We start from the raw sequence: 121896 nt of genomic DNA on the forward strand, positions 1-121896 counted from the left end.
TCCAAGTTTTCATGGGAAATGGATTGATTTTTTTTGAGCTATATGGGACCTACCAAGACAAACGTGCATGCCAGATTTGGTTGCAACTTCTATTTTTGACTTTCTGGTTTATATTACTTCTATTATAAAAATTAAACTGTGAGACTCTATAAGCAAGATCTTGGCAGATTTCTGCCAAATTAATACAGACATTAGAGAAATATTTTTAATCCAGGAGAGTGAGAAATTAAAGCTCCCTCCAAATAGTGAAAATTTTGACACCTTTCTTCAGAGAATAAGAATAGAACAAAAATTTGCACTAAAAGAATTTGCACATGGGGGAAAATATCTTTTAGAAAAGGATACAACAGAGGCATCACAAAGATGACGGAGTAGGAAGGGCCTGAGCTCACCTCCTCCCACAGACACACCAAAATTACAACTATTTACAGAGCAACTCTCTATGAGAACTACCTGAAGACTAGCAGAAAAGATTTTCCATAACTAAAAATATAAAGAAGGAAATGTGAGACAGGTAGGAGGAACAGAGACTCAGCATAGTCAAGATCCAAACCCACAGGTAGGCGACCCACAAATAGGATCATCACAATTGCAGAGGTTCTTTCCAAGAAGTGAGGGGTCCAAGCCTCATATTGGGCTCCCCAGCCCAGGGGTCCTGCAGCAGGAAAATAAGCCCCCAGAACATCTGACTTTGAAGGTCAGTGGGAGTGTGTGGGAGAGCAGGAGGGCTGTAGGAAACAGACTGCTCTTGAAGGATACTCACAAAATCTCACACACTTTGAGTCCTAGCACAGAGGCAGTAATTTGAAAGGAGCCTGGGTCAGACCCACTTGCTGATCTTAGAGAGCCTCCTGGAGACGCAGGAGGTAACTGGGACTCACCCCAGGGACACAGATGCTGGCAGCAGCCATTTGGGGGAGCTTGATCTACCATGAGAGCACTGTGCTAGCAAATACCATTTTGCAGTCTTCCCTCTAGCCTATTATCTCCAGGGGCTTACACACCTTCCAGTGGGCCTACATGAGCCGCCAGAATCCAGCCCTGCTACCAGTGGGCCAACAGCAGCCGTGGGATCCAGCCCCACCCACCAGTGGGCTAGCACCATCCCTGGACCCCAGCTCCCACAGCCAGCCACCCTGACACCTAGCCCTGCCCACTAGTGGGCTGGCACTAGCCCAGGACTCCTTTGGCCTCCCCACATCCAGGTGCCCCAAGACCCAGCCCTGCCCATGTGTGGACTGGCACCAGCCCTGGGACCTCACAGGTTTCTCAGCCAGCCACCCTGAAACCTGGTCCCATCCACCAGTGGGCCAGCATCAGCCCCAAGACACTGGATTATACAGTCAGCTGCACTGGAACCTGGTCTTGCCCACTAGCGGGCCAGCAGCCACCACACAAGGCAGGGCCTGGCAGCCAACTGGGCCTGTGGCCAGTCCTGTCTACCAGCACACTCACAGTAGGTAGAGCCACCATAACAGAAGGGCCTATGCAGCCCCCATAGGGGTCACCCCTAGAGCATATAGCTCTGGTGACTAGAGGGAAGAGTGCCCTTGGGCCCTATAGGATGTCTCCTACTAAGACCACTTCTCCAAGATCAGGAAATGTAACTGACCTACCTAATTCATAGAAGTAAACATAGAGAACCAGGCAAAATGAGGCAACAGAGGAATATTTTAGAAATGAAGGAAAAAGACAAAACCCTGGAAGAAGAACTAAGTGAAGTGGAGATAAAAAATCTACCCAGCAAAGAGTTCAAGGTAGTGATCATAAAAATATTCAACGAACTAAGAGACAAATGGACATAGTGAGAAGTTAAGCAAAGATTTAGAAAATATAAAGAAGAACTAAACAGCAATAAAGAATACAGTAACTGAGGTAAAAATGCACTAGAAGTATCAACAGTAGACTAGGTGATACAGAGGAACAGATGAGCAAACTGGAAGACAGAGTAGTGGAAACCACCCAAGCTGAACAGAAAAGAAAAAAAAAAGAATTTTAAAAAATGAAGGTAATTTAAGAGACCTCTGAGACAACATAAAGCATACTAGCATTCACATGGGGGTCCCAGAAGGAGAAAAAAGAAAGAAAGGGGCAGAGAACTTATTTGAAGAAATAATAGCTGAAAACTTCCTACCAGGGAAAGTAAACAGACATCTATGTCCAGGAAGAACAGAGAGTCCCAAACGAGATGAACCCAAAGAGGTCCACACCAAGACACATTAAAATTAAAATGGCAAAAATTAAAGATAAAGAATCTTTAAAACAGGAGAGAAAAGCAACTAACTATGTACAAGGGAACTCCCAAACACTATCCGTTGACTTTTCTGTAGAAACTTTGCAGGCTAGAAGGGAGTGGTATGATATACTCAAAGTGATGAAAGGAGAAAGCCTAAAACAGAATACTCTACCCAGCAAGGCTATCATTCAGATTTGAAGGGAAGATAAATAGTTTTACAGACAAGAAAAAGCTAAAAGTGTTCAGCACCACTAAATTGGCTTTACAAGAAATGTTAAAGGGACTTCTCTAAGAAGAAAAGAAAAGACCCAACTAGAAGTATGAAAATTAAGAAAGGAAAAATCTCGTTGGTAAAGACAAACATACAGTGAAGGTAGTAGATCTATCACTTATAAAGGTAGTAAAAATATTAAACAATAAAATAAGTACAATTATCTATACCCAAAATAAGTTATTAGGGATACACAAAACAATTAGATGTAACATGTGATCTCAAAAACATTAAAAGTTTGAGTCAGGAGAAGTACAAATGCAGGGTTGTTAGGATGCATTCAGACTTAAGAGATCAACTTAAAATAATCATATATATTATAAAATTATAATTATATATGTATATTGCTATTTATAAATATCATAGTAACCAAAAACCAAAAATCTATAATAATCACACACAAAAAGGGAAAGGAATCCAAACATAACACTAAAGATAGTCATCAAATCAGAGGAAGAGAGCAAAAGAAGACAAAAAGAACAAAAAAGAACTACAAAAACAATCCCCAAACAATTAACAAAATGGCAATAAAAACATACATATCAATAATTACTTTAAATGTAAATGGACTAAATGCTGCAATAAAAAGACAGAGTGGCTGAATGGATTAAAAAAAACAAGACCCATATATATGCAGCCTACAAGAGACTCACTTTAAAGACACATACAGACTGAAGGTGAAGGGGATGGAAAAAGGTATTACATGCAAATGAAAATGAAAAGAAAGCTGGGGGGGAGTGTGGGTGTCAATACTTACATCAGGCAAATAAACAAGAGACAAAGAAGGACATTTCATAGTGATATAGGGTTCAATTAAAGAAGATGATATAACAATTGTAAATATATATGCACCCAACATAGGAGCACCTAAAATACATAAAGCAAATATTAACAAACATAAAGGGAGATATTGACAACAACACAATAATACTAGGAGACTTTAACACCTCACTTAGACCAACAGACAGAAAATCATAAGGGAACACTGGCCTTAAATGACACATTAGATCGGATGGACTTTATACACATACAGAACATTCCATCCAAAAGCAGCAGAATACATATTCTTTTCAAATGCACATGGAACATTCTCCAGTATAGATCACTTGCTATCTCACGAAACAAGACTTGGTAAATTTAAGAAAATTGAAATCGTATCAAGTACATTTTCTGACTACAAAGCTATGAGACTAGAAATCAACTACAGGAAAAAAAAACTGCAAAAAACAGAAACAGGGGCTTCCCTGGTGGCGCAGTGGATAAGAATCCACCTGCCAATGCAGGGGACACAGTTTCGATCCCTGGTCCAGAAAGATCCCACATGCCACAGAGCAACTAAGCCCGTGCGCCACAACTACTGAAGCCCGGGTGCCTAGAGCCCATGCTCCACGACAAGAGAAACCACCGCAATGAGAAGCCTGCGCACCACAACAAAGAGTAGCCCCCACTCACTGCAACTAGAGAAAGACCGTGCGCAGCAATGAAGACCCAATGCAGCCAAAAATAAATAAATAAATAAAAATTAAAAAAAAAAAAACAGAAACAGGTTGTAACAGAAGTTAGCCAATATGCTACTAAACGACCAATGGATCACTGAAGAAATAAAAGAGGAAATAAAAAGTATCTGGAGACAAATGAAAATGAAAATACAACAACCCAAAATCTATAGGATGCAGAAAAAGCATTTCTAAGAGGGAAGTTTATAGTGACACAGGTTTATTTCAGGAAACAAGAAAAATCTCAAATAAGCAGCCTAAATAGCCTAAATAAAAATAAAAAATAAAAATAAAAACTATCAAGGAAAACTAAGAGCTAGTTCCTGAAAAGATAAACCAAATTGATAAACCTTTAGCAACACTCATCAAGAAAATTCAATAAAGTCAGAAATGAAAAATGAGAAGTTACAACTGACACAGAAATACAAAGTATCATAAGAAACTACTATGAACAATTATATTCCAATAAAATGGAAAACCTGGAAAAAAATGGATAAGTTCCTAGAAACATACATTCTCCCAAAACTGAATCAGAAGAAATTGAAAATATGAACAAACCAATTACCAATAATGAAGTCGAATCAGTAGTAAGAAAACTCCCAACAAACAAAATTCTAGGACCAGATAGCTTCACTGGTGAATTCTACCAAGTATTTAAAGAGTTAATATCTATACTCTCAAACTCTGCTGAAAAATAGAAGAGGAAGGAGCACTTCAAAACTCATTTTATGAGACCATCATCACCTTAATACCAAAACCGTACACCTCAAAAAAAAAAAAAAGAAAATTACAGGCCAATATCTCTGAACATAGATGCAAAAATCCTCAACAAAATATTAGCAAATGAATTCAACAATACATTAAAAGGATCATACACCATGATCAAGTGGGATTTATCCCAGGGGTGCAAGGATGGTTCTACAAATCAATCAATGTGACACACCACATTAACAAATTAAAGAATAAAAATCATATGATCATCTCAACAGATACAGAAAATATTTTGACAAAATTCTACATCCATTTATGATGAAAACTTTCAACAGAGCCAGTGTAGAGGGAACATACCTCAAAATAATAAATGCCATATATACAACAAAACCACAGCTGACATCATATTCGATGATGAAAAGCTGAAAACATTTTCTCTAAGATCAGGAAGAACACAAGGATGCCCTCTCATCCCTTTTATTCAACATAGTATTGGAAATCCTAGACACAGTAGTCAGACAAGAAAGAGAAATAAAAAGCATCTAATTTGGAAATGAAGAAGTAAAACTGTTACTGTTTGCAAATGACATGATAATATATAGAGAAAATCATAAAGACACCATCAAAAAAGCTATTAGAACTAAAGGAATTCAATAAAGTTGCAGGATACAAAATCAGTATAAAGAAATCTGTTGTGTTTCTGTACACTAACAATGAACTATCAGAAAGAGAAATTAAGAAAATAATCCCATTTATAATCACATCAAAAAGAATAAAATACCTAGGAATAAATCTAGCCAAGTAGGTAAAAGACCTATACTTGGAAAGCTATACATGATAAAAGAATTGAAGATGACACAAACAAATGGAAAGATATACTGTGTTCATGGATTGGATTAATTAATATTGTTGAAATGACCATACTCCTCAAGGCAATCTACAGATTAAATGCAAGCCCTATGAAAATACCAATGGATTTTTTTTCACAGAACTAGAACATATAATTGTAAAATTTGTATAGAAACACAAAAGACCCTGAATAGCCAAAACACTGGGGTGCATATATCTTTTCAAATTAGTGGGGTTTTTCTGGATATATACACAAGATTGGAATTGCTGGGTCATATAGTAGTTCTATTTTTAGTTTTTTGAGGAACCTGCATACTATTTTCCATAATGGCTGCACCAACTTACATTCCCACCAACAGTGAACCAGGGTTCCCTCTTCTCCACATCCTCACCAACATTTGTTATTTGTAGACTTTTTGATGATAGCCATTCTGACAGGTGTGAAGTGATACCTCATGGTGGTTTCAATTTGCGTTTCTTTAATAATTAGTGATGTTGAGCATCTCTTCACGTGCCTGTTAGCCATCTGTACGTCTTCTTTGGAAAAATGTCTATTCAAGTCTTCTGTCCATTTTTTGACTGGGTTTTTGTTTGTTTGTTTTGATATTGAATTGTATGAGCTGTTTACATATTTTGGATATTAACCCCTTGTCAGCCATATCATTTGCAAACGTTTTCTCCCATTCAGTAGGCTGTCTTTTCATTTTGTCAGTGGTTTCCTTTCTGTGAAAAAGGCTTTAAGTTTAATTAGGACCCATTTGTTTATTTTTGCTTCTGTTTCCTTTGCCTTAGGAGACAGATCCAAAAAAATATTGCTATGATTTATGTCAAAGAATGTTCTGCCCATGTTTTCTTCTAGGAGTTTTATGGTTTATGGTCTTACATTATGTCTTCAATCCATTTTGAGTTTATTTGTGTATATGGAGTTAGAAAATGTTCTAATTTAATTCTTTTCCATCTGTCTGTCAAGTTTTCCCAGCACCACTTATTGAAGAGACTGGTGTATTCTTGCCTCCTTAGCTGTAGATTAATTGACCATAAGAGTGTGGATTTATTTCTGGGCTCTCTATTCTGGTCCTTTGATCTATGTGTCTGTTTTTGTGCCAGTAGTATGCTGTTTTGATTACAGTAGCTTTGTATTGTAGTCTGAAGACAGGGAGTATGATACCACGAGCTCTGTTTTTCTTTCTCAAGATTGTTTTGGCTATTCAAAGTCTTTTGTGTTTCCATACAAATTTTAAAATTATTTTTTCTAGTTTTGTGAAAAATACCATTGGTATTTTGATAGGGATTGCATTGAATCTGTAGATTGCCTTGGGTAGTGTGGTCATTTTGACAATATTAATTATTCCAATCCATGAACACAGTCTATCTTTCCATCTGTTTGTGGCACCTTCAGTTTCTTTCATCAGTGTCTTAATATTTTCCAAGTACAGGTTTTTACCTCCTTAGGTAGGTTTATTCCTTGGTATTTTATTCTTTTTGATATGATTGTAAGTGGGATTGTTTTCTTAAGTTCTCTTTCTGATAGTTTGTTGTAGTGTATAGAAATGCAGCAGATTTCTGTATATTAATTTTGTATTCTGCAACTTTACTGGCTTCATTGATGATCACTAGTAGTTTTTGGTGGCATCTTTAGGATTTTCTGTGTATAGTATCATATCATCTGCAAATAGTGACAATTTTACTTCTTCCTTTCCAATTTGTATGCTTTCTATTTCTTTTTCTTTTCTGATTGCTATGGCTAGGGCTTCCAATACTTTGTTGAATAAAAGTGGTGAGAGTGGGCATCCTTGTCTTACTCTTTTTTTTTTTTTGCGGTACGCGGGCCTCTCACTGTTGTGGCCTCTCCCGTTGCGGAGCACAGGCTCCGGACGCGCAGGCTCAGCGGCCATGGTTCACGGGCCCAGCCGCTCTGCGGCATGTGGGATCTTCCCAGACCGGGGCACGAACCCGGACTCTCAACCACTGCGCCACCAGGGAAGCCCCCTTGTCTTATTCTTGATCTTCAAGGAAAAACTTTCAGCTTCTCACCATTGAGTTTGATGTTAGCTGTAGGCTTGTCTTACACGGCCTTTATCATGTGGCAGTACCTTTTCTCTATACCCATTTATTCAGAGTTTTTATCATAAATGGATGTTGAATTTTGTCAAAAGCTTTTCCTGCATCTATTAAGATGCAGGAAAAGGAAAATTTTTATCCTACATTTTCACAATATGGTGTATCATATTGATTGATTTGCAAATGTTAAACCATCCTTGCATCTCATGAATAAATCCCACGTGATCTTAAGTGTATGATCCTTTTTTTTTTTTTTGCAGTACGCGGGCCTCTCACTGTTGTGGTCTCTCCTGTTGCGGAGCACAGGCTCCGGACACGCAGGCTCGGCGGCCATGGCTCACGGGCCCAGCCACTCCGCGTCATGTGGGATCTTCCCGGACCAGGGCACGAACCCGTGTCCCCTGCATCGGCAGGTGGACTCTCAACCACTGCGCCACCAGGGAAGCCCTGTATGATCCTTTTAATGTACTGTTGAATTCGGTTTGAAATATTTTGCAGAGGATTTTTGGATCTATGTTCACGAGGGATATTGGCCTTTAATTTCTTTTTTCCTTGTGAGTACTGCTTTAGGTATCAGAGTGATGCTGGCCTTGTGAAATGAGTTTGGAAGTGTTCCCTCCCCTTCTATTTTTTGGAAGAGTTTGCGAAGGATTAGTATTAATTTTTCTTTGAGTGTTTAGTAGAATTCACCAGTGAAGCTATCTGGTCCTGGTATTTTGTTTGTTGGATTATCTTACTTTTAAAATATTAACTCTACTTTGGGTTTCAGAATATAGTATGATGAACTGATGTGGACCTCCCTCTTGCTTTAAACAGTAGAGTAAAATGTTTTTTGAAAAGTTCAAATTCAATGACAAGCTCAAAATAAACAGATTTCCCCATGTGCCAGCAATGAAGAGGACTTCACACCACATTTGTGCCCATGAAAGTCAGTGCCATGGTGGGCCAGGGACAGCAGACCTTGATACTGACCCCAACAGTTTATTGGCCACAGTGGGATAGGACACATGGCCTTCAGCCACAAGTGGTGGGGAGCTGGAATTGACACCTGCATAAACCTGGGTTCTGGAATGGCTGCACCTCTGTGATTAGGTGCACACCGACCCTAGCATGGAAGTTTATCTCATCAGGACTCTGGGTGGAAAAAAAAAGACCTTCTTGAGAAGTTGAAACCCCAAACCTATTCCATGCAAGGATGTGGAACGCAAATTTACTCTTCCTGTTTGTTGTAGCAGTCGAGAGCCAATAAATTAAGAGGAAAACTAATCACAGGTGAAATACTTGGTTATTCGGCAGAGGGGAACTCAGACCTGCTCTGTGGGGACATTTCCACATTCCAGAGTTCACAGAACACATGTGTGAGGGCATACACACACACACACACACACATACACACACGTATGTGCCCCCAGGAAAAATGAGCTCATGCAAAATTCATAGGCCCTTAGAGAATATCAGCAGACACAGCCACAAAAGAATTAGAGCCCCTGAGAATTTGAGACAGTTAAGCAACATGAGAAATGACCCTACAGAAAAAAAATAGTCAGACTTGGGGCTTCCCTGGTGGCGCAGTGGTTGAGAGTCCGCCTGCCGATGCAGGGGACACGGGTTCGTGCCCCGGTCTGGGAAGATCCCACATGCCACAGAGCAGCTGGGCCCGTGAGCCATGGCCGCCGAGCCTGCGCGTCCGGAGCCTGTGCTCCGCAACGGGAGAGGCCACAACAGTGAGAGGCCTGTGTACCGCAAAAAAAAAAAGAATAGTCAGACTTGATGAAGTACATGAATCTCAGATTGAAGAAGCACCCCTAATGCTGAGTGAAACACATGTGCCCTTGAGGTATTTGTCAATTCAGGTTTTCATAATTTGAGTGTTCTTAAAGTGGAGCCCATCATGCACAAAGAGTGCCATTTGGGAATGGTTTTGGGCAGCCCTGACCACAAAGACTCAGGCCACTGAAACTCCTTTTACCCTGAAGGATCCCTCATTGTACCCCCAGCGCCCCAAGCCTTGGTGGCCCTCTGGATGTCTTTTCTCCCTGGTCTGCGTAGGACATGGGATTAAAAGGTTGTAGGTTGATATAGGAAAGATTAGAATAGCTGAAAATGAGTGCTGGACAGAGGGACACAGTCAAGCTGACAAGACAGCAGCCTGAGTAGTACTGCACCGACCATGGGCTGATTGTGCTGATGGACCCCCATTAGGAGGAGCGGAAGGAGGTGTTCCCTGTCACCACAGCCGCGGATGTGCTGCCCGAGCCAGTCCACTGGGTTAGCAGAGGAAATCATGGAAACTGAGAAATGGAAAGTTGAGCATGTGCGCCAGCAGAAATCTCCTGCCAGTAACACTTTATTTAAGAGGAGAGGATGTTCGCAAGGAGAGAGGACTCAGCACCGCACCGGCTCTGCAGCAGGTAATGAAGTGATTATGCAGCAGTTAGCTGGTTATTGGGTCTCCGAGACAATGTGATCTGCTAGTTGTTCTCCTATTCATCCTTCAAGACATGGCTGCAAAGTCCCCTCTTGGTGAAACCTCTCTACCTGTCCCCATCCCAGGCTCAGTTGTGCCCCTTCCTCAGTGTGCCTTTGGTTTATGTCCATGTAGTGTCTGTCTAGGGACCCTAATGAAAAGGTCACAGTGGCTAAATCCTGGGGCTGTCACCTGGCATGTCTTTGGTCCCCAAGTCCAAGTGATGAGATGTCCAGGCAAGCAAGGCCACCACACTCCACACAGTATTCGTCTCTGCCATACATGCAGGGACTGAGTTAACTGCCCTAACAGAAGTGAATTGCACGTATAGTCTTGATGCCAGTCAGGCAAATTGAATCAGTTTAGTAAGGAGAAACACAGTTCAGTGGGGAAAGATTAAACACATTTCCTGACATGGTGTAAACAAGAGTTAACTGACTAAGTTTTGCTCTTCATTAAAAAGTTTTGTCATCATTTATACTGTCATAATCATTTCTCTGCCTTTCCCAGCATTTTTTAAAAAAATTCTTTGTGGGGCATTTTTAATACATTTTCTGGCCAACTCTGAAGGAAAGCCAATAATTTATGTTTTAATGTTTAAGTTTAGCTACATTATTATTTTTTGCACAGAAAATTTAAACATTTATTTTAGCCATTAAGTTAGCTATTGCTCCCTGAGGCTTTCTGTTGATGGTAGTGGAACAAGAGGGTTATAGTGTTTGAATAGAGAGAAATACAGTCTGCATGAAATAAGCCATTCTTTAAATAAATTCCCTGACTTATTAAAAGTGGTTGCTATTGTAAGCCTAATTTTTGAATTGGGAAAGGCATTAGAAGCATAATCTAGCATGATCCAGTACCGAAATCAGAGGCAGGACAAGAAGTTCATAAAAAATCCATTTATAAGCTCAGCAAATCTCCTTTTCATAAGCAGCAACTTCTCTCCTGAATTAGTTCAGACTCTCAGCTCTGACTGCAGAGATGGTTCTGCTCTAGAAAGCTCCTACATGATTCCAGTTTATTAATGCCTTGGAGGGCATAGAACTGTATCTTTAAAGCAGCTGTTGGTCTAATTTTCCTGCCAGAAAGGAGGCTATAGAACTCCAGGAACTAAAATTGGAGGATGACAAGGCGGACATCTTTTCCTATCAAGCCACGTGTGCTGGGCTGAGGCATGTATTATGTGTCTTTCTGTGCAGGATGAAATGATAGATACTCAATTTCTGTTTCTAGGAGGTTACACTACAAGAGAGGGCAGAGGACCGGAGGGGTCTACAGTGCACATAGTCACAGAATAAATGCTGTCCTGGGACAGAGATTTGGTCAATAAATAAAGGACTTTATATGTTTAGATGTTAAAAGGCTTGATTTGAAATAAGACAGGCATGATGTAAAATAGACTGGTTAACTAATTGTTTAAAGCAAGTGGTGAAATTGGGCCCAGCTCACAAATTGAGCCTCATGGGGCCATTTTGTTTGGATTTGGGGAAATACACTGGCTCCCTATAAATGGTTCTCAAACCTAGATGATCTTCAGAGTCACTTTTAAAATACAAATTCTCAGGCCTGCCCTCGGATTTACTGAATTAGCAGTGGGAGGATGGGGCCTAGGAATCTTGAGTTTGGGAAATGCTGAACCTTGGAGAAAGAGTTCAGGCTTAGGGCCAGGCAAATCTGGTTTTGAATCTTCCCTGTGTGACCTTTAGCAAGTTTCCAGACTCTTCTGAACCTTAGAACCCCTAAGAAGAGTAACTTTGGGATGAATCAATGAGGAGTCTCAAAAGGTTGCCACAGAGACTGGACATTATTGGGCATTTGGTAATCTCAGTCCATTCGGGCTGCTATAACAAAAATACCAGAAACTAGCTGGCTTAAGCAATAAACATTTATTTCCACAGTTCTGGAGGCTGGGAAGTTCAAGATTAAAGTATTGGCAGATTTGGTGTCTGGTGAGGGTTTGCTTCCTGGTTCATGGACAGCAGTCCTCTCAGTATAACCACACATGGCCATAGAGGCAAGGGAGCTCTCTGGGGTGCTTTTTATGAGGGCAGCAGTCTCATTCACGAGGGCTCCATCTTCATGACTTAATCACCTCCCAAATACCATCACATTGGGAATTAGGATCTTAACATGTGAATTTTGTGGGGACACAGATATTCAGTCTACCATAGGAACCGTGGGCTGCTCTCTCCTTCCTAACTCCAGCACCTCATGCCTTCTGGGATTCCTGTGGACATGATGATACCCACTTAAACCATAATCAGATGGCCACATAGCAGGTCAAGAAGTTGGCTGAATCAGAGAGGAAGTGTTTGACATCTGGTTAATTCTGATAACCTCAGGTTGAACTTGATTGAATGTGTGGCTGCCCAATCAAAGGCCAACATCAGCTAGAAGGAACCAGTTAAGCAGGCTGGCAGAGCCTCAGGGCTTCTGATTCACTGAGCCACATTGCTCCTCTTGGGTCCCCCAAGCATGCAGTAATCATGCTTCATGCCTGTAGGCCCTCGATATCTTTAAGGTTCATTTGATTCTCACCATAACAAGTGGAGGGTAGACAGCAACTGGCTGGCTTAGGATCTTCTTGAGGTACAGGCACCGAGGGAACTCAGAAAAAACATGGCCAGGCTTCCTGGATTGTCAATTTTATTCAAATCCTGGAGGAAGCAGTGTTGTTTTTTTTTTAATAAATTTATTTATTTATTTTTGGTTGCGTTGGGTCTTTGTTGCTGTGCACAGGCTTTCTCTAGTTGTAGTAAGCGAGGGCTGCTCTTTGTTGCCATGCTCGGGCTTCTCATTGCAGTGGCTTCTCTTGTTGCGGAGCATGGGCTTTAGGTGTGCAGGCTCAGTAGTTGTGGCACGTGGGCTCTAGAGCGCAGACTCAGTAGTTGTGGCACACTGGCTTCGTTGCTTTGTGGCATGTGGGATCTTCCCGGACCAGGCATTGAACCCGTGTCCCCTGCATTGGCAGGCAGATTCTTAACCACTGGGCCACCAGGGAAGCCCAGCAGTGTTATATTTACAGTATCAATAGCTGGTGTTCTTTGAGTGTTTGCTTTGTGCCAGGCACTTTCAATCTAATAACAATTCTATGAGAAAACACTGTGTAGTAGGTACTAGTATCATCTTTGTTTCACAGATGAGGAAAAACTGAGAAACAGAGATTAAGTTGGGAGGGAGTAAGAGTATGAGAGAAGGCATTCCTGGCAGAGGGCACATGTGCAGCAGCCCTGAGGCCAAAAGGAGCACAGTGCATCTAAGGAAAAGAAAGGCCATTATAGCTAATGTACAGACAGCAAAAAAACAAGGGCCGCCAGCTCCTGCAGGTCTCATGGGCCACCGTGATTTTGTCTGTTCTCATAATAGCTTTGGGAAGTGATTGAGACTTTGTTTTTAATTTAGCTTTTATTATAGAATTTAAAAATATATGCAGAAGTAGAAACAAAAAGATCACAGATCCCTACATACCATCACTCAGCTTCAGTAATTAACCCTTGAAATGTTTCAAGCAGGAAAGTGACATGATTATATTCAAACCAACCAACCTTCCGGCTACTGTGGAGAAGGAATTGGAGGGAACAAAGTGGACATGCAAATAACAGCTGGGAGGCCACCGCAGTGGTCCAGGAGAGAGAGTGTCATGGCGAGGTGCGGATAAACCAAGGGCGGTGGACAGATTCTGGAGAAATGGATATGTTGGGGTCACGGGTCAGCTTCCCCCAGAAGCAGACCCTGAGACGAGGATTTGAGTTCAAGTAGTTTATTTGGGGTCAGGAAATAACAGCAGGCAAGTGGGGAAGAGAGACAGGGAAGGAAGGAGGGAAGGCAGCCAGTGTCTTCTCAAACCAGCTACCCCTTGGGCAGGACCAGCTGCGCAATTTGCAGGGTTGGTACAAAATGAAAATGTGAGGCCTTGTGCTTATAAATTATTGAGAAATTCAGAACGACAACAGCAGAGTATTCAGCCAAGCACAGGGCCCTTTAAGTAATGGGGCCCCATGCAGCTGTACACATCACAAGCCCATGTAGCCCATCCTGCCTTGGGCAAATGGAGCTTAATCCTGCAGGAAACTTGGTGAAATGAGATAAAACACGCATCTCAGCGGAATGAGGGAGCCATCAGTCACTGGTCAAAGGCTGCTCCTGGAGAATTCTAGCTTCCTGGCATTTCCAGACTGCCTTGCCTAGAAGAATGGCTTCCCCTGACTTCTTTATGCAGCTCCTGGAGGTTGGAAGTATGCCAGTGCCACTGACGGACATGGGTCAGACAAGGATAATTCCAAGGGGACACAGGTGCCTTCTAGGTTTCTGGCTTATGTATTGGAAGATCAGAGTGCCCTTCCTGGAGACAGGGAGCACTGGAATGGGAGTAGGTAGGGGAAGCACTGGAGTTTGGTTTGAATGTGTTGAGCTTGACTCATCCACGTGGAGATGTCAAGAAGGCAGTAGGAGTTTTGGCTCTTAGGCTCAGAGGAAATGTCTGGCTGCGGGTGGGGATGGAAGTACCAGGGAGGGAGAGCAGAGGGCTCTAGAATGCCAGGCACCCACTGCACAGCTGGGGCCAGGGCACAGGCCAGCACAGAGGGTGCTTAGTGACTAAAGCAGAAAGGTGCTCCCTCAGCGCTTGCTCCTCAGAACCCAGCCTCTAGACCAGGGCACTCAGGTGGACACCTGCCTCCAGGTTTGTATCATCTCTCTGGAGGGAAGCTGGAATCATCACCCTCTCCAGGCTACTGTAAATGGCTTCCTGTCCCAGCCTTAGCAGAAGCAGAGAGCAGATGGCCTAAAACCATCAGTGTCTGATGGTCCCGTGCGCATTCCCCCAGCCGGGGCAGAGGCAGAAAGAGAGGGAGAGGGAAGTTCTAAAGTCACCTGCACAAACACTGAAGTAGTTTTCCCATCCTTATCTTCAGTTTCTGTTTCATGGGTTTTCTCTGTGCAAATAAAACCCTAAGTTTACCAGTGGATATTAAAACAATGAATTCTACCCCCCCCAGCCCCCCCACCCCAACCCCCAACCCCCCCCGCCCCCACCCCCCCAGCCCCCACCCCCATGCCCCACCACCCCCGCCACCAGATGGAGACAGAAATGGCTGGAGTTTTACAGAATCCAATTACCAAGAGCAGTTGAAATGTACAAATCTTGGTCCGTGGGCATTCAGATGACATTGGTGTTCTTGCATATTTCAATGTCTATATAAAGAAAGGGTTCCCAGGATCCATTAGTGTCCAGAGAGCCCCCGAAAGCCGCTTTATTTCTCATCATTAAAGTCAATCCAAGTTTCCCAACAAAGAGGAGGATAAATGAATCAGACCTGCCAGGCCCAGGCAGCCCTGGGCTCCTCAGCCTAGTAATTGCTCCCTTATTGTTCTTTCTCATTAAAACGATGGTCAGACAAGTCACATGGCACCTGCTGTTCTTGCTTTTAGAGAGAGACATCTTCCCAGGGGGCCCTGGAAACAGTGAGGGAGTCAGGACGGCAGCAGTGGCTGTGGGTCAGTCTTGCACTTTCATGGCCTTATTTCAGTTCTTCCTGGGCAGACTCTACTTTTCCCATGCTTATAAAAATGTACATATATGAAACCATCTCCTAGGTGTGGGTGTGGGCAGGTTACAGTGATCTGAAAAAAAGCCAGAGTATATATCTACATGAAAACATTTAGATGGAATGTGTTCTATTTGTCATTGTGGAAAATTAAACATCTGGCCTGTTGATGAATTTTCTACTTTTTAATCCAGCTATTTTGGCATGACACAGTCACAGCTTGAGAGATTCTTATTTATTATAATTCCATGACTGTTCTACTCAGGAGTGATACTCAAACCCTGAACATCAGGTCTGGCATGAATGCTGGCCCCAAACAATCGGCACTGGTGTGTGCTGGCCTAAGCAGTCCTAGCTAGCCTTTTCATTCTGTGAGTGAAGCAAAGAGGAGGGCATGCTGAGGCAACACACTAGACGGTGTTTCCATTTGTCCTAGGATCTTGCTGCAAGCAGGAGGTGGAATGATGCTGGTGAAAAAACTGAGTGTTAGGTGACCCAGCGTCCCCTGGGAATTCAATTCCTAGGGCTGGTGCCAGCCTGGCTGCCCACTCCCAGGGCAGGCCTGCTGCCGCTGGCTGTCCTCCTGATACCAGAGCAGGAGAACACACATCCTAAGGACTTGGAATCTGAAGATGGATAATCTGTGATAGCAAAAATGACACTCTAAATTTGTTCCAAACACAAGGATGCTTCGTGATGGTGCTGGCACTGATTGTCTCACGCAGCTTCACGCTTCAAATGTTTTTCAGCCAAATAAAGAGGCCTAATAGCCATCAAACTCCTGTCCAGTGTAATTACCATAAATCATTATAAATGGGTTCTAATATTGCTAGAAACATAGATGCACAGCTATGGTCACGGGGAAATGCGGCCAAGAGATAGTTTCTCTGAGGGAATATGATATCACATCCCACTCTCGACACCCACCTGAACCCTTTTTCAGAAAGCAAAGGAAATCTCCCCAAAATGTCTTGTGATTGTCAAGGGCGCCATCACATGTGGGAAAGAACTGGAATGCAATACCATTCCAGGAGAAAAATCAGTGGAGACACCTCCCAGGAAGCAGTGTTTCAGCAGTTGTCACAAGGGAAAGCGCTGACATTTACAGAGCCCTGACACTGTTGCTAGGCCTCATTCTAGGGACTTCACACCAATTAACTACCTTATAAGTTAGGCTTGGAGGCAGCCGCTCCCAAGTTAGACTTTTCCTATTTATTTATTTTTAAAGTTTTTTTTTTTTTTTTTTGATGTGGACCATCAAAAAGTCTGGGAAGTCCCAGACCTTTCCTCTTTAAATCCATTCGTTTCACACCAATTATTGATACCTTCTAGGTGCCTTGGGGGAAACATGGAGGAGGCCAAGTTCCGCCCTTAAGGGTGTGGTATATGCTGGTATGTCCTGCAGACTCAAGTTTGAAGACATTGGAGGGAGGGCCGCTGGTAGGAGGGGACAGGAAGGAGGGGAAACACTTCTGGAAGAGAGAGGAATGGCCAAAGTGGTGGAGGAATGGTACCATGGCTTTCAACTGTGGTGTGTGACTTTACAGGCATTGTATAACTTTTTTTTAGGCCTCAGGTTCCACATCTGTAAAATGTATTCGTATTTAGCCTTGTAACAATGCTGCTAATGGATGTATGGTTGCAGCCCTAGGGAAGGCAGGTGGAGTAGTTGGGTGGGGTGGGATCAGCATTTGAGCAGAGACTTGAGGACAGGCAAGGATCTCCTTGTTTTCACCCTCACCTCACCACCATGATGTGGATGTAAATTCCAGGTAAAAATGCTTTGAATTTTGCATTACTGTTCTCTTCTCTGTGGCCCCAAGCTGGATTTAGACCCAGACCCCCTGCCCTTCCCCAGCCTCTCTGGGGACCTGCCTGCCCAGCCTCCTTCCGGCCCACCCCCACCTTGTCCAGATGGGCTCCTATGGCCATTACTCCACTCAGTAAGGTTGCCAGATTTAGCAAATAAAATACAGGACATCAGTTAAATTCAAATTTCAGAGAAACAACAAAAACATTTTTTAGCTTACGTATGTATGCACCCTGCCGTATTTGGGACATACTTATACCAAAAAAACAAAATGTGGTTTTTCATTTATTGTATATCTGAAATTAAAATTTAACTGGAACATCCTGTGTTTCATTTGACAAACTAAGTAATAACGCAGCCCCTGGGAGACCTCCCTCAGCACCCGCAGGCCCTCGGCCCAGGCCCTCCCCGTGACGCCTGATTCCGGGTTTATCTGGAATTCATTGATCCAGGCTTCAGAAATGGCCTGAGCGCCCCCCGTGAAGACAGCCCTGTGCCAGACTCTCCGGGGGTGAGGTGACCTGGCAAGGTGTGCCCCGGAGAACCCCCGGTCCCGGTTCCATAGCAGAGCAACACTGTTACAAGGAAGGTTCCAGAAGCAGGGGGTCTCGGAGGGGGACTCAGAGGGAGGGCTGCACCAGGTGGCCGGGAGAGCGAGGGGGGAGCGAGGGCCCAGCGACGCCGCGGGGGTCCCAGCCTCCCGAGCTCGTCGGGGTAACGCAAACACGGCCGGTCCCCGACGCTGGCCACCAGAGGGCGGACTGGCTTGTGAAATGATTTTCCTCCACCACCAGGAGGAAGACAACCCGCGTTTCCCTCAGGTTCGCTTTCTTTGCTCTGAAACTAAATCAAAGAGGAGAGAAAACCGTGGGCACATCCCCTCCTCTGTGACAGCGAGGGTCTTTCTGAAAGCCCCGTGAGAGCAAGGAGGTCAGAGGTGTGTCTCGAGCACGGAGCACCGAGTGGGAGGCCTGCTCAGACGGTGGGCAGGGAGTATGGGGGGAGGGGGGAGGGAGGAAAGAGGAAGGCGGGGTGGAGGAGAGGGGGAGCGCCATCCTTGCTGGCCTGGGACCGCAGGACCCACATGGTGACCTCAGTGCGTCCAGCCCAGAGCTTGCCACACAAAAGACCCGACGAAATACTGGTTGAGAGAATGAATGGCCCCCAGGAAGGGAAGCACTGAGAGACTTTTCCTTCCAGACATTCAGGGTACTGATGGTTGGTCTAAAGGGAAATCTGGGAAGGAGAAGGGGTAGGAGGGCACAGGAAGGAAGGGAAACACTTCAGGAAGAGAGGGGGTTGGTGCAAGCGGTGGAGGAATACCACAGCTTTCACACTTAGAGAGATCGTGTAACCTGCTTTTTAGGAACTTCCTACCTTGTAACAGTGTTGCTCTGCTACGGAACCGGAACTGGGGGGTTCTCCTGCCAAGTCATCTCACCCCGAGAGAGTCTGGCACAGGACTCTCTTCACGGGGCTGGTGGGGGAAGGGGGAGGGGGCAGGGGGCGGGGGACGGACGCTCAGGCCATTTCTGAAGCCTGGATCAATGAATTCCAGATAAACCAGGAACCAGGAGTCCCTGGGAGGGCCTGGGCCGTGGGCCTGCGGGTGCTGAGGGAGGTCTCCCAGGGGCTGCGTATTAGGTTGCCAGACGAAATACAGGACAGCCTAGTTAAATTTGAATTTCAGTGATCAAAAGAGAAAACAGATGTGATCATGTGACAGTGCTTTGTAAACTGTGAGGTGTGTGCAAAAATGAGGAGCTGCCAAAGAAGATGTACAGATTGCCAACAAACACAGGAAAGAATGCTCAACATCATTAATCACTAGAGAAATGCAAATCAAAACTACAATGAGATATCATCTCACACTGGTCAGAATGGCCATCATCAAAAAATCTACAAACAATAAATGCTGGAGAGGGTGTGGAGAAAAGGGAAGCCTCTTGCACTGTTGGTGGGAATGTAAATTGATACAGCCACTATGGAGAACAGTATGGAGGTTCCTCAAAAAACTAAAAATAGAATTACCATATGACCCAGCAATCCCACTACTGGGCATATACCCTGAGAAAACCATGATTCAAAAAGAGTCATGCAGGGGCTTCCCTGGTGGCACAGTGGTTGAAAGGGAAAAGATATGGGAACATATGTATATGTACAACTGATTCACTTTGTTATAAAGCAGAAACTAACACACCATTGTAAAGCAATTATACTCCAATAAAGATGTTAAAAAAAAGAAAGAAATGAGGAGCTGTTGTCAGTGTCATTGTTACTCTCTCCTCCCCCTAAAAAGTCAGGAGAGAGAATTTGTATTGAATCAAAGGAAAAGGAAGGGAGGGAAGGAGGGAGAGGAGAGAAGACAGGAGACACACTCTGGGTGTGGTCAGCATTTCCTCTTCCCTCCTGTCCCCTTGCTAAACATTCTAGGGACCCAGGGCTTTAATTTTCTTATTTCAGGTGAAAAGATTCATTCATTATACAGCAAGCATTTACTGAGCCCATGTTTCCGCCCTCAAAGGAGGGAAACTTCTAGTGGGGCACCACCTGTACCCCACATAATTCCCTCGAGGGTCTGCATCACCTTGGTTTACAAAGCACTTTTACAGGAAGTTTCTCGTTTGTCCTCTAGGCAGCCGAGGGATGGGATTGATTTTTCTCCATTTTAGAGACAGGAGGCAAGGTCCAGAGACCCCAAGCATTGCTTCAGGTGACCACAGAGAGTGGTCAGACTAACAGCCTCTTTTCAGACTAAAACTGTATAAATGTAGTGATTTGATAAACATATCAGGAGAAAGTGGTCTTGTTTGTGGAATAAATGAGAGAACTGTGGAAAACTGAAGAGGCTCTGTGCCTCCGGCCCACGGGAGGCTGAGCTACTGCTCCCCTTGCTTGTCTGTTTTTGAGGTAATCATGGTGGCTTCCACAACTGTGGGCCCTTTGTGCTCTGCCACTCTGCCAAGCCTCCCACACAGATGATCACTTAATCCCCACAGCAGCAGCACAGGCAAGTGCTCAGGGAGGTTGAGACACCTCCCCAGGGCCACACAGCTGGGAGGGTGAGGGCTCTGAGTGCAGGTCTCTCTGACTCTTGCTCAGCCTGTGAACAGTGCTCAGTGCCTGTGGGTGTTCACGGTGTTTGTGGAAAGGCCGACGGGTTCTTACCCTGCCGGGTCCTGACTGGTTCTCTCTGGGCAGCCCTCCCAAGTGCGAGGCAGCTCAGTGTGTACTGACCTGGCAGAATGCCCACGAGGCCTTGAGTGAGTGCAAAAGGAAGTCGTGGAACTCTGCAGACCAGTGCACTAAGAACAAAATGTGTGGGCTCATATTTTTGTTTATATGAGGGATAACTCTGAGAGGATACTAGCCACCATCTCCAGTGGTCACCTGCAGGGAGTGGAATTGGAGTAGGGGAGGTTAGGGAGAACGTCTGACATTACTCTTTGATATTGGCTGCTGTCTGAGTTTCTTGTAACAAGCCTTATCCTTTAAAAACCTTGGAAATGTAATGTTCGTAACAGTAAAAATGTAGAAACAACACAAATGCCCCCCACCAACCCTGTAGGTCTTCCCAGTCCACCTAGTCAGGCTGCCCTCCCAGCCCAGCCTGGGATGGGGTTGGAGGCTGAGGCACATCCAAGAATGAGAATCAGTCCAGAGTTGAGTCAAAGGAAAGAGAGTTGTGCGTCCGTGTCAGGGCCCCCCGTGGCTGCTGTGTGAGTGCATGCACACATGTACCAGCCATGTTACCTTCCTGCCCGACACACACAGCCTCCAATCTGGCCACTGCTCAGGGCTGGGGGTGCCCAGGTAGTCTCTGCCCCAGGCCCCGTCCCCAAGGACCCTCACTGCCAAGGCCTGACTTGCCTGACTTGCCCCTCTGCCTCACCCTGCTGACAGGAATGGGCTAGGAAGGGGACTCAGGATCATTTGCGTCCTGGAAGTTCAAGGCCCTGGGCAGCCAGCAGTGGTCCTGGGCTTCTTCTCATTCCTTTTCTCAAGGGAAGAAAGTCTTCCTCCAGGCCCCCTCCACAGGCCTCCCTGTCTCTGGAGTAGCTGGGAAGTGTGAGCTTTGTAGGATCCCACTCTGGTGGGAAGCGTGCTAATATCTGTGGACACGTGTGCGTATAAAACTCTGGGGATGTTGTGCACGGTGGTTATCTCTGGGTGGGGGATTGTGGGTGGGCCTCACTTGCTTGTTTCCTCACATTTGTGGTTCGTATTTGTTTAATTTGTTTTTTTTAAAGTTTGTCCACAGCCCCTGAGATAAAGTCATCAAGAGAGGAAGCAAGAGAAGGAAAGTAGGAGAGATACACGAAAGGCAAGAAGGAGGAAAGGAGAAGAAGCAAAGAAGAGAGGATAAAGTACAGGGAGATAGAGAGGGTCCAGGGGAGCAGAGGTGAAGGAGGAAGAGGCAAAGGGCAGAGAGATGGAGGTGAGCCCTGCGGGGCCTGGACTGAGGCCTTTGTGTGACCCCCAGGGTGGTAGCAGCTGGTGTCCTCAGAGCCCGCAGCGAGGCCGGCCCAGATTGGCCTCACCACTGCTCACAGGCTGCCACCAGATGGCACCGCAGTCCCCCCCTCCAGGCCAGCCTCCCAGACCCTCTTCAGCCCCTGGTGATGGAGGTGAGAGATGCCACAGGTGGCCAGAGCCCAGTTTCCAGGCCGAGCAGCTGGGTGTTAGGAGACGATCCTCTAGGGTCTCTCGCACTTTTGCACCTTTTGTGAACAGAGGCACTGACTGCCTTTATTCCAGATGACCATTTCTAGGATGTTTGAATAGCAAACAACCTTAGAAGTGAGTGATAGTGTGGGTTTCCCTGGTGGTGAAGTGGTTGAGAGTCCACCTGCCAATGCAGGGGACACGGGTTCGTGCCCTGGTCCGGGAGGATCCCACATGCCACCGCGGAGCGGCTGAGCCCGTGAGCCATGGCCGCTGAGCCTGCGCATCCGGAGCCTGTGCTCTGCAACGGGAGAGGCCACAACAGTGAAAGGCCCACGTACGGCAAGAGAGTGATAGCGTTTCCTTCTGGAGTAAAGATGTGCCCATTGCACATTATAGAATGTTCTGTTCCCCTAAGTTCCAGGTTCCTCTTTTGGAGGTTTACATTGCAAAATACACACAACTTTCTATTGTATACTAGAGTCTTTGTTCTCAGAAACACAGGAAAGCTGTGTTGCCTAGTGGTGAGGAGGTCAGACTCTGAGCATAAGCTCAAATCCCAGCACTGCTGTGTAGCGTGTTCCATAGGCATGTGCCCTGCAGAATGTGACCTGAGAGTAGTAGACACTCAGAGGAGACAGTGGGAAGAAAAATATTTGGCAATTTCTATTTTCAATGAACACAAGAATACCTTATGAACCAGCAGTTTTACTCCGAGGTAGATACCCAACAGGAATACATCCATATGTGTGCTGAAAACATCTACTAGGATGTCCAAAGAAGTGGAAACTACCCAAATGTTCATCAACAGTAGGGCAAGATGCCAGGAGGCTGATTTCTCTTTTTCTGTTTGTTTGTGATTGGCAGTGCAACCCCCCTCTTCCCCCGCCCCATTTTCAGTAAAGACTCTTCCACATAAATGTCTCCCGGGAGCCTCTAGGGAGGGCTGCGTTGCATGCTGAGATCAGCACTGAGTAGACACCACAGCAGCCACGGGGGTGAGACACAGGTGACCTGGAGACACCAGCAGGGGCTGGAGGTGGCCCTGAGCGCAACCATCCCCAGGGAGTCACAGAAATCTGGGGGAAAAACGTTGGATTTCCTGTTCACAAGGGATGGAGGTCCCAGCCAATTTAATTTAAATTTCAAAGAAGAGCATGACTGCAGCTGGCATCTGGGCTACACACACAGCAACTGTGAGAGATGGGGAGGAAGGCTCTGCACGCCCTATTTCACAGAATAAATTAGCCCCGGAGAGATTCAGAAACTTGTCCACGATCACACAGTGGGTTGGTACTGAGAGATTTCAACCACCTTGGCTAAGAACACCTGGAGAGGATTTGTGCCCTAAAAATACAATTCCTGTCACCTGGCACCCCAGGCTGCCCCAGCTCTTGCCCTTTCCAAGGCTGGAAAAGTTCACTCAAGTCTTCCTCTTCATCTGTGAGCTGCCTACATGCTTCTGGTAAACTACCTTCTTTGGCCTAAATCCCTTAGCTTGCCGTGACTTACCCAATTAACAGATGGATATGAGGCCGGCCCTGTGCCCAGCTTCAGCCTGGCCCTGGGCATGCAGACCCAGCCGCTGTCCTGGAGGAGCTCCTTGTCAGGAGGGAAGCCTCAGCTGAGATGCCCGAATGACCATCACCCTCAGGGAGCTGGTATGGAAGCAGTAGGGGCTGGGGGAGGAGGAAAAGTTCCCTCATTTTCAGTGACGGGACTCAGATCTATAAATAGTCATCAGAAATAGAGCAGAGAAAGAGAAGTCATTCGTGGGCTTACATTTAATTCAGAGGTGTCCTTTTTCTTCCTTCTGAGATAAGCTATTTGATTCTTTTCAAACTGAAAAAATCAAAAACCATCTTGAATTAAGATTAATCAAAAACCAAAGAATCTATTCAGCCCCCTCAAGGCCTCTTGGGACAGAGAGCCACATCTTCGGAGGCCCTCATCTGGGGGCGTGCACAGGCGGATGGCTGCTGGGTATGGAAGAGGGCCAGTGAGTACCAGGCCCCTTCCCCGCTTCTCCCTCCAATAACGCACCCCAAACTAATCAGCACCAGCAGCCAGAGGGGAGAGATTCATTAGCAGATCTGGTTTTGCATAATTTAGTAGTTGGCATTAGCACATTAAGTCTGCTTGGCTTCCCTCATTGTAATGGCCATTAGAGGAAACGTGAGGAAAACACAGGCTCATAATCCCAGCAGTTTTCTGGAGATGATAATTAATAACAACAGCAATAAAGTGCTAATAAGACTTCGCAGTTCTCTCTTCTCACTTTTTCTTGCATGTTCCTCCCAACTGTAGCAAAGAATTATCGTCCATTTGAAACCGAGATGGGGGTGGGGTGGGGTGCAGCTAGGGAGGGAGCCCTTCCTCTCTGCTGCCTTGGCATGTTCATGGGCCAGTGAGTGACCTTAGGAGGACCAGGGCTCAGGCAGGACCAATAGCTGAGGCCCTGCTCCATCCACAGCCTTCTCAGTGGGAACCTCAGTCCTCACTTGGCTAAAGCAAATCCTATTAACAATAGCAACGATAATAAAGCTAATATTTGTGGATTACTTCCAGGCACCAAACGATTTACTTATGCACTCTCTCATCAATAACTCACAGCCACCCATGGAGTGGTAACCAACAACAGCATCAATTCACTGGTGAGGAAATTGTCTCACAGAGGTGCAACAGACACCAACTGGATTGGCTTCCAGGCCCTCAGTGAGTCTCCTTCTCTGGGAATGATCTGGACACACAGGTGGTCAATGGCTCTGACTTTGTCATGTTGCCCTGCCCCTTTGGCAAACCTGACTGGGCTAGGAATGGGCTACTGACACAAGCTTGGCCAGTCAAAGCCCCTCTCTGGGACTTGACAGGCTGGAAGTAAGGCAAGGGAGCAGTCCCCCTCTGGTGATGGCTGGAGCCATGGCAGCCCTATTCTTCCCATGTGGAGGGAGTCAAGAAGGCAGATGACAGGTAGTGACAGGGCAGGGAGGGGTGAGCAGCACCCTGTGGTATTTGAGTCCTTTATTCTAGTTGTCCCTGAGGAACATGGGTGGTGAGAAGGCCCAGTATCCTCCTGATAACCCCCTTTTTCTGGAGCTGGTTGGATTCAGGTTTCTCTCTCTTGAAACCACAAGTCCTAAGCTTGCCCAGGGTCCCCCAGGAAGCATGTGTGTGGCAGGGAATGAAGTCACGTTCCCTCTGCACCAGAGTGTCCAGTGCGTCCTGGGCCTCTCCTCTCAGGACATGTCTAGGGGGATGGGGACAGCCCAGGCAGGCCACAAGTTCTTAGTGTCCCCTGGCAGTGGGGCCTGTGGGTCCCTTGCCTGTAGAGGAGCCCCAGGGAAGGGCTAGTGAGCTGAGGCTGAGTCCTCGGCTGAAACCCCAAATCACTGCACGAGGGTGGCACAGGGCTCATTCATACCACCCCCATGCTTGGGCAGCTGGTAGAGCTAGCCTTTTGGGGCTTTGAGATTTTCAGAGAGAGGAAGCCACGGCCATCTTGGGATGAGGGGTGCGGGAGGTGAAGTTGTCCATGAAGCAGCCTCTGTCTGGTCCTTGCTCTGGGCCCAGCCTGTGTTGCCTCTGAAAGCCCCTGGGGGCTCTCACTCCACCAATCAGCCTGGAGTGTCCTCTGCCTTCCCCTGCCCACTCCTGGGCCTTCCTGAATGAATCCAGCAGGTGCTTTTCAGGCTCTCTCCTCCCCATCCCCCAAGCCCCTTGTGAAAAGAAGGCCCTGGGCTCCTGCTGGGCTGAAGGATCCCCTTTCTGGCCTCCTGAGTGGGCAGCCCAGGGGTGTGGGAGTTGCACTTAGACTGCTCAAACCTTGGCTCTAACACCTGCTGGTCTTGTGCCCTGTAGGGCTGTCCTTTGACCTCTCCATGCCTCAGGTGTCTTAATTTGCAACAAAAAAAGGGCAATGACAAAGTAAGTACCTGCCTTAAGGAATGAGTGTTAGGACTCAAAAACAGTACAAATAAAGTGCATTTACAAGTAAAGCCAGTGAATTCAATCAATGCTGATTAGTAAAGATGGGGAAACTGAGGTAAAGAGAGGGAAAGCAATTTGCCCAAGGTCGCACTGCAGCCAGGACAGGCTGGGACCAGAAGCCAGGCGCCTCTGACCAGCAGTTACCTCCTGGAAAGACCCAGAGACAGTGCACTCACCTCCCACACCCGGAGCCCTGCCATGCCCCTGAGAAATGGAATATTGCCTGCCATATCAGTAAACAAAGGATGTCACAGTCATCAGCGATAGTAGCTGCCACAATCACAATGGTGAGCTGGTGAACCCTGAGGAAACTCAGGGTGTGAAAACACAGCCCCAGATAGCCGAGGTGCATATCAAAGGAATGATTTCAGTGAGCCCAGACTTGCATCTTCCCAGACACAGAAAAGCGCTAAATTCCTTAACTTGAGATGTCTGGTTTTCTTTAATTAACAGTAATCCTTTGTTCCTACTACCTGCCCTTTGCTGCAAAACTTCTATGAATCCTAGCTGCCCACCTCGCCTCCTGGGAGGAGTTCTCTCATGATCACTTGAGATGCTGCCTCCCGGGCTTGAAGTCCTCAGTATGTCCCCCAAATAAAACATAACTCTCAACTTTTAGGTTGTGCATATATTTTTTTAGTCAACACCCCCAACCGAGGTGTTATATTTGTCAACTGCCATGGGAAGATAATGACACTGGGAAGGGGGTGATGTGCTTCTGAGGGTTAGAGTTTATAAAGTGATTGAATCTATCCTGGTGAGTCAGACAGAGATTGGTGATTTATTGGCATTTCAGAAAAAGCTGTCAGCGCACCCCAGTCAGCAGCTCCCTCACAGGCACAGCACCAGGAGGCTCCCACCTACATCCCCCGGTGGTGGGGCGTGAGCAGCAGCCTCAGGCGCCCAGCAAATGCCGGTCACCTTGCTGCCCAGAGGCGACCGAGGGCTCCCCGAATTCCATGCTGAGGGCGTTGTGGTATGCACTCCACCCCTCCCTTCCCCGCCAACATCCGCTGAGTGTGCGTGTGCAAGCCGACTTCGGTGAGTGGGGCAGGATGGGGGTTTGGAGCAGAGGACGATTTATTGCAGGGCCCTGCAAGGAGGCAGCTGGCTCATGCCCTAAAAAGCCCCGAGCTCCCTGAAGGGTTGTGGCAAAGTATTTTTAAAAGCCAGGTGTGGGAGGGGCGTTGCAGGGTATGTGATCAGCTCATGCACAAGTCTGTGATTGGCTGTTGGTTAGGGAACAGGGTAGTGTCATCGGGGTTAACATTATCAGTCCTTAAGCTCCAGGAGGCCTGGGGCTATGTGCTCATGGTCATCAAATAGTTAACATCTTCCATTTGGTGAGGGGGTTTCACACCTGTAAAACAACTCAGGAAATACGCATCAAATACTACTATCTAGTTACTTCAGAGAGGAGCTAAAGCAGAGGACATGGGGGAAGGCCTGTCCCGGGGAAGGCAGGCCCCACACGGTCCTGCTCTGTTACACTGGCACACTAGGAGGCCAGGGCAGGGCCACGGGGGACACTTGGAGGAGGGCCAACATCTTCATGGTTCACAAAGCACTATTAGGTCCCATGTGTCACTGACCCACACCTGCCAAGTGGGCAGAACAAGTATCACTACTCCCCCCAATTTACAGGTATGAAAACCAAGGCCTGGAGGAGATGCGATGACTTTCCTAAGCTCACACAGCTGAGTAATGGCAGGGCCTTGACTGGGGCCCCTACAAGCCCATATGGCACTGAAGCTGAAGCCAGCCTCTGTACCCTGACACCAAATTAATTCTCAGAGACGGAGTTTTGGGTGAAGCATAAAAGAATAACTTAATTGCTTTGCCAGGCAAAGGGGGCCACAGCACACTAATGCTCTTAAAGCTGTGTGTCTCAGACTTCCCTGGCGGTCCAGTGGTTAAAACTCCACACTCCCAAGGCCAGTGGGCTGGGTTCGATCCCTGATCAGGGAACTAGATTCCGCACGCCACAACGAAGATCCCACATGCCACAACTAGGACCCAGCACAGCCAAATAAATAAATAATTAATTAAAAATAAAACAAAACCCGACAAAACTGTGTGTCCCTACTTGGAGGGTGTAGTGAGGGGTTTCATAGTAATGGTTCAAAGAGGGCGTGATCAGCTCGTGGACATTCTTCTGACTCGGTGGTGGTGAGTGGGAGTCCGCATCATCAACCTTCTTATTCCAGCCGGTCTGGGGTCTACGTGCTTGTGGGCAGCATACCCTTAACTTCTCCCACCTGGTACAGGTTTCAGTATCTTCAAAACAGCTCAAAGATATTGTTAAGTGTATTCCTTGAGGTGGAACCAGGACCCTGCCCCAAAGATGCACTACTGTTTCGTTTGACTGTCCCTCCCTTGTCTCGGCAGCCCCTCCCTTCCCTGATTAGCAACTGTTTGAACCTGCTCATAGGAGCCCAGGGAAGGTCCTGGAGGCTGAATGAAGCCTATTTCCTGCAATCAAGAAATGGGAGACACAGAAAGGCTTTTGTGCCCAGGAGCCCCACAGGGCCCTGCTCTGTATCAACACCTCTGGGTGAACTCAGTCCTGTAGGCACACAGCTGGCAGCAGAACTCCATCTACCAGTTATCTTGGTGTACAAGTCATACAACTGTACTCACAGCCCTGGCTGGACAGGAACCATGGTCTCTGAACTCCAAAATCCCAGTTCCTTCCACCCCTAGAGCAGCCCAGGAACAATGAAGGGGCAGTAGGGAGGGTCAGAACATCACGATAAGCATGAAGGTGAATGTGGTTTGAGAAGTTTGATCCTCTGCCCTCTGGTCCTGGGGGTGCCTGGTTAGCTCTGGAGGAGGTGCTGTCAGGTACACACTGAGCACTGCCCTGAGGAGGAAACACTTCTCAGCTGTTTGCCCACCCTGACTGCCCAGCCAATGTCCAGAGCTCGGTGGAGACCTTTTTATGCTGTTTACTAAAACAAACAAACTCTAAAACACTCCCATCTCCTGTGTCACAAGCCACAGATGGCCCCAGAAGATGGCTGTCCATGGAATGTGGTACTGTCTTGAGGAACGGGTCCTGCATCCCACCCCCTCCTACTTTCTAGAGCTGGCAGGGGTGAGGAAGTGTCCCCCAGTGAGGAGGACAGGACCCCCTCCTCCACTGCATGAAGCTCACTGGCCCCATCCCTGCGGCTTGACTCCTTTGTTGCAAAACTTCTATAAATGTTAGCGGGAGCTTGGGCCAGGCATGGCTGGGAGAGGAAAGAATGAATATACAGCCAAAGAGATGTCCATCATGGTGAGCAAGGCTCAGCTCTCAAGGCCAGTAAATTAGGGTTAATCTTGCAGTAACTCTTCTGTTACCTGTGTGTCAATCTGTCCCTCTGTAACAGAGAAGAACAAAAGCTGACTCCATGTCGGATCTGTTTCTTTTACTTTAACCTTAGCTCTCCATTGCTTTTTGTTACTATAATCACTAAAAGGATGTTGTCTATAGCTATTGGCATATATAATGGCCTCCCTTGGGGAACCCTGCCTCTCTGCCTAAATGTTAAAGTGCCTTTGTTCAGCTCACAGGGAAGCATTCTGAACCTGCCCAACTGTGAACGGCTGCAAGAGAAAAAGAAATTAACACATCCCCTCCCCAAGGTTGGCCAAACCAGGAGATGTTTTGCAGGACTTATGGCCTTTTTACTTTACTTCCTCACCTCCTCACCCTCTCTGCTCTATAAAAGAAACTAGTATCAAGACCCCGATAAGATGGTACTCTAGGACATCTTCTCAGACACTTGGCTTTACGAATGAAGTTGCTATTTCTTGCCTCAACACCTCATCTCCCGATTTACTGGCCTGTTGAGTGGCGAGCAGAGGGAGTGAGCTTGGACTCGGTCACACCTCATCTATCTAAAACCAAATACCCACTTTGGGTAGAGAAAGTGCATGCAGATACTGGGGGAGAGGCTGAATCCGTAAGGCAGTTCTTAGTCTGCACCTGGTCAGTATCTTCAAGCCCACGGGACTCAGGGAAGCCAACCCACACCTCCAAAGACATGGAAGACTGAGGCAGAATCATACATCCATTGATGAATTGCCAGTGAGAATTCTAACTGCTGGGCAGAGGTTTGTGTGGCCTGACCAGTGCCTTCCCTCCTGCTGGCCAGTCATGTGGCAGGCCTGGTTATCAGAAGGGGTCTTGGTGTAACCAAGCAGGACCCTATGGTGCCTTCCTGGGACAGGCCTTCCCCCATATCCTCTGCTTTAGCTCCTCTCTGAAGTACCTAGATAATAGTATTTGATGTGCATTTCCTGAGCTGTTTTGCAGATGTGAAAACACCCCACCAAATGCAAGGTATTAACTACTTGATAACCATGAGCACATAATCCCAGGTCTCCTGGAGCCTAAGGACCGAAAATGTTAATTGCTACACACCGGCCTGTTACCTCACCATCAGCCAATCAGAGAACTGTGCATGAGCTGATCACATGCCCTGCGACCGCCCCCCCCACCCCACCTTCACCTGGCTTTTTAAAATGCTTTGCCGAAACGCTTCGAGGAGCTCAGGGCATTTTAGGGCATGAGCCACCTCGTCTCCTTGCACGGCCTTGCAATAAACCTTTCTCTGCTCTAAACTCTGACATTTTGGTTTGTTTGGCCTCACTGTGCGTCAGGCACAAGAACTTGCGTTTACAATGGTGGGCGCACAGCGATGATTTGTGCATTGGGAAATGGTGGTCTGAGGCAACTTCCATTCCTAATGTGGCCCTGTTTTCCTCCAAAAGGCATTTCTTTCTTTGATCAACTGAAATGGGGCCACCATTTCCCTTGGGCACTGCTCAGGAGGGCCTGGTCTGTCTGTTGGTGATTCCCCTTTCCTATGCTTTCAGAGCTGGCCAAGCCCTGTGATAGAGACAGTCTGTCTTTAGACAGGTTATTAGTACTTGTAACCAGGCTATGGTTGGTCTTGTGGACTGAGGGTCCATCTATCTCTCTAGGGTGACAATGCATAGTTCTGCTTTGCTCTGAGCTAATTTCGTAGTTTTAAGTCTCAGAAAGTGACCTTCCTCCTTGCTTTCAGGTCTTTAGGGGCACCCTACTTCACCCACAGTGCACACCCCTGCCCCACTTGGCGTAGAAATGAATAGCACGCAGTCCCTGCCTTCCTGTAGTTGGGAGGGAATGGGGAGCACACTTGTGACGGATGGGGTCTCTCCCTACTCCCTCCCTGTGCACAGCAGGCATATTGCTTGCTTGCAGGGATGTGGGCAGCCAGCTGAAGCCGTGACTGGGCCTGGTGGGGGAGACTCGGGCCATGCTGCTGGGAGAGAGGTGAGGCCACAGCTATGGCATCCTGGGGTGTGGGGGCCTTTGGCTGGCCTTCCCTTTGGGAGCCCCACACCCCTCCTTGATGTCCCTGTCTCAGGCTGCCCTCCTTAGGCAACATGAAGTCCTGGGATCAGGTGGTGTTGAAACAGGAGGGAAGGGGGCAGGGCACAACTTTTGAAAGAATGACGTAGCCCGAGGACATGGCATAAACTAATTAGAACCAAATGGGTCCAATATGCCGGATAACTTCTACTAGACCTTGAGCCTCAGTATATGCTCACATCAGAAGGCTAAATGACACACCCACAGGTGCCATGACAGTTCCCAGGCCCACCATAAGGATCAAAAAGTGGGTGGTGGCCCAATTCCTGGGAATCCCCGCCCCTTCCCAAAATAGCTGGAATACTCCTCCCACTCATTAGCCTGTGAAATTACCCACCCCTATAAAAATTGACAACCCCATACCCTGGTGCCTTCTCACCTTCTGAGATAGCCCACACTCTGTGGAGTGTGTTTCTCTCTAAATAAATCCACTTCTTACCTATCACTTTGTCTCTCACTGAATTCTTTCTGCGATGAGACATCAAGAACCTGAGCTTCATTAAGTCCTGAAACCAGGTGTGTGATCTCGGTTAAAAGACCGTGGGTTCAAGTCCCGATCTGAGTTGCACGGTTTCATCTCTGCCTCTGTCTGTCTGTCTGTCTTTAACTCCCCCCCTCCGTAACCCCGGCCATGGGAGCACAGCTCTCCCTTCCTTCCAGAAAGTAAGAGCCTGCAAAGGGCTCTGGGAATCTCACTGTTTATGCCACACTGGGTTTGGCTTGAGCTCAGAGAAGGCTCCACTTTATTCTTTTAATTAACTGACATCTCTGCCTCCTGATGAGTTCTTATCAAGAAAATTGCTCTCAATCATTTATAGCTGTTTTCCTTTTCAAGGAGTGCCTGATTCCCAGAATGCTGCCCTAATTGTATTGCAGCTGCTGAGAAGTGATGATGGCAGGGGCTGGTGTGTATACCTGCATGCGTGTGTGTGCATGTGTGTGCGTGCGTGTGTGCTTGCATGAGTGCATACATGCATGTGTGTGTGTGTGCGTCTTTGCTGACTGGGGTCCCAGGACTGGGAGTAGGGAGCTCTTGGTGACTCCTTCTGGGCCAGGCACAAGGCAGAGGTGGGCCCTTCCTGTACCCTCACTCCACCTCAGCCTCGGTGCTGGGTCTGAAGTGGTGCCTGAGAGACCTGGCTGCCCTCCTGAGCCACATCAGCTGAGTCTTTGAGCTCAGGCCTGCCTGTCACTGAACGGAGGGCGAGTTGGGCAGGGGTGGCAGAAGCAGACTGGTTGTGTGAACTTCTCTGAGAGTTGCCTTAATCTGGGCAGGGCAAGGAATGTTGTATTTGTGTGTTCGGTAAGAGGAGAGGTCAAGGGGCATTACCTGAAGTCACACAGAAAGGTGAGAACATAGTCAGGGTGGGAACACAGGCTCTGCCCCCCCGTGCTGGCCTTGCTGCCCTCCTCCCTCATTCCCGCTCTGATGCGCCCTGCTGGGAGCACAGGTGTGACAGAGCACATCCACTTCTATAAGTACCTGAAGAAGGACAGGGAGCTGTGAAAACAGGAGAGGGGAGAGTGAGCATTGGCGACTCGGTGAGAGACCCATGTCTCAAGACTGAGTGCCTATTTTTTTTTTTTTTTCTTCTGTACGCGGGCCTCTCGCTGTTGTGGTCTCTCCCGTTGCGGAGCACAGGCTCCGGACGCGCAGGCTCAGCGGCCATGGCTCACGGGCCCAGCCGCTCCGCGGCATGCGGGATCTTCCCGGACCGGGGCACAAACCCGTGTCCCCTGCATTGGCAGGTGGACTCTCAACCACTGCGCCACCAGGGAAGCCCCGGAGTGCCTATTGATCAGCTAATATGCGTTCCACAAAGTATAGATAACCACCTACGATGAATTATAGCCCAACATGATTACCTGGAAGTCATCAAGTAGAGCACCCACACGAAAGCGTTCAGAGAGCTCAGAGCCCAGGGTCTGCAAGACAGGTGGTCTGGTCCCTCCACCAGACATCACCTCCACACGACAAGGATACTGTGTTAGATGGAAAGGGACCTAAGGAACGTAACTACCAGATGCAATTTGTGATCCAGGATTGGACACTGATTGGATGAAGTGGCTGATCAGTTGGGAAATCTGTTTGGGTATTACACAACATGAAATTTATTAAAATGGAAGGGAGACTATTGGCTGAACAAAGGAGGCTGGGAAACTCTGTATCAGACAAATCCAAATTGAAGGACATTCCACAAAACAACTGACTGGGCCAGTCAAAGTGTTAATATCCTAAAGGACAAAAGAAAAGCAGGGGAAATGTTACCATTTGAAGGACACTTAAGAGACACGACAGCTTAGTGTAACAAGTGACCCTTGATTAGATCCAGGATTTGAAGGGCACTACAAGTCCATCTCCGGAAGATCAGGAGGCGTGCCTCGCAGACCCCCTAAGCCTAAGACTAACCCTAACCCCTCATGCTGCCCAGCCATAGAGAGTGGCCAGCAGCCAGTGCCTTCAGATCTGCTCCACTGAGAGAGCTGCCTCACACCAGGTCAGGCCCTTCCCAGGGCAGCCCCGTGCAGTGACTGACCCAGGAGGGGCTGTGGAGCCGTGTTGGCTTCATACAGGATACTCTGATGGGCAATTCTCCTTCCAGAGCTTCCCCACTCGGTAGACCAAGACTTTGCCAGGCCTGTGTGGTTCCACTTCTTCCTCTGCCCAATCCTGCTTCCACCTGCTCCCTTTTACAGGCGTAGATGCCTGATAAGCATCTTGCACCCCAAACTCCATGTCGATATGTGTTGGCTTCCAAAGAACACAACCTGCGACAATAACTATAAAGGTCAGTATTGGGCGATTAGGGAACTATGGTCTGTATATTAGTTAATAGCATTGTATCAGCGTTAAATTTTTTGAGTGTGGTGGTTGTATGTTGGTGGTATAGGTTACTGTCCTTGTTCTTAGGAGAAACGCTGAGGAATTTGGGGGAAAGGGCCATGCTATGTGCAGCATACCCCACATGCTTAACATGTATTTATAGATCTATATTGCTATATTATCTATATAGATATCTGGATAGAGATATATACATATCTATATCTGGATAGAGATATATAGAAATTTATATATTGGGGGACAGAGGGAGACAGAGACAAAACAAATGTGGCAAAATGGTACCAACTTACGATTCTAGGGAAAATGTTTACGGATGCTCATTATACTAGTGCTTCAAGTTGCTGTAGGTTTAAAAATTTTCAAAATAAAAGTTGAGAGAAGAAAACCCAATGTGCAATATGACTTCATTTTGGTAACAACAATACATGTACAGATTTGTACATGGAAAAAATCTGGAAGGCTATATACTAAGGAGCTAGAGTGGTATTCTCTGAGTGGTTGGAAATGTGTTCTTTTCATTTTTGCTTGTCAGGATTTTTTCATTTTCTAAAACTCACATGTTTTGCTTCTGTAATAAAAGATTATTAAAACAATGCGTAAAGGCCTATGGTAGAGGTAAAGGTGGGCCTCCCCCTGGTCCAGGAGGGCAGTGGTCTGGAGAAGGGGGCTAACTCCTCCACATGCCACCCCCAGCAAGTGAGATTAAAATCTCAATAGTGTCCCTTCCTCCATTGGCTGTTTCAGCCTCAGGCTGAAATGATATTGGCTTGAGAAATGAGATCATTTGTTGGGAGATGACCACTGGGTACCAGATGGGGCTGGCCTACTTGTGGATGTGCTGGCCTGGTTGCAGGTTCAGGGCAGCCAGAGTCTGTCTCTGGCCACTAGCCACATGCTATTTTCATTTTCCAGCGCTGTGTTGGCATGGGGGAAACTTATGAGTATTACTCTGAGTTACATCTCAAATTGAAATTTCCATTCCTCTTGAGTATCATTGTGCAAATATCAGTTCTGATATTTTTGTAACCTTTTTAAAAAAAAAACACTTGGGCTTCCCCGGTGGCGCGGTGGTTGGGAGTCCGCCTACCGATGCATGGGACACGGGTTCGTGCCCCGGTCTGGGAAGATCCCACATGACGCGGAGCGTCTGGACCCGTGAGCCATGGCCGCTGAGCCTGCGCGTCTGGAGCCTGTGTTCCGCAACGGGAGAGGCCACAACGGTGAGATGCCCACGTACCGCAAAAATAAAAAAAAAAAAAAGCTTTTTCTCTCTCGTCACATTGCTTTTGGTCTGAACAAGTTTTCTCAGCAATACAAGTTTACAGGGAAGATTACATTTAAATGCTTCCCGTGGAAGACTTAACACTTCCTCAGAACCCCCCTCCTTGTGGCCCAAGGCTCTCCTGGAGGGCTCAGGTGGGCAGGGAGGTAGCACCACCCTTAAGGGAAGGACTCGGGGAGAGCCTAGGGCTGGGTCTCTCTTCTAGGGAGCCAGGAGGACGCAGGATCAACATCCTCATAAAGAGAAAAGACTGGGCCCTGAGGGGAGAGGGGCGGAAAGAAACAGGAGACAAATTGGCTAATGGAAGTTAAAACCAGGCCAGGGGAAGAGAGGGAGGTGGATGAACGTCTAAGCAGAGTTCACGTGCCAGGGTGGCCCCTCGAGTTCCACCTTCTCAGTCTGGGCATCTCACCCCTTTCTTTGACCCAGTGCTCCTTGAGGGCTGGCCGGCTCAGGTGAAGCCTGGCATAGTCAAGATACCGTCTATTTTGGTGGCCCAGCTCTGGGAACAATCATCAATCAACAAACATTTACCACCCCCTTCTTGTTTGCTAGGTACTGGATGAAGCTTTCTTTGACAGCTCATCTGACCCTTCTCTAACACCTTGAGGCACCACCAAGCAAAGCACGAGACTATCAGCCCCCAGGAAGCTTCTCTTGTTCCGCAGGGGCCATACTCACCTCTCCAGCTGGCTTGGGACAACCTGGATGATAGGCCTGAATGTGTCTGTTTCACATTCAAGTGAATGTAATGAGGACAGCCCCTGGGGCTGGGGTTATGGGATCCTGGGCACTGGGTTGGGTCTGGCTGGGAGGGTGTTTGCACAGAGCAGCAAGCGCTCCCATGACCCAAAGTGCAAGACAGGTCACCTGGATGCCATCCAGGTCCTGCAGCTCAGCAGGTCATCCAAACAGAGAAAGAGAGTTGTATCTATTAGGGTTCTCTGGTTACAAGCGAGAGAAACTGACTTCGGTGAACTTAAGCAAACACTTAACTGAAGGAAAAGTGGAAGAAGCAATCTTTGGGGCAGATGGAAATCAGCACAGCTCTGGGGATGTGACATCAGAAACAGTGAGGTGTCCCCACCAGGAAGCATGTGCTTCATCTGTCCTCAGTCCTTCTAACACTCTGCTCAGGAGGGCCAGGCCCCATCAAGACTGCATGCAGTGGGCAAAGGGTGGTTCCCCAGAGGAAAGGGTGCAGATAGAGGGAAGGCAGTGTCCACGGATGTTTGCACTCTCAGCCTCAGCTCAACTGAGTGGGAGCCTCTCCTGCACCGGCTGGGCTGTCTCACCTGGTCCCTGTCAGCCCTTCCTTCAACACCAGCTGGTTATCCTTTCCCCGTGCCTTGGAGTCTATGCCTGGAACTTTTTGGTTTCCTGGGCCGCCCTGACCTGGTTCCTCTTTGTTTGGCATTTTGCATCCATGTGTCCAGGCTTCTCACCTAACTTAGTTCCAGAAACTGGTCCCCTTGCTTGCCTGGGAGGGGAGATCAGACAAGGATCTCAGGATATCTGAGCTGTCAGCAGCCATAGATATGATAGAGAACTCAGAGGCCCAGAGCGGGGGGAAAAGAAAGGTTGTTAGGGGTGGGGAGTGAGTTAAGAGCAGATTCACAACTATAGCCCAGGTTTCTCTGTTTTCTGTACAAGGTATTTTTGTTTTTAATTATAGAAGTAATATACATGCATGAAATGAAATCTAGAAAATATATGAAAGTAAAAAGCACTCACCCCAATAACCCACCCATTTATAGTTTAAACCTCAGTCTTTTGACATCTAGTTCACCTGGGGAGGCAATACGGAAAACTGATTGAGAGAATGGGCTCTGGAACTCTTGCATGGTCAGTTAGGAGCTGTGTGACTTTTGAATGTTGATTAACCTCTCTAAGCTTCAGTTATATCACCTGTAAAATAGAGGTGTTGTGAAGAAAAGGCAGAGCAAAGTTTATAACACAGTAAGTACTTAATAAATCTTAGTAAGTGCTCAATAAGTATTAAAGTTTGTTAATATCTTATGCCCTTTCCATGCTGCCATCTGTCTGTCCCAACTCTTTCCCTGAATTCCTTAGGCAACTTCTCATCTCAATTCTGGGCTTCTGGGATACCATCCATTTATCTTGGGAATAATTTTTTTACCCACTGCATGCCCTAAAAAGTAAATCAAACATCTAGGACGTTATATTGAGCAGTTTGGGTGGGAAGTGTGGGGAGCATAAAAGACAAAACGCACGTAGGAGCAGATAGAGTGCCATGTTGGACCACAGCCACTCAGCTGTGTCTGCTCTCCTCTCCCAGTAATAGCACCCTCACCCCCTTTTCCTTTGGGAAAGACTTCTCCTACTCTGGGTGATTTAAATGGGGCTGTCCATCAAAGCCAAGGGGGAGGGAAGTGACCCAGGCCTAGCCCATCATAATATGCCGACCCAGTGGCCTCAGGAAGTGGTATGGTAATCAGCCCATGTGATTTCTCCCTTCAATATTTTTGATCTTTGGAACAAAGATGCTTGGAGAATGTAAGCATGTACTTGCCATGTGCAAGAAGCCTGCCTGCAGGGAGAGAGAATGAGTTCAACACTGAGAAGCAGATGTGTGCAGAGATGAACCTGGAAGTGTCAGGTCCCAAGTTACAGCCTCTGAAGCCCTGGTTCCTGCAGAACTTCTGTATTATGTGAGTTTTCCCAGTATTCTTCCCATCTATGTGAGCCACATAAATTTCCAGTTTTCACTTAACTGAATTGTATTAGGCTGTTGTTGTTTCCAAGTCAGAGTTCTGACTAATACAAACGCTTTGTTTGTAAAGGTGGGAAGGTGGTTGTGTGATCATTCATAACTTTGTCCACTCTGACTCTGATGAGAAGGCACATTCTCCCCAAGTGGGTAGCATTCCCATCATACTGACCAAGATCACGGGAACCCCAATCTTTTGGGGTTAGGGCTCATTGATTTCCTATTCAAAGCTCTCTGGAGATATACTTGGTCTTACTGGTTGCTGATGTGATCTGCAGCATTCACTCCATCAAGCAGAATTTGAGTCTCTCAAGTCTTCAGAGTTATTTGAAGAAATACAGAAATCTCTTCTATTTTCTTTGGCGCTTGTTCTATTCCCTTTCATCTCCAGCTCAGCACTATGAAAAGGTGTGATGTTGTGCAATCCTGGACTCTGGATGTATATGAAAGTATACAGACATATTCTGAGCAATCAGGATTAATAATGTGGCAACCACACTCTACTCCCTTCATCATCATATAATTTTTTTAAAAAACGTGCCCAGATCGGTGAAACCTTCCAGGGAGGCCCATGCAGTCCTCTCTGCCTGGTGGGGTGCAAGAAGAGAGCTGCTCACGGTTACTCAGACACACAACAGGCTCCCAGTTTATGGTCAGCTTCATGAGTGCCCCTGCAATCTGAGTCTTCCCTTTGTTTGGGAAGTCTGCCCACTTTCTCATCAGGTTGTCTCTCTCCTCCTTCTGAAAAGTGCCCAGAACACTTCAGGAGGTCTTCTAGCTTAATTCCTTTCAGTGCCAGTAAATCCAGCATTTGTTGTTTCTTACATGTGCCCTTTTATTTCTTTGAGTTCTCAGTATAGTACTTGGGGACAAGAACAGTGTATGCTGAGATTTCCTTTAAGAACATCATAGAAAAAAACAAGGAATAAGGGGCTCAAGGGCAGTTTAAAGATGCTGGGGCATGTCTAGCATTTCATCATCAAGTTGAGGAAACAGAACTGAAAGGAATATACTTTGTGGTGTGTACTTTCTAGGATAGAAAGACTGAGAGAGGGGTGACCAAGTTAAGGTTTTTAGTTTCACAAAATTCATAAGAAGAAATAAAAGAGGATTTTTTTCGCTACTATTTCATTTACCTTTGCTCTAATCTTCATTATTAACTTCTTTCTGCTACCTTTGGGTTTAGTTTGTTCTTCTTTTTCTAGCTTCTTGAGGTATAAAGTTAGATGGTTGATTTGAGATCTTTTTTATTTTTTGCGGTACGCAGGCCTCTCACTGTTGTGGCCCCTCCCACTGCGGAGCAGAGGCTCCGGACGCGCAGGCTCAGCGGCCATGGCTCACGGGCCCAGCCGCTCCGCGGCATGTGGGATCCTCCCGGACCGGGGCATGAACTCGTGTCCCCTGCATCAGCAGGCAGACTCTCAACCACTGCGCCACCAGGGCAGCCCTGAGATCTTTTTTAATGTAAGCTTTTATGGCTATAAACTTCCCTCTTAGCACCACTTCTGCTGCATCCCATAAGTTTTGGTAGGTTATATTCTCATTTTCATTTGTCTCAAGATATTTTATAATTTCTCCTGTGATTTCTTCTTTGACCCATTGGTTGTTTAACAGTGTATTATTTAATTTGCCTATTTCTGTGGATTTTCCAGTTTTCCTTCAGCTATTGATTTTTAGTTTCATTCTATTGCAGTTGGAAAAGATTGTTTGTATGACTTCAATCTTCTTAAATTTGTTAAGAATTGTTTTGTGGCCTAGCACGTGGTCTATCCTGGAGAAAGTTCTGTGTGCACTTGAGGAGATGTGTATCTGCTCTTGTTGGAGACAGAGGCTCCTTCCTCGACTAAACTTTATTCAGTCTCCTCTAAGATCTCTAGGCCCTGACCTTGGCATCTGTACTTTTTGGGCCTGCATCACCCAGTTATAGCAAGAATCACTATCAGCTAGTTTAGAGAGAATTCCTCCATCCTTGATATCTGATCACCCTCAATCTCTGATCAAATTCCTCACATCCCCACCATTCCCCAGGCAATGTCCGATCACCTTGCCCTGCCTTCACCAAGAATACTGTTTAAGTCTGTTGAATAGGACTTCCCCTTACCCTTGATGTTTCCTTTTAGTAATTTTTCATCCACTGAACCCCAACCTGCTCCTTGGTTATAAATCTCCACTATTCCATGCTGTATTTGGAGTTGAGCCCAGTTCTACACTGAAGTCTCTTTTCCTCTATTGCAATAGTCCCTGAATAAAATGTGTGTTTACTGCTTTAACAATTGTCAGACTCTGTGTTTCTTTAACATTGGGCAGAGGATTTTTTTAATATTCACATAAATAAACAATAATGTGCAGGTGCCCACACAGACTTTTGACTCGATTTGTTGGCATTTGCAAATGTAAATGATGCTGTGACAACTTTACCACAGATGAGTCATTAGTCATATTTAAACAAAAAAGTAACCAAGACTTCCAACTGATGCTCTGCTGGGCCTCTCTGGAGCTCCATAGGGTCAGCAGAGGTGGTGGACCCCACCAGAATGCAATGATAAAGTGATAAAGAGAAAAATCTTAAAAGCAGTCAGAAAAAGAGGCTCATTATATAACAGAAACAATGAATGACCACAGACTTCTGTCTGAAACAATGCAAGCCAGAAGACAATAATAATCCATCTTTAAAATGCTAAAAGACAAGGAAAATCTGTCAACTTAGAATTATTACATAGCCAGCAAACATGTTTTCCAAAAATACTTTTTTTAGACAAACAAATGCCATAAGACCTGTAGTACAAATGGCACAGGAAATTCTTCAGGCAGAAGGAAAATGATATCAGACATTTGGATCTTTAAAAAGGAAGAAAGAGTTCAGGAAATAGTAAATATGTGGGTAAATATAAGAGATTTCCCTTCACTGAAAAATTTTTATTTATTTATTTATTTATTTATTTATTTTTTTGTGGTATGCGGGCCTCTCACTGTTGTGGCCTCTCCCGTTGCGGAGCACAAGCTCCGGACGCTCACACTCAGCGTCCATGGCTCACGGACCCAGCCGCTCCGTCCCGGACCGGGGCACGAACCCATATCCCCTGCATCGGCAGGCGGACTCTCAACCACTGCGCCACCAGGGAAGCCCTGAAAAATTTTTAAAAGGTAATTGATTTCAGGCTTCCCTGGTGGCGCAGTGGTTGAGAGTCTGCCTGCCGATGCAGGGCACACGGGTTCGTGCCCCGGTCCGGGAAGATCCCACATGCCATGGAGCGGCTGGGCCCGTGAGCCATGGCCGCTGAGCCTGCGCGTCCGGAGCCTGTGCTCCGCAACGGGAGAGGCCACAACAGTGAGAGGCCCACGTACCGCAAAAAAAAAAAAAAAAAGATAATTGATTTCTTAAAGTGAAAGTGATAACAATGTATTGTGGACTTTATGGCCTAAGTAGAGTTAAAATGTATAACAATAATAGTAGACAAGATGAAACCTACTGGTGTAAGGTTCTGACATTACATCTGAAGTGAAATAAAATTATTTGAAGATAGACTGTATAAGTTAAGGATGTATATTGAAAACCTTAGAGCAAACCACTTAAAAAAGAAGCAAAGCTGTCATAGTTAATAAGCCATTAAGTCAAGATAAAAATGGAATGATGGGGGAAAAAAGCCTAATACAGAAAAGTCAGGAAAAGAGAAAAGTAATAAAGAGCATATGGGACAGATGGACCACACAGGAAAAACTAGCAAGATGGTAAATTGAAACCTAATTTAAAAATAATTATATTAAATGTAAATGGTCTACATTGTCAGGGTTATAATGTACAGGTCTATCATGGTTATGCTGTCAGGCACAAACTGGGTAGTTTTATAATGATTCAACAAGAAGACAATCTTAAATGAGTATGCTTACAACAGAACTTCAAACTACATGAATGGAGAAATAGATAAGTCTAAGTTATAGTTTGAGATTTCAAAACACTTGTCTTAATAATTGACTGAAAAGCAACAGATATGTAAAAGATTTAAATAATGTAATGAAGATTATAACCATTTAATGATATTTGTTTAGAATATTACACATATATGTATAAAATCTGCCTATTTTTCTGATTGTTTTTAAGATTTAAAATACTACACGCAACTTCAGAACATATATTCTTTTAAATATCACATGAAATGTTTACCAAGAGAGACCATATGCTGGGTCATAAAATGAGTTTTAATAAATTAAAATGACAGAGATCATATAGGATGTGTTTTTTAACCACAAAAGAATTAAATTAGAAATCAGTAATAGAAACATTGCTAATAACAGAAAAGTCTAAAGCCAATGATAAATCTTCCACCTTAAGAAGCTAGAAAGAACAATAAACCCAAATTAAGTAGAAAGAAGAAAACAAAACGACAGAAGTAGAAATCAATAAAATTTTTTAAATGGACAAATAATAGAGAAAATCAAATAAACCAAAGGCTGGGCCTTGGTAAAGATCAGTAAAGTTGTAAATTTCAGCTGGACTGATTTTAAAAAAAGGAGAAAAGAGGCAGATTACTATTATCAAAAATGAAGGCAGAGACATCACAGCAGATTCTACATATATTTAAAGAATAATAAGAAAATATTATGTCAATAAAATCAACAACCTAGGGCTTCCCTGGTGGTGCAGTGGTTAAGAATCCACCTGCCAACGCAGGGGACACGGGTTCGATCCCTGGTCCAGGAAGATCCCACATGCCGCGGAGCAACTGAGCCTGTGTGCCACAACTACTGAGCCCATGCACCTAGAGCCCGTGTTCTGCAACAAGAGAAGCCACCACAATGAGAAGCCTGTGCACCACAACGAAGAGTAGCCCCCATTCGCCACAACTAGAGAAAGCCATGCACAGCAACGAAGACCCAATGCAGCCAAAAATTTAAAAATTAATTAATTAATTAAATTTTTAAAAAATCAACAACCTAAATGAAGTGCCCAAATTCCTTGCATTCCAGAATGGACTCAAGAAGAAACAGAAAACTAAACAGCCTTATCTCAATTTAAAAAAATAAATTTCCCATTAAAAATCTTCAGACAAATAAGATATCAGGCTTAGATGGCTCCACTGGTGAATTTTATCAAACATTTAAGGATGAAATACCAATTCTATGCAAAATTAGAAAATGCAGGAGAAAGTAAATTACCTCCCAACTCATATCATGAGGCTTACAAACAAATATTCCTGATAAATGTAGATGCAAAAAATTCTTAGCAAGTATTAGAAATTAAATCTAGCAGTATATACAAAGTGTAATACATTGCAACCAAGTAAATTTATCCCAGGGATGCAAGGTTGATTTAACATTTGAAAAATCAGTCAATGTCATTTATCATATAAAAAAGAGGAAAACTATATGATTACCTCAATAGATGCTGAGAGAGTACTGGATAAAATTCAACACCTGTACAAAATAAAATCTCTTAGCAAACTAGGTATAACAGGGAATTTCCTCAACTTGATAAAAAGCATCTATGAAAAATGTGTACCTAAATAATACTAAATGGTGAAAGACTAAATGCTTTCTCCCCTGAGATGAAAAACAATAAAATAACAATAAAAAAAACAATAAAAGGATATCCACTCTCACTGTTGCTATTTAACATCATACTGACAGTCCTAGCCAGTGTAACAAGGCAAGAAAAAGAAATAAAATGCATACATAATGTACAACTGCTTTTATTCATAGATGTTATGTTTGCATATATAAAAAATCTAGAGGAATCTATAAGATGCCACTAGAATAAGTAAATTTAGAAAGTTTGTGTATAAAGTTAATGCACAAAAATCAACTGCATTTACTTAGTTGAGGCAGCCAACCTCCTTAGTTGTGGCTTGCTGGCTCCTTAGTTGTGGCAGGAGGGCTCCTTAGTTGCAGCATGTATGTGGGACCTAGTTCCCTGACCAGGGATCGAACCTGCGCCCCCTGCATTGGGAGTGCAGAGTCTTAACCACTGTGCCACCAGGGAAGTCCCTCTTTATTTTGAATTGAAGCACAGTGGATTTACAATATTAGTTTCATGTGTACAACATAGTGATTCAAAATTTTTATAGATTATACTCCATTTAAAGTTATTATAAAATATTGGCTATATTCCCTATACTGTACAATATATTCTTGTAGCTTATTTATTTTATACATAGTAGCTTGTACCTCTTAATCCCCTACCCCTATTATGCCCCTCCCTCATCCCTCTTCCCACAGGTAACCACTAGTTTGCTCTCTATATCTGTGGGTCTTGTTTCTGTTTTGTTATATTCAGTTTTTATTTATTTATTTTTGGCTGCATTGGGTCTTCGTTGCTGTGCATGGGTTTTCTCTAATTGTGGCACTCTGGGGCTACTCTTCATTGGGGTGCATGGGCTTCTCATTGTGGTGGCTTCTCTTGTTGCGGAGCATGGGCTCTAGATGTGCAGGCTTCAGTAGTTGTGACGCATGGGCTCAGTAGTTGTGGAGCATGGGCTTAGTTGTTCCGTGGCACGTAGGATCTTCTCAGACCAGGGATCAAACCCGTGTCCCCTGCATTGGCAGGTGGATTCCTAACCACTGCGCCACTAGGGAAGTCCCTATTCAGTAGCTTTATTTTTTAGATTCCACATATAAGTGATAACACAGAGTATTTGTCTTTCTCTATGTGACTTATTTCACCAATCATAATACCTTCCAGGTCCATCCGTGTCATTGCAAATGGCAAAATTTCATTCTTTTTTATGGCTGAGTAGTTGAAGTATTTCTTTAAAATAGAATTCAACAGCTTTTGGTTGGTGTTTTTTTTGGAAACCCCTTTTTTTAAATTAATTTATTTATTTTTGGTTGTGTTGGGTCTTCGTTGCTGTGCAAGGGCTTTCTCTAGTTGTGGCGAGCGGGAGCTACTCTTCAGCGCGGTGCACGGGCCTCTCACTATCGCGGCCTCTCTTGTTGCGGAGCACGGACTCCAGACGCGCAGGCTCAGTAGTTGTGGCGCACGGGCTTAGTTGCTCCGCGGCATGTGGGATCTTCCCAGACCAGGGCTCGAACCCGTGTCCCCTGCATTGGCAGGCAGATTCTCAACCACTGCGCCACCAGGGAAGCCCTTTGGGAACCCTTTAATCGCGTTATAGCAGTGGTTCTTACCTGGGCTGATTCTGACCCCTCCCTCCAGGGGACATTTGGCCATATCTGGAGACACTTTTGGCTGTCACAAATGGGGGTGGTGCTACTGGAGTATAGGTCAGGGGGACACTGCTAAACATCCTACAATACACAAAGTGGTCTCCCTGTAACGAAGTATCATGCGGCCCAAAATGTTAACAGTGCTGAGCTCGAGAAATCCCATTCTCTAGGATAAGAAAATTCATTTTTTCAAAATTAGATTTTCTCACTCTCCCCTCTAATTAAAAGGAAATGGAACTCCATTTTATAAGTCATAAGAAGCAGAAATGATGTTATCACATGGTGATGCCAGTCACAATACTTCTGATGTCCATAATTATTTTCAGAAAGTAAAAGTGCTTGATAACATCTTCAGGAAAAACACAAACTTCATATATAGGTAGTATAATTAACATTGTAAAGTATTAAAAATGAACTTACCTTTGGTTCACTGATAAAGTTCCCTGAACATAGCGACTACCATGGGCTGCTTTTGACTGGAGTTTCTTTATGAGATTGAAGTTTCCACCAAATTGTTAATTGCTTTCAGTTTCCCCATCTCCAAGAAAGGCAAAAAAGGTACCTGAGAAAGAAGCTGTTTCTGTTCTTGTTTTCTTGCTACTGGCACATTAGTATTCGACAGTGGTACTGTACTAAATTCTGGGGCTGCTACTGAAATGTCATTAAATTCCAACTTTACACATCTGGCATGCCGCCAAGTGCAGCTCAGTGTGTTAAAGTGTGGATTATGGCCCCAAAAAATCAATGCTCTAGAATTCTGCGTTTATGTAAACCTACAATTAAAAAGTGGGCAATCACTTTCTTTGCTTATCTGATGCGGGGAAGAGAAGCGAGTTGTTTTTCTAGGGTGGAGAGGTGAAAGTGTCAGCTTAAAACAGAAGCATTCCCTGGCACATCCTTTAAGACATAGCTTTTGATAGACAGTTTCTCTGTACACCTCTCAGCCTAGCACTGACCTGCACTGGTCAGGGAAGGTCCCTCATTTTCACAGACAAACTTTGGGAGTTTCTTCAGAGAACCTGGTTTGGTGTTGTAGAATTTCCTTAAGAAATGTGTGAACAATTGTGAGTAATGGGAAAACAAAACAAAACACTGGATCCTCATGAAAGAAGGTAGCAATAGCACGAGAGGACAGTTTTTGGACAGTGCATGTGTGGGTATGCTTATTTTAAATGACAGAGAGGTTATCCACAAGGCTCCTAGTGGAAAGGCAGGCACTTCTCCCAATCCCGCAGGAAAACAACGTAAAGCTTCAAGCAGTATAGTCACTGCCTGCCATCTAGCAATTAAAAATGGCAGGATGGGAAGACTAGAGATTCATTCGGCGCCTCTCTTGCAGAGATCAGGGTATTAAGGTGGAGCTGCCAAAGCAACAGGTACTATCCTACTTCTAGAGGCTAAGGTTTGACGCATTCATATTAGAAAGGGATTTAGGACACAGTTGTACCCACAGGGCAAAACAATGTCAGCAATAGCAGCTTCAAATTCAAAGGAAATATTTATACACAGATACAATGAAAGATACAGTTTATCTTTGTAGCAGGTAGCTGTGGCTGTCAGTCAGCTGCTGAAAACAATTTCAGAAAAAAAAACTGCAGAGTTGGTTTTTCGATCATTTTGACCAAAGCAGAGCAAAGCGAACCAAGGCAAAGCAAAGCAAAGCAAAAAAAAAAAAAAAAAAAAAAAAAAGGAAAAAAGAGCATTCTCTTCCAGGAAATCTATTATTTTTCATCACAACAGAAAAATCTCTGTATTGAAATGTTTTGGCTACATTTCTCATTTTGGGGGTAGAGTGGTTCTGGACATGAAAGATTTGTATTTCTCAGTGCAGTCCCCTCAACCTTCTTTTTTTTGCGGGTGGGAGTGTGCTCTATTGCTTTCTTAATCAGCTTGCCCAAGAATCACCTTTTCAAGTGGAGTAATGATAGAGCTATAACTAGCTCTGCAGTCTAGGAAACTGGGTGTTAGTGTGATTGGAAATATGAAAGATTTTGACTGAATTATGGGAATACTATATAGAATTTGAATAGAATTTTATCCTTTATTCATTTTAAGATAATTTTATCTTACTCAAAGGAGACTTGATAAGTGATTTAAAAGGAGCACTATTAGAGAGTTAGGATTTAATTGTAATCTTATTTACATTTCAAATGCAGAATCAAATTTCAGTATCTTTTGCCATACTTGAGAGAGAACGGATTTAGTTAAGTGTCTTTATTTGTGGCTGGGGAGGCTAAAATAGCTGACAGGTACTCATGTAAGGGGAAGATTAGCTCTCCTCATTCCATGCTGCCAGGTTCAAGATGTGCCCACTGCACTGATAGTTCTGCAAACATATAACATCGTGTTAGATTCCATCAATACGTTTACCCCAGGAGTGAAACAGGGACATGCCACTGTCTTTTCTAGCTTCGTATTATCTATGGCTGCATAACAAATTACCCCTAAGTTTAGCAGCTTAATGCAACATATACTATCTTGGGTTTCTGAGTCAGTAATCTGGGTGTGGCTCAAGGTCCCTCACAAACTATAATCAAGGTGTTGTCTGTGGTCATCTCAAGGCTCCAGTGGGGGGAGGAACCGCTTCCAGACCCAGTCACGTGTTGCTGGCAGGATTCAGTTCTTTGCAGGTGGTTGTACTGGGGGCCTCTGTGCTGTTGCCTGGAAACCCTGGTTTCTTGTCACATAGGCCTCTCCATAGGGCATCTCAGAACATGGCAACTGGCTTCCATCAGAGCAGGAAAGCACAAGAGTAATAGTGAGCCAGATAGAAGACAGAGTCTTTCTGTCACCTAGTCTCAGGAGAGACGTGTCCTTTTTGCCGTATTCTGTTCATTAGAAGCAGGTCACTAGGTCCAGCTCACATTCAAGGTCAGGGGATGATAGAGGATTGTGAATACTGGGAGGTAGGAATTGCTGGGAGCCATCTTGGAAGCCTCCTACCACTTATTTAAAGCGTTATTCTTTCTTTTTTTATATTAAAAACTAATGACTGAGAAAGTAAGGTTACCTTCAGACGCTGAATGTGACAGGCAGAGGCCACATATTTGAGTCAGTTGCAGCAAGTTACTTGTGCACATTTTCAGAGCTAAATTGTCTCCTGAGGCGTTACACGTAACAGACTGATAGTTACTCAAAGGTAGCGAAAACTCCCCTACGATTCACATGACTATTTTTGGGTTCAAAATTTGTGAATGCTTCTCTGAAACACCACTTAATACAAAGCTTAATACAAATCCTAGACAATGTCATCAATGGAAGAATAGAACAAGATTTGAAAAGCATGTTCAAAACCTAGATTTTTTGATGGAAATTCCTTCTAGCAATCAGCAGGTACTCAAAATGTTTCAATAAAGAAGGTACCGGCTCAAGTGGCCTGCTAGCACCAGATGTTACAGAGTATGACAAAGCTTGGAGGGTGAGACCACTTTTAGATAAAAGCTATTTCTTGATCCTAAATAACACAAAAAGTAAAATTGCTCTGTAACTATTTGCGGAGACAGACCAGTGGTAGCTACCTTTCTTTTCTTCTCCTTTTGCTCCTTGATCTGTGTGACTGAAAGACTCAAGAGTTTTTGGCTTTCTTTGCTTTCTCCTCAGGATACACCTTTCATGAGGTCTACCCACCCACCCTTACTAAGCTTGGCTGTGTACCTCAAAAGGACAACGTGTTCTGACAGCCCACTCTGTGGAAGATCTCAGGGCCACTTCAGTGACCAGAGGCAGCAGCCTGGATACTGCAGGCAACCTAAGACCATCTTGTTCTTTTTTTTTTTTTTTTAAGTTCCTCACTTGAAGATTTATTTGAAAACTTAAAATGGTGTAATAGCCTGAGGAAGCTTTTATTTTTTATCGTAACTATGATTATTTTAGTTTGGAAGTGACCAGATAGGAAATGCCAACTTTGCCTGGGAAGGAATTTAGGATTCTTTGCGACTTCTAGAGACTTTGGAAATTGAGGCAAGCAAGGAAATCAAAACACAAGTTTTATTCCCAGTTCAAGGGTCAAATTCTTTACTGTGATATATCAAATCGAGTATTAAGCATATGAGAAGTCTTATATGGTCTGGAAGTTCACCTCTAAAAGAAAAATCATTGCTTCAAAAGAATATACTCAAGACAGTACATACTAAACATGCACCCCAGTCATTAGCTTCCTGGGCTTTTGTAGTCATTAAACCAATCACAGAAATATATGGAAAAGTTGCTTTAAAAAAAGCAAATTCAGAATTACGAGTTTGTTATTAGTAGAGGTATATAAAACATGGACAACTGATTTTGCAGAAAGCTAAAAAAAAGATATCCAAGGTCAACTTGTCATATTATTTAGCTCAGAACTCAAATCATTCTCCAAATTCAAGAGATACAGCACACACAAGTGTTTTAATTTCTAGAGTATAAGTTTTCCCCTTTAGATTTAAAAAAGATCACAAAAGCAAAACACTGAAAGCTCTTTCTGTCCAGTGTCAAGGATATAAATTGTTAACAAACGTTGTTTATTAAGAATTCACAGTAATTGTCTTGTAGAATTTGCAGGTGCCAAGAAATCGTGGCAACAAAATTGTAGAATAACAAAGTGTTACATAAGGAAAAAAAAAGTAAAATATAATGCTTTGAAAGAAATTGTTGTAAAATAAATTACATTTTAAATCAGAATAACTGACAGCCTTACATGAAACATCTGGGCTGCTGTTTAGAGTGGCTTTTAAAACATATAGCCAGCTAAAGCAGGGAGAGAGCAGAAAGCAAGGAAAGGGCGCTGGACTAGCTCTGAGATGTGGGCACTGCATTCTCTTCTCTGTGCTTCAGTCTTCTCATTAATAAAGTTGGAGCAGATAATCTTTCTTGTATCTTCAAAAAAACCAAAATCTCAAGGTTCCTTCTGATCATGAACAATACAGCAGACACCATTTTGTAAGAGAGCATATACTCTTCTCTGATTGAGAATTATTCCTGTAGTCACAACTAGGCTTTTCCTATCCTGTTCATCAGTTGACACACTCCTGAAACAAGGAAGCGTCCTCACCAGACAATAGCAGAACTATAAAAATGTTCAGGCATTTAGGAGGTTCTTTTAATGCCTAATAATCATATGAAAAGTGACAAAGACACTGACACAAGCTATTAACAAGTCAAAATAAAAGGAGTGTTTTTGATCTCTTTTGTGATTTGAAATGTGGAAAATCCTTTGCTTTTTGTTAAACCTTTGGGGTGAACATCTCCCCTCACAAAAGGTACATCATACTTTATTCCTACACACTTCAGATGTTGGGATTAGTAGGTTTCCTGAAATTTGAGGGCACTTGAGGATTAATACCTTGTGTTAAATTTGGGATCAATGGTGTCACAAATGACAGTGCTGTACAAGTGCACCTAATGCTGCTTCTGAATTGAAGATATTCTCTCCTCCAGATTTGCCATTTTTGTTCTATGTTTAACACTGGGTATTATATTCTCTGTGAAGGGTGTAATAACTTCCACAAGATGGCTAAATTTCTTCTTAAATTACTAAAATTTATGGCTTTCACATTAGTAAACAATTTGCAAAGTTTTCTCATTACCTCAAAGATGAAAGACTATATATACAGCAATTAGCATTATTCTGGAAATAATGCCTAAAATTTATTAGTTTCATTCTCTTCTCTTCATATCATATACTGCCAAATGTTTAACTAAGAAATAAATGAGATCTAATACCCACCTATAGTTCAATGAATAATAATAAGCCAGTCTCACAGGTGTAGAGAACTAACATATGGACACCAAAGTGGGAAAGTGGAGGGGGTGGTGGTGTGGTGTGATGAACTGGGAAATTGGGATTGACATGTATACACTGATGTGCATAAAATAGATAACTGATAAGAACCTGCTGTATAAAAAAATAAAATAAAATTCAAAATAACATAAAATAAAATAATAAGCCAGTCTCAGGCTAGCTTAGCTATTGATCATCTGGTTCTTTAGTTCCTAGACTACACTGAGATGATGTGTCTTCACTGGGTTAAGATTTACCATTATGGCCTCTCTCTGTATTTTGCATTTTCTTTAAATTATGAGGAAATGTCGGTCAATATGAAGACCCTCCTTTCTTTAGTTTAAGAGAAAACTAGCCTCTTGCAGATAAGTTTGAGTTTTCTACCATGAAAAACAAAGATTTCATTTGTTTTAGCAGCAAGAAAATTTAGAATCAAATTCGTTGTCCAAGCTTTGCTGAGTTGCCTGAAATCATGTACTTCTGTGCTTTTTTAAATGTTAAATGTCTTCTTTAAAGGCTTTGTATTTTGTAGGCCTCTTCATACCCTTTTAAGAGACAGCAAGATACAAATTTCAAAAATAAAAATACAGGGGCTTCCTTGGTGGTGCAGTGGTTGAGGGTCCGCCTGCTGATGCAGGGGAAGCGGGTTCGTGCCCCGGTCCGGGAGGATTCCGCATGCCGCGGAGCGGCTGGGCCCGTGAGCCGTGGCCGCTGGGCCTGCGCATCCGGAGCCTGCGCTCCGCAGCGGGAGGGGCCACAACAGTGAGAGGCCCGTGTACCACTAAAAAAAAAAAAAAAAAAAAAAATACAGTTACAAGTGACTAGTTAAGCATATTGTATTATTTTCTACTATAGATGTTAAAGACGATTTAATAGTTTTTTTTAATGGATATAATTTTACATAGAAAATATGATAATTTTCCTTTCATTAAGAATGAGATCACAGTTATTATTTTATTAAGGATTTACTAAATACTGTCTGGTGTGTTACCTACTAAAATGCCTTTTCAGCTACTGAAAGAATTTAGCTACCTAATCTGGCTCTGGTTCATTAGTTCATTGAACACTACATTCGTTAAGTCTTTTTACCTTCCCAAGTTATATTTTTAAAACAGGAAATTATGCTGACTTTAAAAAAACTTAAATCAAGACAATATTATTTGTAGGCTTTCCTATCTTCTGGATGGTATATACTTTTTTAAAAATAAAAAATGTGATATAATAAGCATTTTGAAGGAGTATTATACATGTATCATGTTTAAGGTCACAGTTTTCATTAATCTGAGAAAACATACAGATGTGATACTTTAAAAAAATCAGTGAAATCCAGTGAAACTTTAATTTCTCATTTCATTGAGAATTTAACTACAAAAAAATATCAAAAATGAGAATTTATCTTTTAGTTATAATTCAATAAATGGATTCCTTTCTATATATATCTTAAGATCGAAAATCTCAGTGCCATAAATAACATGATTGAAGAATCATGTAACAATGTATATTTTAATATCAGATTTGTGTGGTGATTTAGAACAATAAATATCACACAGTGAAAAATTTATCATAAACTAAATGCAATAACAAGAGGAAACAAATGCTTATGTACACATTACCAAGGTCTTTACAATAAATTATAGTGTACAGTTCCATCACAGCATATTTGTATACAAAGTCACTAACGCAAACATTGAAAGAAATCTGTCATGTAGCTCTTTAATCTTGATTTAATAAAGTTTGTACAGTATCAAATAATATCAAAAGTCTAAAAAAACACAATGCGTTTTTATATCATGTTTATAAATTATTGTTTATATACCATTAAAAAAAAAATAAGGTCAAAAGTGCAGTTTAAAAAAAAGTGGAAATTGTTATTCTTGGTAAGAACTAGAAAAACGTACTGTCCCAAGTAAGAAGCAATCTAAAGGCTTATACAGTTTCTTAGGCATTTTCCTTTAACTCTCAAACAACCTTGGTTACCATATCCTACAAGATAAACCAATACAAAGGGAGTGAAATAATCTTTTTATAAAAATAATACAAAACACAGATCTAGTAATGAGAAACACTGGAAATAAATATAATGATAGGCCTCCCCCCAAATGCATTAAATGACTTTTTGCTCACAGGAATGAATGTGCTATCACTGAATGTAATAAAACTTGGGAAATTTCAAAGCATTTCTAAAAATTTTAATCTTTGTCAAGTTTTTAGGTATAACTGGCAATGGTGCATACATCCCAGGATTATGAAATTTTTCGTATAACTAAGACAAAATATGACTTAAAGGTGCTAAATCATATCACAGAAAATAAAGACTAAGGATCCAGTAATTAAAAGGCAGCAGTATAGAAACTAGTCAAGAAGAAAGATGGACAAAACACAACTCTGTGTCTTAATTGGCACTTATCACAGTAACTAGTTATATTTTGACAAATTCTAGAACAAATGCCTATATTGAAATACGTGTGATACATGAACCACTTATATAAGAAACTGAAAGGGTAAAATTACTGGCTTATAAAACAAATTAAATTTAGAGAAAAGAAAAAAATAAAAGGAATGTGAAGAAAAATCTTACTTTTAAACTTATTGTGGGATCAAAACATTGACAGAGCTGTATCAATCAGGAACGGTCTTCCTGCTGCTAAGACCCGCAGGCAGCTGAGCCTGGCGCAACACCACCCCTCATCTCTCCAAATGCTACTATGTAACTGGTGCTTTGTTTGTAGGACACTGAGCAATAGAGGCTTATTTTTTGTTTTTTACTGAATGGAATAAGTTCCCAGGTTGGGTTAACATATATAGACTGCCTGAGATAATAAAAACTTCACCATTACATTAGGTTAATGGGAAATGAAGATCTTCCTGGCTCTGACAGGAGAAAAGGGGTGGCTGCTGAAAACAGTATGGGTGCTCTGTAGGCTACATACGTACATACTTAATAATTAATGTCACCTTCAGTAGAAGATTAAAAATCGATGGATATGGATGCTTGTGCAGAATCTTCCCGCCCTCTGACATAAATTTCACAGGGAATCTCTTCCATTACTCTGTCTTCTAGGGCCTGTTCAGGGCACTCGTGTGCCTGCTTGAAAGTGTAGCTACTCTTTTTGAAGGTGCTATTAAATGTTTTCATTGGCTGCGGTTGTGCAAAATCATTTCGGAAGGGAAGTTCCATGGAACTGAGGTTGGTCCTGCTTTGTTTGATGCTGGGTGCCTGCGATCCACAGTGATGGTCGTGGATGCACCGCGACGCCGTGGAGGAGCACCGCGCCTTCTGGTAGCTGTCCAGTTCCTCCGACAGGTCGGCCAGGTCCGCAGACATCTCCTTGTCTCTCAGTGAAAACAGTTCATAATGAGGAGGATCAAACACTTCTTGGAATCCAGTTTTATTAAAAGCAGTTTTGCAAGCCATGACCTTTTTTCGAGGCTGTTTCACTTGTACTAAAATAGAAATAATGAGAAGGACCAAGACAATCCCTGACGTAATGCCAATAATTGTTCCGTGAGTTTTAGTGATTTGTTCAAACAGTCCTGCTTTTTTCTTTTCTGCAGAAAAGAGAAAGAAAAACGATGAGGCTTTTAAAATTTGTTCATGAGTCCTGTCACAAATTGGTAAAGTATTTTTAAGTAAAGCAGAACACTTCTGTATTTTTTTTCAAATACAACACAGAAAATGCAATTTAAAATTAGGTTTTAAAACAAAATAATCCCATTACGACTTCTGGTTAAACTAACCAATCATAACGCAGCTAGACAGACTACGAAAAAGGAAAAGGACTTGGTTCTTTACTCAGAAGGTACGTGAATACATAGCTTGCAGACCAAAGTAATACATGAATACAGAAAACACCAAAACAAAATACCCTTGTTCTATCAAGTTTAGCTTTCTGTTCTATGGTAGTTTTGAGTATACCCATAGTATTTCTACTGATGGCCATAAGCAAGAGAATGATCTGACTAACCCACTCAGGTATGTTATCATGGTCTACTGTTTTTGAATGATTACCTGAAAATACTTTCTCTCAAGTACTTCAGATAGCCATATCAGATTACATTAACTTTCCATAGTAAGATATTTATTGAACTCTTGGGAGAATAAAAGGGAGATAAACTTTAGTACTGAAACAGTGATTTGATAACCAGTTTGTAGACATTCAACTAGTATTACCACAAGCCATATTTATCTTCCAGGGAGTATATACTGGAAATATAGTGTAGGAAATTCATGGAATAAAAAAAGCAGTCCTTATAATGATTCTGTTTTTACATTGTAAGACTGAATCCATCAGTTGATTTTTATTAAATAGTATTTTCATTTAATTTAAAAAATAAGAATACTCTAGGTTACAATCTAAATTATTATGAGAATAAGGTATCTTTACAATAGAAATGACCAAGAAAATAAGGGCAGGAAATACCATGATTGACTTTTGAACAACTTTAAGGTAAAAAACATAGTCTATAAAAAAAATGCTTTCGGTGAGAATAAATATTTTTCTTCACTTTTACCACATCCCAGAAGTCTATGATCCATTAAGGAGAACATTTATTTTATATGTGTTTATTCCAGCCAAAGCAGTTATGCCAAGCACAGTTGTAGAAAAAGACATTTTAATTTTTTCTTAATGAAAGGCAATGGACACTCCTCTCTCAAAAAGGCTGGCCTTTGCCAATAGACTCACCTTTACAATGATTTTCATCCCAAGGGTATGCACAGTTTTGAACCCCATTACAGACTAAAGAATTATTGATGCACATGTTGCTATGGCAAAAGAAAGTGCTGCCTGTGCAGGGAGCTGTAGGAAAAAAGGAAACTTTGTTGCTAAGAACTGAAAGCATACAGATTACAACTCATCCTGATTTATTTTACATTTACTCTTATAAAGTCAATATCTTACCTCAAAGGCTTTTTTGTGAACACACTCTGTACTACACAAACAATAAGACAAAGGCCAATATTCTCTGTTGCTGACTCATGTAAACCTGAACTTAGTTTTGGCACCAAAAGACTGTTTTTAGTGTAATGACAATATGAATATACGGTCATCCCTTGGTATCTGAGGGGGATTGGTTCCAGGACCCGCTGCAGACACCAAAACGTGCAGATGCTCATGTCCCATAGTAGGCCTCTCCATATCCAGTTCCTCATCTGTGGATTCAACCAACCACAGATCATGTAGTACTGTAGTATTTGCTACTGAAAAAAATCCATGTATAAGTGGACTTGCACAGTTCAAACCTCTGTTACTCAGGGGTCAACTGTATTTCCCATGGTTCTTATGAAACTAGTATATAGCCCGGTATATATATATATATATTTTTTTGGCTGTGTTGGGTCTTTGTTGCTGTGCATGGGCTTTATCTAGCTGTGGCGAGCGGGGGCTACTCTTCTTTGCGGTGTGCGGGCTTCTCATTTTGGTGGCTTCTCTTGTGGAGCACGGGCTCTAGGCGCTCAGGCTTCAGTAGCTGTGGCATGTGGGCTCAGTAGTTGTGGCTTGCGGGCTATAGAGCGCAGGCTCAGTAGTTGTGGCGCACGGGCTTAGTTGCTCCATGGCATGTGGGATCTTCCCAGACCAGGGCTCGAACCCATGTCCCCTGTACTGGCAGGTGGATTCTCAACCACTGCGCCATAGCCTGGTACATTTTTTCAAAATGTTAAAAGAAAATGTTAGCAAAGACGTGGAGACACTGAACCCTTGTGCATTGCTGGTAGAAATGTAAAATGGTGCAGCTGCTGTGGTAAATAGTATGGCAGTTCCTCAAAAATTCATATAGGTTACCATAAGCTCCAGCAATTCTCCTTCTAGGTATATACTCTTAAGAATTGAAGGCAGAGACTCGAACAGATACTTGCTGTTCATAGCAGCATTATACACAAGAGCCAAAAGGTTAAAGCAACCCAAATGTCTGTTGATGGATGAATGGATTACCACAGACAAAAAGGAAAAAAAACACTCTTCGGAATTTCAAAAAAAATGTTTTAAACAGTAAAGATATATGGAATATATGCCATTGAATTTCATATTTGATATAATTCTTAAAAAAACCTTAATGGTCTCAAAGCTCATCATAAGGACAATAAGTATTAGTTACATAACATAAGCTGTTAGATTAAGGATAGAAAAGCCAATGAAGACGTATGGTGATATTTTATTCAAGTACAAAATTAGCTAGTGTACCCACTTCTGTTGTGTCATATATATCACAAAATCATATTACACAAATGTGTGTACTTTAAAATAGAACAAGTGTCCTAGAGAACATATAACATTTTTGAATTCCTCATTTCTAAAAACTGGAGTTTTGTTTTTTGTTTATATATCATACCATAATTCTATTATATACTATATCATATTACATGCTGAATTCTTATTTTACCTATTTTATCCAGTTCACAAATGGGGATACAGGGAAGAGAAGCTATTTTCAAGACAGGGTGAGTGAAGTTATAAACAGCACTGTGGCTTCTAGGTATTCTGATTTTCTGAGTGAAACTATCATCAGCTCTTAACGTTTATCAACAGAACATTATATGACAGTACTTTGATGGCTCTTCATAGTTCCAAAAGTGGCAAAAAAGACAGGTTTTCTGCAGTGTTTCTTATTGATTGAACAGTGAGTGGAAAATACCCTTAGTTTTTTATCATAGAGTTCTTTTTTTTTTTTTTTTTCCGGTACGCGGGCCTCTCACTGTTGTGGCCTCTCCCGTTGCAGAGCACAGGCTCCGGATGCGCAGGCTCAGCGGCCATGGCTCACGCGCCCAGCTGCTCCGCGGCATGTGGGATCTTCCCGGACAGGGGCACGAACCCGTGTGCCCTGCATCGGCAGGCGGACTCTCAACCACTGCGCCACCAGGGAAGCCCCCATAGAGTTCTTTATAACTGTTCTCCACATTATTTAAAGCAATTAGAGAGCAGCACTGATATTGTCAGATTTCGTTTTGTAGAAATGTGAAGTATATTTAAAATTACAAATGTATTAAGCTTTATGGATTTTCAAAGGACAAGCATAGCCGTTTATAATGAGAATCAATGTATGAGTTATTGACATGGGTTGCTAATGACATGCTTCAATTCAAAACTATATAAAATGGCTGAATTATAAGTCTTTATAAATAAGGGACAAAGATAACAGCAAAAATACTGCTGTTATGAACTACACTCTACTTAAAGCCTGAGGACTTTCTCCTTTCCCCTTTACTCACTATGGGTCATGGTGTGGGAGAGAAGAGGGGGTTAGGATTTTAGCTTCCCTCTACTTCTGATGAGATGTGTCGATGGTGAAAGATGGTTCTCTCCTTCAATTTGGTCTGCAGGGGACCCGTAGGGCAGTAAGTCACTGAAAATCACACTATGGATTTATTCTAACAAAAATATCTTCTGCTGCTTTCACAGTTCTAGTCCTGGAAATTACTTTCCTAAAACCATTCCCTTTCTTAAAGAGTGAGGTGTATATATTAGTATTCAGTGCTTGGGAAGAAGTCAAACATATCCTGGTTGCTATTCTATATCATTCATTTTAGCCAAGTTATACTATTTTAGTCACATCTGCAATCTACAATGAGTAGAAATGAAGTGAATCTCTCATGCAGAATTAGTCCATTTATATAAACCTCCTCAGAAATATTTTCATGGATGGATTAATAATAATTACAAATCATTAACATTTTAGAGAACAAAAGAGTTTAACAATTTGAATTAATGATAAGCATGTAAAAATGTACTGTTTGGAGCTCTCAAATGTGCTTATCAAATGGACATTCTTAAACTGGGACTTTTGTTTTATAAAAATTCACAAAATCCTTTATTTTGATCACACACTTTTTTTGGAGGGGAGGTTTTCTTTTTCTTCTTGGGTAATAAAAGCTACATTTAGGATATGGAGCTAAGTCTACTGCAGCCTTCAATTAGTCTGACCTTTAGTGACTAGTGTAAAGATATCACTTGAAGGAGGCTTGTCACCTGTTTACTTATCAGATTTGTATTAAAGAGAAATCATTAGTGTTTATAGAGAAAACAGCTAAAACACGTTAGAGAAGAATTTTACATATAAGTTTAGACCACTGCCAAAATAAATATAATGTGAGTTAAGAATGTGAACAAGTAGCCATATTTAAAAGTCTTTAAAAATAAACTGGTGGAATTAATTCTGCTGATAGTTTACTTAACCTAATATATCTGTGCAAAAAGTTAATGCAGCAGGACCAAGGCTGCTACCTTTAGAAGGGTCCGTGTGCAAGGCTGGCCCTTAGCTGGCATCTGGGAACTTGGCTTTCCTCTATTACCTGACTGATAAGGTGGTTCACGGTGCCTAGAGTTTGTGTTAACAATGTCATCTATGCCAAATACTTGCTTTCCTTCTGTGAATCTAGAATTTCGGTATATGCAAGGCAGACAGTGCCGATGTGAACAGCCCCCAATATAAAACCTTGGGTGCTGAATCTCTAAATGGGCTTTTCTGGGCAGAAACATTTTACATATTACTGCATTTTCTGGTTGCTGGAGAAATGAACATACTCAGTGTGCCCCACTTGGGAAGGAGAGAGCATAATGAAGCCTGTGAAAGGACTTCTCCAGATTCAGACAATCTTTTTCCCTTACTGATCCTTTCACTGTAATAATCTTAGCTGTTAGGACGAATGTATGTTGGTCCTAGCAAATCACCTATCATGTGGATGGTGTTGGGGAGCCCTGAAACAATATCCAAAATGGTATCATTTTAACATGTAATCAATATAAAACATTATTAATGAGATATTTTACATTCTTTATTTCATACCAAGTCTTTGAAATCTGGGATCTATTTTTGTAATTATAGCACATTTCAATGTAGACTGGCTGCATTGTTAAGTGCTCACCAGCTACATGTGGCTGATGGACCCTGTACTGGGCAGCATGGGTAGTACAGATGTTGGGAGTAAATGTACTGAGGAAAAAAGTAAGAAGCCTAAAAGGCTTTCTTGCTAACTGCATCTTTGTATCAAGCGCTGATTTGAATTATTTGAAACAGTAAAACAGCCTTTGTAGGGTTGTTTTTTATTTTTCAAGTTTGAAAAGTTTTCAAAATAAAACAATTTTTAGAAACAAACTGAGGTTATATCTATAGATCGATAAAAAGCAACAGCACAGTCTACTTGTGGCAAATACCACTGCTGAACTCTTGACATTTCCCAATGCTCGAGGAATTCACTACACCCAAAATAACTCAACACTTTCTTTTATCCATTCAGTTTTCATTTTCCAAGTCAGTCGGGCCCCAGAAAGTGACTGTCACTTTGCATCCTTGTGGAGTCTGTCTCCACAACTCTTCTTTCTCCTCACTGTCACTTGTTTGGTTCAGACCTTCCTGGTTTCCCACCTCAATCATGGAAGTAACCTCCTAAGTAGCCTCCATGCCCCAATAAAAGTACAGCTCTGATTATATCATTTTGTAGTATAACATGCTTCAAAACTCCCCAATGCCTGTCTAAATAAAGCCTTTAGTTTAAAGGTCTTCAAATTCTAGCTTTAATCTACCTTTCCTAGTTCATTTCTCTCTGTTCTCCTTTCCACTACTTCTTTTGGGCCAAATTAACTCTGATTCTATACCTTTTTCATTATAGTACCTCTGCTGGAATAATAACCTCAATTAACATTTCTACCTTCTAAAATCTACCTACCCTCAAGGATAAACCCAAAGGACCTTCCTTCAAGGACTACTTGCTTCATAAACAATGCTGCCCACTAGAAGTAACTTTGATATTTAATAAGAAAGCACTTTGTTTTCTGTCTTAAATGGTCTTTGTCATAGTCAATCCTGTATTTACTTCATTTGCATATATGCCACCTCACTTAAGTGACTGTAAGATCCTTTAGGACAGGGACTGTATCATCCATTTTTGTATCTTCATAGCAAACACTTCATATTGTAAAAGTTAAATAAATGAATGGAAGGCAGGTAGGAAGACTGGTTGGCTAAAATTAACTTCATAACCCAACTGACCATCTGGCAATTCAAAAAGATCTTTAAAATTAAAGATAGAAGAGTTCAGCTACAGTAAAGACTGTATATGGTCACATACAACCACAATTTTAATATAGAATCCAAGGAATAATAATACTTTGAAATTATAAGTAAAGGGTAAAATTAGTAATTTCCAAATTTCTCAAGAAAAATATCTGATAATATCTTACTGTTATACTGAAATATTTACTTTGGATTTGCAAAAATCATATAGCTTATCATTATACCATACTCATCAGTCAGGACATAAAAGCTAAAACATTTGTCTCATGAGGACAATAGATATTATATACCACTTATTTTTTCAAATATATGTGATGGGAACATACACATGCAAGTGTATCCAGGAAGTCTGGGTGAGTCTTTAAATGGTAGTTTTCTTCATATAGGAGATGACTGTGAGGAAAGGAACCCATTAAACAGGCTAATCAGCCCTACCCAAATGTAGATTAAAGTTAAGGGCCATTCAAAACCAAGTCAAAAACATGATGGTGTAAAAGCAGTTTTTTGTCAAGCTAATGCAATATGATCTGCACTTACAATAAGCAAAATCAACAAAATAATTAGGAAATACTGACAAGTCACTTGTACTTTTATAGGAGAGACAAAAGCAGTGAACCATTTCGCCTTGTGAGGATTTGTTCACTTGTATTACCAAGGGTTTAAGGGAAGAATTCTAAAATCTGTTCTCAAAGTTTCTCCACCTGTAAGCTGGGTCAGTGTGTCTACACATGAGCTACAACATCCTTTAATACGAAAAAGTTCCCACATGCTCATAAAACAGTAAAGATACCTTTAAAGACTTAGGCAATCAGAAAAAGACAAAATCCCCATTGTAACCACAAGGAAGATGTCTAAAGGATATGCACAGAAGGAAATCTAAATGTGTCACTACAAAAATCAACCAAGCACAAAAGAAGGCTGTGATGAAGGAAATAAGGGATAACAAAACTGTTAAGACATATAGAAATCAAACAGCAAAATTGCAGAAGTCCTTCCTTATTAGTAATTACTTTAAATGTAAATGGATTAAACTCTCCATTCAAAAGGCAGAGATTAGCAGAAAAGATTAAAAAAACCAAGATCCAGCTATATGATATTCTATAAGAGATTCACTTTAGATCCAGAGACATAATTAAGTTGAAAGTAAAAGGATGGAGAAAGATATTCCATACATATAGTTACCAAAAGAGAGCTGGGCTGGTGATACAAATACAGGCATATGTTGGAGATATTGCTGGTTTGGCTACAGGCTACTACAATGAAGTGGGTATTCAAGTACTCACATGAATTTTTTGGTTTCCTAGTGCATATAAAAGTTACATTTACATTGTACTGTAGTCTGTTAAGTGCGCAAGTAGCATTATATCTAAAAAACACAATGTACATACCTTAATTAAAAAACACTTTATTGCTAAAAAATGCTAACCACCATCTGAGCAAGTCTTTTTGCAATAGTAACATCAAAGATCACTGATGACCATAACAAATGCAATAATAATGAAAATATTTGAAATATTGTGAGAATTATCAAAACATGACAGAGAGAAATAAAGTGAGCAAATGTTAGAAAAATGGTGCCAATAGACTTGTTCAACACAGGGTTGCCACAAACCTTCAATTTGTGAAAAATACAGTACCTATAAAGCGCAATAAAGTGCCGTGCAATAAAACAAGGTATGCCTATTATCAGACAAAAACAGACTTTAAGTCAAAACTGTTACAAGTGACAAAGGACACTGTACATTGATAAAAGGGTCAATTCACCAAGATATAATAATTATAAATGTATATGGACCAAAATCAGAGTCCCAAAATATAAGAAGCAAACATTGTTAGAATTTAAGGGAAAATTAGACAGTTCTATGATAACAGTTGGAGACATCAATACTCCACTTTCAATAATGAATAAAACCACACAGAAGATCAATAAGGATGGAATTCCCTGGCGGTCCAGTGGTTAGGACTCTGCACTCTCACTGCCAAGGGCCTGGGTTCAATCCCTGGTTGGGGAACTAAGATCCCACAAGCCAAGCAGGATGGCCAAAAAAAAAAAAAGGCCAGTAAGGAAATAAAGGACTTGAACAATACTATAAACCAATTGGACCTAACAGACATGTATAGAAAACCCCACCCAACAACAACAGAATATATTTTTCTCAAGTGCGCATTGAACATTCTCCAGGACAGACCATATGTTAGGCCAAAAAAAAAAAAAAAAAAGAAAATCTTAATTGTAAAAGATGGTCATAATACAAAATGTCTTTTCCAATAACAGTGAAATGAAACTAGAAATCAATAATAGAAGGAAAACTGGAAAATTCACAAATATGTGGAAAATAAACTACACACTCTTAACCAACCAATAGATCAAAGAATATATCACAAGGGAAATTAGAAAACACCTAGAGACAAATGAAAATGAAAACACAACATACCAAAACTTACAGGAAGCAGCGAAAGCAGTGCTAAGAAGGAAATTTATAGCTATAAATGCCTACATTAAAAAAAGGAGACAAAAAAGGGAGAAAGACCTCAAAATCAATAACTTAAAGAACCAGAAAAAGAAGAGCAAACTAAATTAAAAGTTCCATGCCTTTGTCAGAAGCATTAAAATAATAAAGATTAGAGCAGAGATAAATAAAACAGAGGAAAAAAGACACCAGAGAAAATAAAAACCACCAAACTTGGTTCTTTGAAAAGATCAACAAAATAGGCAGACTTTTAGATACAATGACTATGAAAAAGAGAAAAAAGAGATTAAAAAGACTCAAATTACTAAAATCAGACATGTAAGTTGGGACATTAGTGTACATTTTACACATATACAAAGGATTAGAAAAGAATACTAAGAACAATTTGTATACCAAAAAAAAAAGGCTAACCTAGATGAAACAGACAAATTCCTAGAAACACACAAACTACTGAAACTGAACAAAAAGAAAAGATCTCTAACTAGCAAGGAGACTGAATCAGTAATCAAAAACCATTCAACAAAGAAAAGCCCTGGACCAGATGGCTTCTCTGGTGAATTCTACCAAACACATTAGAAAAATTAACACCAATCCTCAAACTCTTCCAAAAAGTTGGAGGAGAGATCACTTCTTACTCACTTATTGGCCAGCATTACTCTGATATCAAAGCCAGACAAAGATACTAGAAGAAAATAAAACTGTAGACCAATATCCCTTATGAATATCAATGCAAAAATATTCAACAAAATACTGGCACTGAATTCAGCAACATTTTAATATGATAACCAAGTGGGACATAAGGATGGTTCAACATACTAAAATCAATCAATGTAATACACTGCAATAACAGAATGAAGGGGAAAAATCCACATGATCATCTCAAGTGAATCAGAAAAAGCATTTGACAAAACTGAACACCATTTCATGATAAAAACACTCAATAAAGTAGGAATAGAAGAACACTTCTTCAACATGATAAAGGCTATATATGAAAACCCCACAGCTAGTATCATACTCAATGGTGAAAGGTTGAAAGCTTTCTCCCTAAGATTAGGAACAAGACAAAAATGTCCACTTTCACTTCTATTCAATATAGCGTACTAGAAGTGCTAGCCAGAACAATTAGGCAAGAAAAGGAAATAAAAGCATCCAAATTGGAAATTGGAATTGGAAATCCAAATGATAAAGTTATCTCCATTTGCAGATGATATGATCTTACAAGTAAAACCCTAAAAGACCACACACACACACACACACACACACACACACACACACACACACACACACAGATTCAGAGCACATAAACTAATTTAGCAAAGTTGTAGGATACAAAATCAACAAAAATTAGTTACATCTCTACACACTAACAAGGAACAAATGGAACATTTACAACACATTGAAAAGAAGAAAATTCTTAGGAATAAATTTAACCAGGGAGATATAAGATGTACGATGAAAAGTACAAAATGTTGCTAAAAGAAATTAAAGAAGACAAATAAGTGGGAAGATATCCTGGGTTCATGGATTGAAGACTTAATATTGTTAAGACGACAGTACTACTCAAAGCAATCCACAGATTCATTGTGATTCCCATCAAAATTCCAAAAGTATTTTTTGCAGAATAGAAAAACTTATTCTAAGATTCATGGAATCTCAAAGGACACTGAATAGTCAAAACAATCTTGAAAAAGAACAAATTTGGAAGACTCTTCCTAATTTCAAAACTTACTACAAAGCTACAGTAATCAAAACAGGTGGTACTGGCATTAGAACAGACAAATAGACCAACGGAATAGAGTAAAGAGCCCCTCAAATAAACCCTCACATATATACAGTCAATTGATTTTTGACAAGGATAACAAGACTATTAAAAGGGGAAAGAACAGTCTTTTCAAGAAATGGTCCTGGGAAAACTGTATATTCACATGCAAAAGAATGAAGCTGGGCCCTTATCTTATACCATATTTAAAAATTAACATGAAATGGATCAAAGTCCTAAATGTAAGAGTGAAAACTATAAAGCTTTTAAAAGAAAACAGAGAGAAAAGGAGTGACGTCAGCAAGATGATGGTGCAAGTTCTCCCTTTGTCTCTCCCCTTCAGTCTACAACCAGTAAAACAACCATAACTCAACTCTGCCCAATAGACCAGATGCTGGAGAATTGCAGACATCTGTATATCTAAAGGTGGGTGGACTGGAACACAAAGAGGAGGCAGCACTCAGGGAACAGCAGAGTCACTGCCTGTGATCTCTGCCACTTTGTTTCTATGGCTGAGCCTGCAACCCCAGAGAACCTGGTAGCGGCAGGGGAGGCGGCCATACAACACCCGCCTCCTGGCTGCAGTGGTACCTGCAGCCACAGGGAACCAACGTTACTGGGACCTGCAACCCCAGCTCCCTTCTTCCCCTCCCCCTACTCCCATGGTAGCAGAGCCTGCAACTCAGTAGACCCTGGACGTGCTGGAGGTGCCCGCAATCCCAGTGTCCCAGGTGGCGATGCCAACAGCAGCAAGGCACCAACAACCCTGGAGGCACAAGCGATGACAATAAAGAAGATGCCAACGAACAAACTGCCGATCCTCAAATGTATAACCGGAGGCAGCTCCAGTAAAAGAAACCAAAAACTTGTGTTATAGTGCCACCTACTGGAAAACTAAAAAAAGGCCTCAAATTACTAACCTGTTGAACCCTTAGAATCAAGTGGGGTGGGGGGCGGGGTCCAGTGGGTAAGGCTCTGCACTCCCAATGCAGGAGGCCTGGGTTTGATCCCTGGTCAGGGAGCTGGATCCTGCATGCACGCTGCAACTCGGAGTCCGCATGCCTCAACTAAGAAGTCCGCAAAAAAGCCTGCATGCCGCAACTAAAAGATCCCACATGCAGCAACGAGGGTCCTGCGTGCTGCAACTAAGACCCGGTGCAGGCTAAATAAATAAATATTAAAAAAAAAAAAAAAAGAATCAAGTGTGGGGGGGGAAGCTTTGTTACTTCAAATGTGCGATCAGAGGAACAACTCATCAAGCACAATGACGAATCACGGTAACACCATATCACAAAAAGAAAACGAAAGTCCTCCAGAAACCAAACTTAAAGTATCAAAATAATGTGATCTGACAGAGGATCCAAATTAGCCGTCACAAAGAAACTCAACCAGCTACAAGAAAACTCAGAAAGGCAGCTCAATGTACTCAGGAATAAACTAATGAACAGAGGTAATACTGTATCAAAGTGACTGAAACTCTAAAAAAAACCAAACAGAAATTCTGGAGTTGAAGAACTTAATAAATCAGATGAAGAAAGCACTGGAAAGACAGCAGACCATATGGAAGCTCGAAGATAGAAATCTAGAAATGAAACAGGTAGAAAAGGAGAGAATTAAGACCAAAAAATGAGGAAATTCTATGAGAACTATCTAACCCTATTAGGAAGGGCAACGTTAAGATAATGGGTATCCCAGAAGGAGAAGGAGTCAAGAGAGTTTATTTAAATAATAGCTGAGAACTTTCCAAACCTGGAGAAGGAACTGTACATACAAGTCCATGAAGCTAAGAGAACATCTAATTACCTCAATACAGAAAGATCTTCTCCAAGACACATTGTATTAAAACTGTTGAAACTCAATGACAAAGAAAGAATTTTAAAGGCAGCCAAAGGGAAAAAAAGATGGTAACCTACAAAGGAACCCCCATTAAGCAAGCTATCAGCAGATTTCTCAGTAGAAACTCTACAGGCCAGGAGGGTGTTATGACCCACTCAAAATATTGAAAGACAAAAACTGTCAGTCAAGAATAGTCTTTCCAGCAAAATTATCATTCAGATATGAAGGAGAAATATAGGCTTTTCCCCAGACAAACAAAACCTAAGGGAGTTGATCAACTCTAGACATGCTTTACAAAAATGTTGAAAGGAACTCTTCTACCTGAAATGAAAAGGCAAAAGTATACAAAACTTTGAGTAAGGTGATAGACAGAATCAGAAAATTGCAACTCTGTATCAGAATAGGTTGTTAAATACTTGATCATAACATAAGGCTTAAAGGAAAAAAAACTGTAAAAATAACTATAGCTACTTCAATTTGGTAACAAACTCACAACATAAAAAGAAATAATTGGGACATCTAAAACACAAAAGGGGAGAAGGAAAAGGTCAGGACTCATATAGGCAAATGAAAACAAGATGTTATCATCAGAAAAAAAGAGTATTTTAACTATGTGATATTTTTATACAAACCTTATAGGAACAACAAAACATAAAAACAGAGGAAACTGAGAAAACATACTAGAAAATGACCAAACTAAAATAGCAGACAGAAACACAAGGAAAAAAACCACAATGGAGATACAGACCAACCAGAAAACAAAAAATAAAATGGCAGTACTATGTCCTGATTTATCAATAATCACCCTAAATGTAAATGGACTGAATTCACCAATCAAAAAGCAGAGTGGCTGGACGAATTAAAAAGCAAGACCCAACCATATGCTGCCTCCAGGAGACTCACTCAGCTTTAAAGACAAACATAGGCTCAAAGTGAAGGGATAGAAGATGATACTCCAAGCAAATGACAGCCATGGAAATCAGGTGTAGCCATATCATATCAGATAAAACAGACTTCAAGCCAAAAAAGGTAACAAGAGACAAAGATGGACATTATATAATGATAAAGGGGACAATTCATCAAGAAGATGTAAGTTATTCATATATATGCTAACATAGGAGCACCAAATTATATAAAGCAATTAACAGACCTAAAGGGAGAAACTGACAGCAACACCATAATAGGGGATTTTAACACCCCACATACATCAAAGGATAGGTCATCCAGACAAAAAGTCAACAAGGAAAAGTACACTTAAATGAAAAGTTAGACCAGAAGGACTTGATAGATTTGTACAAAACATTCTATCCAAATGCATTCTTCTCAAGTGCACATGAAATATTCTCAAGGATAGACCATATGTTGGGACACAAACAAATCTCAGCAAATTTAAGAATGAAATCATATCAAGTATCTTTTCTGAGCACAACACTATGAAATTAGGTATCAACCAGAAGAAGAAAGCTGGAAAAATCATAAATTTGTGAAGAACAAATGCTACTGAACAAAGATCAGCGGAAAAATTTAAAAATACCTGAAAATAAATGAAAATGAAAATATGGCATACCAAATCTATAGGGATGCAGCAAAAGCAATACTAAGAGGGAAGGTTATAGTGATACAGGCCTGCCCTGAGAAACATGAAAATTCTCAAATAAATCTAAACTTACATCTAAAGGAACTAGAAAAAGAAGAATGACCAAGGCCCAAAGTCAGTAGAAGGAAAGAACTAATGAAGATCAAAGCAGAAATAAGTGAAACAGAGACCAAAAAGACAATAGAAAAGATCAATGAAACTAACAGCTTGTCCTTTGAAAAGATAAAATTGACAAACTGTTTGCTAGACTATGAAAAAAAGAGAGAACGCTCTGATATAAGGAGAAATAACAAGGATACCACAGAAATATAAAGGATTATAAGAGAATATTATGAATAGCTGTATGACAACAAATTGGACAACCTAGAAGAAATGGACAAATTCTTAGAATATCCAACCTTCCAAGACTGAACCATAAAGAAATAGAAAATTTTAATAGACTCATCTCCAGTAAAGTGGTTGAAACAGTAAACAAAAATTCCCCCAAAACAGAAGTCCAGGACGAGACGGCTTTACAATGTGAATTCTACCAATCATTCAAAGATTTAATACCTATCTCTCAATCTCTTCTAACAAATTAAAGAAGAGGGAATACTTCCTACTCATTCTACTAGGTCAGCATTACCCTGATATCAAAACCAGGCAAGGACACCACAAAAAAATTATAGGTTCATCTCTGATGAACACAGATGCAAAAATACTCAATAAAATATTAGCACACCATACATTAAAAGGATCATATACCACGATCAAGTGGGATTTACCCTAGGGATGCATCCATAAATTAATGTGATACACCTCATGAACAAAATGAAGGATAAAAACCATGATTATCTCAATAGATGAAGAAGCATCTGACAAGATTTAATACCCATTTATGACAAAAAACTCTCAATAAAATAGGTATAGAAGGCATGTACCGAAAACATAATAAAGTCCATATATGACAAATGCACATCTAACATCATGCTCAATGATGAAAACTTAAAGCTATTCCTCTAATACCAGGAACAAGGCAAGGATGCCCAATCTCGCTACTCTTATTCAACATAGTATTGGAAGTCCTAGCCAGAGCAATTAGTCAAGAAAAAAAAATAAAAGGTATCCATATTGGAAAAGAAGAGGTAAAACTGTAACTATTTGTGGATGACATGATTTTATATATAGAATACTCCAAAAAATTCACTAGGGACTTCCCTGGTGGCACAGTGGTTAAGAATCCACCTGCCAATGCAGGGGACATGGGTTCGAGCCCTGGTTTGGGAAGATCCCACATGCCGTGGAGCAACTAAGCCCGTGCACCACAACTACTGAGCCTGCACTCTAGAGCCCACGAGCCACAACTACTGAGCCCACGCACCACAACTACTGAAACCCGCATGCCCTAGAGCCCATGCACTGCAACTACTGAGGCCCATGCACTCTAGAGCCCATAAGTCACAACTACTGAGCCCATATGCTCTAGGGCCCATGTGCCACAACTACTGAGCCCTCATGCTGCAACGACTGAAGCCTGCGTGCCTAGAGTCCATGCTCCGCAACAAGGGAAGCCACGGCAATAAGTCCATGCACCTCAACGAAGAGTAGCCCCTGCTCACCGCAACTAGAGAAAGCCCACATACAGCAACGAAGACCCAATGCAGCCAAACAAATAAATAAATAAAATTCAGGGACTTCCCTGGTGGCACAGGGGTTAAGACTCCACGCTCCCAAGCATGGGGCCTGGGTCGATTCCTGGTCAGGGAACTAGATCCCACATGCATGCTGCAACTAAGGAGCTGGCAAGCCACAACTAAGACCCAGTGCAACCAAATAAAAAATAAATATATTTTTAAAAATTCACCAAAAAACTTTTGGAAATAATAAATGAATATAGTGAAGTTGCAGGGTATAAAATTAATATTCAACCATCTGGTGCATTTCTATACACTAATAACAAACTAACAGAGCAGTTAAGAAAAGAATCCCATTTACAATCACAACAAAAAGAATATAATACTTAAGTGTAAACTTAACTAAGGAGGTGTAAGACCTCTACAGTGAAAACCATAAGACCTGTTGAAAGAAACTGAAGACACAAATAAATGGAAATATATTCTGTGCTCATGGACTGGAAGAATTAATATTGTTAAAATGTCCACATTACATAAAGCAAGCTACAGATTCAATGCAATCCCTATCAAATGCCCCAAGAACATTTTCACAGAAACAGAACAAAAAATTCTAAAATTTATATGGAAACACAGAAGACCCTGAATAGTCAAAGCTATGCTGAGAAAAAAGAACAAAGCTGGAGGTATCACACTCCCTGATTTCAAATTATATTACAAAGCTGTAGTATTCAAAATAGCATGTTATTTGTAGAAAACAGACACAGAGGTTAATGGAACAGAACTGAGAGCCCAGAAATAAACCCACACATATATGAACAAGTAATTTACAACAAAGAAGCAAAGAATACACAATGGAGAAAGAATAGTCTCTTCAATAAATGGCACTGGGAAAACTGGACAGCCACATGCAAAAGAATGAAACTAGACCACTACCTCACACCACACACACAAATCAACTCCAAATGGATTAAATACTTGAATGTAAGACCTGAAACCATAAAACTCCTTGATGAAAATAAGCAGTACACTCTTTCATCTTGGTCTTAGCAACATTTTTCTGGATATGTCTCCTCAGGCAAGGGAAATAAAAGCAAAAATATAAAGTGAGGGCTTCCCTGGTGGTGCAGTGCTTGAGAGTCCGCCTACCGATGCAGGGGACACGGGTTCATGCCCCGGTCAGGCAGGATCCCACATGCCACGGAGCAGCTGGGCCCGTGAGCCATGGCTGCTGAGCCTGCGCGTCTGGAGCCTGTGCTCCGCGACGGGAGAGGCCACAGCAGTGAGAGGCCCGCGTACCTTAAAAAAAAAAAAAAAAAAAAAATATATATATATATAAAAATATATATAAATATATATAAAGTGAGACTAAATCAAACTAAAAAGCTTTTGTACAGGAGAGAAAACCATCAACAACATGAAAATACAACTTACTGAATAGAAGATATTTGCAAATCATATATCCAAGAAGGGGTTAATATCCAAAATAATAGAAATAATTCATACAACTCAACAACAAAAAACAACTGGATTAAAAAAATGGGCAGAGGTATTGAACAGACATTTTCCCAAAGAAGATATACAAATGGCCAACAAGCACATGAAAAAATGCTCAACATTACTAATTATTAGGGAAATGCAAATCGAAACAATGAGATATCACTCACACCAATCAGAATGGCTATTATCAAAAAGACAAGAGATAATAAATGCTAGAGAAGATGTGAAGAAAAGGGAACCCTCATACAGTGTTGGAAGAAATGTAAATTGTTGCAACCATTATGGAAAAAAGTATGGAGATTTGTCAAAAAATTAAGAACCAGAACTACCATATGATCCAGCTATTCCACTTCTGGGTATTTATCCAAAGAATAAGACTAATTTGAAAAGATTTATGCACCTGTGTTCATCACGTCATTATTTACAATAGCCAAGATATGGAAAGAACCTAAAGCCCTACTGATGGATGAATGGATAAAGAAGATGTGGCATATATATATATATTCAATTGAATACTACTCAACCATAAGAAAAGATGAAATCTTAACATTTGCAACAACATGGATAGACCTTGAGGGTATTATGCTAAGTGAAATAAGTCAGATGAATAAAGACAAATACCATATGATTTCACTCATATGTGGATTAAAAACAAAGAAACAAAGAAACACACAAAGAACAGATCAAACCAAACCAAACCAAAACCACAGATACAGAGAATAGAGTAGTTAATGGGGGGTAGGGAGGGCAAATGGGTAAAGGGGGTCAACTGTATGGTGACAGATGGAAACTAAACTTTGGTGGTGAGTATGCTGTAGGGTATACAGAAATCAAAATATTAACACTGTACACATGAAACATATGTTATAAATCAATAAAAAAATTGTTACCAAATTAAAAAACATAGAGGAAAAGCTTCATAACGTTGTCTTTGGCAATGATTTCTGGATTATGACACTCAAAGCACAGACAAAAAAAGAAAAAATAGACAAACTACATCAAACTTTTGTATCTCAAAGTACACAATCAAGACAGTGAAAAGATAATGCACAGAATGTGAAAAAAATACTTGCTAATCATGTATCTGATGAGAGATTAATAATCAGAATACATAAAGAACTTCTACAACTTAACAAAAAAACAACTACCAAGTCAAAAACTGAGTAAAGGACTAAATACAGGCATACCACACTTCCAGACCACCACAATAAAGCAAATATTGCAATAAAGCGAGTTATATTAAGTTTTTGGTTTCCCACTGCATATAAAAGTTACTTTTACACTATGCTGTATTATACTATGTAATAGCATTATGTCTAAGAAAACAATGTACATAAATTAGAAATATTTTATTGCTAAAAAATGCTAATCTGATCCTTTAGCAAGTCATAATCTTTTTGCAACAGTAACATCAAAGATCACTGATCACAGATCACCATAATAAACATAATGAAAAAGTTTGTAATGTTATGAGAATTACTAAAATGTAACACAGAAACACGAAGTGAGAAAATGCTGTAGAAAAAATGGCGTTGATAGACTTGCTCAACGCAGGGTACCCACAGACCTTCAACGTGTAGAAACTGTAGTATCTGTGAAGTGCAATAAAGTGCAATAAAATGATGTATGCCTGTAGACATTTCACCAAAGAAGGTATACAAGTGGCCAAGAAGCGTGAAAAGATGCTCAACATCACTCATCATTAGGGAAATACAAATTGGAATCACAATGAAAAAAAAATCACACTTTATAGCCATTAGGATGGTTATTATCAAAAAAACAAAAAATAAAGTTTTGGTGAGGATGGGGACCAACCCTGCTGCATTGCTGGAGGGAATGTAAAATGGCACAGCTGTGAAAACGGTTGGTGATCCTTAAAAATTTAAATATAGAATATCCATATGATCTAGCAATTCTACTTCTAGGCATAGTATATACAGCAAAGAACCGAAAGCAGAGACTCAAAGAGATAACTGTATACTAATGTTCATAGCAGCTTTATTCATAATAGCCTAAAAGTAGAAACAACTCAATTGTTCATCAACAGATGAAAGGATAAACAAAAATGTGGTATTATACGCATATGGAATATTATTCAGCCTTGAAAAGGACTGAAATTATTAGAAACGTTATGCTAAGTAAAATAAGTCAGATACAAAAGGACAAATATTCCATTTATATGAGGTACCCAGAATAGGGAAATTCATGGAGATAGAAAGCAGACTAGAGGTTACCTGGGGGTGGGGGAATAGGGGCATGGGAATTATTATTTAATGGGTATGGAATTTCAATTTGGGATGTTACATAAGTTCCAGAGATGGATAGTAGTGATGGTTGTATGATGTTGTGAATGTACTTAGTGCCACTGAACTGTACACTTAAAAATGGCTGAGAGTGCATTTTATCATAATTTTAAAAAATATACAACCATTCTGGAAGGGTATTTGGCAAACTATGAAAGATTTACATCCTTTTACATCAGTAATCCCACTTCTAGGAATCTATCCAGAGGATATACCTCCAAGAATATGAAAATACATATGCATAACATTATTCATTGTAACAGTATGCTTGTAATTGCAAAATACTGTAAATAACCCATATGCCCATAAACTGAAAGACTGAATAAAGTATGTACATACAATGTACTACAGGGTTGGCCAAAAGGTTCATTTTTTTCTGTAAGATGGCTCTAGTAGCACTTAGTTGTCTTTAACTTCATTTGAAACAATTTTGTTAGATTGTGACAGCTGTCATATCAGTGTGCATTTAAGAAAAGACTTAACAAAATTGGTGAATTTTTGTGTAGCCATTTTAATATTGAAGATGAAAGAAAAAAAGCAACATTTTTGGCATATTATGCTTTATTATTTCAAGAAATGTAAAAACGCAACTGAAACGCAAAAAAAGATTTGTGCCAATGTATGGAGAAGGTGCTGTGACTGATCAAACATGTCAAAAGCGGTTTGTGAAGTTTTGTGCTGGAGATTTCTCACTGGACGATGCTCCACAGTCGGTAGACCAGTTGTAGTGATCAAATTGAGAGATTAATTGAGAACAATCAATGTTATACAACGTGGGAGATAGCCAACATATTCAAAATATCTAAATCAAGCACTGAAAATCATTTGCACCAGCCTGGTTATATTAATTTCTCTGACATTTGGGTTCTACATAAGCTAAGCGAAAAAACCCTTCTTGACTGTATTTCCACATGTGATTCTGTACTTGAATGTAATGAAAACGTTCCGTTTTTAAAACAAATTGTGATGGGCGATGAAAAGTGGATACTGTACAATAATGTGGAACAGAAGAGATCGTGGGGCAAGAGAAATGAACCACTACCAACCACAGTAAAGACTGGTCTTCATCCAAAGAGGGTGATGTTGAGTATATGGTAGGATTGGAAGGGAGTCCTCTATTATGAACTTCTTCCAGAAAACCAAACGATTAATTCCAACAAGTACTGCTCCCAATTAGAGCAAATGAAAGCAGCACTCGACGAAAAAGCATCCAGAATTAGTCAACAGAAAATGCATAATCTTCCATCATGATAATGCAAGGCCGCGTGTTTCTTTGATGACCAGGCAAAAACTGTTACAGCCTAGCTAGGAAGTTCTGATTCATCCATCGCATTCATCAGACATTGCACCTTCGGATTTCCATTTATTTAGGTCTTTACAAAATTCTCTTAATAGAAAAACTTTCAATTCCCTGGAAGACTGTAAAAGGCAGCAGGTACAGTTCTTTGCTCAAAAAGATAAAAATTTTGGGAAGATAGAATTATGAAGTTGCCTGAAAAATGGCAGAAGGTAGTGGAACAAAAGGATGAATATGTTGTTCAATAAAGTTCTTGGTGAAAATGAAAAATATGTCTTTTATTTTTACTTAAAAACCAAAGGCACTTTTTGGCCAACCCAATAACTATGGAGTTGTAAATAATAAAGATGATCTCTATGAACTGATATGGAGTGATTTCCAGGATATACTGTTAAGTGAAAGAAGCAAAGTGCAAAGAGTATAATATGCTTGTTATGTAAGAAAAAAGAAGCTATGAGAAAATACACATGTATCAGCTCTTTTGTGTAAAAAGAAATGCATGATGGATACACCAGGGACTAATGTGATTAGTTACCAGCAGAGAGTTGGTAGGAATGGAGTGCAAAGAATTGGGGGTGGGACTGGCACAGGAGAGGTGAGAAAGGTACAATATTTGAGTGTATCTTTTTGTAGAGCTCTCTTTGAATAATGGCAATATTCCAGGTACTCTGAAAATAAAAACAATTTAAAGTAACCATGATGAGGGTGGGGGGGACACAAAACAAAATATAAACAGTCACAACAGTCACAAATGAACCTAAGTGTACTACAGATGAACCACACGCAAAGGAGAGAGGAAGACAACTAACCTAAGTAAATGGAACACCATATTTTGACAGCATGGCTCAAGATAAAAAGAACTGCACACAAATAGTGTACTCTGTTAGGAAATTTCTAACAGGGATATGGGTTAGCAATCCTAAAATTACTTTATGTGTATCCTAGGATTGAACAAATAAATATACCATGGATAATTAGAGCCAGATTTCTCACTAGAAGAGAAGGAAAGGGCTTTTTGGAAACATGGTTGGTTCTAAGGCTTGGGCAAGGAAAACACAAGTTGAGCCTGGTTCAGCCTGCGGAACAGAAAGTAAGGAAGTGATTAAAAAAAATAATGGGCTTATTATCCAAAGCGTACAGGAGGCAACCTGAAGGAGCTCCCAATGGCCAAAGCCGGGACTCTGAGCAATAAAGTAACTTTTATTATAGAGTAACATATATATATTATATATAAAATAATAGAGTAAAATGAGCTCATACTGACACAAATAACTGAATAAATCAATGAAGGAAAAAGAACAGCTCTTCTTCACAGAATTATAATTAAGTGTAGAAGGAATGATGGAAACAGAAAACCACCATTAGGTAAATACTGCAGCAATAACTATTACAGGCAGAAATCATTAACAGATGCTAAAATTAGTGAGCAAAAGGATATTTGCATACTCTCAAAGAAACTTATTAATTAGAAAGGAAAAATTATTGTTTATAGTGGAGAAATGTGGCAGACAGTACCTTAAGGAAGTGATCCAAGTTAGTGTAAGGCAAACCACATTACGTACCCTACCTCACTGGTATGATGTACTGAGAAAGGTGGAATGTGATTTCTATGGTATTCTTGACAGAAATGCATAACCTCAATTGAATCCATGAGAGAACATCAGACAAACCTAAATCAATGGGCATTCTAAGTAGCTGGTCAGTGCTCTTCAAATGCATCCAGGTCATTAAAGACTGACGAACTGTCACAAATGGAAGAGACTAAAGGAGACATGACAATTAAAGGCAATGTGGGATCTTGGATCAGAAAAGGACATTAATGGGAAAACTACTGATTTCTCAGTAAGATCTCTATATTGGTTAATAATATTCCATCAGTGTTAATATTCAGTTTTCCAACGGTTTTGTAAGATGTTAACATTAAGGGAATCTGAGTGAAGGGCACAGGAGAACTCTACTATTTTTACAACTTTCTATAAGCTTAAAATTACTTTAAAAGTTTAAAAAAAAAACCAGTCAATCTAAATCTCTGGGGAACATGGTTTGGTGGATTCACATTATTCACCAAGCTGAATTCATACTACTGATAATTATTTTTAATTTTGAAAATCTTGAGAGGTCTCTACTTTTTGCACTATCATATGTTTATATCTTTATAATAGGTAGTGTTTCAACTTACGCATTACCATGTCTTTTTTCACGCCTGGCAGTCAGTTCCTTAAGAATACATACTAAGACCTAGTTACTTCTACATTCTGTGACTAGCAGTCTTTGTCTAAAGGAAATGCTGTGTAATTGTATTCTGAATAAATGATTAAGTAAAAGATCTCAATGCTATAGGAATTATTTACTTACGCTCCACAAAGGAAGTAAAGAGCATTCTGAACCTGCTAAGCCGACTACCTTCATCAGCCCACATCCGTATCACCCCAACTCCTGTTTTAAGCATTACATCGTTGGCCACAGTGCTGCAAAACTTGGCCTTCAGATTTTCAATAGAACTGCTCCCATCGTAGACTGCAACGAAATTTCTCTTGCATTCATTTGAGTGCTCCATCTGATAATCTAGGAACCTCAAATAAATCTGTAACATGAAAACAAAGAAAAAGTGCTTTTAAAAAGATACATTAAATTTTCTAGTTCTATTATCCAATCAATATGTAAGTTAAAACTGCATTGAGTTATAACACCTGACAGAAAAACAATAGCTAAAAGGATGATGCCTAAGTAGGTAAAAGAACTAAGACTAATGGTCTGTTTCTTTGGTTGTCTTAATAATGAAACCAAGCATTAAGGAACCTAGTTTGTGTTGTGTCTGTAGAGAGAAATTTTTTGCTCCATGACTATCTTACATGTTTTCCTTGTTATAAAAGCAAACTCGTGGTACTGAGAAACTGGGAAAATAAAAGAAACATAATTCTATTACTCTAACAATTATTGTGATAAACTTTTTTTTCTTCACATCTAATAAAAATTTATTTTATTTATTTTTGGCTGTGTTGGGTCTTCGTTGCTGCGCGCGCTTTCTCTAGTTGCAGCGAGCAGGGGCTACTCTCGTTGCAGGGCCCGTGCTTCTCATTGTGGTGGCTTCTCTTGCTGTGGAGCATGGGCTCTGATGTGCGGGCTTCAGCAGTTGTGGTGCACGGGCTTAGTTGCTCCGCGGCATGTGGGATCTTCCCGCACCAGGGATCGAACCCATGTCCCCTGCATTGGCAGGTGGATTCTTAACCACTGCACCACCAGGGAAGTTGCTCTTCACATTTTCAAAACCTAAGTTTAATTGTAAGATACACACATCCTGCTTTTGCTGCAACACATCAAAACTTACCTATACTCTTCATAACTGTGATCGTTCCCATGTCTTGTCATTTATTTACCCACTATCTCACTGTTGCACATTTAAGTGGTTTTAAGATTTTACTCCATAAATTAACAATTTCTACACTTTCAGTCAGATTTAAACTGGAGTTTCAAAATACGCACTATTATAGTTTTCTATTTTGCTTAGTATCCCCCTTCCTCAAATTTTATAGGCAGCTTGCTACCTGGCACTAAGTTACTCTTAAAATGTGCCTGACCCATTCTTATTTGAAGAGTTCCATTGGATTGTAGGCTTAGAAAGACCTTGAGCATAATCTCCAAAAGAACAGAATGAAATAGGTATTATTCTTTATGGGCTGGAAGGAAATTAAGGCTCACAGGGATTAAGGAACTTGCCCAAGGTTCCTTAGGGCGAGGATTTGAACCTAGGTTGCTCTGACTCTTAAACTGTACGTTCTTCCCCTTCCCTGGGATGCCTTCTCTGTGTGCAGGCACACACGCACATACTCTCTCATACACAGTTCACCTTTTGGCTCTACTTGTTCATAGGTAACTTTACAATTAAATACAGTAATATTTTAGTGAATGAAGACTTCTTTGATTGCCTTTGGAGACATCTAGTGGGTATTCACCTGCTGGTTGCTATCCTGGAGGTAGTAGTATGATGCCACACCCATTCTTTATTTTAAAGGGCTTCATAAAACAAAAATGTCAGATATTTTTCCCCTTAAAATACCTTGAGGACATAAAACTAAGAACAAAAACTCAAAAATACAGCTCAGAGTTAAATTTTGACTAGTAACTTTGGCTTATTTGAAATGACCAATTAGCCACTTTCAAGAGACTGGTGGAAAATCACCAGTAATGGATTTCCATTTCAAAATTTCATAAAACCTCCCAAAATATATTTTAACACAGAAGCAATGTGTTTGCTTAAAATATATCATTTGTTTTCATTACTTTCTTCTTCATTCATATAACCAAAACATACTGCCCATGGTTCTCTGGCAGTATCACTACTACTGTAATTATTTGTCTTCTCCATTAGATTGTACGGTCTTCTAATGAGTGTATCACATGCTAATTCTATCCAGTACAATTCTTGCTGACAGCAATTAATGAAAAAGTGACTAGGTTTATAAAACCTAGTTTGGTAGAGCTAAATACCAAGAAAATAATCAGGAAGTCTGAAGTATTTACTTTTTTTTTTTTTTAACTGAAGAAACATGGTACTTGTATAAGGCCATAGTAAATGCTCTTTAAATATATAACTTTTAAAAGTCAAGGTTTTAAGGCAAGTCATATGACAAGAATGACATTCTTTTCTATTGTGAATACAGTTAAATACTGGTTAATAGTTTAATTCAACTGATCTTCAGAAAATATTTCTAACAATATGAGGCTGACAAATTGCAATGGGTGGAGGGGGACACAAACTACTCTACTCTCACCTAAATTACAGGAGACGAGATCTTTTAGTAAACATAAGCACTCTTGGCCTCTTACCCACTCCTATACCCTCCCCAGGGAAGTGGAGAGAGTCACTTGGATGGGGGGGAATTTGGTCCCTTTTTCCTTCCCTCTTTCCCTGGACCAGCGAGTACGAGAAACAGTGACCTGGGTAAGTGGGGCTCTTCTGCAGATGCACTTTCCCTGGATGGGACGGTTCAGTCTTGACTGAGGTAGGAGGTGGATCTAGTGGGTAGGGAATAAGCAAGTCTAGTTTGATTCTCTCACTAAGTTGCTTCCCCTAGCCTTTAGTGTAATAAAGGGGCTAGTCTGAATCTCCATGTTCTCAATTGGTTCGTAACTCTAGTGGGGAAAAAAACGCTTTTTACTAGAGCCCCCAAAGGCCCCAAAAGAAATGCAATGAAATCCTCAGAAAGCTGTTATTTTATGGAAAGGCCACTGATAAAAATAGACTAAAACACTACTTACATACTCAACACCAATGACTTCTTTTGTATATATAAGTGAATATTTCTTCAACATCACCCATGAAGTACTTTACCCCATTTTGAGTACTCAAGGGTTATGGTGATCTTTCATATTTTTTCTTTTAAAGTACTCAAATAAAATCATCTGCTTACTTTCTTATTTAACACAATTTTAAAAATTTGACCCACTTTTTACAAAATAAATTTATTTATTTTTGGCTGCACTGGGTCTTCCTTGTGGCACGTGGGCATCCTCTAGTTGCAGTGAGAGGGGGCTACTCTTCGTTGCGGTGCGAGGGCTTCTCACCGCAGTGGCTTCTCTTGTTGCAGAGCACAGGCTCTAGGTGTGTGGGCTTCAGTAGTTGTGGCACACAGGCTCAGCAGTTGTGGCTCACGGGCCCTAGAGCATGCGGGCTCAGTAATTGTGGCTTGTGGGCTCTAGAGCGCAGGCTCAGTAGTCGTGGCACACGGGCTTAGTTGCTCTGTGGCACGTGGGATCTTCCCAGACCAGGGCTCGACCCATGTCCCCTGCACTGGCAGGCAGATTCTTAACCACTGCGCCACCAGGGAAGTCCCTTGATCCACTTTCCATGTCAACTGTGAACAGTACTTTTTATGTTAACTTTAAAAAATCGACTTACTTTTATTAATAAAGAGTAACATTCTCCACTACTCAACATTCTAGGTCACATTCCTAAAAAATTTACGAATATAGAATCATTTCTTCATTAAGTATTTCAAGAAAGAGCAAGATCTAAAGTATTAACTTCACTTAAGCATTTAAATACTTAACTATTAAATATGGTCAAAACCCCCCACCTCTGTACATTCATCCCTCAGTATCCATGGGGAACTGGTCCTAGAAAGGACCTGATCTGGATACCAAAATCTGCAGATGCTCAAGTCCCATAGTCAGCCCTCTGTATTTGTGCTTCTGCATCTATAGATCCAACCAACTGCAGATTGTGTACTATAATATTTATTGAAAAAAATCAGTATATAAGTGAACCTGTGCAGTTCAATTCTGTGTACAACTGACCCTTGAACAACGTGGGTTTGAACTGTGCAGGTCCACTTATATGGATTTTATTCAATAAATATATACTACAGTACTACACAGTCTGTAGTTGGTTGAATCTGAGGATGCGGAACCTCAGATACAGAGGGCTGACTATAAAGTTATACTCAGAATTTCAACTGCAAGCAGGTTGGTAGCCCTATCCCCTGTGTTGTTCAAGTGTCAACTGTACAGCCAAAGCCTTCTATGTTCCCATTATCTTTTCTACACATCCCATCCTAAGTATAATTTTTATAATTCCTAGGTACAGTTTTAGATTTTTAAATTTATGTATCTATAAAAATATATAGTATTTTTTGTATATTTTATTTACTTTTTTGTATATTTTAAAATCTTGGATCAACTGTAGAAATGAGTCACTATCCCTTTTCCTTTTGGACATTTAGCTTGCTTCCACTTTTTAAAATATTAAATACTGCTGTAAACATTCTTGTATTCTCGTTATGCTCTCATACGATGAGTATATGGGTATTTATCTAGAAGCAGGGTTGCTGTATTGTAGTACATAACAATTTTCAGCTTTACCAGAGCATACCAAATGACTTTCCAAGGTGGCTGTAGCAATTTATTCTTCCAAAGTAAGTTAAGAGAATTTCAGTTCCTCAATCCTTGCTGACACTTGGTCACAAGACATTCAGTCATGTCTCAAGTAATATATAATAAAATCCTCTGACAAATGCAGAGTCAAGCGACAGCCACCACAATCAAGAAGTTCCATCACCCCCCAAATTCCCTCCTGCTGCTCCTCAGCAGTCAAAATCCATCTTCAATCTTGTTTCCTGGCAACCAATGACCTTTTGCTGTCGTTCCACCTTTCCCATATAAATAAAAAATTTTTTTTTTTGGCTGTGCTGGGTCTTCATTGCTGCACATGGGCTTTTCTCTAGTTGCAGTGAGCAGGGGCTACTCTTCGCTGCGATGCGTGGGCTTCTCTTGTTGTGGGCCCCAGAGTTCACAGGCTTCAGTAGTTGTGGCGTGTGGGCTCAGTAGTGGCTCGTGGGCTCTAGAGCACAGGCTCAGTAGTTGTGGCACACAGGCTTAGTTGCCCTACGGCATGTGGGATCTTCCCGGACCAGGGATCAAACCCATGTCCCCTGCATTGGCAGGCGGATTCTTAACCACTGGACCACCAGGAAGTCCTAAGTAAAAATTTTATACAAATAAAATCACAGTATGCTGAGTCTGGATTCTTTGATTAGCACAATGCATTTGAGATTCTTCTATCCTACTGCATCACCAATAGTTCGTCTCTTTTTATTCCTGAATACATTTCACTACATAGATGTACCAAACCTTATTAACAACTGAGGAACACTTAAAACTGTTCCCAGTTTTTGTTCATTATGGATAAAGCTACCATAAACATTCACATTCATGTTCTTTGTGTGTAAACGTATTTTTCCTTCTCCTGGGTACCCAGTCAGGAGACTGCTGAAAAACATGGTAACTTTATAGGAAACCATCAAGCTGTTTTCCAAAGTGGCTATATCATTTTGCATTCCTACCAGGAATGTTATTAGATTCTCAGTTGCTCTACATAGTTCCCAGCATCTGGTATTGTTTTTATTTTAATAGAGGTATAGAGCTATCCCATTGTGGTTTTAATTTGCAGTTTTGAAATGTCTAAATCTTCTTTGGTGAGCTGTCTGTTCCAACCTTCTGCCCATTTTTAAACTGGGTACTTTTCTTATGGTTGCGTTTTGAGTTCTGGGTTAAAGAAGTCTTTTGACAAATGATTTACAAATATTTTCTCTTAGTGCCTTTTTTTTTCACTCAACAATGTGCTTCACAGAGAAAAAGCTTTAATTTTAATGAAGTCCAATTTATAAGATTTTCTTTTATGGATTCTCCTTTGATGTCATACCTAAGAACTCTTTCCCTAACCCAGAGATTTTGCCTATGTTTTCTTCTAAAAGTTTTGCAATATACTTGTTTTTATATAAGATATTAAGATATAAGTATAGGTCAAATTTTTTTTTTTTTTTTTGCAGTATGCAGGCCTCTCACTGCTGCGGCCTCTCCCGTTGCGGAGCACAGGCTCCGGATGCGCAGGCTCAGCGGCCACGGCTCACGGGCCCAGTTGCTCCATGGCATGTGGGATCCTCTCGGACTGGGGCATGAACCCGTGTCCCCTGCATCAGCAGATGGACTCTCAACCACTGCGCCACCAGGGAAGCCCCTGGGTGTTGAGTTTTTAACAGACTGAGATAATCATGTAGCTTTCCTTCTTTATATAATGAATTACATTGATTTTTCAAATGTTGAATTGGCCTTGCATTCCTGGGATAAACCACACTTGGCTGTGATTATTTAAGTGTATTATACTTTTCATATATTGCTGGATTAGACTGGCTAATACTTGAAGGATTTTTGCATCTATTTTCTTATCAAAAATTTTTTTTGACGTGGACCATTTTTAAAGTCTTTATTGAATTTGTTACAATATTGCTTCTGCTTTATGTTTTGTTTTTTTGGCTGCAAGACACGTGGGATCTTAGCTCCCTGACCAGGGATCAAACCTGCACCCCATGCATTGGGAGGCAAAGTCTTAACCACTGGACCACCAGGGAAGTCCCCTGCAACTATTTTCTGGAATAACAATTATGATACCAATTCCAACATGTGGGTCTTTTTTGCCCCCCACACCACCAGTAATTCTCAAACATCAGCTGGGTGTCCTACAATTCAATTCAATTATGACACCATCTACCCAGAGACAGCATCCGATTCTGAAGGTTGAGGGCTCCCAGGGGACTGGCCTCCACTTCAGATGCCAAACACGAGTCCAGGTTGTCACATGATTCTGACTGACTGGCTATAAATCTGACGTTCCTAAGATCTCATTCTTGGGTTCCTTTAATTTGCTAGGTGGCTTACAGGACTCAGAAAACCAGTTTACTTACTAGATGATTTGTTACCCTGGTAAAAAGCCTCCATCTCTTGGGGATTTCCAGAAGTCACCTCATTAACATAAACTCACTTGTGGCTGAAAGGGGCTTGTTATGAATAACAAGACACCCATATCAACTTTATGGCTCTGAAACATTTTCAGGAACTGGGGACAAGAGACCAAATATTGTAACAATAGATGCTCTCATTGCTCTTATCACTCAGGAAATTCCAAGGGTTTTGCGAGCTCTGAGCCAGAAATGTGCATGAAGACCAAATATATATATATTTCTTATTACAGAGCAAAACCTCACAGGGGGAATACTGATCAGTAATTTCCTTATAATGTGTTCGGTGGTATCAGGGTGATGCTTGTCTTGAGTTTAGAAGTGTTCCTCCCCTTGTACTTCCTGGAAGAGACTGCAAAGAACTGGCATTATTTCCCCTTTAAATGTTTGTTGTAATTTGTCAGTGTATCCATTTAGGAGCTTTCTTTGTAAGAAGGTTTTTAACTATGAATTCAATTTATTTCATAAATATATGGCCATTCAGGTTACATATTTCTTCTTAGATGTGTTTGGGCAGCTTGTGGTTTTTAAGGAATTTGTCCAGTTTGTTTGAGTCATCTGATTTTGGGGCACAGAAAAGTCCATTGTTTTATTGGAGGGTCTATAGCGAGGTCCTCTGTTTTATTCCTGACGTTGGTAAAATGGTTTATATTCATCCAGATATTTACCATTTCTGTACCCTTTCATGAAATTCCAAGATTCTTTCTAGTGCCATTTCTCTTTTATCTAAAGAACTTCCTTTAGCATTTCTTTTATAGCAGGTCTGCAGGCAATGAATTCTTTGTTTGTTTTCATTAGGGTATGTACTTACTTTGCCCTCATTCCTGAAAGGATATTTTTGCTGGATATAAAATTCTTAAGTTCAGGGCTTCCCTGGTGGTGCAGTGGTTGAGAGTCCGCCTGCCAATGCAGGGAACACGGGTTCGTGCCCCGGTCCGGGAAGATCCCACATGCCGCGGAGCGGCTGGGCCCGTGAGCCATGGCCGCTGGGCCTGCACGTCCGGAGCCTGTGCTCCGCCACAGGAGAGGCCACACAGTGAGAGGCCCGCGTACCGCAAAAAAAAAAAAAAAAAATTCTTAAGTTCACAGTTCCTTTTTTCAGCACTTAAAGGTTTTGATGCTTGGCTTTTATGATTTCTGAAGAGAAATCCATAGTCATTCAAATTGTTTCTTTATACAAAATACATCATTTTTCTGTGTCACAGCTCAAAGCTTTCAATCTTAGGTTTCAAGTAGCTTGATTTGATATGAATAGGCTTTGTTTTATGTTTGTTTTTATCCTGTTTGGTGTCTGCTATGCTTCTTGAATCTGTAAATTTGTCTTTCAGCAATTTTTTTGCAGTTATTTCTTCAAATTTTTTTTCTACAACAAACTTTTCTCTTTCTGGTACTTAAGTGACATAAATTTTAGGCCTTTAGAAACTGTTCCACGGTCCCTGAGGCTTTAGTATAATTTGTTTTCAATCTTTTTTTCTCAGTACTTCAAATTAGGTAGTTTCTACTGAGTCACCTTCAAGTTTACTGACTTTCCTCTATAATCTCCACTCTCCTATTGGCCCATACAGTGAATATATTTTAGAAGTTTAAGATATATTTTTTCCATTCTAAAATTTTCAATTGGTTCATTTTTATAGTTTCTATTTCTCTGCTAAGATCTATCTTTTCAGGCTTCCCTGGTGGCGCAGTGGTTTAGAGTCCGCCTGCCGATGCAGGGGACACGGGTTCGTGCCCCGGTCCGGGAGGATCCCACATGCCGCGGAGCAGCTGAGCCTGTGAGCCATGGCTGCTGAGCCTGCGCATCCGGAGCCTCTGCTCCGCAATGGGAGAGGCCACAGCAGTGAGAGGCCCGCATACCGCAAAAAGAAAAAGAAAAAAAAGATCTATCTTTTCACTCATTTCAGGAATGTTTATCTTTACCTTATGGAACATGGTTATATTGTTGCTTTAAAATCTACAATTCATCTGAGTCCTGTTAGGGTTGGGATCTGCTGCTTTCTCCTTTCAGAATTAATCACATTTCCCTGGTTCTTTATATTGCCAGTAATTTTAAAATTATATCCTGCACATTTTGGATATAACACTGAAACTCTGGGTCCTCTTAAAAATCTGTGGACAATGCTGAGTTCTGTTGCTTGTTTTATCAGGCAACCTACCCAGAAACGTTCAGACTGCATGTACTGCCTCTTTTTGTGGGTGTGGGTTCCAGTGTTGGTTCAGTTTGAAGGCCTTTGCTGTGCTATGTAGACTTGCCCAGGACATGCCCTACTCAGGCACTTGGATAGTGTTTATAATGTAATTTGGTCCTCAACACCTTTGCCATGTTTCTGTGGGCCTGTTCCATGCATATGCAGCTCAGGAGGAAGCCAGAATTAGCACCTGTCTCCACCTCCCTGTTCTCCAAGACTTCTCATTCTCTGGGTAACACGGTTTCCTCTTCTCAGTTCCTCTGGTGGCCAGAAAGATAAGTTTTCCTCAGAGTTTTTAGTCTCTTAACCTGTTATGAATCCTGAGTGACTAAGAACAAAGAGAAAAAAAAATAATGGGGATTCCCTCCGTACTCTCCAGACATCACCATATCCTTTTCCAAGTTCTACTGGTTAAGGAGATGGGGTTTCAGTTGCTGCTGTAGCTGCTGTGACTGGTGCTGACCTTGGGCAGAGCTAGTAAAGGGGAAAAAACCAACCAGGGACGCCCCTCTGCCCTCAGTTTGTAAGGGCCCCTTTCTCAGTCTTCTGGCTAGAGCGCTTTCTTCTGTCTGTACCTGCTTTCAGTTCCACAAACCAGCCCAAAAGACAAAGGAGAAGAAAAAAAAACTGTGATTCTTACCCTTTTGGGGTGATTATTAAAGTTTTTACTTCCTTCCCAAACCCATCTTCTAATGGTTACTTTTCAGAATCCTTATGCAGTTGCTTTTTGTGTTCTATCCAGAGTTCTCAGTTATAATAAGTTAAGAGCAATAAGCTGTAGTGGGCTTACTCTATCTTGGCTGGTTCTGGAAGTCATTTATTTTAATGTAGTATAATTGATAAATCTTATCTTTATGGTTTACACTTTGTGTCTTGTTTTTAATAAAACATTTCCTAACCAAAGGTTATATTTAGAACTATACTCCTGTATTTTCTTCTAAACGTTTTAGTTTTAACATTTAGGAATGAATTTTATGTCAAGTGCAAGACAGGGATCTCACATCAATAGTCAACTGTTGTAACATCAATTATCAAGTGTCTCCTTTTGATCTGGCATGTTATACATTATATACCAAGCTTCCATACGTGTGTAGTCCTACTTTTAGAAACCTTACTCAGTTTTATCAGTTTGCATACCCCAGTGATAAATGCATTCTGTCCAACTACCCCAACTTTATCTCGAAGGGTAAGTACTCCACTTTGTTTTTATTCAAAATTGTCGTGGTTCTTCTGGACCCTTTCCTCTTCTTTGTGAATTTTAGAATTAGCTTGCCAAGTTCCCCAGAAAGCCGTGCTGGGATCTGGACTGGAATTTTAAATTGATAGATTAATTAGGGAACAAAAAACATTTCCATCTTCCCATCCATGAAAATGGTGCATGTCTCTCTCTTCCCCCATTTCTGTAGGCCTTCTTTTGTGTATTTCAATATAATTTAAAAATTTACTTCCTGGTACCTTATGATTTGTTCTTTTCAGTTTTTTTTTTAAGTTTTACTTTCAAACTGCTTTTGGCTGTTGTACAGAAAACCAATTTATTTTTCTAGCTCATGAACATTTTTTCTTTCTCTCATCTTGTTGCATTGACCACCACCAATAAAATACTAGCAATAGACATAAGTCTAAAGAAAATGATTTTAAGGTTTCACCATCAACTATGATGTTTGCTTTAAGGATTTCAGTAGATATTCCTCATCATGCTGAAGATATACTATGTTGGAATTACATATGTGGTAAACTACATCATTTGATTTTCTCATATTAAACTGTCCAAAAATTTTTAAGATAAGCCCATCTTTGGTTATGATTTCTAAAAAATATTTGGTAGGTTTAGTTTGTTACTGTTTAGTCTTTTGGGTCTTTTTTTTTCCCTCCTTCATTTTATAATTCTCTGGCTTAAAATTCTCTCATCCTATTTATTTAGTTTTGATAAAACAGGCTGGGGAAAGTTCTTTCTTCTTCAGTTTTCTAAAACAGTTTATATAACATGTTCCTTGAGTATCTGGTAAAATCTAATTTGGCTAGTTTTTCTGTTAACATACTTTAAGTACAAAATCAATTTCATCAATTTGGTAAGAGTTTATTTAGGTTTTCTATTTCTTTGATTTAATTTTGATGAATTGTATATATATACACATACATTACATATTTCAGGAAATTGTCCACTTAGACTGTTTACAAATTTATTAACAAAGAAGTCTGAAGCACTTTGATTATGGAAAATTTCAAACATGCATAAGCAGAAAAAAGAGTATCATAAACCCATTTCCCATCCCCTAACTTTAGCTTTATCTATACCTCTCCCCACTTCTGCCTCTCATGTATTATTTTGAGACAAATTCCAGAGATATCATTTCACATGTAAATAATTCCATATGTACTGTTAAAGACGACTTTAAAAAATAACCTCATATTATCACACCAAACAAATGAATAATTTCCTAATATAAAATACCAGTGTTCAGACTTCTAATTGTCTCTTAATGTTCCCACCCTTTTCTAGTTTGTTTGAGTCCAAACTCACTCACTCGACTTACATTTTTTAATCATTTGACTTACATTTTTTAATCTGTAGGGTCCCCTGCTGGTTTTCTTTTTCCCTTTGTAATTTATTTATTGAGGAAATGCTTTTTTTTTTTCTTTTGTTCAGCAGGTCTTCTTCATAGTTTGTCTTATAATGGTTTCTAATCTCAGCTGTAGTTGATTTACCACCTTTTCCACTTCTAACATAATTTATGTCTTTTTTTTCTAGGTCAATCTTGCCAGAAGTATGTCCATTGTTATTATTATTTTTAAACAAAGGGCCAGCTTTAGCTTTTGTTGACTCTTTCTTTTTGTGAATTTTTTTTTTTTTTTGTGGTACACGGGCCTCTCACTGTTGCAGCCTCTCCCGCTGCGGAGCACAGGCTCTGGATGCGCAGGCTCAGCGGCCATGGCTCATGGGCCCAGCTGCTCTGCAGCATGTGGGATCTTCCCAGCCTGGGGCACGAACCCGCGTCCCCCGCACCGGCAGGCAGACTCTCAACCACTGCGCCACCAGGGAAGCCCTCTTTTTGTGAATTTTTAAATTCACTTATTTCTGCTCTTTTATTACTGCCCGTTCTTTGGATTTTTTGGTCATTCTTTTAGCTTCTTGAGTTGAATTTTAGCCATTAAGTTTAAATCTTTTTCTTCTCCTAAAAGATGCATTTATGATCATAAATTCCCTAAAGTACTTTTAGGAGTATCCCACAAGTTTTGATATGTAGTATTTTCACTATTGCTAAGTTTTTTATAAATGTGTACAAATTTCCATCCTGATTTTTTTATGTGACCTATCAATTACAAGGTGGTATATTATTAAATTTCTAAACATATGGGTTTTTTAAAGTTGAAGTTTAGTTGATTTATAATGTTAATTTCTGCTGTAGAGCAAAGTGATTCAGTTATATGTGTGTGTGTGTATAGACATACACACACATTTAAAAATATTCTTTTCCAGTGGTTCTGAAGAACCTAGGGGCAGGACAGGAATAAAGACGCAGAAGTAGAGAATGGATGTGAGGACACGGGATGGGGGAGAGTAAGCTGGGATGAAGTGAGAGTGGCATGGACATATATACACTACCGAATGTAAAATAGCTAGCTAGTGGGAAGCGGATGCATAGCACGGGGAGATCACCTCGATGCTTTGTGTCCACCTAGAGGGGTGGGATAGGGAGGGTGGGAGGGAGATGCAAGAGGGAGGAGATATGGGGATATATGTATATGTATAGCTGATTCACTTTGTTATACAGCAGAAACTAACACACCATTGTAAAGCAATTATAGTCCAAAAAGATGTTAAAAACAAAAAGATAAAAAATAAAACGTTTAAAACGGTTTTAAATTGTAAAATAGTTAGAGATCAACAACAATGAAGACACTACATATCAAAACTCATGAAACATCTAAGGAAATACTTCGTAGCATACTGATAGCCCTAAGTACCTATTAGAGAAAGAAGAACATCTGAAAATTAATTACCATAGAATTCAATACAAGGAGCTGCAAAAAGAATCACAAGGTAAATCCAAAGAAAGCAGAAGAAATAAAAGCACAAATTGAGAAAATGGGAAGCAAAGAAACAAGAGTTGATTTTTTAAAAAAGCAGTTCTTGAAAACAAACCTCTGGCAAACTGATAAAGAAAAAAAAAGAGCAAAGGCCCAAATTTAAAATGGCAAATAGAATTGAGGTTTTAAAAACTGTAAAAGAATACCATGTAAAATATTATACCAATAAATGTGGAACCAGAAAGCATGAGCAATATTCTAGAAAAATAACTTTAAACTCAAAAAGAGATTGAAAATCTAAATAAACCTAAAATATTAAAATAAAGAAAACTATATTCTTTTCCATTATGGTTTATCTCAGGACATTGCATATAGTTCCCTGTGGTATAGAGTAGGACCTTATTGTTTATCCATTCTATATGTAATAGTTTGCATCTGTTAATCCCAAACTCCCAATCCATCCCTCCCCCACCCTACCTCCCCCTTGGCAATCACAAGTCTTTCTCTATGTCTGTGAGTGTGTTTCTGTTTCGTAGATAGGTTTATTGTGTCATATTTTAGATTCCACATAAAAGTGATACCATATGGTACTTGTCTTTTTCTGACTTACTTCCCTTAGTATGATAATCTCTAGTTCCATTCATGTTGCTGCAAATGGCATTATCCTATTCTTCTTTATGGCTGAGTAGTAGTCCATTGTACATATGTACCACATATTCTTTAACCATTCATCTGTCGACTGACATTTAGGTGATTTCCATGTCTTTGCTATTGTAAATAGTGCTACTATGAACATAGGAATGCATGTATCTTTTCAGACTACAGCTTTGCCTGGATATATGCCCAGGAGTGGGGCTGCTGGATCATATGGTAATTCTTAGTTTTTTGAGGAATCTCCATACTGTTCTCCATAGTGGCTGCACCAACTCACATTCCCACCAACAGTGTAGGAGAGTTCCATTTCCTCCACACCCTATTCAGCCTTTGTTATTTGTAGACTTTTTGTTGGCCATTCTGACCAGTGTGAGGTGGTACCTCATTGTAGTTTCGCTTGGCATTTCTCCAATAATTAGCAATGTTGAGCATCTTTTCATATGCCTATTGGCCATCTGTATTTTTTCTTTAGAGAAATGTCTATTTATGTGTTCTGCCCATTTTTCAATTGGGTTGCTTGTTTTTTTGTTGAGTTGTATGAGCTGTTCGTATGTTTTGGAAATTAAGCCCTTGTCAGTTGCTTCGTTTGCACAGATTTTCTTCTATTCTGTAGGTTGTCTTTTCATTTTGTTTATGGTTTCCTTTGCTGTGCAAAAGCTTGTAAGTTTGATTAGGTCCCATTTGTTTATTTTTGTTTTTATTTCTATTGCCTTGGGAGACTGACCTGAGAACACATTCATATGATTTATGTCACACAACGCTTTGCCTATGATGTCTTCTAGTAGTTTCATGGAGTCATGTCTTACGTTTAAGTCTTTAAGCCATTTTGAGCTTTTTTGTGTGTATGTATGGTGTGAGGGTGTGTTCTAACGTCACTGATTTACAAGCAGCTGCCCAACTTTCCTAGCAACATATGGGGTCTTAAAGTTATTGTTTGGTTGCTGGTTCCTAATTTAATTGCATTTTTGTCAGAGGATGCTCTGCATGATACTAAGCACTGGTATGTACGGCAGACTTCCTTTTTCCATTCAGTGTATGGATCAGTTTCCATAAATGTTTCAGGCATGCTTGTAGAGAATGAAAATTCTCTGGATGTTGCAAGTCAAGATATCATGTTCCATTAGGCAAACTGTGTTGTTTAAATCTTCTAAGCCTTGACATTTTTTTTTTTGCATGCTTGATTAATTACTGAGAGGCAAAAAAAATTACATGCTATAATTGTGGATTTGTCAGTTTTCCTCAGAAACTGTCAATTCATGTTTTGTACATTTTGAGGCTATATTAATACATAAAATTTAAAATATATCTTCCTTGTGAATTCGTGACGATCTTGATTTCAATTTTAATAGCTGTATCAGCTCTTTTAGTATCTATTTTATTCCTATTTGTGTATTTTCAAAATTTCCTTTAGTTAACCTGAAACAGGATTTACTTGGATTTTACATATAGCAGTTGGTCCAATTATTATTTTTGCCCCCAAATACCTTAATTTTGCCCTCATTTTTTTTTTATCCACACGCTGTTTCCAGTTTTTATTTCAATTTTACCATGTGAAACATTTATTTTGGAATAAATTATGTTTTATGGCTGTATTAATGCTTTTCTGTGAGGGAATCATAACTCCTCAAATTTTAACATAATTTTGTGATACATATCTGGATATATGTAAATGACCTTTTGAATGTTACACTGTCATTGTTGAAGCATTTTAATTGTTTTTTTTTGAATTTTATTTTATTCATTTTATTTGAATTTTTTTTTTACACAGCACGTTCTTCTTAGTCATCCATTTTACACATATTAGTGTATATATGTCAATCCCAATTCCCAATTCATCACACCACCCCCTCCACCCCACTTTCCACCATTGGTGTCCATACTTTTGTTCTCTGCATCTGTGTCTCAATTTCTACCCTGCAAACCGGTTCATCTGTACCATTTTTTTAGATTCCACATATATGCGTTAATATATGATATTTGTTTTTCTCTCTTTGCCTTACTTCATTCTGTATGACAGTCTCTAGATCCATCCACATCTCTCCAAATGACCCAATTTCGTTCCTTTTTATGGCTGAGGAATATTCCATTGTATATATGTACCACAACTTCTTGATCCATTCGTCTGTCGATGGGCATTTAGGTTGCTTCCATAACCTGGCTATTGTAAATAGTGCTGCAATGAACATTAGGGTGCATGTGTGTTTTTGAATTATGGTTTTCTCTGGGTATATGCCCAGTAGTGGGATTGCTGGGTCATATGGTAATTCTATTTTTAGTTCTTTAAGGAGCCTCCAAACCGTTCTCCATAGTGGCTGTATGAATTTATATTCCCACCAACAGTGAAAGAGGGTTCCCTTTTCTCCACACCCTCTCCAGCATTTGTTGTCTGTAGATTTTCTGATGATGCCCATTCTAACTGGTGTGAGGTGATACCTCATTGTAGTTTTGATTTGCATTTCTCTAATAATTAGTGATGTTGAGCAGCTTTTCATGTGCTTCTTTGCCATCTGTATGTCTTCTTTGGAGAAATGTCTATTTAGGCCTTCTGCCCATTTTTTGATTGTCTTGTTTGTTTTTTTAATATTGAGCTTCATGAGCTGTTTACATATTTTGGAGATTAATCCTTTGTCCGTTGATTCATTTGCAAATATTTTCTCCCATTCTGAGGGTTGTCTTTTCGTCTTGTTTGTAGTTTCCTTTGCTGTGCAAAAGCTTTTAACTTTCATTAGGTTCCATATGTTTATTTTTGTTTTTATTTCCATTACTCTAAGAGGTGGGTCAAAAAAAGATCTTGCTGTGATTTACGTCAGAGTGTTCTTCCTACATTTTCTTCTAAGAGCTTTATAGTTTCCAGCCTTACATTTAGTTCTCTAATCCATTTGAGTTTATTTTTGTGTATGGTGTTAGGGAGTGTTCTAATTTCATTCTTTTACATGTAGCTGTCCAGTATTCCCAGCACCACTTATTGAAGAGACTGTCTTTTCTCCACTGTATATCCTTGCATCCTTTGTCATAGATTAGTTGACCACAGGTGTGTGGGTTTATCTCTGGGCTTTCTATACTGATCCATTGATCTATATTTCTGTTTTTATGCCAGTACCATACTCTCTTGATTACTGTAGCTTTGTAGTATAGTCTGAAGTCAGGGAGTCTGATTCCTCCAGCTCATTTCTTTCCCTCAATACTGCTGTGGCTATTCGCGGTCTTTTGTGTCTCCATACATGTTTTAAGATTTTTTTGTTCTAGTTCTGTAAAAAATGCCATTGGTAATTTGATAGGGATTGCACTGAATCTGCAGATTGTTTTGGGTAGTACAGTCATTTTCACAATATTGATTCTTCCAACCCAAGAACATGGTACACATCGCTCCACCTGTTTGTATCATCTTTAATTTCTTTCATCAGTGTATTATAGTTTTCTGCATACAGGTCTTTTGTCTCCCTAGGTAGGTTTACTCCTAGGTATTTTATTCTTTTTGTTGCAATGGTAAATGGGAGAATTTCTTTAATTTCTTTCAGATTTTTCATCATTAGTGTATAGGAATGCAAGATATTTCTGTGCATTAATTTTGTACCTTGTAGTTTCACCAAATTCACTGATTAGCTCTAGTACTTTTCTGGTGGCATCTTTAGGATTCTCTATGTATAGTATCATGTCATCTGCAAACAGTGACAGTTTTACTTCTCCAATTTGTATTCCTTTTATTTGTTTTTCTTCTCTGATTGCCACAGCTAGGACTTCCAAAACTATGTTGAATAACAGTGGCGAGAGTGGACATCCTTGTCTTGTTTGTGATCTTAGAGGAAATGCTTTCAGTTTTTCACCCTTGAGAATGAGGTTTGCTGTAGGTTTGTCATATATGGGCTTTATTATGTTGAGATAGGTTCCCTCTATGCCCACTTCCAGGAGAGTTTTTATCATAAATGGGTGTTGAATTTTGTCAAAAGCTTTTTCTGCATCTCTTGAGATGATCATATGGTTCTTATTCTTCAATTTGTTAATATGGTGTATCACACTGATTGATTTGTGTATAATGAAGAATCTTTGCATCCCTGGGATAAATCTCACTTGATCATTGCATATGATCCTTTTAATGTGTATGTTGGATTCTGTTTGCTAGTATTTTGTTGAGGATTTTTGCATCTATGTTCATCAGTGATATCGGCCTGTAGTTTTCTTTCTTTGTGACATCTTTGTCTGCTTTTGGTATCAGGGTGATGGTGGCCTCGTAGAATGAGTTTGGGAGTGTTCCTTCCTCTGCTATTTTTTGGATGAGTTTGAGAAGGATGGGTATTAGCTCTTCTCCAAATGTTTGATAGAATTCACCTGTGAAGCCATCTGGTCCTGGACTTTTGTTTGTTGGGAGATTTTTAATCACAGTTTTAATTTCATTACTTGTGATTGGACTGTTCATATTTTCTATTTCTTCCTGGTTCTGTCTTGGAAGGTTATACATTTCTAAGCATTTTTCCATTTCTTCCAGGTTGTCCATTTTATTGGCATAGCGTTGCTTGTAGTAGTCTCTTAGGATGCTTTGTATTTTGATGGTGTCTGTTGTAACTTCTCCTTTTTCATTTCTAGTTTTATTGATTTGAGTCCTCTCCCTCTTTTTCTTGATGAGTCTGGCTAATGTTTTATCAATTTTGTTTATCTTCTCAAAGAACCAGCTTTTAGTTTTATTGACCTTTTAGTTTTATTGTTTTCCTTTTTTCTATTTCATTTATTTCTGCTCTGATCTTTATGATTTCTTTCCTTCTACTAACTTTGGGTTTTGTTTCTTCTTCTTTCTCTGGTTCCTTTAGGTATAAGGTTAGATTTGAGATTTTTCTTGTTTCTTGAGATAGGCTTGTATTGCTATAAACTTCCCTCTTAGAACTGCTTGTGTTGCATCCCATAGGCTTTGGATCGTCATGTTTTCATTGTCATTTGTCTCTAGGTATTTTTTGATTTCCTCTTTGATTTCTTCAGTGATCTCTTGGTTATGTAGTAACGTATTGTTTAGCCTCCACGTGTTTGTGTTTTTAAAGTTTTTTTCCCCTGTAACTGATTTCTAATCTCAGTGTTGTGGTCAGAAAAGATGACTGATATGATTTCAACTTTCTTACATTTACTGAGGCTTGATTTGTGATGCAAGATGTGATCTTTCCTGGAGAATGTTCCATCTGAACTTGAGAAGAAAGCTGTTTTTGGACGGAAAGTCCTATAAATATCAAGTAAATCTATCTGGTCTATTGTGTCATTTAAAGCTTGGGTTTCCTTATTCATTTTCTGTTTCGATGATCTGTCCATTGGTGTAAGTGAGGTGTTAAAGTCCTTTAGTATTATTGTGTTACTGTCAATTTCCTGTTTTATAGTTGTTAGCATCTGCCTTATGCATTGTGGTGCTCCTATGTTGGGTGCATATATATTTATAATTTTTATATCTTCTTGGATTGATCCCTTCATCATTATGTAGTGTCCTTCCTTGTCTCTTGTAACATTCTTTATTTTTAGGTCTATTTTATCTGATATGAGTACTGCTACTCCAGCTTTCTTTTGATTTCCATTTCCATGGAGTATCTTTTTCCATCCACTCACTTTCAGTCTGTATGTGTCCCTTGGTCTGAAGTGGGTCTCTTGTAGACAGCATATATATGGGTCTTGTTTTTGTATCCATTCAGCGAGCCTGTGTCTTTTCGTTGGATCATTTAATCCATTCACGTTTAAGGTAATTATCGATATGTATGTTCCTATTACCATTTTCTTGTTATGGGTTTGTTTTTGTAGGTCCTTTTCTTCTCTTGTGTTTCCCATGTAGAGAAGTTCCTTTAGCATTTGTTTAAATGTTCCTTTAGCTGGTTTGGTGGTGCTGAATTCTCTTAGCTTTTGCTTGTCTGTAAAGCTTCTGATTTCTCCATCGAATCTGAATGAGATCCTTGCTGGGTAATCTTGGTTGTAGGTTCTTCCCTTTCATTGCTTTAAATATGTCATGCTACTCCCTTCTGGCTTGTAGAGTTTCTGCTGAGAAATCAGCTGTTAACCTTATGGGAGTTCTCTTGTATGTTATTTGTCGTTTTTCCCTTGCTTTCAATAATTTTTCTTTGTCTTTAATTTTTGCCAATTTGATTACTATGTGTCTCGGCATTTCTCCTTGGGTTTATCCTGCCTGGGACTCTCTGCATTTCGTGGACTTGGATGGCTATTTCCCTTCTCATGTTAGGGAAGTTTTCAACTATAATCTCTTCAAATACTTTATCGGGTCTTTTCTCTCTCTTCTCCTTCTTGGACCCCTATGATGTGAATGTTGTTGCATTTAATGTTGTCCCAGAGGTCTCTTAGGCTGTCTTCATTTTTTTCATTCTTTTTTCTTTATTTTCTCCTGCAGCAGTGAAGTCCACCATTCTGTCTTCCAGGTCACTTATCTGTTCTTCTGCCTCAGTTATTCTGGTATTGATTCCTTCTAGTGTATTTTTCATTTCAGTTATTGTACTGTTCATCTCTGTTGGTTTGTTCTTTAACTCTTCTAGGTGTTTTTTCTTTAATTCTTCTAGGTCTTTGTTAAACATTTATTGCATCTTCTCGATCTCTGCCTCCATTCTTTTTCCGAGGTCCTGGATCATCTTCACTACCATTATTCTGAATTCTTTTTCTGGGAGGTTGCCTATCTCCACTTCATTTAGTTGTTTTTCTGGGGTTTTATTTTGTTCCTTCATCTGGTACATAGCCCTCTGCCTTTTCGTCTTGTCTATCTTTCTGTGAATGTGGTTTTTGTTCCACAGGCTGCAGGATTGTAGTTCTTCTTGCTTCTGGTATCTGCCCTCTGGTGAATGAGGCTATCTAAGAGGCTTGTGAAAGTTTCCTGCTGGGAGGGACTGGTGGTGGGTAGAGCTCTCTGTTGCTCTGGTGGGCAGAGCTCAGTAAAACTTTAATCCACTTGTCTGCTGATGGTTCGGTCTGGGCTCCTTCCCTGTTGGTTGTTTTGCCTGAGGCGACCCAACACTGGAGCCTACCCAGGCTCCTTGGTGGGGCTAATGGTGGACTCTGGGAGGGCTTACGCCATGGAACACTTCCCAGAACTTCTGCTGCCAGTGTCCTTGTGTCACTGTGAGACACTGCTACCCCCCGTCTCTGCAGGAGACCCTCCAGCACTAGCAGGTAGGTGTGGTTCAGTCTCTTATGGGGTCACTGCTCCTTCCCCTGGGTCCCGACGTGTACACTACTTTGTGTGTGCCCTCCAAGAGTGGCGTCTCTGTTTCCCCCAGTCCTGCTGAAGTCCTGCAATCAAATCGTGCTAGCCTTCAAAGTCTGATTCTCTAGGAATTCCTCCTCCCATTGCCAGACTCCCAGGTTAGGAAGCCTGACATGGGGCTCAGAACCTTCACTCCAGTGGGTGGACTTCTGAGGTGTAAGTGTTCTCCAGTTTCTGAGTCACCCACCCAGCAGTTATGGGATTTGATTTTATTGTGATTGCGCCCCTCCGACCATCTCAGTGCAGCTTCTCCTTTGTCTTTGGATGTGGGGTATCTTTTTTGGTGAGTTCCAGTGTCTTCCTGTTGATGACTGTTCAGCAGTTAGTTGTGATTCTGGTGCTCTCAAAAGAGGGAGTGACAGCACGTCCTTTTACTCCGCCATTTTGAACCCTTGCCCTCATTCTTGAAAGACAGATTAGTTGGACATGGAATTTTCAAATTTTAGATTGCCAGTTAATTTTTTTTCCTTAGCACTTTGAAAACATAATTCTATTGTCATTTCTTCCAAGTTTCTTAATAAATTGCCACTGTCTCCCATCCTCAAACTACTTTCTGGGTAATTTTCTCAAATCTGTCTTTCAATACTATAATTTTTACTTGAGTAAGTTCCATTTGGTTATTTTTAAAGCATACTTGATACTTTTCTTTCTCATTCTTTTTGATTACTAATGTAGGATATTTAAGACTTCAGTTCTTGGGGATCTAAGAAACTTCTGCTGTTATGCCTGTTAACTCACTCATGGTGGGTTGTTCACCTATGTTTTCTAATTTTAGGTTGTAAGCTTACTTCAGCAGTGTTTTAGCTATAGCAATCCTGTAGCCTACATGGTTATTTTGTATTTATCTTTTCAGGTGCCTCAAAAGGTTTAATAAGCCCAGGACCATTTTGTTCATTTTGGGGCTAAGTGGTTCCTGGGCTGAGCATGGAATGTAAATTCACATCCCAAGCTGTAATAAAGATATAGGTATAAATGGTTAGGGGAGACCTCAGCCTCACCCGCATCTTAAGACTGAGCCCAGGATAAGCTTCTTTTTTACCAATTTGCGCTAGTGGAAGAGTTTTTCTAATCTACCATTTCATGGCAATAATCTCCCTTTGAGGGTTCCAGCTTCATGTGGCAGTCCTCTCAAAGGCCACACGAACCCTAGGCCTTTTATTTGTCTCAGTGTGGGTGATGCCAAGCTCCTGCAATATCTACCCTTGAGTAGTCATAGGTTACTGAAATCAGCAAGGGGCATTTGTACCATCGATTTCAGTTTACTGCTCTGATTTATAGCTCTTTCATTCTAGTTCATAAGAATTATCTTCTTTTTTGGAGCTTATCTATGGTTTTAAAAGGATATCTGTTACATTTTATCCAATGTTTCTAAGTGTTTTGTAATAGGTAGGTTTTCAGGTTATCTCATCCATCATATTACCAGAAACTTTAAATTTGATTTTCTTAATTCTTTAAATTCTCCTACCCCCTTTCTTTTCTGTTTACATATATAAACAATAAATATAATTTTAACTGTTACTATTCCTAGAAGTACAAACTAAAAGCAAAAAGCAGAAGTAGTCAGCAACCAGTCGCAACCTGTCAGAGTTATTTAAAAACATCCTTCCCTGTGGTACTTTCCAATAAAAACTCTATATGATTAGCAGAGGACAGCATGGTAAGAACAGAACTAAGATGATACTTAACTTTAACGTCTATGGCCTATTTTACCTCCTCATAGAGGTGTTTATGAATCTATGATCACACCGATCAATACCTATACTCTCCAAATAGGAACACACAGATTTTAAGAATCTTAAAATAAGAATATTAATGTATGCGTGACATTCCTGAAGTTTATGTTGTAGTTTATTTAACTACAACAATGCTGAGATGCTAGGTGTTCAATAATGTGACTGAAATAAAATTTTTAAGAAGTTGTAACGTCAGTGTAAATAATAAGTATCTGCATGAACCAAAATAATACATTATACAAATCACATCTTATTATGTTCTTCTTAGAAGTGACTGCATACTTAATACTACCTTAGCTTTTGGAGTAGCTTTAATCGTCCAGATGCAATCAACTGCTTGGCCAGGTTTTGTTTTTTCCTCTTGTTCTACCTGACTAGAACGTATTATTCCGTCAGCTCCTGACAGCTCAAACTGGCAATCTAGAAAGAACAGATGAATGATGTTCAAAGGAAAATAAGACTGATCAAAGATGCCATGAGGAAAAAGAGGTAATATACTAAACCTGGGATGGGATTTAAAATACCTCCTAGGTAAGTAAAGTCTGGATCTGTAACAGAGAAAAGAAGAAAGTCATTGGCATTGAGGTAGTTTAGAGTTACTTTAAGGCTTAATATCTTACGTTATGTCTAATGCTATACTTAACAAAGCAAGAGAAAGCTTTCATTTGTGTAAACTACAGACCACTGGCTATTTATGAGCATATTGAGGTGCTCATTTATAGGATCGATATTGTAAAAATGATAACCTTTATACTTTTGATCCAATTATGAACTAAAAACTTATTTATGCTACCTGAAAACTCACAACTCTATGTCAACTGCAGTAGCTAGTCCATTGATGGATGAATGAGTAAACAAAATGTAGTATAAATAATACAATGGAATATTATCCAACCTTAAAAAGGAATGAAATTCTGACACACGCTACAACATGGATGTGTGTGGAAACATTATGCTAAGTAAAATAAGCCAGACAGTTAAGGACACTATATGATTCCCTTAACTGAGGTCCCTAGATTAGTCGAATTCAGAGACTGTTTTCACAGGGCTGTAGGGAGGGAGGGATAGGGAGTTAAGTGTTTAATGGGGACAGAGTTTCAGCTTGGGATGACAAAAAAAGTTCTGGAAATGCACGGTGTGATGGTTGCACAACATTGTAAGTGTACTTAATGCCACTGACTTGTACACTTAAAAGGTTTAAGATAGTGAATTTTATGTTACATATAATTTATCCCACCACAGTAGCAGCTAGTAAGTTGTTTTTTTCACAATGGCAGGAAAAAGAGAGATGACTAGATGATATATAGGATAGTCTGCCCTATGAAATAGTTCATAGAAAACTGACAACCAATAGTTTATATCAAAATAACTGATTTAATGAAGCTGGCCAGGTATTTGATTTTTATGAACTAAATCAATTAACTGAATTGATTGACACTTTAGTATCAAAAGACATTACAAAGTCCTATATAGAGTCAGATTTTTGCAAATAAGTTTAGACTGCCTGAAAGAAAAAACAAACATCTTAATCATTTGAATAATGCTTTAATGCTTTTAAAAATATTAAAAAACAAAGCCAGGCAACTTTATATGTAAAGATTGTTTGAAGAAATGCAGTTCTTTTTCTTCTATTAGTTTTATGTATCATGAGAGCAACTTCATATGGCTTATGGTTAAAATATAAATTATAATAAAATGCTAAGGATTTCTATACTATATTACCTTATATTTGCATTTTATAGTACTTCTACAGAGTTTCTACAGACCTTATGTTTAATATTATGCTAATGACAATAACATCAAGAAGATCATGTACTATTCTGTTTTATAGATGAGGAAACTGAATCAGAGAGATTATGACTTTTTTAGACCATATAATGGCAACGTCAGGACTAGATTCTAATTCTCTAGACAGTTTTTCTTACTGTAACATTTTTCTTTCTTACTCCTTCTTGCCTTTATAGTGTGGGTGATGATACCACAATTTTACCACTAAAAGAAAAAAAAAGTCAAAATAAATAGACAATTCGTAAATAGCTAAATCATGGCTGTCTAGTTATTTAAAGTCATATAAAGTAAATTTTGTCTAGGTATTTGTAAATATGGATGAAACTTACTAACGATGATGAGAAATTAGTATCTTCTAAATAAATGAAATTATCTGAGCTACTGGTGATATTTGTTGAGGGAGAGGCTCTTAATGGATTGCTACGTCCTGGAAGTAACTGGGATAATTCTGGAAATTTTAGTGCAATAATGACAATGTCCTAGAATTCTTTCCTACCTGTGAAGAAATTCTGATTCACCTGCCAGACAGTTGCTATGACTTTCTACTCTAATGCTGTTTAAATTTAGATTTCTCTTTGACATTTCTCTGCAAAATTGCTGAAGTGTCGTCACTCCCTTTTATTTAGGGAGGTTGGGTTTAGATTATTAAGTTAAAAAAGAACAGTCTCTGTGATGTATGCTAGATTAAGCTAAAAATTTTACTCTTACTTTTTTTCAACATGTACTTTGATAACCATGCAGAAAGTCAGTGGTTAAGATTCTGCGCTTCCACTGCAGGGGACACAGGTTCGATCCCTGGTTGGGAAGATCCCGCATGCCACATGGCGTGGCCAAAACAACAAAGAAAACAATTTTAACAAGAATTGAGCAACCAGTTACATACAATAAACTGTGAATTAAAATAGGTTTAAACAGGCTAATTAAAAATTCTGAGATCTTTTAGACTAGCAATTTTTTCATTCTGGTGGGTTGATATATATGTCTTCTATCTGAATTTTCAAATTAAGCTTTTTTAGACTCCTGTTTGTAATTTTTAAAATTTATTTTTATTGTAGTAAAACATATAATATTTATCCTTTTACTCATTTTTAAGTGTACAATTCAGTGGCATTAAGTACATTCACAATGTTCTGCCACCACCAGCACAATCCATTTAAATAAAAACTAAAGACAAATTTTAATATGATCCAGCAATTGCACTCCATGGTACTTAGCCAAATGAGTTAAAAACTTGTCCACACAAATACCTGCATATGGATGTCTACAGCAGGTTTATCTGTGGTTGCTAAAACCTGGAAGCAGCCAAGATATCCTTCAACAGAATGGATAAACAAACTGTAGTACCTCCATACAACGAAATATTATTCTGCACTAAAAAGAAACAAGCTACCAAGCCATGAAAAAACATGGAGGAACGTTAAGTAAATATTATTAAGTGAAAGAAGCCAATCTGAAAAGCCTACATACTGTATGATTCCAACCGTATGACGTTCTGGAAAGGGCAAAACTATGGAGACAGTAAAAAGATCAGTGGTTGTCGGGGTTGGGATGGGAGGGATGAATAGGTGGAGCCCACAGGATTTTTAGAGCAGTGGGAATACTCTGTATAATACTGTAATGGCAGACATATGTCACTATACATTTGTCCAAACCCATAGAATGTACGACACTAAGAGTGAACCCTAGAGAACAGAGGTATGGATACCAAGGGGGGAGGGTGGTGGGATGAATTGGGAGATGGGGATTGACATATATACATTATTGATACTATGTGTAAAATAGATAACTAACGAGAGCCTGCTGTATAGTACAGGGAACTCTACTCAATGCTCTGTGGTGACCCAAATGGGAAGGAAATCCAAAAAGGAGAGGATATATGTATACGGATGGCTGAAAAAAAAAACCCCAAAAAAGAGTGAACCCTAATGTAAAATATGGACTTCGGTGATGATGTGTCAATGCAGGTTCATCAGTTGTAACAAATGTACCCCTAGTGCAGAATGTTCATTTTAGGTTTTGGAGGTAGCTGTGTGTGTGGGGGGGTGGTTAGGAGGTATATGGTAACTCTGCACTTTCTGCTCAGTTTTGCTGTGAGCCTAAAAACTGTTCTAAAACAAAAAATGAATAAATTTTACTTTTTGAAAATGTTATCGTTTTGACATTGAGAACATAAATACTTAAGTAACACTTAAAAATACCATTAACACATTTACTAACAGGGAAAAAAAAGGTGACTACATTGTTCAGGCAAAAAAGCTGGTAACCTAGCTGAAAGAATAGCATGATCTCTGTTATATAAAATAAACAAAATAAACAGATATACAAAAACATCTGAAGGGATACACACCATATTGTTAATACCGGTTTTTTATTTATAGGGTGATAAGGTTATGGATATTTTCATTTGGATATGATTTAATTTTTTTAAGTTAGCAAATTTCTTGCACGAAAACATAAATAAAAGCAAAAAGATTATATAATTATATAATCTTTACATAAATAAAAGCAAAAAGATTATATAATTTTATAATTATATAATTGTTACATTAAGTTACTTTTTCATCTTATTAAGTTTGTAAACTCTTGGAAGACAGGAGCAATAACTAGTGTATCTTTGTGCTGCCACATTAGGGATATGCATATCTTTACAGTAGACAGGCTTTGAGGACTATAAAGTGTTCCCACATAACCGTGTGGTAGGTAAGATAGAGTATGGTGATAGGTGGGCGTGCTCTCCCACCACCCAAATATATGTCCACATCCTAATCATCATAACCTATGAATACTACCTTATAAGATTAAAAAAAGTCAATATTACATTTTAAGGCAAAGGATGTGATTAAGCTAAGGATTCTGAGAAGACAGGGAATGTGAAGATGGAGGCAGACATTGGAGTGATGAGGCTACACGTCCAGGAATGCTGAGGCAGCCACAAGAAGCTGCAAGAGGCTAGGAATGGATTCTCCCCTGGAGTTCCCACAGGGAACATGACCCTGCTGGATTCTGGCCTCCAGAACTCTGAGAAAATAAAGTACTGTTGTCTTCAGCTGCCCAGTTTCTGGGAATTAGTTATGGTGGCCTCAGGAAGATATTCCCATCTTAGCAACAGCAACTCTTAGGCACAGCTCTGTGCTTAATAGTAAATTTTATAGCTAGTAGGTGGCAGAGAAAGGATTCACACCCAGATCTTTTGCCTCCAAGTGCAGAGCGCTATTCTTTCTATTGCTCAGTATTTTCTAGAGACTGTTTATTCAAATGAGTAATTGAATCATTCCAATGGAAAAAACCTGCCAAAATAATTTTTGGTATAGATCATGAAAATAAGACAATTTGTTGAATTATTTTTAAAATGTATTTATTTGTGATATCTTTGGCATTTGATATATGCTATAAAACATACAGAAATCTAAGAAATAATGAGACACCATCTATGATATACTTCAAAATTCAAGTGACATAGTTTTAGTTATAATTTTTTGTTAAGTTTTTATTTATTCATGGACTGATTTCCCTTTGACCTTTCTAACTTCTTTAAAGCCTTGATTTGATTACCTTGACTGAATTATCTCTTTTCTAGCCTTAAGATTCTAAAACCAGAGTGAGACCTAGCCACTGAAATAATAACTTCTTTACCTGGAATAAACGAATATTTTGCTCGAAATCCTAGTCCTTCAAGTTCTTCATCAGAACTGAACTTAATCCACATGAATCTCCCTGTTGATCTAATTAATGGAGGGCTTTTCACACCACAGTAACGATCTACAAGTGGAGAGAAACCAAACGGCCCATCTCGAACTTCCAAGTTATCAAACCGACATTCAAATGATGGTTCTATATAATAATGTTCATCAAAGGTCAACTCTATTCTTTGACGTGGAGCAGCTAGAAAATAAGAGTAAGCAAATTAGGGCAACGCAAACAAGAAAAAGTAAAAATGGCCTGACACAAGTGAGAAAAGCACAACAACTGCTCTGTTACTGTTTCATAGATGAGGATCATAATGAGAACTGTTATATATAAAATTCATGATAAATGTTACATTGTATATTAATAATATAATCATAATGCTACTCCGTAGAACTATAGTAATCTTTCCCTTTGGCATAATGTTATTTATTAAATTGAATGTACTTAATTGATTAAAATTAGAGTTGAGAAGCTAATGCTTAGTTCATGAGATACAATGTACCATGATGAATAGAAAAACAGAAGAAATGAAAGAAACATATAATGTAACTATGGACATAAATTTGCAGAAAGGCTAATAAGAGATACCAGTAAGCTTAGGTTTCTTATCAGAGAAGTTTCTCATATATACTGATGCATCTAGTTAAATTATATTTTAGGAGATCCAAAATTCCTATAAAATTTCAACCATTATTTTTTTAATGTCAGTATTAAGAAATATTTATAATGACTACAGTTTAATTAAAATACATATTTAAATTTTGTTCAAACTGGTTTAACCAGGGCACTTAACCAATATATTTAGTTTTACAATAAGTAAAAATTCATCCAACGAAAGACAGAAATTGGTCAAATACCTTCCAAAATGTAGATACATTCCTTGTTTGGTGGATATGAGTCAGGATAATTTGGTGAAGCAAAATGACCTCCATTGCTGGTTCGAACCCAAATGCCACACTGGGTTGCAGGAATGTGCTTGATTCCAATATTTTGTCCATCTTAGGGAAACATGTAAAACATCACTTATAGTTCCCCCCACAGCTTCCCCAAACAACTGCCCACTCTGTTACACACACATATATATAATTTTTAAGAACCACTGACAAATTCAGCATAACAAATTGAATATAGAAGTGAAATGAAGGTGAAGATGGTATGTTGTGCTGGCTAGAAGCATTTGCTCTAGAGGACAAGTTTGCCATGTATAAGAACGGGGAAATAAAATGCGTAGATTTTACAAGGGCAAAACCATGTGGGAGAATCTGATAAATCAGTAAAACTCTATAAAATTCAATTCTGACATAAAAATAAAAGGACCCCAGGAATTTATCTCTGGTGTGGTACCTCTACATTTAGTTTAGGACGAAGTCAAATAAGATTCAAAGATTACCAAGGGATTTTATTTTAGTTAAAGGTTGTAGATTGAACACATGCATTTGGCTCTGCTCCTTCTTCAAAGTCCACTTAAACGACAGTAAACAATTTTTTTAAGGGCGTAAACCCATAAGTACAAAGAGGTGGATGCAATAATAACAACTGGCAGCACTAGGTATCTCTGGCAGTGGGCGAGGAGGTGGTGAAGTTGGGCTTTTTAAAAACATGAGGCTTGGTTAAAAGTCTCTTTGGAATCAATTTGATTTCTAATACCCTCCCCTACTCCACAAATCTAAGTAGCTGCTGCTCTATCACCATATCAGAAAATGAGACTATTTCTTTGGAGAAGGTACACAGGGTTGGGGGACCAGGGGACACCAGGCACAGCTGAGGGTAAAAATACCAACCTGAAAACAGGGAGATGAGGTGAATGTTAACATGCTGAACCACACCTCCCGTCTCTTCCCCCACTCAACTTCCCAAAGGCCTCTTGATCAGATGTAGAGCCTCTAAGCAGGAAATGGAATCTTAATCTTTTCTGGGGAATCTAATAAGCCCAAAGAAAAAGACTCAAGGATGTGGACTTGGTCACTCACCAGGGAGGGTGGCAGTAAAGAAGCCCTGTCTACACTTGCAGACAGCTAACGAGCAGATCTGCATGCTCCTCTCATAACTATGAAAGGCATTCAAGGAGCACCAGACATTTGACGAAAGCCTCTAATATGAAAAACAGATTAAAAACAAACAAAAAAGCAACTCTGAGGATACAAAGATTATAGAATATTAAAAAAAAGCACTAAACAAAACGATCATTTAATCTCCTCAGAGAACAAGAGAGTACAGTTGACCCTTGAACAACATGGGATTGAACCGCGTGGGTGCGCTCACTACTTGGTCTGCAGTCAGCTGAATGTGAGGATGCGGAACTGCGAATACAGAGGCAGGTTTTGACTATGTGGGGATCAACACCACTCAGCCCTGCATTGTTCAAGGGTCAAATGTATATCAATAAGACAAGAACAAGGCATACTCTAAAAAACAGAATATTTAGAAAACAAATGAAAGCTTTTAAAAATAGAAGAAATGAAAAAAATATCACGTTTGGAGCAGAGGTCCATAAACTATGGCCCTGGACCAAATCTGGCCTGCTGCCTGTTATTGTAAATCAAGTTCACTGGACTATATCCATGCCCATTCATGTGCGTACTGTACTCTCTATGGCTGTTTTCACCCTACAACTACAGATCTGAATAGGTGCTCCTTCGACTACAAAGGTCTTCAAAACCTTAAATGATTACTATCTGGCCCTTTATAGAAAAAAGTTTTCCAATTCTTGGTTTAGCAGATAAAGTTGAGGAAGTCTCAGTGTAGACTACTGAGAAGAAAACAGTTAAAAGAGAAATGGAAAACAGAAAAGATTTTTTAAAAAAGTAACTTAATAATAAGAGTTCCTTGAAGACAGAAGAGAGAAAAATGGAGAAAAGGGAATTTTAAAAATTAAACAAGAAAAAAGGGAAAGAAAAATTTCCTACATCCAAAGACAAAATTTTCATATTGAAAAAGCCCAACGGGTGAATTGACGTAAACCCTGAAGAGATGTAACCAGAATTATAACAATACTGATGCGGGTGCTGTGGCACAAAGTTAAAAGAACACTTGTATGTGGTAGGTGGTGAAGAGGAGGTGCATGAAACAGATCAATTCTCATCCCGCATGGTGGGAAAATTATTTTCTACTACCTGAAACTGAAATAACCAAGAAGAGCTGTATGGTATGTTATTTAGAAGTATGCAGGAAAATACCAAAAGAATCAGCTATGAGTGGCTATCTCCATGGAGAAATGGGGTGATAGGCTGGGGGACTGATTTTTCCTAATTAACTTTATAGAATGCTTTGACTTTTGTCATGTGTATGTATAACTTTGATGAAAATAAAAATAAGTCAGGTTATTTAGGAAATGTACTAAACTCTGACATGAATATCTGGCTCAAAACTCACACTAGCTAATCCTCTTTCATAAACAAGGACAATTAGAACAGGTCCCCAGGGCTTTGAATAAGCTATTGATGGAAACGTTTCATTTGTCTACACTGGAAAAAGGGATTTTAATTTTTGCTTAGTGATAAAGCATGAATCTCATTTGATTTTTGGACATAATCCATAGTGTTCTAGGAGTCACTAGTTATGCCAATTTTTTAAATTTATCAATGCAAGACTTTATGTTAACAATTTACTCTGGCTAACTGCAGCTGAACCTAGCCGAACTGAGGCTGACAGGTTGATGGAAAGCCTCAGGTCACTGGAACACCCCAGAGGGATTATGGAAATAGTACTCAAAAGTTGAAATCCTTCCAAATAAGCCATCCCACTGTCCTGAACATGCAGTAAATTAGCACTGTAAGGTCTTTACCTTGGGTCTTTTGGGCCACAGCAATCCCTTCCACTACAAGTATTGTTATTAACAACACTAGAGAAATAAAAGAGAAGAGAAGTTAAAAAGTTGAATCTACATTAGATTTTACCAAGTTTATAAGAAAAATCAGGTGACAAAAAAAGATGAACTAAAACTCCCTATTTCTTACTAACATTCACTCTCAAGATTTTTAAGTGTTAAATGTTATGTTGAGTTACTATTTGACACTTAAGAGAACCCAAGAAAAAATGTAATTGGTATTATACTCATTTATACAAGCACTAATAGTACATTTTCAATTTATGATGGATTAAAAAACACATACTTTTTTTTAACAACAAACTAAGCTGACCCCAATTATCCCGTATTTATTTTACTGTCTCCTCAAAGACTTTACATGCATAATGGCTAGCTTTGCAATGTATTATGCCAGTAAAAGTTCAATTAGATTATTTGACTTGTGAGAACACTCATAATAAAGACAGAAGTAAGGGGGCAGCAGTTTCCTAGAAATCAATTTAAGACACTCTATAGCTGTGCGGTACAGCGCTGTGTCCTGCATTACGAAAGCTAGCATTATTTAGAAAATGGAGCTTCTCCCCACCCCCCGCCCCCAAGTTTAACATTTCTGATACCCAATGAACAATATATTGTTTTGTATATGTTTGTGTTTTGAAGATAACATGTTATTTTTAAGAATGATGCACTGATATCTTTTACTCTCCCTTTCAATGGAAACCACACTATCAGCCTCCTGTGTAAACTGGAGTTTTTATTATTCATTCGGTCAGCAAGCACATACAGAGTACCTACTGGATACCAGGCACTGAGGATACACAGATTGAGGCAGGGGAGAAATACAGCAAAACAGTTAAAAGAGAATGGACTTCAGGAGTTAGGTGGATCCAGGTTGGGGTTCAAGTTTTGCTCTGTACCAGCTGTGAGGCCTTTCCAACTCAGTTTACTTATTTGTAAAACGGGGATGTTGTGCTAATAACACCAATATCACAAGGTTGTTGCGAAGATTAAATGAGGTGATGCACACTGCACAAAGCCCTTTATATGTGCCAGGCATTCTGCTAAATAAATGATAGATTTTAGGACAAACTGCCATCCTTAAGGAGTCAACCTATTGTCAAAGACAACCCACAATACAAGGTGAAAGGAGTTTAACAGGGGTCATAACAGAAAGCACAATTGAAGCAGAAAAGGGAACCATTCATTCAGCTGGGGGTTAAGAGGAATAGAGGAAAGCTTTAGAAAAAAAAGGTATATTCTAGTGGGACTGGATAGAACTTCTACCCAGGAGAGGGAGAAAGAAACAGCTTAGACAAAAACATGGAGCCATGAGCACTTATCTATAGGCGATATTAGTGAAATTCTGAGTACAATAGTACAGTTAGCATGTGGAGGGGAAAGTGGTACATCAGGTTAGAAATAGTAGGATGAGATCCAACTGTAAAAAGCCTTGAATACCATGCTAAAGAGTTTGGACCTTTGACTACAAGGAGAAATCACTGTGAGTTTTTAAACTAGAGAGTGACATTATCACATCTGTGTTTCAGACCACTAATCTTCATGGCTGTGTGGAGTCTAAATTTTTAAAAAGAGAGGTCATTTAGGAAGCAAAGATGATATGGTCTTGAAGCAGAGCAGTGGTAGTGTAAATGGGAAGGAGGAGATACTTATAACATGATTCAGATATAAAGTCAACTGCAATTGGTGACTTAAAGGATGTCTAGGGGTGAGGGAGATGGAGGCACTAAAGAGATTGCTAGTTAAGTGACTGGTAGGTGATCAAGCCATTGTTCACTCAGTAGCATGTACCCAGCATCTACTACCCAAAGTCATCAATATACAAAGAGTTCTTGTCATCTTACGCTGTTTACATCTTATAATCTAATCATACATCTTCATCTTTGGTTTCCTGTATCCTTGTTGACCTTTGTTTCCTGTCTTCTCTCAACAACTTTAATTTCCCCTCCCTTTCTTTGGTTGCTAGCAGTGTTGAAGATCTCATGCTATGTAGGAACAATCCTTCCTTCAAACTCTTAACATCCTGGCACTGGATCAGAGTTAGAGGAATGGATTTTGAACCGTTTTTAAAAAACAAAAAACCCAGAAGATTTCTGATCAAAAAGAAAAACTAGGGACTTCTCTGGTGGCGCAGTGGTTGGGAATCCACCTGCTAGTACAGGGGACACGGGTTCGAGCTCTGGTCCAGGAAGATCCCACATGACGTGGAGCAACTAAGCCCGTGTGCCACAACTACTGAGCCTGTGCTCTGGAGCCTGCGAGCCATAACTACTGAGCCTACGAGCCACAACTACTGAAGCCTGCACATCTAGAGCCCATGCTCCGCAACAAGAGAAGCCACAGCAATAAGAAGCCCACACACCGCAACAAAGAGTAGCCCCCGCCCATCACAACTAGAGAAAGCCTGCCCGCAGCAATGAAGACCCAACACGGCCAAAAATAAAGATAAATAAAATACATTAAAAAAAAAGAAAAGAAAAACTAGGGAATTCCCTGGCAGTCCAACGGTTAGGACTCTGTGCTTTCACTGCCAAGGGCCTGGGTTCAATCCCTGGTTGGGGAACTAAGATCCTGCAAGCCATGAGGCACAGCCAAAAAAAAAAAAAAAAAAGGCTTCCCTGGTGGCGCAGTGGTTGAGAGTCCGCCTGACGATGCAGGGGACACAGGTTCGTGCCCCGGTCCGGGAAGACCCCACGTGCCGCAGAGCGGCTAGGCCCGTGAGCCATGGCCGCTGAGTCTGCAAGTCCGGAGCCTGTGCTCCGCAACGGGAGAGGCCACAACAGTGAGAGGCCCGCGTACCGCAAAAACAACAACAAAAATCTAGGGTACCGTTAGATATTTGACAATTCAGCAAATATCACAACCATCTGTACCAATGTATCTTGATAGAGGACACTATTCCCCAACGCATATCATCCCAGTCAGGTGATACAGAACTGGTCAAAATTTTGTGATTATACCTTTCCTCCTGATTCACGGGCATAACAATTTACCAATTTTTAAATTTATAATTCACAGTATTTAAGCAAGTAATACAAAACCAGGCAGAAAGGGAAAGTAAGAAATCAACAAACTGAAACCAGGAGAGCAACAGTAAAACTACGGTAAAAAGATGAATTGTGCCTAGAAAATTATTCTACATAATGACTAATAAAAATTTGGCTTTGTAAAACACTTGATTTATGGAATTTACACAGAATATACAACTGAGGTAGAAAAAATCACATTAAAAATAAAATTACAAGACCAAATAACCCTATTAAATCTTCTCTACTTTATTTAGGGTGTTGCTCACAATTTCCCCCTGCCAAATGTTTAAAACAGCTATTCACAACTCTTATCAACCAAATGAACTGTTGCCACTGAATTAAAAAAAATGATATATAAATAAGACAAATTTGCACAACAGTTAGGGACAGAAATATTTAGTGATAGCTATGGTGATATAGTGGTGACTATTAATCATTCTAAATTCGGTGTCATAAGAAACAGTTTTCGCTTAGTTGTATAACAGGATCTTTGTAAGCTGCTTGCTATAATCAGGCTGAGACAGTAAAACAAACTCTACTGATGCCAAACATTGGAATTATCTAGTACATGAAACAGTGCTGTCGTGCTCTGTTCTGTCCTTAATCCCAATCTATGTGCCACTTGTTCCCTTCTTTCTCTTACCAAAAGGGTCAATAATTTCTCAAATCCAGAGATACCTCACACTTTGAATTCAAAGACAACGTACCCAGGAAGGCACTAATTCTTTAAGGCAGAAATATATGCCAAAATAAAAATTCTAAACTCCACAACCACAGAGTTTGGTTATGCAGAGAACCGCCTGTGATCTGATGCTTGGAAAAAGGTACTGTCCACCACTTATGACCTCACCTCTGGTTCTGGAGTTTAATGTAGTGTAGTTTAATAACCAGTGTACAGATCTGACTTAAAAATGAAGGCTTAAATGATAAAGACAGGTGACAGTCAAGGTATTAAATACAAATCCTCCAAGGTACTCCTTTTAACCCTGAATCGTGGTTATCAGAGTTCTCTACTGCAATCCTGTCCCCAGACCTTCCAGTTTAAGGCCGTACTTTCCAATCAACTAAAAATCAAGGTCAGGTTTATTCTTTCCACTGTTACTTAATAGTGGCAACTCTGGCCAATGCAATAAATACTGGAAAGGAGACAAAATTATTATTTATAGACAATGTTATTTTAAAACCTAGAAGTCCCAAGAGAATTACTTGGAAAATGATTACACCTATTAAAGGAAGAGAGTAAGACCAAAATAAATTAAACAAACAAGTAAGTAAATAAATTTAATACAATGGAGAATATGTTTTGGATAATAAAACAGTGTAAAAGTAACATTTCTTCCCAGTAAGTCATACAATATTTAATGATGTTTTAATAAAAATCTTAGTGTCTTTTTTTGGTACTTAAAATGCTTCTGATGGTCATCTTAAATACTTTTTTATAGTGGCCAAGGAAAATATAAAAATAAAAGACTAAAATACATAAAAATAATATACTTACTATAAAGCTACAGTAATTATAAAATGTAGCCACGGTAGAGGAAGAAATAGATGATCTGTCAACAAACATTACTAGCGTCCACTGTATTTCAGGCAGTGAGTCAGTCCCTGGAACTACAATGAACCAAGAAGACATGGTCCTTATTCTCAAGGGGCCTTTAGATAAGAAAATGGAAGAGGAAAAGCTCAGAAACAGACATACATATCCCAGAATTTATTAAAATATATGTGATATTTGAAACACTTGGTGAGAAGACAGTTTTAATAAATGGTTCTGGGATAACTTGTTAATTATTTGGAAAAAAAAAAGTAGGTCCCTACTTCAAGCTATCAATAAGTAGGAAAATAAATAGCAGATTGAAAAAAACATTATATTTATACTTTTGGGAGAACACCTTCATTTACAAAAGACAGGAACATAAATAAAAACTACAAACAGATGGGATAAAAGATTATGCCACCAGGAAAATGTGCCAAAAAAATGCAGAAATTCTGCCTTACTAATATTAAAAAGAATGTAGATCCTAGTGTTGGTCAGGATATAGGAAACTGACTTATTCTGCCACTGGATTGTAAACTGGCACAGCTTTTGGGAAGTTAAGCTGGTAATATATATCAAGGCTTAAAAATGTACAAATCCTACTCAGCAGTTCTTCCAGATCTGAGAAATGAATCATTGGGACAGTAGTTCTCAGACTTTAGTGTGCATCATATTCATCTGGAGGGCTTATTAAAATAGACTTGGTGGGGGGTTACTTCCAGAGATTTTGATCCAGTAGGTCTGGGGGTGGGGCTTGAAAACTTGCATTTTAACAAATTCCCTAGTGATGCTGAAGCTGTTGGTCCTGGCACAACACTTTGAAGACCACTACAACAGGAGAGTGACAGTACACTGAAAGAAACAGAAACAAGTTGCCTGTTTTCTCCTTTGGTGACAGTAGGAGCACGTGTGGGCCAAGATGGATGGGGCGGGGCAGAGGGTGGGCACAAGGAGTTGATGAGTTGATTTTGGAAATGCTGGTGAATGCTCTACTACATATATGTATGTATATGTATTCTTATAATGTCCCTACAAATATCTCTTGTTTCTGAACATCTGCACTTGCCACGGACCTCCCTCTGCTTCTACAAAATAATGTTCACACTGCTAAAAACCTGCTTTTTCTAGGAACTCTCCCAAGATTAATTTTATTAGATAGCATTCATACTTTTCACTTCTGTAACTCTCTATCTCTGTATGGTTTTGTTTCTTTCACTGATTTTGCACACTCCTATCATGTTAGCATAAGGTTTGGCATGAGTAATAAAAAACCCAAACTAGTAGTTTAAACAAGATAGAGTATATTTCTCTGACAAGTAAACAAACTGTGCAGGTAAGTAGTCAAGGGCTAGAGTGGTGGCTATACCATTACTAGGGACCTAAGCTCCTTCTGTCTTATTGCTCAGTTGTGCGTGACTTTCATTTCCAGGCTCATCTTATGGTCCAATATAGATGCTAGAGTGCCAGGTTCCATATCTTCTTTACAGCTACCATGTCTGCATTACAGTCAGCAAGAATGAAGAAATGACACAGGGCATTCCTCCTTCCTTTAAAAACTTTTGCCCAGAATCCACAATGATATCAAAATAAAAATTTTAACTGAACAACAGATATACCACCACTTCCCCAAAGTTGAACCCACATCTAACTGGTCAGACTTATTTAGTCACATGGCCACACTTAATCCTAAGGAAAGCTGGAAAATCTAGTATTTATTTTGGGTGGTTGTGTGCTTAGTTAAAATTCAGAGAATCACTGAAAGGTAAAATGGATACTGGAAGAAAACTGGCTATTTCTGCCATAGTCCCCTATAGCCTACTCTATCCCCGGCAGCCAGAGATCCTTTCAAAACATAAATCAGATCACATCACAGCCTTTCATAAAATCTTCCAACAGAGTCCCATTACATCTAGAATAAATCCATACTCCATATTCTGACTTCAGAGGTCCTATGTGGTGTGGCACCTGACCATCTATGGCTACACAGGTCTTCTTCCCATTACTTTAACACACCAAGCTAATTCTAGCCATAGGGACTAGTTATTCCTTCTGCCTAGACTCTCTGTGCATGGCTGGTTCCTTCCTGTTATTCAGGTCTTCTGAGGCCTCTCCGACTGCTAAAGAAGCTCTACATTTTCTTCTTCATCTTGTTTTATTATACAAATAATATTTTAATTATTACTTATATTACCTGCTATTTTCTTGCTTATTATCTGTCTTTTCCTACTAGAAAGAGGGACTTGTCTCTCTGAACCACTGATGCATCTCTAGCGACTAGAAGACTGGCTGGCCCATAATAGCACTCAACAAAAATTAGATGAATACATGAAGTGACTAAGCAAAATCCTGATTATACTTTCTTTGTAACTATAACATATAGTACAGAGCCCCACTAACAAATTAACAAGCACACATCTTGGTTAACAGCAGGCACAGAGATGACCCAGCTTATTTGAGCATAAATCAGGGGACAGAAAAAGAATTTTTTTTTCTTTTTCAGATATGCTACTACTCTTACTTTTCTCAAGCTGACTCAATTTACCTTTGTTAGTAATTAAATGTACCTCTTTCTCAGCCTTCCTATTTTTAGCATCTAAGCAGTAAACATAAGGTTTGGTAAACCTATCATGAGACTCCATAACTTAAGAACCGCCTAACTGGTCTCCCTGCTCCTATTTTCTATAATGAAAGCAAAATGGAGTTCAATTAGAGTCCATATACTACTTGAGGTAGTAGTAACTTGTTTTCCATTAGCTATGTTCCAAAGAACAGAGAAGTACCCTAATTTAATCAAACTCAATTTTACTTTGTAGTTAAGAAAGAAGATGGATCTTGGTGAACTTTGGGATCACTCCACCCTCCACGTGCTACTCACATTGCCAATCACTTATAAGAAAGAGTAACTGCAGAAGTGTTTTCTCTTTCCTGCAGAATGTGACAACCTTCTTGTTAGTCAAATGCTCTTGAGATGGCCGTTTTGTATGCTCTAATTATACAGGAATCCTCAGACATCCACAACAACTATCATCAGACTTTAACACGACCAGGTCACATTTTGAAGAGTATTTGATATCTTCTCACCCACTAAGGCTATAACTTCCAATACATTACTCTAGGCATATTTAAACCAACATGTTTTAATGTCATTTTGACTAGGACGAATTGAACTTTCAGATTAGTACACCCTGTAATTTTGTGAACAAAGATGCTAAAAAGTGTTAGTTCTTCGGGGGCCACTCTGATTAGTGACTGAGAGGGTGAGGGCCCTCAGCAATCAGAGCAACCTTGTTCTTATCTGTTCTTTGTTTAGTTTTTAAGTACCCACTCATAAGAGTTCCTCTGAGGGAGTTCTGTTAAGGAAAGTTTGGAAACCCACTGGATTAGATCACCTTTTAGGATTCCCCTTTCTAACTCAAACATCACAATAACTAGGATCTCAAAGGGCCCCAGGGACACATTAAAAAAAAACCCAAAACCAACAGGGACTTCCCTGGAGGTCCAGTGGTTAAGACTCCACGCTCCCAATGCAGGGGGCATGGCTTTGATTCCTGGTCGGGGAACCAAGATCCCGCATGCCACAGGCAAAAAAAAAAAAAAAAATTACTGTGCAGGATCATAAATTTTAAAATGACAGGAGATTGTGCTGAATGGGTAGTAACCAAGGGCAGAACTTGGATTATTTTTTACAATTTTAAATATGAACTTTACTTATAGTTTACCTTTTTTCTATCTTATTCCTAAAAGGACTGAAAATGGCTTTGATTTGAACTTGTTTTGTAATGCACATGTACGTGTATTACAGGGCTGCATGTTTTTCCTAAAAGGTGAGTTTGGTTTCAAAACACAGATAACTTTTCAACTGTCAGTATTAAAATATTTTCTCCAAATGGGGGGAAAAAGTCAAAAAGTTAATTTTTCCCAAGGCTATGTTTAAAAACTTCCCTATTAAAGGGATAACTTCTCATTATGGTACTTATTTCTGTACGGTTTAATTTCTTGTAAGAGGCTTAAGGATGAAGGACAGGAGTTAATATTTGTCACAGTCTCAGATAAGATTTTTAAAATATAGTGCCAAGGGATAGTTATGCACTGTAACACCATAAATTTAACCACAGTTTATACAGATTTAAATGTAACTGCGTCTAATAGGATTCTCCTGAAGCAAGTGTGCAGAATGAATATGAACAGTGAAAAACGGGTTTATAAAACTAATGTAATATTTTCATGTGACTATGATACTTAACTTTGATAGAAGGCAAATCAAATTTTATAAGACCTGGAGTGATCATAAACAGTTACAAGTGAATTATTCAGATTTAACAATATATGAAAGGTTTAAAAGCCCAGCAGAGTTATCCTTTTGTTCTCACTGCTGGAAGTAAAACAAAGAATCAATGGCATCTTAAAGTTACCTTCTGCTTAAAATTTCACACAGTCATTATGGCTGATTTGTTTTAGTAGAAACTGACCATAATATTCCAAAGGCGGCTTTTGGTAGGTAATATCCATAATTATGTAAATGTTAAATAACTGCTTCTGATAAGAACCTCTTCAATGTTGAAACAATTTACACCTTACAGGATACTTAAGGGCTACTTTTTCATGCATTGGTGCACACAATGAATGGTAGCACTGGGAAAAGCCAATATTTTTTAAAAGGTAATTTTTAAAAATTAAAAATACCAATGTTTATATAGGTAACAAATGCATTTGGTTTAAAAAAAATCACGTGATACAAATGGGTGTGCAGTGAAACAGAAGTCTTCCCTTTACTCTTGTTTCTCAGTCTCCCAGATCCCTTTCTCAGAATCAACTTTTGTTAATTTCTTGAATCTTTCCAGACCAATTCCCCATATTTATAAGCACATATACATAAACTTTAGAAGACTTAAAAATAGCTGGCTTTCTCTCTAGTAAGCCTAACAGTAACAAGTTAGCTTGAGCTTTTAAAAATACACCAGCATGTAAAAATAGTGTAGGTTGGGTAAAATTAAAAAAAGAAAAGCCAGATACTACATTGTTTTCACTGTAGCTCTGCCATCAACCACAGAATCCTTTCCTGAAAGGTGCAACAACTAAATGCTTCACCACGGTGGCCAGAGAGGGCAGTGTGTACCAACGACAAAGGCAAAGGCAGAAAAGCTGCAAAACCCTTCACCATTCCAGGAGTATCAGAGATTCCGTCCTATCCAGTTCAGTTTCAAGTTCTGCAGGTAAAGCTGTATAATAGATCTACGTGATTTCTCCCCAGAGGGGGCTACTCAGATGGAATGTCATTATTATTGAACACCCTAAGGCAAAGAGGACAACGAAGCAATTCAGATAAGGAGCACTATCAGAAACCCTACTATGCATAGAATTTATTTTGAAAAAGTAAAACAAAATCTTAATTTCCAAGGAATGGCGATATAAATTGAGAGTTACAGAAAGGAAAGACTACAGAAATTGATTTCAGAGATATAAAATTTTAATACAATGAGGAAATCATTAATAATTTATGGGGTGACTGCGAAACAATCACCAGATAGAAAGTCTTAGGTTACCTTAGCACAAACTGTACATATAAGTATACAGTGGGTAGTTAAATTGCTGAAATATCAATTATGAATTTAGGAATATCTGAACAGTAGATAATTTGTGCAATTAAAATTTAAAGCAAAATTATACAGAATTTTCCAGTAAAACAAATTTGAAAAGTGTTAATATGGAGTGGGAAAAAACCCAACATTTTTCACTGTACAAATATCAAGATACAATGAAAAGCGCTAATCAATGCCTTAACTCCTTACCCAATATTTAAAAAACGGGAATATTTCATAACATTACAAATACACAGCTATTCAGTTTTCAATCGAAGTCAGTAGCGGAAAAGGGAAGCCCTTTATTGGTGGTGGTGATTTTCCTCCGAGGACCGAAAACAGGATTTATTCATTCCGATTTTCAGAAACAACTTTCTATCACCATCTTGATTATCTATGTATATAAATTTTAATCTAAAATAACACCTCCTGGAAAATGCAAAGCAGCTGTACTTGGCAAGCCGACTGTTTTAATTCCCGGTACAACAAATCATAAAGAACCAGATACCGGCGGCAGGGTATCCTGAGGTCCCGGGAAGCGCCAAGGCACAGCCACGAGCAGCGGCGCCCGCAGTGGTGCCGCAGCCTCCGCGGCCGCAGCAGGTGGGACCCGGCCGGCGGGGAGGCCGTTCCGCCGCACGCCACCGCGGGGCTTTTCAAGAACAGCTCCGCGACGCCTCAGCTGGGGTTTTCATTGTTTGCTCGGAATGACTTTGTTACTAATGCTGAAAAAGAGCGGCCTACGCTCCACTCACACAAACCCCACAACTTTGCAAAGCGATGTGCGGAATTTCGAGGAAGAGGCGCGAGGGCACAGCTCGGAGGGCCGGCCGAGCCGCCGCGTCCCGTTGAGCTCCCCGGTTCCCCCCGCCACGGCACGCAGAAGGCTGGGGAGAAGCGCTCGGGGAGCGAGTCGATCCCGGCGGGAGCGGGGGCTCCGCGATCCGCTCGCGCCAGACAAAGGGGCGCGTCGGACGCCCGGCGCCAGGCAGGGACACGAAGACGCCGGCTTCGCCCGCAGGGGGCGCCGTCCGCAGCTCTGGGCGCTTACCTTTGAGGACCGAGCAGAGCTGCTCCAGGGCCATGTTCTCGAGCTGCCCGGCTCTTCGCGAGGGGCCAAGGCGGCGACGAAGAGGCGGCGGCGGAAGCGCGGCGCTCACGGCTCAGCGCGGCGGCAGCCCCGCTCCGTCCCCATCGCCCGCCACCAGGTTGCTACCCGCAGGGTAGGACTCAGGTCCTGCGGCCCGCCATGCCCCAACCTCCAGGCGGGCTCTCGCGCTGCCCCAGTCCCCCGACGGGCGCCGCCTCCTGCTCCGCGGCGCTCCGTCCCATCGACCGCCTCGCTGCCGGGGAGCGCGGACGCGAGGGATCGGACCTCCGCGGGCCCGTCCGCCTGCAGCCGCGGCGCAGGCCCCGCTGAAGTGGCGGGCGCGGCGAGCCCACGCTCATTTAAGCAGAGAGCGCTAGCGCCGCGTGCCGGCCGCACCGCCGGCGCGCATGTGCCCGCCCCCCGCCCCCGCCCGCGTGCCCCTCGCAACCCTCCCGGCCAATCGCCTGGCGAGCCCGCCCGCGGCCTCGCACCCTGGGTGGGCGGTGCTCCCCTCTGGCGACCGTTTTGTTGGGGGCGGGGCGAGAAGGTTCGGGGCGCCGCCCTCTCGCACCCCGAGAGGCC

General features: G+C 40.5%; 1 protein-coding gene across 1 annotated transcript; it reads right to left on the bottom strand.

Annotated features, from left to right (window-relative positions):
• Nucleotides 1-54245: 54245 nt before the first annotated feature.
• NETO2 (neuropilin and tolloid like 2) lies at nucleotides 54246-121591 on the bottom strand. Its single transcript, XM_060130767.1, has 9 exons — nucleotides 121276-121591; nucleotides 110041-110097; nucleotides 107114-107254; nucleotides 106203-106451; nucleotides 101306-101329; nucleotides 101074-101201; nucleotides 78014-78242; nucleotides 55963-56076; nucleotides 54246-54826 (listed from the first exon to the last, which is right to left on the bottom strand). The coding sequence occupies exons 1-9, from the start codon at nucleotides 121307-121309 to the stop codon at nucleotides 54246-54248; spliced, it is 1557 nt and encodes a 518-aa protein (XP_059986750.1). The 5' UTR covers nucleotides 121310-121591.
• Nucleotides 121592-121896: the final 305 nt, after the last annotated feature.

Source organism: Lagenorhynchus albirostris, chromosome 19, assembly GCF_949774975.1.
Source record: "Lagenorhynchus albirostris chromosome 19, mLagAlb1.1, whole genome shotgun sequence".
NCBI lineage: Eukaryota > Metazoa > Chordata > Mammalia > Artiodactyla > Delphinidae > Lagenorhynchus > Lagenorhynchus albirostris.

What these genes read in the sequence shown, in the direction of transcription:
- NETO2 (XM_060130767.1), bottom strand. Translation starts at nt 121,309, where the DNA reads ATGGCCCTGGAGCAGCTCTGCTCGGTCCTCAAAG. An exon ending in GCTCTGCTCGGTCCTCAAAG is followed by an intron (nt 110,098 to 121,275) that starts GTAAGCGCCCAG and finishes TTATTTCTCTAG; the next exon opens with TGTTGTTAATAACAATACTT. An exon ending in AAGCTACTCCAAAAGCTAAG is followed by an intron (nt 78,243 to 101,073) that starts GTAGTATTAAGT and finishes TTCATGTTACAG; the next exon opens with ATTTATTTGAGGTTCCTAGA.